This window comes from Nannobrachium achirus, assembly GCF_963921795.1.
Source record: "Nannobrachium achirus genome assembly, chromosome: 24".
Classification (NCBI taxonomy): Eukaryota; Metazoa; Chordata; class Actinopteri; order Myctophiformes; family Myctophidae; genus Nannobrachium; species Nannobrachium achirus.
In genome coordinates, this window is record NC_137831.1 from 36,822,555 (window position 1) to 36,966,733 (window position 144,179).

Sequence of the window (144,179 nt, forward strand, 5' to 3'; positions counted from 1 at the left end):
ACCAGGATTACAGCATGTTTTTGTTAGGGTACCTACCCGAGGGGACACGGGCAGTACGCAAACTCCACATAGAAAGGCCCTTTTGTCAACCACACCTAGGGTATGGGCGTTGATGACACGGAGGAGACCGTGTCCCATGCAGACGGGAATCGAACCCAGCACCTTCTAGCTGTGAGACGACATCGCTGGCGACTGTGCCACCCTGCCAAGGTCTACACTTCAAACCTATTAGGCCTACAGTATATAGGCCTAAAAACCCAAGCTATCGGCCTACACGTTGACCACCTAAACCCCAGCTACGTTTGCATTGTGAACTTGTTGATATGGCCATTTTCAGTGAGTTAACGTAATTGATTGAATACTGTATTATTAGTTTGCATAGGAAAGGTACAGGACAGTACAGTTAACTGATACATGGTTGACTAAAAGGATAAACACACTAGTCCTGAAACAAGACGGTCGTGATGAGGTTCAACCTGGTTTCGAGCAGTATAGCCAATTTGCCGCTTACGTTTACACAAACATTCAGATTTCAAAAATAAAGTGCTTAATGAAGGCTCAAACATAAGGTACGATGATCTAGAATTGCCTGTATACTCTGTATTCTTTAATGAGAAGCGTTTTAATCTGATCGTTTCCCCATTTGCATCAGCCCCATCTAGCTGCATGCACTAAAAGACCTCGGACAATCAAGTAAAAATAAGGATGTTACAACTGATGGGCAAAACAGAATCAGAAACCTTCCTCTTTGGGTGTAATTCTAACCTCAGCAAGGTTGATAACAGTCAAAGTGGGTGACAATGTAGGCCTAATCACAAGAAAAGACAATTAAATTGTCACCCACTTTGACTGAGGGCCAGTTCACCCCTGGGACAACCACATCTTATTTTATTGTTGTTTGGGACACGATCAACACAATCCAGAGTTATTTTTTGTGTTCAGTCTGTGTTTTGAGATATTTTAGTATTTCAGCATGAATGATGATGCATTTTGCATCATATGAGTCATCATGCTGCATCATATGATGCAAAATGCATCATCATTCATGCTGAAATACTAAAATATCTCAAAACACAGATTGAACACAAAAGATAACTCTGGATTGTGTTGATCGTGTCCCAAACAACAAAATAAGATCTGGTTGTCCCAGGGGTAAACTGGCCCTTTAAGTCATCAACCTTGCTGAGGTTAGAATTTCACCCAAAGAGGATGGATTCATTTTTACCCAGGTGTAGTGATCGTTTGTTGTCATTGAGCCAGGTGCAGATCTTATCACGTTCAGAGCTAAGGGCCTTTTCATCCTGCAATTTGTCCCTGTTCGAGACTGGGGGAGCTGAGTCATCCGCGAATAGGAACAGATTGCAGTCACAAGCAGATCGTTTACATATATTAGGAACAATAAAGGTCCTAGTATCCTTCCTTGTGGAATGCCCCACAGCTTACTGGGGGAGGGGGGCTGTTCCGTTCACCTCCACCACCTGTTCTCTCCCTTCCAGGTAAGACTGCATCCAGCTCACTGCTGCACTATCAAGACCGATTGTTGTCAGTTTATCAATCAGAATAGAGTGATTAACGTGTCAAATGCCTTCTGGAGGTCCAGCCATGGACGGATTAATCCCCATGAGGGCCCCTGGACGATTTTTTTAGGGCCCCCCTCACCCCCCACCCTCCCGACATGCACTACCCAGCCAGCTCGGATTTTAAGCCATGATGATCATCTGTGGGCCAAGAAAGCACCTGTAGACAACAGAGGAGGGGCCCAAACATTTGATTTTTAATTAATGTATACATTTAATTTGAGTAAATTGTCAATGACCACATGGCCAAGTTCGCCCAAGGACCCCTGAGAGCCAAGGGCCCCTGGCAACGGCCCCACTGGCCCAATGGTTAATACAGCCCTGGGTCCAGCATGACCATGCCGCAATATTTGCCCAAGTCCACAGCATGTTTGATTGCTTGGCCAATGTGACCCTGGCTGCATGGGCGTACAAACGGACACCAATTATTAACCAATGACAGTCCGGACAGACACAGGACAAACAGACAAAGCCAGGTGTAGGAGTGGTTAGCACCACTTAAAAATAGTACCATTCTATCATGAGTAGGACCAATCATATGGAGACATGTTGAAAATGGGCGAAGTCTCCCTTTAAAGTGTAATGAAACATCTCCAATGTGGTCCTTAAAAAATTGGAATAAATGAATAAATGAATGCATATGTCCCCCCAGGCTACATTATACTCACTATGATTCCAATACAACCACATACTGAGTCATCACACCTGCGAACACGCGCGCGCGCGTGTGTGTCTGTGTGTGTGTGTGTGTGTGCGCACGCACGCGTGGGCGCGTGCGTAATTCCTGCTCCGGTCAGGTGATCCCAGGCGGGCGCAGCGCTGCTGACGGAGAAAGCAGCTGGTGTTTGGTTCAGCCCACCACCATCAAACCAACACACACAGAGACACACACACACTGTCACACGCACGTATCAGGCTTGACTGTTTTCACCGGATCCATTGGAACAACCAGCCAACCAACCGAGTCCCAGCCAGGAGGACCCCAAAGATCAAGACCCCACTAATACCTGCGTTTATTGGGAACGCATTTTAGGGGGATTCTCACACACACAGCGACTATGGGGGGACAGCAGCGGAGCGCGGCTTTATTGTTGCTGGCGGTGGCTGTAGCGGCTTGTTCCGCCGTGGAGGTAAGAGAGAGGACCCTGGTTCTGCTGAGTAGAGATGTGTGTGTGGATGGATCTCTGTGACACAGTGACAGGTCCCCGGCTGGAACCGTGTCGCCCGCCGACAACGAATCGCTTGTCGGCGGGCGACACCTATTCTTGGCTGCTGGAAAGAGAAACAAAGCCTTTTCCCCCTTTTTAACACAGGCATATTGTCTCAGATCAGCTGTTGAACGTTTCCCCACAAAAAAAAAAAACATGAAAACCTCTTCTTCTCAGCCACGACACCACAATTTATTATTTATTACAGACCTTGAATTGATTTGTTTTTTTAAGACATAGGTCTAAAACATGGCGTTTGAATGCTGACAGATGAAATGTAAGGAATGGCTTATGTTGTATAGTCCAAAACACGCCCCGCTCCCTTTAAATTACCCCTCGGGATACGGAAAAATGACTGGCATGCCTGTCATCAATAAACATTGTTAGATAGGTTAATAACCGTGGTGCTGCAGACACCGCTGCCCCTGTAATGTGCGTTTTCTGCCAAATTCTCGTTATTTGTCGTCCAGCGAAATTGTTGCATTCATGCATGTTTTTTTAAAAGCGAGTGTTATCCATCAACATTAGAGGGGTGAGTCGGGATGGTGGTCGTGTTTGCGGCTTGCTTTCTTTCCAAAACAGGCTACGCAACATAAACCTCACTGTCTAGGATATTAGAACGTCAAATTAATCCTCTCCCATCCCCCTATATGAAGACAAATGTTACCCATAAGGATGTGGTCATTGTTTTGCTACGTATGTAGGCTATACGATCATTTTCACCCCCTCAAATCAACGCCAAGCAAATATGCATGTTTTTTCCTTTGGGAAACGTTCAACAGCTGATCTGAGGCGATTATATTGAAATGAAAAAAGCATGGTTTCTCAGTCCAGCAGTCAGTAGTAACACGGTGTCGCCTGCCGACAACGCAGAAGCATTATTCTTCTAACACTGTTTATTATTATGGAATGGCATGCCCGTCTTATTTTCCTCTACCCTGAGGGGTAGTTTAAAGGGAACGGGGCGTGTTTTGGACCATAATAACATTAAGCCATTCCTTGTAATTTGAATCCGTCTAGAATAAGCATTTAAAAAAACGCCATGTTCTGTGTCTTAAAACGTCTATTGGTTGTGGTGTGGTGGCTGAGAAGAGGAGGCTTTTTAGGTGGTGTATTGTTGCTCGTGTTGTGAACAGTAACAGTAGAGGAGACAGGCGGTGTTAAGATGGCGGCGGTGGGTGCACTGTGACTGCACTGGCTGCTGCAGACTGCAGCATTCCAACATGAGAGAGAGAGAGTCAGAGGGAGAGGGGAGCTGCTCATGGTACACTGGCTCTCTACCTTTTCAGGCTGATGCTGTGACCCTGCCCCCCAAATAATCACATTTATTGAACCGGGGACCACCCTCCCACCCTGACAAGCACTTGGAATTGTAGTAGTAGGCCTAGTTGAGCCCTTTTTAGGCCTATTTTGTAACTCTGTTCCGCAGATAAATATTGTTTGTGAGCTTGTAAATTTGACAATTTTAATGTTTGACCAGTTTTATAGTAGCCTAATGTTATGGTTTGTTGATTGTATAGGCCTGTCACAATTATTACATGATGGTCTAATCGGAATTATTTGACATAATCACAATTATTTGACATAATCACAATTATTTGACATAATCACAATATTTTCTATTTAAAAAATAGTGGAAATAGCCGATCTACAAGCTCACAACAGTATAAAGTTGTCAAATATGTCAGTCATTTCTTGGTATATTTAGGTTATGTGTCATATCTGCCATGTGCAACTTCAAAGCCTACAAGCCAAACAGAAATGTGATTGTCAACGACAAAAAACACAATAAAATCGTTAATCGCAATTATTTGAGGGACAATTAATCGTCATGTAAAATGTCATAATCGTGACAGGTCCTTAAATTGTCACTGCACAGTGCACTGCCATCTGTCAAATGAGTCATGTGAGGGCCCCCCCCCCCCCTGGGGGTCCCCGAGTCCCGACCCAACAGGTCGAGTTGTGGCCTCTGGGGTTCTGTTCAAAGCTCGTCTGTCCCTGCTAAAAAGCAACAAGGGAGCCTAAACTGAGATCATTTTACACAGTCACTGCCCATTAATGTTTCCCTCTTTCTCTCCTTCTCAGCCGTGTTGTCATAGGTTACACTGTAAAAAAGAAATGGTTGAATTAGCCCAACTTGTGTGTGTGTGTGCATGCGCTTGCGTGCGTGTCGTGTGAGAATGTGTGGCCCTTTGGTCTGTTGTGAGACAAAACACTGCGGTTGTTGTGTAACCACCGGTGGCCACATTGTTGCAGATATAATCCTGCAATCGGCGCTTTAGCCCGTGGCAGTCTTTTAATGATGGTGTCTTACTGTCTTATTGTGTGGGAACGGCGGTTGGCTTCCCGGTGACAAAACGTACACCACCACAACAACAACCCAGAGACGAGGGTGCCACTTGTACCACAGCCGTGGCATAGATGTAGTGTGTGTGTGTGTGTGTGTAACATCGGACAATAGCTAGCCGTTACTCACCTAGAGCTGCAGGCACGTGCACACATCGACATCAAAGGGGGCTTGAGCCCCTTCCCTTTTATCCGTCTGTAAAAAGTGCCCTCTCCAGACCAGGAATGCAGTTTTTACTATTGTGAAAGAAAAGCAAATGCCCCCATGCCATACCCGAAGGCAGCATTCAAGAGAATTTTGCCTTGTCCAAACTCTCCTGAACTTGAATGCAGCATCTTATGTTGAAAAAATTGCCCTCACTGTCCAGAAATCCACACCTCATCTCCAGTATTGCGTCTTTCATGCTTAGTTTAGTGTGTTATGAACTACTGAAAATAGCCGACTAGCCGGAGGTCTGCTATTTTCAATATTTTCACCAAAAGGCCCTTTTAGAAATGTCAGTCCCTGCCTCTCTAACATTCTCTGCACGTCCCTGTAGAGCTGTGGTTCTCAAACCCAGATGATTAGCTTAATGTGCAACGTTGTTTTCTCACACAACCGTTAACTGACCAACATACAGTATAAGTGTATTTATCAGTCTATACGGGGGGTCACAGACTCACAGCTTGAAAAAGATTGAGAACTTAAACATTTTCATGTCAAGAACCCCCAAAATTCATGGGTATTTGGCCAAGGACGCTCATCTCAAGATATCTTGTGCCAGGGAGAGACCCCCATGCACGACTTGTGTCGTTACAATGTTTCCCCAAAAAAATTACTTAGAGAACAACAGATCTAGAGACTTCCCCCTCCCCCCCTCTCTCTCTAACTCCTAGGATTTAATGACCTGTTGCATAATGTCAAACTAGACAAATTGGGCAACTTAATATACAACCAAATCCCTTTTATTGATGTTGTATGCTTTGTTGGGGTGTGCATGCATGTCAGTTGAGGTGCTTAGAAGTTGCGTTTGCAGTATATCTTCAAAGGCTGCGGCAGTGATGAACGAAGGGCATAATAACCATATGAAATAAGATTAAACGTTAGATGGTGGAATGGAGATTTAGCCTCATGAAATGTCAACATTTAGCAAATCCCATATTGCCTAAGGTATTATACTGTATATACCACCATGTAGACAGACCACACACTGAAGGATTTGAAAGGTTTTTCTTTCTCTCTCTTTCACACACACACACACACACACACACACACACACACACACACACACACACACACACACACACACACACACACACACACACACACACACACACACACACACACACAGAGAGAGAGCGTGCGCGCGTTTGTATTACTATACATATATAATATACAGCATTTCTAGGAATTATTTATTTTCTTTTTCTTGACATTTTCAGCTGTTAAGTTGACCTTAAAGCCAGAAATGGCCGATAAAGCTTCACAGTGTGTTGCGTTGCGACATGTTGCGAGCTTGTAGATGTGCTATTTCCGGCATATGACACCAATCTACGCATAAAACAACCTTTTTAGGTCCACAATAGAAATGTCCCCATCATGTCTAATGTTTCTGAAATTCTACTATATTTGTGACCTGCTCAGTGGCCTTGTGGTTAGAGTGTCCGCCATGAGACTGGGAGGACAGGGTTCGGAAATGGGACCCAGTGCCTCCCTGCTTGGCACTCTGACTCAGCATCAAGGGTTGGATTGGGGGTAAGTCCCTGTGACATACTAGCGTCATGTCCAGGGTGTGTACTTGTACATCAAGCTGCCTCACGCTACAGAAACAGAAGATAGGCTCCTGCCCTATGGGCCTCATGGCTCGGCAAGGCTTACTTACTTACTATATCGTCGTTGTCCAAAACCGTTAGTTTTTAATTTTTAATTTTAAAAATGATTTAAACTATGGCAAATCGACAAGCACACAACGCCTCGCACGAGGCGTTGTGTGCTTGTAGATCTGCTGTTTTCACTTCTTTTGTACGACGGCCTTGTACAATGATAAGTGTAAGTACTTAATGAATTTTAGGTATATATATATTTTGTATTTTTGTAGTTTTGTACTTTTGTATCTTGTATAACGCTGTTACTTCTGATTGCCCAAGCCACATTTCTAGTCGGAGACAATAAAGGCTAATTCAATTAAATGAGGGCTTTACTTTGCGAAAGAACAAAACATTTTAACTTGGAGATACGAGGTTTCCACCCGGCAACGGCGATACGCAAGTATATAGTAATACAAATGTGTGCACACACACGCACGCACACACACACACACACACACACACACACACGCCATCCAGTGTGGCCCTGACCTGGCAACAGGGGCTTTTTAAGGGAAGTTTAGCTTTCCAGGCAGGGCCCGACCCGCCCACCCCACTTCCCTGGACGATGTAAAAGTCGCCGCCGAGCGTGGGAGCTGCATGCCAGCCTTTGTGTGTTTCCCCGTCCTTGGGAAAAGAGTTTGGAGGGGGGTGTCTTGGATTGGGCGTAAAGCCGGTCTTGTTTGTGTGCATACTGCAGTGTTTCAGCCTTGGGGGGAGGGAGGGAGGGAGGGGGTGGTGAATCGGCCCTCTCTCCCAATCCCTCGATTAGCGAGCATTAATGGCATTACGCCTCTTGGCATTTTTCTTTTTTTTTTCTCCTCCTTTTCCTGTGGGTTTGTGCTTGGCACCTCGTCAGCTTGCTCCATATACTGTACTGCAAATCTGCCTGTGAGAGGCTGGGTTTTTCTTTGCCCGAGCTGTTACTGTCTGTCTGTGTGTGCGCGTGCATGCGTGCTTATATTACACTATGCCCCGTGAGGGCCAAAATGTCCCCACGAGCAGCAGGGTCTGAGAAACACACATTGTGTGGACCGTTTCCCAACATGGCCTTATAGTTGCAGACAGTGCTGTGCACCGGAATAGCAGATCTACAAGCTCACAGCGCTTTGTGCTGCAAAGTGCTGTGAGCTTGTAGATCGGCTATTTTCGGCGTCAGGGTTAGAAATGGCATGATTCTGTCCTCACAGAATCATGTGCCCACCAGTATAGTAATACTGTGTGTGTGTGGGTGTGTGGGTGTGGGTGTGTGTCGGTCTCCAGTGCCATCTAAATAAACAGTGGGGGTTGTGTGTGATAAATCGCCTTTTGAAGATATCCCAAGGAGGCAGGAATGTGGATTATCTCTCCCGTCCCAGTCCCAGACCAGAACATTCTGTCATCTTGGGTTATGTCAACACCACAACGCCGACTCCCACTTAAAATCTCATCATGAACCCTTTTATTCTATGGCGGATATTTCAGTGAAAGTATAGCATAATCTACAGGGCTCCCAACGTGTTTGCATTGAGCATGTAGAGCTGCTGTTTTCAGTGAAGGCAGGTGTTGACACTAAGGTCTCAGAGGCACTTGCCCATCGGGCAAGTACAGGTCTAGCCCCATATAGAACCTCACCCGTCGCTGCATACTGTTGTGCTCCGAGACGAGGTCCTATAAAGGTTTCCCCGTGGGGGGGTCGAACGCCTCCAACGTTGAGGTAGAAAACACTCTTCCCGAAATTGTATCCACAAAGTAAAGGTAGTTCCGAGCTCCCAGACTGTGATAACCTAACCAGGGTCAATAAAACATGAACCAGGGCACGAAACAATCCGTTAAAATCGCTAGTTTTGTCAGCCGGTAATGTTTACAAGCCTGGGAGTTGCAGCCGGAATGGCAGCATTAGCGGCCCCTCTGGTCGAATGTCTGTTCGAATGCAGCGACGGTTGGGGATACGTTCGACCAGAGGGGCCGCTAATGCTGCCATTCCGGCTGCAACTTCCAGGCTTGTAAACATTGCCGGCTGACAAAACTAGCGATTTTAACGGATTGTTTCGTGCCCTGGTTCATGTTTTATTGACCCTGGTTAGGTTATCACAGTCTGGGAGCTCGGAACTACCTTTACTTTGTGGATACAATTTCGGGAAGAGTGTTTTCTACCTCAACGTTGGAGGCGTTCGACCCCCCCACGGGGAAACCTTTATAGGACCTCGTCTCGGAGCACAACAGTATGCAGCGACGGGTGAGGTTCTATATGGGGCTAGTACAGGTCATGTTCTACTTGCCCGAAGGTAATGCCCACTTGCCCGAAAAGTAAATTGTCCATTATAAAATAATAGGTAAAGATTTTAATTACCGCTCAATTTAACACTTATTTCTTTACTTTCTGGGCCTGTGCGATAAAATGTCATACCTCAATACCTCCAAATACTTTAGCTATGATTGAATATGTCTATGGGTTCACACTTGTTATTTTTTATTTTTAAATGTAGCAACAGTAAAAACAGCACATTATAGGTAAATAGTGCTCTTATTTTACATTCCACAGACCAGAAGACACAGCGCACTGGCCACGTTCAGGTGTTTAGACAGATATCTCATGTTTATAGACATTTGTGTCCCCTCTCAAATGAGCACTTGCCCTGTCGGGCAACCTGAAAGCCAACTTCACCTGCCCTGACGTTTTATTTACCTGCCGGGGGCAGGTGGGCAAGCCTTAGTGTCAATGCCTGGTGAAGGGATTTGATACAGAGCGAAATGCTAACAATTACAACACCAGAGGCAGCGCCCCAGATCACGTTCAACCCAGAGTCGACTCAAACAAAGGGTCAAACTCGTTCTTCTGCTATACCACCAAAATGTGGAACGCCCTAACGAAGGCCTTAAAGGAGTGTGGTTCCTTATCATCCTTTAAAATCGCCCTGAAAAATCACTTACAGGCAGCAGCCGTTCGCAACTGGCAATAACAAACCTAGCCCAGCCTTACCCTCCCCTGACCCTTCTTTGTATTTTCCTACTGTATTTCTTTTGCACTGTTTTTTTTAGTCTCTTTTTATTTTATTTGTGTCCTGATATACAGTATCTACTGCATAGTACTGTGTTCTATCCGTCTGTCATTCAATGTTATATGAGACACTTCAATGGTTTCCTGTGTAAATACGCCAAGTGCTTTCCTAGGATCTCCTTTTATGAATGAATTAAAACCTGCATTTAGGTCTAAATCAGTAGTTGTCAAACTTTAAAATGTCAAGGTCCCCCCTTAACTCTGACAGTATACAAATGAAACCGAATGGACCCGTAAATTTGGTTTCATTTGTATACTGTCAGAGTTACATACTTGTAAGGGTTACATACTTTTGTAAGGGTCAATTTAGACCTCCCTGGACCCCATCATTGAGGACCACTGGTCTACTCCTTTTGCTTTTAGTTTTTGTTACCTTGTAGATGGTTGTACTGATAAAAGTAACTTGGAAAAATAACCATAAAAACCGACATGAAAAAGTATCATGATAAGATTGTAGCTTGGAAAAATATTGTGATATTGTATTTTTCCATATCGCCCCCCCACCTCTGATGCCCCTGAGCCCACATGTTCTTTTGTGCTTTCCTTCTTTCTTTCTTTCGCTTTTCATCCCTTTTTCCCCTCCCCAATTTAGTCGTTTCGCCAATAGTCTCCTCCCCACACACATTTGTGTGTCACTGCTGTTGTATCCTACTGACTCACCTGCCAGTGTGGAGCCCCCCTCCTACTCCTCCCATCCAACTCTCCCCGCTGACATGGTGCCACCCCTAGCCCGTTGGAGTCTGCGCAGTGACACATATCTCCCCTTCACTCCTACAAACACAGGTCAATTGTGTTTGGAATGTTAGAGAGGCAGGGGCTGACATTTCTAAAAGGGCCTTTTGGTGAAAATATCGAAAATAGCAGACCTGCGACGCGTTGTGAGCTTGGAGGTCGGCTATTTTCGGAACACGATACCACACTGAACTAAGCATAATCAAGTCAATACTGGAGATGTGGCCTAATGACAGGAATTTCTACACAGAGAGGACAATTCCTTCAACATAAAATGCTGCATTCAAGTTCAGGAGAGTTTGGACAAGGCAATTCTCTTGAATGCTGCCTTCAGGTATGGCATGGAAAGGGGGCATTTCCATTTTTTTCCACCATTGTAAAAACTGCATTCATGGTCTGGAGAGGGCACTTTTTACAGACGGATAAAAGGGCAGAAGCTCAAGCCCCTTTTGATGTCTATGTGTGCACGTGCCTGTTCGTGTGTAGATGGCGCTCAAAGTCGGATGCACCACGCTGGATTTGAACCCACGACTTCTGGGGTGGTGGGCACTAGTGGGCAGGGACTGTACTGCCTGCCTGCCTGCGCAGGAATTCCTGACCTTTCCGTAGACTCATTTGTTGTGGTGGTTGGTGCGTTGTCATGGCCGTAGGCTCTGTGGAACTGGGTCTTGACCCTCCATTCTGCTTCTTCCATCCGAGTAGCGATCGCCTCAAGCCATGTGTAACCCCCTCCCACCCTTGTCCCTTGACCTTGTGGATGTAACTGAAGTCGACTGCTCCCGTGCGCTGCCTTTCCCCCCAGAGCCTTGCCAGTCGTTTTTGGCGGTGCCGTTCACTCCGCCCGGTCACCTCTGTCCATGTAAAGCTGCTTCGTTTGACAAGCAGACATCTCTTTACAAATGACAGCATAATTAATAGGTAATGTATCTCAAAGCAGTAGAGTCTGTCTGTATCTCTCTATCTGTATCTGTCTGTCTATCAGTATGTCTATCTATCGCTATCTCTCTCTTTCAGGCACGTGCACACATAGGGCTTGAGCCCCTTCCCTTTTATCCGTCTGTAAAAAGTGCCCTCTCCAGACCATGAATGCAGTTTTTTTCTATGGTGAAAGAAATGCAAATGCCCTCTTTCCATGCCACAAGGCAGCATATAAGGGAATGGCCTTGTCCAAACACTCCTATGTTAAAAGAATTGCCCTCTCTGTGTAGAAATCCATGCCGTTACACCACATCTCCAATATTGACTTGATTGTGCTTAGTTCAGTGTGGTATCAAGCACCGAAAATAGCCGACCTCCAAGCTCGCATCGCAACTGCGATGCGTTGTCAGCTTGGAGGTCTGCTATTTTCGATATTTCTACCAAAAGGCCCCTTTATAACTTTCAGCCCCTGCCTCTCTAACATTCTCTGCACATCCCTGCTCTCTTTGTATCTCTCTCTCTATATATGTAACTTTCTCTCTAAAATGTTCAATCCCTAGTACCTTTATTTTCTTTTTAAGCAAATGCGAGTCGCCCCACTCGCTTGTTGAACACGTTGTCAGTGGTAAAATGAAAGGCCAGAGCTTAGCTTGTGAATGAAACACGGCTGGACTGTACTGTGCTGGGCTGGTCCATGGCCATGATTCTTGTCTGGGATCCGTCGAGCATCTCCCTGGCGTCAGCAGCACTCGGCAGCTCTCAGAGCCGCTGCAGTGAGTGCACTGCCGTTACTCAGCCTGGCTCGTGTGTGTGTGTGTGTGTGTGTGTGTGTGCATGTCGGGCAGAAATCTCGTATCTTCCATGTTTCTCGAGGGGTGGCTGTGGCTCAGGAGGTAGAGCAGGTCTGTGGGTCGAACCCCGGCTTCTCCTGTCCACATGTCGAAGTGTCCTTGGGCAAGACACTGAAGCCCACATTGCCTCCAATGAGTTGGTTGTGCTTGCCAGTGCCACCATTGCTGTGTGAATGTGGGAAGTGTGGACGCTGGCGTCGACTATTATTATGTTTCACTTTTCGTGGTTTCGTTGGTTTCATTTGTACACTCTCAAAGTGACATACCCATTTGGGTCCATTTGAGACTTACAGACCCGCAAGGGTCTATTTGCTTTCATGTGTACACTCTCAAAGTTAGAGTCCATTTGGTTCCATTTGAGAGTTAAACCCGCAAGGGTCCATTTGGTTTCATTTGTACACTCAAAGTTACAGGCCCCTAAGGGTCCGTTTGGTTTCATTTGTACACTCTCGAAGTTACAGACCCATAAGGGTCCATTTGGTTCCATTTGTACACTCTCAGTTACAGTTTCCTGTAAAGTTCCATTTGCAAACCTTTAACCATTCCTAGAGGGGGTTCCAAATAAGTTAAGAGGGTATTGTCAAGGAACCAGAAACGCTAAAACCCTAAAGGATCCCAAACACGGCCCTAGAGTGTTTGACAAAAAGTAGTGAAAATAGCAGATCTGCAAGCTCTTTTTCTTTTCCACTAATAAACAAAGGAACAGTTTTGGACATACAAGGTTTCCACCTGACAGCGACAATATGTTCTGAAGCCCCATTAAAACCAGACAGGTTGACTTGGAGCAGGTTCGTATTTGATGTGTCTTGAGGGGGGGTTTCCAGGGGGAAAAAGAGAGAACCTCGTATCCCCATATTTCATCGTTTTCGCTTTCTGTTTGTTCTTCTTCTCCCATAAACGAATGTCCAGTTTTATACTTTTGTCTTATGACAGTGTCGTGCAAAGGTTTAGCCGACCTTCAAGCTCACAACTCGTTGTGAATGCAACATATTGTGAGTTTGTAGATCTGCTGCATTGATAAATAACAGTCTTGGACATACAAGTTTTTTTGACCGGAGGTGATGACATATGGGTGTGTTCCGACATGGGAAGCAGCTCCACTGGAGCAGATGGTGATTTAAATGCCTTTTGTGAAGGTCACGTTTGATGGGGATGCGAAAGGACGTGGCGCAGAAGATGTTCCCAGATACACAAGGGTGGAGTCGTTGAGATTTTATCGAAACATCTTTTAATAAAAGATTTGGTCTCAAAAAAGATTACGATTACGGTTCTCATCAATTCCCTGTTTCCTGGTTCCACAATGGTAAAATAAAGGGGGGGGAAAAAGGCAAATGTTAGGTAACATTTTGAATTATTGCTAGTATATAAACTTTTTATTTTAGTAGTACATGAGCTAGAGCCAATACAGAAACCTTTTGTCCTGAACATACTGGTGTTGTTTAAATTAATCAACGTCACTGTAAACTAATGTTACACCAATAATTGTCAACTTTAAGAAATGTAATGAATAGTAATGATAATGATGATGAAAGTCACCATTTTATTTGTTTGTATAGCTATAGCACCTTTCAAAACAAAGTTTCAAAGTGCTGCACAGAGCAGGGTTAAAAGCAACACACAACAAAGCAAAAACATGAACCACTGGCTCTCATATGTTTATTCCACGGCAACGGGCACATGCACACATAGACATCAAAGGGTGCTTGAGCCCCTGCCCTTTTATCCGTATGTAAAAAGTGCCCTCTCCAGACCATGAATGCAGTTTTCACTATGGTGAAAGAAATGCAAATGCCCTCTTTCCATGCCATACCTGAAGGCAGCATTCAAGAGAATTGCCTTGTCCAAACTCTCCTGAACTTGAATGCAGCATCTTATGTTGAAAGAATTGCCCTCTCTTTGTAGAAATACATGCCTTATTGCCTTCATGCCACATCTCCAGTATTGACTTATCAAGCACCGAAAATAGCCGACCTCCAAGCTCAAAACATGTCACGCTGCCACGCGTTGTGAGCTTGGAGGTCTGCTATTTTCAATGTTTTCACCAAAAGGCCCTTTTAGAAATTTCAGCCCCTGCCTCTCTAACATTCTCTGTGTGTGTCCCTGCACGGCAATGCAATGGAAAGCAGTAGTAGCACTTAAAGCTTGTTTTACGGTTTTACGCTTTCATTCATAAGGACAAAAATACTGGACCCTTAAATGATGAGGGCTTTATCGATTCCAATTCCTTTATTCTCATGGTTTTACGGTCATTGGTATTCAGTTACTTCTGGGAACTGAATTTCGATACCCGACCCTCTCCAGATAGTTTAGGCGGGATACACATTTTTGGAGATAAGACTGAGCCTTGCTGTCTGGCCTCGGGGGGGCTTCTAGTAAAACCCGCAAAACCACAACATTCCGTTGCATACAGAGAAGAAACGGATACAATTGCAGCCTCCCGTCACTGAAACAGCGAGCTTTGCTGTGTGGTATGTGACTCAGTTTCCTGGGTTGGTTGCTGGCTGTCATGGGACTCGCCAGGGCATCGTCACTGCTGTTGTGACTTAACTTAACACACAATATTTTGGCCACCTACAGTACGTCGTCCTTGTCACATTGTGTCATAGATATACAGCCTTTTGTTCAGTCCGCCGTCTCGGTTATCTCAATGCTTCCGTTGTCTCAGTCTTTGTCCTGCCCTTTTTATCTGCGGCTGCCCTTCATGATTGACAAGATGTCCCACAAATCATAGCGTTCTCTCGGTCAGTTAGACTATGTATTTTCTTTATTAGAAGAAGGTCGTGACATTTAGAACCCGACCGTCTTTTAACTTTTGCCGACTACTGCTTTTTTTTTTACTAACTTCAGCCTGGCTTCCCCATTTTGGGAATGTCATCCTAGGTGAACATTCTATAGCATTTTCAAAAATGGCAGGTCTGCAAGCTTGCATCGCACCACCATGCAATGTGATGTTTCAAACTTGTATTGTCTTTTACAGGAACAATGGTTTCTATTTCAGCATGCTAACTTTGCAGGGAGAGAAAGGCTGCAGTTTCTATTAGTTTGGAATCCCAAATGATGATGCAAGATAGGATAAGACGAGACCTTGATTGACCCCGCAGGACGGAAATTCAGGCACATGAGAGTTAGGATACAGATTATTGGCAAAATATACCAAACATTGTGGACCCCCCTCGAAATCAGTGCAGTGCTTGCATAGTGCAGCACGAGGGAAATGCAAGAGAGAGTGCACAGTAAGCATATCAGATGGTATCCGTACTATACTGAACTGTTGTTTCCCCAGCAATTAGTATATTGAAGAGCTGAGTGTCCATTGTGTGTCTTAATAGCCAGGGGGCACCAAGGACTGTCTTAAGGGAAGATGAGTCTTATCACCCCTACTACTAGACCCTCCCACAAACTCCAGGTGAAGGGGGTTGAGGGGTTTCTGGACTGTCTGTATTCCGTAGCCCACCATTGAGAGTCAACAGAGTGAGTTGAGAAATGGTGGTATCTTATAATGACTAATTGCAAGAAGATGAGGTGGAAAATGTGTCAAGTGCATCTTGAAAGTGGTTAAATAAAATGGTCACGCTAATTCATCACGTAATTAATTATTGAATTGATCATAAACTCATATTCTCCTTTCATTTCCATGTTTCACAAATCACACATCCAGACTTGGCCATAACAAACATTTTCAGTGGTGAAATTTATTTAGCTTTAATCCATGTGTGTGGCTTTGAGGGGGGGGGGGGCAAAAATGCAACTCCCTGCCTTCCCTTTCACCTGGGTGCAGTCGGAACGCATTTCCTGACTCGGCTTGTCGTGGCCGGGTGGGTTTTTGTCCGTCTGTGCATATCAGCAGTGCTCCGTGCAAGACGGAGAGCGCTCCGCTCCCTTTAACTGCTGACCACGTAGCTGGCTGCCTCTCTGTAGAGCGAGAGTAATCAGAGCAGCTGAGGTATCGCAGGCCTCTGCTCCGTTGCAATTACTCAGCAGCACGGTGAGCACTCCCAGCGCATTCAGCCAGGAAATGGCCCGTACGCACGTCTTACTGGCAGGGATGCGACCACTAATCAGACTAATTGATTTGATCGATTCGGACCTGTTGTTATCTATACGTTGGTATACCTTTCAGTCCGGGAGACAGCTCTGTGTCTCATTAGTTGTTGCTGTACATATAGCAAACACATTTTATTTTAAAATTGGTTGAATAAGAATTTAAAGGTTTTCAGAAAACCTCGGTTAAGTTTTAGAAGGTGTCTGTCTCAGGTATAAATGGGTTAGTGGATTACAACAATATTCGTGTAATACAAATAATTTTGGCGTGCCATTATAGGAGAAACATTTTAAAAAGTAAACATTTCAAATATAATGAAAATAGACGATCTTCAAGCTGTGTGTGTGTGTGTGAGAGAGAGAGAGAGAGAGAGAGATAATCTAATTTAATAATAAGATCTGCCTTTTCTGAATATTCATTGTTTGATTAATCAGAAAAAAAAGAATCAATAGGATAATTGCTAACTATATAATCAATGGTTGTTGCAGCCCTACTTACTGGATGGATGGATGCATGTTTGGCCGGTGCGTGTGCACGCATGACTGTGTGCGCGCACTGACAGCCCTGCATGCGTCGGCGTCGATGCTGCGCGTCGACTCTTACATTTTTAATCTTTTGTGTGGAGGGCTGCGGGGTTACGTCACGGGGTTATGCACGTGGCATATTGCTGCACGCGTGTGCGCTCATACATGTGACCTTATTACACACATAAGAGCCAGAGGTTTATAATCCGACTAGAGGCGGTTCAATCAAGATTTCAATCACAGTGCGGGCCTGAGAGACTGTGTGTGTGTGTGTGTGTGTGTGTGTGTGTGTGTGTGTGTGTGTGTGTGTGTGTGTGTGTGTGTGTGTGTGTGTGTGTGTGTGTGTGTGTGTGTGTGTGTGTGTGTGTGTGTGTGTGTGTGTGTGTGTGTGAGAGTGCGCGCACCCGTGTCAAGACAAGTAGTGTTAATGTCCATGTGACATTAGCATGCAGATTCAGCTATGTCATGGCAGTGAATGAGTGATACGAACACACACACACACACACACACACACACACACACACACACACACACACACAGATGACACGAATGCTTTCCCGGTTATGGGCCTGCCAGCCGGGAATCAAACTGGGAACTCGTTGCCTCGCTTCCTTGGACCATTGCAGGTCTTAAACTCTTGAGAGTGTACAAATGGACCCTACCGGGTCCCTAAACATTTTTGAGACCCACTGATCTAGGAATAAATAAAATTTACATTAGGCAACTAATTGTTAAAGTGCAGCTACAGTTCAGGTTAGAAAAATAAAAAGAACACTGTAAATAGTACAGTGACAGTATAAAACACTAGTGCATCATCAACTGAAGCAGTCAAATGACAAAGTAGTTGATTACTGTAAATGACAAATCCTCATTGTGGTAAATTGCATGGTATTAGAATGTCATAGACTGGCATGGTCGCAGATACCGGCAGCATCTTTGGGCAGTGTAGGTCGGAACAACTCATGTTGTCATCTATAATCTTTTTTCCCTCTCATCCTGTCTCTATATATTCACCGTCCACCATCCAGATATCTTTACCCATCATAAATAATGTCTCTGTCCGGCCGGAGTCCGGCCGGAGTGTCATATCATTTTTTATACACCTGCCAAAGAAAGACGACTGCATATAAAAAGCATGCACTTGAAGATGCATCTGTGAGGTTTCTTGCTATTCTAAAGCCTGGTTCATACTGGATACCACAGATTCTAGAATTTATACCGGAAATGACAACGGCTTTAAAACCCCCAACATTGTGGGGGAATCCTTCGCAGGAAAATAGCAGATCTACAAGCTCAACAATGTATCGCCCTGCAACTCATTGTAGAATTGGCCTCAGGCGGGTTAAATAACTGCAGAAAATATCCGATCTACATTCTCACGAATGCTTTCTTTGTGAGCTTGCAGTTCTCTTAAAAACATGTGGCTTTATAGTTAAAATCTAAAACGAGTGTTCTAGGCGGATCACAATGGAAACAATCTTCATCTTTTTATTGACACTTATTCTATTGTATTCTACAAGCTCACAGCTTATGAGTTTGTAGATCTGCTGTTTTGGGGGCATGCGACAGAGCAAAAATACATCGAACTTTGGGAGGCATACTGTATCTTCTGCAAGCCACGCTGCATTGTGTCAGTGCTGTCACAAACACTGCGCTGCCATAGGGCTGTCTGTCGCAATAAACTGCAACATCGCAATACCCAGCGCTCTGTTGACAAGACCAGGCAACCCGTCAAGGGGATCGTGGCAACGCAACCGCTATCCTCAGCATTAGTTTAACTCTGAGCTGTGGTGGACTGCAACCAAGTACATATACTTGAGTACTGTACTTTAGTACAGTGATTCTCAACCCTTTCAGGCCGCAACCCCCAAAATAATCATATTCTGGGGACCCCCCAACCCTGAAGCATCAAGAGTTGAGGCATTACATTTTGTATATCACGGTTCTATTGTGAAAATAGCAGATCTACATGCTGCATGTAGATCTGCTATTTTCACGATTTCTGCCTCTAATATTTGACAATTTGGCCAAGGTTTAATTTGTCATTTCAGAGGCATTAAAAAGTCCTTAAATTGTCACTTTAGAAATTTGCTATACACTTAAACGTGGTGTTGGTTTGTTTACTGTTGATTGAGAAAACAGTGTTGCACATTAAGTTAATCATCTGGCAACCCCCCACAATTATTTGGGGACCCTCCTGGGGGTCCCGACCCACAGGTTGAGAACCACTGCTTTAGTAAACCACTGCTTTAGTAAAGTAGTGCTTTTTTTTGTGTGGAAATCACGATACGATGGGAGCTATGCACAGAAACTCATTTCACACACCTTTTTTACATCTGTAAACCTGTGATGTGACAACAATAAACCTGTTTCTGATTCTTAATTATATCTACTTTACTTAAGTTATAGTGTTTTTTTTTTTTTTATATAGTTAGGACTTAAACTCCACTACATTTCTCGGAAGGAGAACACATACATTATGAATCGTGACGTGTTGTGAGCTTGTAGATCTGCTAGTTTTGCTATTATATATAAACTTCTATATAGCAATGGCGGCTGTGGCTCAGGGGGTAGGTGGCCGTTTGGCAAACGGAAGGTTCCCATTTCGATCCTGGGCTCCCCCAGTGTCACTGTCAAAGTGTCCTTGAGCAAGACACTGAGCCCCTAATTGCTCCCAATGAGCAGGTTGGTGCCTTGCATGGTGTCCTCTGCCATCTGTGTGTGAAAGGGTGTATGTATGTAATGCACAATCTCTGTAAAGCGCCTTGGATAAAAAGGTGCTATATAAATGCACCATTTACCATTTACAGTGCATTGACATTGAAGATAAAATGTACTCTGTAAATTGTGCTTTCGAATACTTAAGCGAAGACCCTTTTTTAAAGCAGATTCCTCTGGTATTATAACTTGAGTATACATTTGACCTAGAGCAACTTTCACGTGTATTGGAGTCATATTTGACCAGAAGAGTATACTTTGATTGAAGTCCTGGAGTTTGAGTACTTTGGCCAACACTGCCTGCAATTACAAAAAAAGACTCCCATTTGACACCATGCTGGTGGAAAAAGTACTCACATTTGTTACTTAATTAAAAGTCTCAATACTGCATTGCAGAAATACAAGTAAAAATCTGGAATTCAAAATGTACAAAAGTATTGGCATCAAAATGTAATGCTCATTCATTATCCCAGTTCAAGTTTTCAAATGTATAACAATATTTTGGAAATAGCAGATCTACAAGCTCACAATGTGTCTCATCGCGACACATTGTGAGCTTGTAGATCGGCTATTCTCTATATAGGAAATGAGTGGTTCATGTATGTTTTGCAATAATAATCTAAATCTACAAAGTTACTAGTAACTAAAGTTTTCAAATAATTGTAGTGGAGTAAAAGTACAATATTTGTCTCTTGAGATGTAGTGGAGTAGAACAAATAGGAAATACTCCAGTAAAGTACCTCAAAACTGTACTTAAGTACATACAGTACTTAAGTAAATGTACTTAGTTACTTTACACCACTTAGTTACTTTACCCCACTGTTTGACACTTACATTAACGCAGGAGAGTTTTCGCTGCGTAGAGGCTTTCATCTTGCCCTCGATTTTCAGCACTGAGCGTTACTGTCGTTTCATTTAATGTATTTTTCATCAAACGGATCGACCCCCGGACGGGGTTCTCAGTGTGAGTAATTGTCAACCTGACTCGGCGGTGGTGCTGCGAGTGACGACACTGCGTCATTATGTTTTAAAGACGGCCAGGATCTCATTCTTGTAAGATCCCTTTTTTTTCTTCCTCTAATGACTGCTGAGGCGCATACACACACACACACACACACACACACACACTTACTTACTTGCTTATGGCAGTCCATCGTTGTCGATGATGACTTCATATCTCCCGGGGGTATGGGGGGGGATTTAGCGCTTGGTGCGCTCATGCCATCTCATGTGGCTGTGAAGACCAATTGCTGATCCGCACACTTTTCCACATGTGGGGCAGGTGTGTGTAGAACCTGGTTGGACAGTCCTTGCAGCGCGTTCATGCCGCTGACTGCGCTTCACTGCACGCTTCAGGGATGTCTTCTCCTCCAGGTGGGCGACACCTGAGAGGCAGGAGGAACGCCAGGTGTCTCTATCTGCTGCTATCCTTTCCAGGTTTGCTGGTGGTATGTTGCAGTTCTTGAGCAGCACCTTCATGTGGTCCTTGAAGCGCTTTTGTTGCCCTCCTGCAGACCTCTGGCCAGATTGGAGTTGGCCATAGAGGATCTGTCGCGGTAGTCTAGCTGCAGGCATGCGGATCACATGACCTAGCCAGCGGAGCTGTCTGCGTGCCAGCATGACCTCTATGCTGGCCGAGTTGGTGCGTTGGTAGGTCTCTGTGTTGGTCATGTGGTGCTCCCATGTGATGCCCAGAATCCTTCGCAGACATCGGATGTGGAAAGCCTCCAAAGATCTTATATGCCGCCTGTATGGTGTCCAGGCTTCAGAGCCATACAGTAGTGTGGACACACATACTGCCTGGTATACTGCTGCCTTGGTTGATGCCTTCAGGTTTTTGTTGGTGAAGACCCGTGATCTCAGGCGACCATAAGCGGCGGATGCAAGGTTGATGCGGGATTGAATGTCTGCATCGATGTTGCAGCTGTCTGCTAGGATACTGCCGAGGTACTTGAAGTGTGGTACTGTTTCTAGAGGGGTTTTATCAATGAAGAATGTTGGTGTGGGAATTTGCGTAGAGCTGGGTTGATGGACTATTTGCGTCTTCTTGATGTTTATCTGAAGACCAACAGCTCTGTAGGTGGCAGCTACCACATTGAGGGCATGCTGAAGGGACTCGGGGGAGTGAGCAATCAGCATGCAATCATCTGCATACTGGAGTTCACAGACTTGGAGGGCAGTAGTCTTGGTGGTTGCCTGGAGGCGCCGTATGTTAAATAGGTTTCCATCCAGGCGAAAGCTAATGCTGACTCCATCTGTGTTCTCCAGAAGTTTGTGGGAGATGAGTGTAACTGCTGTTAGGAATATATTGAAGATGACCGGGGCTAAGACACATCCTTGTTTCACTCCTATATTAACGTTGAATGGGTCAGATTGTTGTCCCCCCATTCGAACCTTGGCTTGCATGCCATCATGGAACTGCTGGAGGATGGAGAGGAATTTGGGTGGGACCCCAAATCTGCTGAGAATGTGCCAGAGGAGCTTTCTATCTACTGTGTCGAACACACACACACACACACACACACACACACACACACACACACACACACACACACACACACCACACACGTTGCTATTACTGTATGAGCACATCCAAATTGTAGAGCAGTAATTTTATGAATGCTATTTTTAACACTAAAGCTGGAGTTATATGCAGTTGCGTGTCGGTGTCGGTGTCATGCACCAAGAATAGCAGATTTACAAGCTCGCAATGCATTGTGTTTCCACATGTTGTGAGCTTATAGATCATCTATTTAGAAATGTAGACATTGGGCCTCTTCCTACCTTATAGGTGTTACCAATGATGAAAACCAATGTTGGCTCAACTGGAACAAAAAAACTCTGCAACACCAATGTTTCTCCAGGGACCCTCATTGCTTGAGGGAGTTCCAAATGCAATGGTCCCCTTACGGGTGTGTAACTCTTTTCTCAGAGTTATCCAGGGTCCTTGAAATTAAAAGGTTTGAGAACCACTCCCACTGTGCTACACATAATTGGAACAGAGCCTTCGTTGATACCATTGTTAATACCTGTTAAGGAAGAGGACTAAAGGGGAACACACACCGGACGCGGGCGGCTGCACAGCGTTGCGTCGCAGTATTGACGTGCATGAAGTGCCGCGCGGCAACGCTGGAAAAATAGAGCAGCATCGTATCGATGCGGCAGGCGAGGCAGCAGAGCTGCGCCTGCGCGCGTCTGACGCCGCCGGTGTGAGTTAGTTCATTGAAAAAAACGGGCCCGTATGTTTTGACGTGCCGCCTCCGCGTCCAGTGTGTGTTTCCCTTCATTTGGCTGCAGGGCATAGAACCTAATGTCCTCACCTTTTCCTCTTTTCTGGGAATTTTGGCCCTCACAAGTGTAACAACACACGCGCACAAACTTGTTTTCCGTGCTTGTTATCACACGGTCTCATGTGCCGTCTCTCCTCACACACCTCCCTGGGTGTCCGTGGTTGCCATGGCGTCCGTGTCTTCCCATGGCGCCCTGCATGGGGCTATAATTAGGTTTCGCTCTCTCCTCCTTCTCCTCGCGTCCCCCTCCCCACATTATATGTACTGTATATTTTCGGTGTCTTTTTTTTCCAGGATCTAGACCCGGCGCTTCCCAAATAAAACGACAAAAACGGCAGACCTAGAGGCCCAGGGCATCGCAACGCATTTTGATCTGAGCTTGTAGATCAGCTATTTTCAACATTTTAAAAACGGGGGTTAAGTCACAATTCACAATTTAGGCATTTAGCAGACACTCTTTGTCCAGAGCGACTTGCAATAAGCAAGGTAAACACACGCAACAAATGAAGGGAGAGAGTTCATCTGTAATCTAGGATAGTTTTTTAGTTACTGTATCTTTCTGAATAATCGGCAGTTGTTGAATTAGTCAAATCTATTTGAACACGCGCGGTATGTTGTGCCCAGCGGCTATATACTGTATATGCAATAGTTATTTACGTCCATTTGAATGTTGGTCGATGCACAAAACGGTGTCAGAGCCCCGGTGGGGAATTGGTGCCCGGCGGCTATGTGCCCTGGGCTATTATTTGGAAATATACAGTAATTTAGTTATTTTGGGTCACAGGGAGAGACAGAAATGTGTCTCTCGTGTCTCAAGTTGAAACATTTGGCAACACCCTGTCCGGAGCGTTTCGTATCGCACTCGTGCGGTTTCATATTGACGTTTTAAGACATCACGCGTGTCTGTCTGCATCTCCAATCAGTGGTTTATGTCCCATGTCACCGTCCAGTCGCTAGGGATTAGATCTGAAACCATAAATACATGTATTTCTCACACTGTCAGAGCTGGGTGTTGTCTGTGTGGTCTTCACGTCTGCTATGCAATTACAATACCAGTGGTTCTGAAATGTTTTAATTTCACAGACCACCATAAGTCTGCGGGTCCATTTGGTTCCATCTGTACACTCTCAGACTAACAGTCCCGCGAGGGTCCATTTGGTTCCATTTGTACACTCTCAGAGTCACAGACCTGTAAGGGTCCATTTGGAACCTCCTATAGAAATCGGTATAGGGAACCTTAAGGAACCGGAGTGGTTCAAACCTGAAAGGATCCCAACCCTACCAGTCAGGCACCTGCACACATAGACATCAAAGTGGGCTTGAACCCCTGCCATTTTATCCATCTGTAAAAAGTGCCCTCTCCAGACCATGAATGCAGTTTTTACTATGGTGAAAGAAACGCAAATGCCTCCTTTCCATGCCATACCTGAAGGCAGCATTCAAGAGAATTGCCTTTTCCAAACTCTCCTGAACTTGAACGCAGCATCTTATGTTGAAAGAATTGCCCTCTCTGTGTAGATTAGAAGTCCAAGCCATTACGCCACACCTCTAGTATTGACTTGATTATGCTTAGTTCAGTGTGGTGTCAAGCATCGAAAATAGCCGACCTCCAAGCTCACAACACGTCGTGAGCTTGGAGGTCGGCTATTTTCGATATTTCCACCAAAAGGCCCTTTTAGAGATTTTAGCCCCTGCCTCTCATTCTGTGCACGTACGTACGTCTCTGCTACCAGTCGCTTTGGTATTTTACGGCGTTGCTTCCTTCCTTGCATTATTTTATTTGTGAGGGGTGTTGGTTTGGAGCGGGTGGGGGCTTTTCTTGGAAATTGAAGTGTGAAATTGAAACACTCGTTTGAAATGTCAAGCGTGTGCGTGTGTTTACTGTATGTATGTGTGAGAGAGAGGGAGAGAAACCTGAGAGGGGTTGTGTCAGTAAATCACTAGTGTGTTTCCAGACCGTTCCCTGCTATTTCTGGGTGTGTGTTTCCGGTCTGGGTCCGCTTGTTGCCTTCATCCAGGCAGACATCCTGCGATTGTACTGCGCCAGCAGGAATACTGCAGAACCGTGTGCGTGCGTGCGTGCGTGCGTGCGTGCGTGTGTGTGTGTGTGTGTGCAGTGGCGTCACAAGGGGGGGGGGGGGGGGAGAAGTGGGACTGAGTTACTAGGGCCCAACGTGGAGGGGCCTTCATTATTGTGTGCTTTAACTATCGAAAAATAGCAGATCTACAAGCTCACTGCGCGGCACCTAGTGCCGCGCTGTGAGCTTGTAGATCTGCTATTTTTTAAAAGTCGTGAAAATGTGTGCAAATCTTTGTGTTTTTTTAAGCGAACATTTGTAACTCAAATATTTGCTTCTTGGGGGTCCCTGGAACTAAATATTTTGAGATGGGGGTCTGTGGCCAAATACATATCATTTTGGGGGTCCTTCACATGACAAAGTTTGAGCAACACTGACATAGAAACATAGGTTTTTCAAAAAACCTTAGGAGGATTTTCCCAATTTATCAAAAATAGCAGATCTACAAGCTCGCAGCGCTGCACTCGGTGCCGCACTGTGAGCTTGTATATCTGCAATTTTTCAATAGAAGCACAAAATGTGCGTGAATCCTTGTACCCAGGGCCCAGAATTTGGTGTGACACCCCTGTGCGTGCGTGCGACCGATATTAGGGAAGTGACAGCATACTGCGGTTGTTGTGAGAGTCCGTGACCTATATTCCCTGTGACAGGCGATGGCGCCTTGAGTCGATCACATGTGTGACATACTGTATGTGTGGACTTATACAGCGCGCTTATATTTGCCATTCATACTTAATGTGTTCTCCATGTTGTTTCGTCTCTGACCGAGCTGAAACCTTGCTCCCATTTCAATCCACTCCAATCCACTTCATTTATAGAACATTTATAAACGTCTATGATTATTTTGGGGGAGTCATATAGTAGATTATATATTATCATGATTGATTATGTGTGACGTTATTGGAGTACATCATGTGTTCATTGATTATATTAGTATCCAGGTCTTTATGATGATACTAACACTTGATAGTTAGGAGTCGAAAGGCCTTCAGTAGGCCTCAGTAACTATTGTTTTGGTAAAGCCTATCTTGCATGTCCCAGAGGCCTTGGAGCCACACAGTATAACTAATGGCTATCAGGCCTAGTGGAGACATCTATGCTCTTACAAGCCACCAACTGTCATAATGTGTAAGTACTTTAATTTAAGTCAGTGGTTCTCAAACCTTTTCATGTCAAGGACCCCCAAATCGACACTTTATTAGCCCACGGACCCCCATTTAAAAGATATCCCTGGGACCCCCATAAGAAGATGTCTACAGCTCTAGCAGGGATTCTCAACCATTTTAATTTCAAGGACCCCCAGTTTGACATGCATTATTAGGCTACGGACCCCCATTTAATGGCATTTCTATCTCTGGGACCCCAATGTATATTGTAAAAATCTATGTTAATTTAACTCAAAGTGTACAAATGGAACCAAATGGACCCCCATTTGGTTGTACACTTGATTTACTGACCCATAAGGGCCCATTTGGTTCCTAACTATCATTTAGCCGGGGACCCCCTGGAACTCCTCAAGAACCCCTGGGGGGCCCTGGATTTTACCATAACTTTAAGTGATGGTAAAATCTACAAGCTCTCAACGCCTCGCTGCGAGGCGTTGAGAGCTTGTAGATCTGAAATTTTTGGCTAAAGTTCTCCTCAGAATAGGGATGCAAGGGTTCAAGTTGTTAATTTAAAAGAATGATCCTATCACACAAGGATTTGGCGGACCCCCTGTAGTAACTCTGAGGACCCCCTAGGGGTCCCGGACCCCCTGTTGAAGACCCCTGGCCTACAGTATAACAACGTTTGCGTTGGGGTGTATTACGCTGCAAGCTTTGTGATCCACCCGGGCGCAGTACGTTTCAATGAGGACGGAGTCTCATGGGCAGAGGTGGCCTGCATAATTATACCTCAACCAATACAGGGTTATGGGTTCAAATCCCCAAAATGCACTTGCATCATCAATGTTTATCTTTTCTTAATTTGTTTTCTCTTCGTCGCTTTAAGCGGTCTCCAAACGGTAAAAATAGATGAGATGCTCAATCTGTCACAGAGGTTTATACTTTAAAATCCAGTGTTAAATTAACTAGGGGAGGGGGGGGGCATACGCGACCCTGCGGCTTCCGTTTTGTAAATGCTCCCGAGTTACAATCTGTGTTAAATTAACAGTCAGGACTTTAGTGCGTACAAGTCCCAGATGTGTGTGTGTGTGTGTTTGTGCTCAGGCCATCAGAGCACCATCTGTGCGTTGGAGCTGGTCCGTGCGTGGTATCACAGCTCCCAGCTGAATCCCAGAGACGGGTCAGTGCCAGTTTATCAGGCCAGCAGTGCCGTGTCCAGACACACAACACCTCCCCTACCAGTCAAATAACCTCACCTCCTTTTGTTGCTGTTTGCTTTTACCGTTTTTAGCCCTTTTACCTTTTTTTTTGTTGCCCTTTTTCTCCCAATTTAGTCATTCCTCCCTACACTCAAATGTGCACAGTCACTGCTGTTGTATCCCACTGGCTTACCTGCCAGTGAGGAGCCCCCACCGGGAGGAAGTATTACTCCTCCCGCCCAACGCTCCCATCCCAGCCCGTAGGACTATGTGCAGTGACAAGTATCACCCTCCCTGGCTTCTTTATCCTACAAATAAAACCGCTCGACAAAGCCGGACACACGGTGGTCGGGTGGTGGAGGGGACTGCCCTTAAGTCCGAAGGTTCATTAGTCCGAAGGTGCATTAGTCCGAATTTAGTTAGGGTTACTGAGGTTAGGGTTAGGGTTAGGCATAGTATTGTTAACAAATTCGGACTAATGAACCTTCGGACCAATGCCATGGCATCGGTGGTGGATTCGAACACACGACCTCCCACGGTGGTGGGTAGGCACTTTAACCACTGTACCACCGGAGCACCCTTAACATCATGTCCTTAATATCAACATAGAGAGGTTCCCCTGCAGGTCAAATGACCACAAAGGAACCTCATATCTCCAAAGTTTCAATTATTTGTTTTTGTCGCAATTTTTTGTCCCAACGAGCTTGTAGATCTGCTATTTCCACTAGTTTAAATAAGTTTTAAAATCGTAATATGTGTACGTTTTGGACATACAAGGTTTCCACCTGACAGCCACGACATGCACCCAGCGTTTCCGCTTCGTGCACACGGCTCACTGCACCCCCCGCCCCACCCCCGATGATGACATCTCTACTCTCAGGTGACGTGGGACAGCTCCCGCTGTGGGACTGTTGCCATAGCGACGAGGGTCGAGGGGCTTGTGACAGACAGGCAGCACCTCCGGGGGATGATGAGGCTCTGTGCCGCGTGGCGCCACGGCGATTATCACCGTAGAAACCAAACGTCCCCGCCTCCTCTTCTTGTGGAGATAACATTCAGTGGGCTACAGTAAAATACAGTATTGTGGGGAAAAGGAACAAGCTCACAGCATTTTCTGGGAAGATATTTAGTGTAAAAAATGTGGTGCTGTGATTTCTTTCCCCCCAACAACATAATCATCAGAAAGTGTTAAAATTGTGTTTTTATGTGGCCACACCCACCAGTTCATTAAGTATGCCCGCTTGTCAGGTGGGTGGTGACCCAGCTGTTGCTGGATTGTGAAGGGGAGGGGATGATTTTATGATGTCATTTGTGTATTTCAGTCTGGCCTTTTGACCCAGAGGCTTTCAAGTTTTCAGGATTCAGGAAGTAACCAAACATACATTGGGAAGACATATTTGCATATTATAACCACACCTTGGGGGTCTGTTAGAGTAATGTTGACTCCATATAGACACATACAAAACAGAAGAAGTACAAAACTATGGCACCACCTCTTTAAGTGAAAACACAAAAGACACTATAGAGCCCTGAGGAACTCCACTCAACCTAGCTATCCTGAAGAGGTGGGTTTTGACTGAGGTTTGGAGCAGGGAGGGGGTGTTTATAGGAGTGCATTCCAGAGGGAGGGGGCAGAAACAGAAAGCCCTGCCCCCCTCCCAGGTACTTGGCCTGGGGGGGACCTAACCGCTTCACTGGACCCGAGGGAGTAGGAGGGGACATAGTGTTGGAGAAGATCAGAGAGGTAGGGGGGGACAGGTGATTGAGTGCCTTGTAGGTGGTAAGCAGGAATTCATCATGGATTCTTTGTTTGAAGTTGGACTTAAAGGAATAGTTGACTATCTTATCAATTATTCACCCCACAAAGCCTTGAGTTCATGGGGATTTGTTTTGGCGCATTCCCGAGCCAATAATTAAATATTCTGATCACGCCACAGCAGTAAGGTAAAACTATATGAGTAGAATAATATAAACTCCCAAACGAATCTTAATGGTGCATTTATATAGCGCCTTTATCCAAGGCTCTTTACAGAGATTGTGCATTACATTCACTCATTCACACGCGCATTCATACACCGATGGCGGAGGAAACCATGCAAGGCACCAACCTACTCACCGGGAGCAACTAGGGGTTCAGAGTCTTGCTCAAGGACTCTTCAACACTAACTCTGTGGTAGCCCGGTATTGAACTGGGAACCCTGCGGGAACCCTCTGTGTTCTAAGACGGCAACTCTACCCCTGAGCCACTACCGCCTCTACTCTCACGGTGTATTCAGCACTGAGAGGCCTGCTGATGATCCAGGATCAAAGAGAATGTTTTAAATATGGTTTTGCTCTTGTTAAAGATTGAACTCCTAATAACTTCAATTATCTCAGGAATACGAAACAATATGTAATTACATGTATATATCCTATCCATGAATTCAAAGCTTCACGTGGTGAGTGAGAAACAACTTTTAAACTATTCCTTTAATCCTGGGCACAAGCATCACGCCCTCTTTGTTTTTGTTTGTCCCTTCCCACATAACATCCCTTTAGGGTGGAAACCTCATCATGTCTAAAATGTACCTTTCAGGAATCAAAAATATCAAAAGTAGTACTTCTGATGCTTTTGTGTGACGCTGTAGTATGATAATGTAGGGGGAGTTAATTTACAAACAAATATGGCGTTAATAAATATAAAGGCCTATACAGTATATATACTTTTTACATTCGAAAAAAATTGGAGATACAAGGTTTCTTGTCCGGACAGCAACGATCATATCGTCGTTGTCGGGCGGAAACCTCGTATCTCCAAGTTTCAAATGTGTACGTTCTTTCGCAAAGCAAAGCCCTGCTTCATCATACAAGGCCGTCGCACAAAAGTAGTGAAAACAGCCGATCTACAAGCACACTTGCTTGTAGATTGGCTGTTTTCACTAGTTTAAATCATTTTTAAAATGATAAATGCAAAACGAACGGCTTTGGACATACAAGGTTTTCACACCGACAACGACGATATGCAAAGAAGAGAGGCCGTGTGTGTTTTTTTCCTGCGGTTTTACTGGATAGAAGCCTTGTTGGTTGCTTGTTCTTTCATCAGGCTGCGCTGTACGGGCCACGGCTCTGTAATTGGAATTTTGGCAAGAGGGGTGTGTGTGTGTGTGTGTGTGTGTGTGTGTGTGTGTGTGTGTGTGTGTGTGTGTGTGTGTGTGTGTGTGTGTGTGTGTGTGTGTGTGTGTGTGTGTGTGTGTGTGTGTGTGTGTGTGTGTGTGTGTGTGTGTGTGTGTGTGTGTGTGTGTGTGTGTGTGTGTGTGTGTGTGGAGAGAGGAGGGTCTGGATGCCCTCTAATCAGTGGAACACACCCCCACTGGATCAGCTCCCAGACACACATCAAACACCGATACCAGCAAACACACACGCACGCACGCAAAATGCTAAACGCACACGCCAGGCGAGCACGACGTGTGATTTACACCTAAAAATAGCCGATGTACAAGCCCACACAGTGCGTGGCCGCGCGACGCGGTGTGGGCTATTAGATCGGCCGCTTTCGCTGTGCGGCATATAGCACCGGGCATCGCATTACGTTAACACGCTTGCCCGCGGAAGTTGACTCACTTGGCGCGCGCAGATGCTTGAAGCGGAATCAAAGACGATCAGAAGGTTTTGAGTTACAGCAGCGCGTCCGGCCTTCCAAGTGATTTGTGTATCATCTGTTCATCTGTGCGTGCGTGTGTTTGTGTGTGTGTTGGCTGCGTGGATGTCTAGCATTCTGTCGCCGTGCCAGCCTTATATAATTCAATCGTCGCTCGCCCCAACAAACCGAACTACAGAGATTCCCACGACCCTGTGGCCTGTGAACAACCTGCCCTGGAAGCAGATATCGGCCTCTGTAGCCTACCACGACTTGACTTTTTCACGTGTTAACTCATTGACTGATTTGAGGGGCGGCCATAGCTGAATGGTTAGTGTCCATACCTAGGTCTCCGGAGGTCCCAGAGGCCGCAGGTACTATTCCAGCTCCAGCTATGTGTCGAAGTGTCCATGAGCAAGACACCTAACCCCTAAATGCTCCCCTCCCCCGCGCTCCTTGTGGGCAGCACTGGGTTCAGCTGGGTTAAGCTGAAAACTGAATTTCCCTCGTGGGATGACGTAGGTAAATTGTTCTGATTTGAAATTCTGATTTATCACAAGTTTCCAGAGTTCTTTTTATTTTTTATTTTTTTTACTTCCTTGAGTTCTTTCTATCTACTAGGCATGATCGCGATCGCTGAATTGCATGTTTGACCCCCATACCAACCCCATCTTTCAAACATGGCAGCCATGTTTGTTTACATTTGAAGAAAACATAATGGCTGCTATATCATGAATGCCCGAACGGATTTCCAAGCAGATTTTTTTTGTTTGAAAGCTGTGAACAGCGTGCACACATGTGGTGCACTATAGAAGTCTATGGAGACGTGTGGCATCAGCGAATGAGTTAATTCGTTTGAAATATTGGACTAAATACAATGTCTCATGGCTCTCTTATGCTGCGTTTCCACGAACCAGTCCCTGCACCGCAATCAGTGGTGTGAAGTATCAAAGTACATGTACTCAAAGTACTGTACTTAAGTACAGTTTGAGGCGTTTTTACTACAATTTTCTATACTTTTACTCTGAGGCAAATATTGTACTTTTACTCCACTACAATTATTTGAAAACTTTAGTTGTTTGCAGATTCTTATTACAAAACATACATTAACCACTTCAGCACTATTTAAACTATGGCTATTTGAAAATAGACGATCTACAAGCTCACAACACATGTTGTGAGCTTTTTCTGCATTGGAGTATTGATACTTTTACTGAAAAAATCATATACTGCTCAGCTCAGATCTGCCTATGGGTGGCGTCAAAAGACGTGAACAGGTGTCCTAGAATCAGTAATCCTGATCCATTCGCGACAATCCGTTTGAAAGATTCAGGCTCTCACGTAGTGCGCGGTTTTATTACATCGTCCCATAGGAATCAGTGATGTGGTGTTTACCCCCGGGCTCCTACCAGCCAAACCGGTGTCATGTAACACTGCTCGCTACTCGTTTGTGTTTGTTTGTTTGTTCTTTGCTCTGGATTTGCTATGATTTGTACTTGCCTTGCTGTGATTTGCCCTGGTTTTGCCTTGGATTTGTTGACATGTGTTGTTAATAAACTGTTATTAACAACGTCCATTCGGTTCCATTTTATAGGCTCTGTGTTTACAGCCCTGTAAGGGTCCATTTGGTTAGTACCAAATAGCTGCAGTATGCTGCCTGCACAGGTGATTTGCATTGGTTTACAGGATCAGTTGGCCACTTGACTGCATTACATTGTTGTCTCCACCAGCCGAAGGCTGAGGGAGAGTATGTTTTCCCCTCCGTCCGTCCGTGCGTCCGTGTGTCCGTGTGTCCGTGTGTCCTCGCAGTTTGTGTGCAGCTAATCTCAGTCGCCGTTGGCCCGATCGCTGCCAAACTGAGCACACACACTCCCTGGATGCCAATCTAGAACCTCTGCCCCACATTTTTCAAATCAGCCTCATGGTGGCGCTATAACAGGCCGATTTGTGTGGCCTGGTTGTTACCAGCTAATCTCCGGCGCCGTTGGCCCGATCGCTGCCAAACTGAGCACACACACTCCCTGGATGCTAATTCAGAACCTCTGCCCCACATTTTTTAAATCAGCCTCATGGTGGCGCTATAACAGGCCGTTACAAAGGAGTGTCATTGACCATAGTGTGCTACACATAGCAGTGGATTTGAGATGGAGGTTAGCAGGGGTGTCACAAGGGGGGGAAAGTGGGACTGAGGTACTAGGGCCCAAGGTGGAGGGGCCTTAATTATGTTATACTTTAGCTATTGAAAAATAGCAGATATACAAGCTCACAGTGTGGCACCGAGTGCCGCGCTGCAAGCTTGTAGATCTGCTATTTTGGAAAAGTCGTGAAAATGTGTGCAAATCTATGAATATATGTATATTGTTAAGCGAACATTTGTGACTCAGATTTTGCTTCTGGGGGGTCCCTGGAACTAAATAATTTGAGATGGGGGTCCGTGGCCAAATACATATAATTTAGGGGGTCCTTCACGTGAAAAAGTTTGAGCACCACTGACATAGAAACATAGTTTAAAAGAAGAAAAAAAAAACCTTAGAAGGATTTAGAAGACATTTATAGAATCGTGTCAAAAATATTCAAAGACTTGCACACAAGATTTTTCAAAAATAGCAGATCTACAAGCTCGCAGCTTGTATATCTGCTATTTCTCAATGGATAAAGCACAACATAATGCATAATGTGTTTCCATTCCTGGGAGGCCCGCAGTGAATCCTTGTACCCAGGGCCCAGAATTTGGTGCGACACCCCTGTGGTTTAGGTAGGCCTACTTACTGTGCCATTGAAACCGGAGATAGGGCTGTAACCTGGACATGGTGTGTGTCTGTCTGTCTGTTATCACTCAAGCTGTACTGCTTTGTCCCAGTTATCTGCCGTGATGCCAGGATAATATGTCGAACGTACAACAAAGGTGTGTGTGCACATAATGTCTTTGTGCGCGGGTCTAGGCCACTTATGCAAAGAATGCTTGCGTGCGTGTGTGCGTGCACGTGTGTGTCCAGGGTTCTGGGACGGCTTCCATCAGCTCTCAGTGCCTGAGCCGCTCAGATAAGACGTGCAATTAATAACACAGCAGGGGCAGACCCTACTGTCTGTGTGTGTGTGTGTGTGTGTGTGTGTGTGTGTGTGTGTGTGTGTGTGTGTGTGTGTGTGTGTGTGTGTGTGTGTGTGTGTGTGTGTGTGTGTGTGTGTGTGTGTGTGTGTGTGTGTGTGTGTGTGTGTGTGTGTGTGTGTGTGTGTGTGTGTGTGTGTGTGTGTGTGCGCGTGCGTGCCAGTGCGAGAGGAGAGTGCAGTGAGGACATTACTCATGTATATGCGTGTGTGCGTGCACTAACCACATGAACGCTACCGACCCAAATTCTGGACACCATCTCATGACAGGCAAACACTCCGCGCGAACATTTGGTTTAAGTAGCTCAGCGTTAATGGCGGTGACATTTTGGAGCTTGCACTCTTCCTCAGACTAGATGACTATTCATGGGTTGCATTTGTACTCTTATAACGGCCCTGTTGAGGACCAACAAAGGTGTTTCAATTTGTCTGATTGCCATAGAACTAATGTTCTACGGCAATCAGAACACCTGTGTTGGTACTCAACATGGCCGTGGTAGGACTACAAATGCAACCCATGAATAGAAGTAGCTTTTCTGTTAATGAGAATATTTTAGTTGGATTGTCGGGACTCTTTTCATTCCCAAACCGGTGGTTCTCACACTTTTTCATGTCAAGGACCCCCATGTGAAGATGTTTTTTTTTTCTCGTTTTTTTTTTGGGAAATATCTTGAAAGTGCGAGAACTAGCCTACTGATTTAGACAAATACATATAATTCTGTTGGTCCTCCACATGAAAAAGGTTTGAGCACCACTAATATAAATACATACGTTTTTTTCAGAAAACTGTCAGTATTTAGAAGACTTTCGTATAGAATTAGCCCCAGGTGACAAGGGGATAAGAACCCCTTGTCTAAATGACTGAATGGCCTCCTGTGTTTGACTCCATTGTGTGTGTGTGTGTGTGTGTCTAGTTGCTCTTATCTTACCAAAACACATACACATTACACACGCACGCTCGCTCGCACGCACGCGCACACACACAAGCACGCAGAGGACACACAGGAGCATCCGGCCTCACGAGAACAGGATTGCTTTGATAGCAAGACAACCAGAAGGTCAAGCGCTGACCCCCTCCCGCGGTCGTACACAGATTGAAACACTGAGCACAACACAATGACAGGCAGCATGCAGAGACTGTACATGAGAGAGGATGCATATCGTCGTTGTCGGGTGGAAAACTTGTATGTCCAAAACAGTTTGTTTTGTATTTATCATTTTTTAAATGATTTAAACTAGTGAAAACAGCCGATCTACAAGCACGTTGGGTGCTTGTAGATCGGCTGTTTTCACTACTTTTGTGCGACGGCCATATGATGAAGCAGCTAGTGCTTTACTTTGCGAAAAAAATTACAAATTTGAAACTTGGAGATACGAGGTTTCTGCCCGATAGTGACGATATAGTTGTCTCATAAATGTGTGTATGTGTGCGGTGTATACAGCCACCAAATCGCCTTAAATCATGTTGCAATCCTCTTCATTATTGCGTTATTATTAAATTGTGTCTGCTGAGTGTGTTTTGCTGTTTCTTATCGTTGGTTTACTTTCATCCATGTTCGTCTTGCGAGGCAGCGCTCTTGTACAAGCAGCATTATTATGTCTCCTTTGAAACTAGCATTCATAGCAATTTCATTAACGATGATTACGTAAATTTATAGCTATAGTTGTTTTACATCCTGTATCCGTCAGTAGACTATATAGAGGTGCATTATTTAGAAATACACTCATTATCTGGCTTTGAGTGCTCGTTACGAATCAGAGCAGATGCTCATTAACTAACGTTGCCATTTTCCTCTGAAATTCATTCAGTTTATCCCGTATATAAACATGATTGTTATCCGATTTGTAACTGACATGCAGATGCACGTTGAAGGGTCCATTTGGAACTCCGCTCAGGGAACCCTGAGGGTTCCAGGAGGACCCCACTTTGAGATCCACTGATTTAGCGGGACTTTGGCTGACGGGTGAAGTGGGCCGCGAACACTTTTCAAGATTTTCAAGTGGGACCTGATCCAGAAAAGATTAGGAACCACTGGACCTACTATGTCTTGGGTCAGTATGTCAACAGACTCAGTACAAAGGTTAATCCTTTGCTTTGTTCCAAGATTGACTTTTGTGTTGATGTTTGGACACAGCGGTTCAGATCAGGTTCAGCAAAGGACTCAGCAAGCAACGAAACATTATACCTTTTGACGTCGAGGTTTCATTTTTGTATTTATTTTTAGCCGTTGCTTTTGTTTTGTCAGACTGTAGAGTAAAATGTGAGCGAGGGACTAGAACTAGACTAAAAGTGATTTTATGTTTGGTTGCACTCGGGTGCTGCGCAAATAAACACAGCAGATCTACAAGCTCACAGCACGACGCTCTGCAACACATTGTTGGTTGCTGGCTGCATGCTGAAAATAGAGGATCTACAAAGTGTAAAATATGCCATTACGACGCCATCAAGGCCCGACAAAATATTCTTGTGCCGCCAAAATCGACCGTAGATTCAGTCGACAAACATCTTATATTTAGTCGACTAAGACTAGACTAAAACTGAAACATTTCAGATGACTAAAATATTACTAAAGCCCCCCAACAGTTCCATTCTGACGTGACTATCATGGAGGATTGAGAGACCCAGAGGGAAACATATTCATCCTGGCCAAGCTCGCGCCGCCTTAATCCTCAGTACCCAGATTAGACTGTCCCTTCCCTGGAGGCTATGAGGCTAGAATGGCTGTGTGTGTGACTGTGTGTGCATGCATAGTAAAACATATTTTTTCTGCATCTTAATGCATTATGCATTATGTGAAAAGTATATACTTTTCACAATAATGAAAACTAGACCTTACCCGTTCGAATATATGTGCTGCAAAATATGTGCAGAGTGTGGGTTATGGGGAAAGTAACTGTAACTGCATGGTGCGTGCGTGAGAATATGTGGGAGCATCATAATGTAAGGAGCAGCCCATGGAGGAGTGTATATTTATGATGGATACAAATAATTTAACAGCTAAATTAGGTGAATAGAAGTATGAGGATGTATTTGCTCCACATATTTTTTCTATACCCGTTGGAAGATGAGACACACATCACCCGTTGCATGCGTGACCCATGCAGAGAGAGAGAGAGAGAGAGAGAGAGAGAGAGAGAGAGACTGCAACATTCCTAACTGTGAGAGAGGTGTGTGTGGGCCCGGAGCTACAGATCCCATGGCCTGGAGGAACGGACCGTAACCCTGACAACAGGCTGTAGAGCTGTAGAGTGAAGAAACGCTAATAAATAGCTATAATTTTGGGAAAAATGAAATTCGGGCTCCGTCACCGTGTGTATAATGCTAATGGCCAATGCCATGTTAAATTTGAGATCAGTCGCTGAAGCGAGTGAATAGATAATGCATTTTGTGACCTACTGACTGACTGACTGACTGACTGACTGACCTCTCTCTCTAATTATAGTATGGATATGCTCAAGAAAGTGAGTTTGTATGTCGGCTATTTTCACTACCTCAGGCTCTTTCAGGGCCCATCGTTGTGAGCTCGCAGATCTGCTATTTTCACTAGTTTGGGTCACAGGAAAGATTGGCGGATTTAACTCTTTGGTCTCGAGCTAAAAAGTTTGGGAACCACGGGCTTAGTAGGATGCCAGTAAGTTCAAGCATCATGGGTCCTAGCAAGCAACATCCAAAACAAAAATATAAAATAAAATAATAGAGCGTTCTGAAGGAAGGTAATCCCCTTCCCTATCATCATTTGACCCTCTCTGTCTGCCTTCAGGGCCTGTCGGATGATTTATCTGTGCTTCAATATCCCTCTCTTTGTTGTACTTTAACGCACTGCGGTTCTTTCGTCATCTATTCCCCACCTTGCGGCTTGGTTCCTAGCACTCAACTGATATATTGGGTTTGCCAATATGTTAGCCGACATGTAATTATGATGCCAATTTGTCCTGATGTTCAAACTGGCATCCGCATTTGGATACGTCATTATCCAAAAGACCTTGGGAGCTTGTAGTGTAGGCGGTACATTTCTTGTGTGAATAGTACATTTTGCATTTGCATGGAAATATAGGTCAAAACATGGGTACGCTAGGACTCTCCAAAAGCAGTATTAGCAACCGGGGACACTAAAATCTCTGCCATCGGTTGGACTTTACTTCCCGTCATCCCGAGATTCTTGATAAAGATGCATCATTCTTCTACTATCTCTATCCTGTTGAGACGGCATTAGAGGAAGATAGACACACACACACACACACACACACACACACACACACACACACACACACACACACACACACACACACACACACACACACACAGGGTGAAGGGAATTATTTACCAGTCAAAAGAGGTCGACATATAGAGGTAATTTGAATGTTTGGGCGAGCGGTTGGAACACATTTGCCTATCTAAGCCTTGGAAGGACAGGAAACTGATTTATAACTCCCCTAGAACTAAGGGTTAGCATGCATCAGGCTCAGAGGTTGGTGGATGAGGTGATTCATTCATGTTACTTATACACCCCATGAGTGAATGAATTCTACACCCCATGAATGAATGAATTCTACACCCCATGAATGAATGAATGAATGAATTATACACCCCATGAATCAATCAATTACACTTACACATCCCATTAAACCTTGAATTATTATTATTATTATTATTATTATTATTATATTATATATTCTGATGACCGGCAGAGTCTGGACTGGAGACTCTTTGAGTGACTCCACCGGATGTTGCTATTTTTTGTTTAAAATGAAAAAATGTTAAAGCTCTATATTCTGGTAGTAATTATTGCTATATAGAGTGTTAGTTAAAGTGGGTATGCGTGCGTGCGTGCGCGGCTGCAGTGTCAATTAGTCAGAGGGGTGGGCCCGGGACCGCTTTCGAGATCACGTGGTGTGAGTTTGTAGGTTGGCTATTTTAGAAAAAAATAAACAAATCAATTATCTTCAGAGTCGTTTAGCAAGCCTATTGATTTTAGCTGGACTAGATGGATCCAAATGAGTTCTCGGGACAATGCCTTGAGGTTCCCCCAATTAATGAGCGGTATGCTAATTCAGTTAACACGTTTCCTGTTTCCTCCCAGATGGCACACTCTGTGTGTGTGTGTGCGACTGTGCGTGTGTGTGTGTGTGTGTGTGTGTGTGAGAAATGTGAGTGACAGCCCCTAAATAACCCTGGCTTGTGCAGATGGCCCTGTAACACCTCTAATGGTCCTCCAGCCTTGAGATGCCATCCGGAGGGAGGCGTGCACGTGTTTGTACCACTGTACTTGCGAGGACCCATGCCATTGTCACGTACCAAAACATGGCTAGATCTACAAGCTCACAACGCGTCGCGATGTGTTGTGGGCTTGTAGATCTAGCTATTTTTCGTCTTTTTAAGCTTACGGACAAAAATGGCAAAATGTATTAAAAGTTGCATTCATAAAATCGTATGTCCACAAGTATACTAATACAAACCTGTGTGTGTGTGTGTGTGTGTGTGTGTGTGTGTGTGTGTGTGTGTGTGTGTGTGTGTGTGTGTGTGTGTGTGTGTGTGTGTGTGTGTGTGTGTGTGTGTGTGTGTGTGTGTGTGTGTGGGGGGGGGGAGATTTGTATGCGTCGGGGTCTTGTGTGGCCTTGCATGTTGTCCTCTGAAGGACGCAAGCTTCTGTAAGTGCCATATCTGACACAGGAAACAGTAACATGATCTGTGTGTGTGTGTGTGTGTGTTGCTGTACTGTATTTTATGTCTGCCTACTGTATTACCCGCTCTGTGGCCTTGTGGTTAAAGAGTGTGTGCCCTGAGAGACCAGGGGGTCGGGGGTTCAATCCCCGGCCGGGTCGTACCAAAGACCATAAAGATGTTACCCAATGCCCCCCTCCCGTGACATACTATCATTCCCAGGGGGTCGTACTTATACATCAAACTGCCTCACGCTACGGACACAGGATATTGATTGGATGGTTGATGTTTAGACCGACCAACGCTCTTTACTTGAATGTCCCCCGATGCTTGTGAATTTTCTTCGTTTTTCTGGCGGTGGCACATATGATTTGGAAACAGTTTATTATATATATTTTTTTAACCACTATTCTGTTGCTTGTACGTGTATGAGTGACAAATACACCCCTCTTTGTTTCTTGAATCAATTTAGCATTGGTTAAACATTACACCATTGCATGGATGTTTTGCATTTCATTGGGAAATAAATATAAAATATACATATTATTTTCAGGGGCCGTTTTCGGCTAGACTTTTCAAGCGAATCTGCACTTTGAAATGCATTAAAACTCAATTATAACGTAGCTTTGACCCATAAATAAATAAATAAAGCTGCGATGATATTTATGGGGGTTGGATACTTGGATTATCCGTCTCAAGCGAGTTTCAAGTCTCTTGAAAGTTTATTTCATTCCATATTTGCAACCATGAAATTAATTGAATCTGATGCTCTCCTTATAAATTAAACCACTTGATCTGCACTGTAACTTTCCTCTTGACTGATTCTTTTTACCATTGAGCTAATGGAGCCAGCCAATCATTATTCCTCAATCAATGCCTCAATCAATTTAATTGTGGTATTTCTCAAAGTGAGGTCCAGGGACTCTCTGGCTTACTTGAAGGGGTTCCAATTGACCCTTACAGGTCTGTAACTCTGAGAGTCGACAAAATAGAACCAAATGGACCTGTGAGGTTTAATTTGGTTCTATTTTGTGCACTCTTGAGTCACAGTGGTCCTTGAAATTAAAGTTTGAGAACCGTAAGGTCCACAGTACCAGCTCTTGACAGTGTGATGTAAAAACCGGTTCCGGGAACGGTTCCCAAATGAGATGGAACCGGTTCCTCAACGTTGGATCTGGTTCCTCCGGATTACGGATCCGGTTTTTACATCACGCTGTCAAGACCTGGCACTGTTATTGGTGACTGTCCCAACCACTGGCACGGTCCTCTCTTTAATAATTCCGCTTTCCCAGACGGCAAAAATAAATGCTGATTGAATATATTTCCCCCCCCCCAATCTTTAGCTTTAAATTCCATACGACTTGATCCCCGTATTAGCGCTGTGAGCCCAGCTCAGAGGGAATTAAGTGTGGAGGGGAAAAAGTGCAGCAGTCAACTCTCCACCTAAAAAAAAAGAAAAAAGAAACTCCATTAGTTTGCCTGCCTGCCAGGCCACCATTAACAAGATTAGGGGAGGGGTGGAGGGGGTGGGGGGGCACACAATGGCATGGTGCCTCCCTCTCCCTGTGTCCCTCACCAGCCTGCTCCAGCTCCCATAGTCCCTCCTGTATTGTTGAGGCTCATTTGCCAGTACAATGCGGTTATTCAATGGTGTGTGTGTGTGTGTGTGTGTGTGTGTGTGTGTGTGTGTGTGTGTGTGTGTGTGTGTGTGTGTGTGTGTGTGTGTGTGTGTGTGTGTGTGTGTGTGTGTGTGTGTGTGTGTGTGTGTGTGTGTGTGTGTGTGTGTGTGTGTGTGTGTGTGTGTGTGTGTGTGTGTGTGTGTGTGTGTGTGTGTGTGCGCCTCTCCTAAGGGAACTGGGACACAACACCTCCTTATGCAGGCACACACACACAAACAGACAGACAGACAGACAAAAGATACACACACGAAACATATAAATAAATATGCTGATGTTTTTACATGGGCTTGAGCGTGAGCGTACACACACACTCACACACACTATCTCAATATTGCGCTCTCTTATGAGGCCTGTATGTGTCGTACCAAACAGGCATCCATATGCACCCATACGCAATGCGTATTATTTGACGATTATAATAACGGGCAGGTCTACATGCACGTCTGTCCTCTATACAGTGGTGTAAAGTAATACTGTAAGAGCAATCTTTAAGGACTTTTTTGGGGACTTTTATGCAATAGGCCAGCGGGCAGCCCTGTAAGTGGAATTTTTGCTGTGTTTTTTACTTTGCTGAAGTCATTCCAACTCTCAGTACTTTTACTTCTACCCAACTACACCTCAGAGGCAAATATTGTACCTTTTACTCCACTACAATTATTTCAAAACATTAGTAACTTGTTACTTACTACTGGTAGATTTTGTACACACTTCAACACATACATACATTAACCAAGCCCTATGCTATACATTTCGGCTATTTTCAGTGTACTTTTATACATTTGAAAACTTTGGAAATGGGCCTGCATAATGAGTACTTTCTCCTTTTGTACATTTTGATACCAATACCGTTGTACTTTTACTCAAGACAATTTTGTATTTCCTGACTTTTACTTGTAACAGAGTGTTTCTACATTGCAGTATTGACACTTTTACACAAGTTGTGCGTGCGTGCGTGGCTGTGCGACTGCTGGCTACAGGAGAGCTGAGCTTTACGTCTCCTTGCCAGCCTTACATAACCCACTGGCAGATCTATTCTCTACTGTCCAGAAACAAAACACTACAGTGTGCATGTTTTCAACCGTCAATAGACTGCTCTGTTTAACCCAATCCAATGATTAGGTTTCCTTGACTCACTAACTGCACTGTCCTGCACAGTCACCACACCCAGAGTCAGCACATCAGTGGTGTAAAGTGGTGGTTCTCAACCTGTGGGTCGGTACCCCCTTGGGGGGGGGTCCCCAAATTATTTTGGGGGGTCTCCAGATGATTAGCTGAATGTGCAACATTGTTTTCTCACTCAACAGTAAACAAACCAACGTAAAGTTTTAAGTGTATAGAGGGAATCTTCACAATTCCAAAGTGACAAATTACGCACTTTTTAATGCCTCTAAAATGGCAAATTAAACATTGGCCAAACAAATGTCAAATAATTGAGGGTGAAATTGTGAAAATAGCCGATCGTGAGCATGTAGATTGGTTATTTTCACAATAGAACCGTGTTATACAAAATGTAATGCCTCAACTCTTGGTGCTCGTCAGGGTGGGGGGTCCCCAGTTAAAAGAATATTTTGGGGGTTGCGGCCTGAAAAGGTTGAGAACCACTGTTGCAAAGTAACCAAGTACAATTTTGAGGTATTTTATACTTTACCAGGAGTATTTCTAATTTACTGTACTTTTACTTCTACTCCACTACAGCTCGGAGGCAAATAGTGTACCTTTGACTCCACTACCATTATTAGAAAGCATTAGTTATTAGTCCTCCTGTTTGAAGATTTCGATTATTATTACAAAACCACTTCAGACTTATCTACTTGTGAACGGGAGTTGCAGATCTGAAAGCTCACAAAATGAGATTTAGGATTATTTGACAATACAACAAAAGGCCTTTTAGGGCTGAAGTGGTTAATATGAGAACACATGAAGGAAGGAATAAAAAAAACTACAATGGCATGACGTATGAATGGAATCGGACGAGAGGGACGCGTCCATGCAAGAAACAGTAGTCTGTAATTTCTGTTCTCTCTTTCTCCCTCTCTCTCCTCATTCCCATCCTTCATAATCCTTTCTTCACCTCCGTATCATGTTATGACTCTCCTCCCCCTCCCCTGTTGAACCCGCTCACCCTGTCCTTTCTCTCCATCCCGTATGCTAATCTTCATCTATTTTCTCTCTCTCGCTCTCGGTCGTTGAGGTCTCCTGCTAGTAAACAATGAATTGTTGCCATACAGCATCTTTTCAGTCCTGGATGAGCTGCTAACAACTTCAACCTCTGCAGTCTTAGCCTAGCGCAGCTAGACTCTCTCTGCCATTGCTAACACAAGGCAGTGTGATATTGTCTGGCTATGCAAGGCTACCGCAGTCTTTTGTTGTACGTCAAAAATAGCCAATACCTACAAGCTGAGCTTGAAGTTCGACTGTTTTTGCCAAATGTTTATTTTTGCCGATTATGACATGCGCACTTGTGCAGAGTGTGGCGTATTGATGGTTAGATGATAGATGATATCTCATCTCTCTCTCACACTCACTCACTCTCTCTGTTTCTGTCTCTCTTTGTGTCTCTCTCTCTCTCTCCCTCTCTGTCAGTATTCGCTTCTATCTATCTCTGTCTATACTTTTCTCTCTCTTCTCTCTCTGTAATGAAGTCATTTTCAAGCTTTGTCTCGTCAGAGCACAAAAACTGCCTAAATAAATAAATATCGGTATGTCAAAATGGAGGATTTCAACACAGAGCGTTATTGTAGTCTGTGGTTGTCTGTCACACACTTAATGCAGGAAACGTTTTGTATGAATAAATGGTAGTTTAACCGAATTAAGACCCCAGGCGATTCTGCCTACTAAATCGCTAGTTTTCAAACATTTCTTTTGTGTCATGGACCACCCGAAATGATATTTATTTGGCCACGGACTCCCATTTGCAAATGTTTTGTGCCAGGGACCCCCAAAAGAGAAGATTTGTGTGTGTATCATGTACTAAATTGACCCTTACAAGTCTGTAACTTTGACAGTGTACAAATGGAACCAACTCGTTCCATTTGTACCACTGATGTACCATTGATGTACAGTATGCATATGCTGCTATGCTCACACACCTTCATGTCTTATCTTAGGTATTATGTGGAAAATGTAGATAATTTGGTTATTTTCTTTGATTCTTTTATCCCTTGCCTCCCTTCCCTTCTCCTTATTTTCTTTCCTTTTTCTATGGACATAGTACAATGTTACTATGCACAGAAACAAACAATTCTCCCTTTATTGATAGATACAGTAGACTGACAGCCAGGAAACTGGGAGAGAGAGGTGGGAGGGTGACACTGACTCAGCAAAGGTCGTGGGGTTTTGGATTTGAACTGTTGGCTCCTGTCAACAGTTCACTCACTCTCTCTCAACTCCTCACAAGCAGTTTGTGCTTGGAAGGCCACCTGGCCTGGTTGGGGCCTAACCAGTTCCTTTTCAGTTGCCTTTTACACACTTTTATACAACACGCACACTCCACACATCCATACACCACAGACATTACTGATTACTGACTTGTTCACACCTCAAATCCAGTTATGATTTAATACTTGCTTTATAATTATTTATTTAAAAAAAATAAAAAAGTTTCACTTGTGTTGACTCCCTCGCTATGCATTATCCCTATTGCATGACACAATAAAGCTGATTCTGATTCTCTCGGTCTCTCTCTTCTGCCAGGTGCCGACAGACGTGTCCATGGGTCTGCTGGCGGAGCCGCAGGTGGCCATGTTCTGTGGGAAGCTCAACATGCACGTCAACGTGCAGAGCGGCAAGTGGGAGCCCGACCCCTCGGGCACAAAGAGCTGCATCGGCACCAAGGAGGGCATCCTGCAGTACTGCCAGGAGGTGAGGACGGCGGCGTCACAATGGGGGGGAAAGTGGGACTGAGTTAGCCTGGCTTGGCCAGACTATATACTAATGCAGCTAACTAACTGCAGTTCAGTACCCACCTTGTTTTAACATGGGTGGATTGTTTAGCTGTGCTTGGCTAGGACTGAGTTACTAGGGCCCTAGGTGGAAGTGCCTGGAATTATTTTATATGGCCGCTCTACGTCCTAAGCCACTGTCGCCCCATGGCAAAGATTTGAGTTCGCATTTAAAAAATCACACCCAGTCTAAATTCATTAAGCGTCCCGTGAAGCTTGGCCAATGAGCCAAGTGTGGGATATACGTACCTACATAAATACAAACAGACAAAGCCAGATGTAGGAGCGGTTGGCAGTAGCACCCCCCAAAATATACATATTCAAAGATTTGCTAGTTTTCACGATTTTTCAGAAATGGCCGATCTAGAAGCTCATAGCCTGGCCCCTAGTGACATGCTATGAGCTTGTAGATCTTCTGGCCCAACAAAAACAGGGGTCCTGACCCACAGGTTGAGAACCACTGCTCTAACCTAACCGTCCTTGGAAAAACAATATACTGTAGATAACTGGAACCAGGACGTGAATTCCACTGCCTCCCTTGTCCATGTCTCCCCCGTCAAACTGCTTTCCTGTTGTGCTTCAGTACAGGAACATAACAAGGGAAGTGGCCTCATTCGTTCAGATGTGTCTAATGGTTGCGTGGTGGAGATAACCTCCGGCGTACGAAGGAACTAACGTTCAAAGGAGGTTATATCCTCATCACCCAAACATTAGCCACGAATGTCGGAATACAGGAGATAAAAGGGAAGTCGGCAGCTGAGATGAGACACTGTAAGTGATATGAAATGACAAGCATGCAAATGAACCCAAAGGGGAGATAAACTTTCATCATTTCATTACTTTTGATCCGGGTCCCGCCTTGAGACTCTTGTGAGAGAAGTAAGCAAGCAGATATATGAAAACAAGCCCAAAAGAAGTGACTATAGGCCAAAGAAACAATCCGCCACTACTGTACCAATAGTTTCATGCGACTTTACAGGAAAAATAACAAGCGCTTATAATAAGCAGACATGGCAACACTGCCAGACATGGATTGAGGGGGGGCATGGAAGTGTACTGTGCCGGGGGGGTTACAGTGAAATGTGCGAGACGATACGCGTTTGATGTAGAGTCAAAATTTTATCGAGGGGAAACAGGCCCGAAGGAATCCCATTGCTCTCGCTTCCTAAAATAACAAATGTTCTAAATGTGAAATAATAATACTTTTGTTTTCAGGGTACATTTGCACATACTAAACATTAAATGTGTTCCCTGCATCTATCCGTCCTAACCAGGCCTGGAATTTCGTCATTTTAGGGGCAAGGCCACTTGGCCTTTGGTGTTTTGAGGGCACAAATGCCAGGGCAGGAAGGCAATACAATAAAACAAGATTTTAGTCCATTGAAAGAATGTGTTGAATTTAAGCGTTAGGGATGATAACCTATTAATCTGCAGTGAAATAGATAAATGATGGTATTTACAATCTGATCCATGCTCAACCCTGCACCAACCAAAGTCACTGGATTGGTTTAAAGATGGGGACTCAGGAGAATTAAGATTTCAGAATCTCAACAAAAGACACTGGTGTCTGCATGACAAGAAAGAGACGACAGTGTCTACTGTCTATTGACAAGAAAGAGATAGAGGAGAAAGTGGTACAGTCAGCTGGGGCATTAAAGGAGTAGTTCACTCCCAAAATGACTTTTTTTTCTATTGATTAGTCATGCCATGGAGAGTAGAGTTCAATAATATTTTTAGTTTTTCGTTGCATTCCTAAGACAAAAATGTGATAACAATAAATGTACCCCCATTCGTTCCGGATGGGGACCCGTTTCAAAACGGGTCCCCATCTGGAATCAATGGGGGTAAATTTACTCGAATCAAATTTTTGTCTTAGGAATGTGACAAAAACCCAAAAATATTATTGAACTCTACTCTCCATGGCATGACTAATCAATAGAAAAAAAGTCATTTTGGGGGTGAACTACTCCTTTAAGGCCACTGTGGCCTCAGGTCATGCCATTGGTTTGAGGGGCACAAGGCCAAACTGAGGGGCAATGGCTGCCATGGCCCACATGAAATTCCTGCCCTGATCCTAACTATTAGGAGCAGGGGTCCTTTAATACATTTACCCATCCTAACTAATGGGAGCAGTGGGTGTTATTATTAATACATTTGCCACCCTATCTTATTGTGATGCGAGAGTGCCGTCTAGCCAATACCAACTCAGGACTGTCATGAATCACTGCCCGCCCCACTCTCTCTATTTAGCATCAGGGTCTGGAGCTCTACAGCAGTGGTTCTCAACCTCTTCATGCCGCGGCCCCCAAAATAATCATATTTTAACTGGGGACCCCCTCGCCTTGACGAGCACTAAGAGTTGAGGCATTACATTGTATAACACAGCTCTATTGTGAAAATAGCAGATCTACATGCTCACAACGCCTCGCGTTGCGAGGCGTTGTGAGCATGTAGATCTGCTATTTTCCAAATTTCAGCCTCTAATATTTGACAATTTGACCAATGTTTAATTTGTCATTTTGGAGGTCCTTAAATTGTCACTTTAGAAATGTGCAGATACCCTCTATACACTTAAACTTTATGTTGGTTTGTTTACTGTTGAGGGAGAAAACAATGTTGCACATTAAGTTAATTATCTGGGGACCCCCCAAAATAATTTGGGGACCCCCCTGGGGGTCCCGACCCACAGGTTGAGAACCACTGCTCTACAGCGTTGCTGGCTAAGCTGTCGCGCTGCAGTGCATCTACGTAGGCGGTGCACTTTCTGCCTTTCCTGGCTGTGCCCTGGGCACTTGGCTCACACAGTGTCTGTGTTCTTGCCACCAGTTCCGGGTGCCTGACGCAGTGCCCTGCCAGCCTCATCCTTCTCTCTCTGACCTTGTCTGTGACCCATGGTAGGTCCCTGTAGACCAGGGGAGGGCAACTTTGATGGTGGAGAGGGCCACTACCGTATATTTCCACACTCACTCCAGTGGGCCACATTGCATATTGTTACTGTCGAGCAAAAACCTCTTGTCTCCAGTAAGATAGCCGATCTACAAGCTCAAAACGCCCCCATGACGCCAGTTGGACACTTCAACCAATACACTGGGTGGGCTGGGTGTTGAACCGGGGACTAGAGCTTTAGCCTAAATATGGCCTAAATATGTGAGCCAACCCAGCCCGACAGAACGTCAGCCAGAGAACGACCCAATTCACCCAAATCCTGATACATGATAGACAATTGAAGTCCGACCCAGCCCACAGTCCGACATGCAGCCTTTTTTCATAAATATTGGTGATTCGTTAAGAACGGAGACATTCTACCCCTTTCCAACTGTCTTTATTAAAATAAACTGCTTGAAGCAAATAGGGCTAACCGTCCAAATTAAGGAACAAATAAACATCAGAGCCTCGCTCGGAGAACACAGGCTGACGACCTCCACAGAAGGCGTGCAGGCTATTATATATAGCTACAAAGTTCACAGTCCCACAACTTCTACAATATTAGGTTATACAAAAGTGACTGTGGACAGCTTCAACAATGTCCCCCGTTCGGCAGTGCACGCATGCACACACACAGTCACACATACTCAAGTTGTGCAGCAGCGCAGCAGAGACGCATCTCACTGGGAGTTAGTGAGAGGTTGTAACAAGACCCAAAGAAGTTACTGGAAAGCGGCCCACGTTACCACAGAAGTTACGAGCGCAGCTCCAAAGCCTGACAAATACGTGAACAATTTGGTGCGGCGCAGGCTGGGTTGGCGCGGCGCCGGCTCAGGCTGAAATTGTAAAGCTCTACCGGGGACAGTGGTGTCAGTTCAGCAAAAGCTAGGGTATGGCAAAGATGGGACTCCTCACGGTTCTATTGTGAAAATAGCAGATCTACATGCTCACAATGCCTCGCGCTGCGAGGCGTTGTGAGCATGTAGATCGGCTATTTTCACAATGTCTGAAACAAAAAACCTGACTTTTGTCCGTTTTTTCCCCCGTTTCTACGGTTTCTTGGGCTGGATATGGCAGCCTGGAATGGTTTTTCAAGTGCAGCTAAACTTAGCATGTTAGTAAACATGCCACAATTAACAATAATGCATTGCACCTGTGCAGCTGACCTGCGGAACCTGGTAATATACCATTTTGTCAAGCTGGGGAGAATTTAACAACATAATAACCAGCAGCACAGATAGAGACATTCATGGATTTATATTCAAAAGTAACTCTTATTTTCCCCCCTGGACCCTGGGTATGGCAGCTGCATACCCCTGCCATACCCAATTGACGCCCCTGACCAGGGACCCTCTGATTCTCAGGAGGCCTCTCTACCCAAGATGCTTAACACCAGGGACGTGCTGGCCATTGGGAAAAGCGGGACAAGTTTCAAATTTGTACATTTTTTCGCAAAGCAAAGCCCTGCTTCATCATACAAGGCCGACGCACAAAAGTAGTGAAAACAGCAGATCTACAAGCACACAACGCCTTGCGGTGCGAGGCGTTGTGTGCTTGTAGATCGGCTGTTTTCACTAGTTTAAATAATTTTCAAAATGATGAATACAAAACAAATGGTTTTGGACATACAAGGTTTCCACCCGACAATAACGAAATATAACTCATGTAATTGGCCCACTGGCTTGTCACTTGTCATGATCTGAAATGGCAAATCTTTGAGTAGCAGCAGCGCTATAGAGAGAGATCTCTCTCTACAGCGCGCAATGAGGGCCTCTCCAACTCTTTTTCCCGGGCTGAATCAGGGGCCCAGCACGTCCCTGCTTAACATGCAACGCACAAGATGATAACATGGAAACTGTGTGTGTGTGTGCAGGTTTACCCAGAGCTCCAGATCACCAACGTGGTCGAAGCCAACCAGCCAATCAGCATCCAGAACTGGTGCAAGAAGGGACGCAAGCAATGCCGTAGTCACATGCACATCGTTGTGCCCTACCGCTGTCTGGGTAAGACGTGTGTGTGTATGTTTGTGTGTATTGTAAAAAAATAAGATGACAGGGGACAGCTTGGGTGTACGACTGTACGTAATTTATTTTAGAATGAATATGAGCCAATGTGTGGTAGGTTGAGGCTGTTATTAATGCAGCGGTCCTTGTGTGTGCGTGTGTATGAATATTCAATGCTGTGTGTGTGGTTGCATAATGCTCGTTATTCTTTTTTTATAAACAAACTTATAAGACAAGGCAAGACAAACTACATAAAAGCAGAAACAAAACAACTAAAAGAAGACCAGCCCCATACATGTCACCTTCTCTTCAGAATATAAGTTATCTGTTCCATAGCACAACAACCGCTCATTTCCCTGAGCCAGTGGCTCACCCATGGTGAATGTTTCGTTCCACGATAGATACATTCTGGGCTTTGCTTGGAGTAACATGTCCAAAATGATTCGTTTTTTTTTCTTTGGTATGAAAGGGGTTTCAGTGTGAAACTCCAAAATGAACCTTACATCCAGCATTTTATGAATGATCTGTGAGATCTTACTCCCAACATTTCACAATCTCCCTGTATTCCCACAACACAATGACAAATTATAATGCTGGTTATTGGGTGTACGTCATTTATTTTAAAATTAATATGATCCGACATGTGGTAGGTTGAGGCTGTTATTAATGCGTGCGTGCGTGCGTGCGTGCGTGCGTGCGTGCGTGGTATCATAATGCTGGTTATTCTGCTGTGTGTGTAGTCGGGGAGTTTGTGAGCGACGCCCTGCTGGTTCCCGACAAGTGTAAGTTCCTGCACCAGGAACGCATGGACCAGTGTGAGAGTCACCTGCACTGGCACACTGTGGCCAAAGAGGTATGTGCACACACACACACACACACACACACACACACACACACACACACACACACACACACACACACACACACACACACACACACACACACACACACACACACACCTGTCTCGCCATTTCCGGCCACTCTGAGCACAGACAATTCCGACAGTTACCGTAGTTTTCACTGGCTACAGTTACATTGTCCATTTCCTATTTCCGCCGTGTGACGAATTGTAAAACAAGCATTGCTCTGTTTGTGTCTGTTTGTCTGTTTCATATGAAAACACACAAATGCATTGCAGTAAACCCAGGCACTTTATTGTAACTGCGATGATGAGATTGTGAAAGTGGAGCACGTAGAGTTCATCCATTAGGTTTGCACTGCAAAGTCGTGCCCTCAAAAAGTAACATTTTGTTGCCGGTTGGTTTGGTTTTTGACATAACATATTTGATGTTATAAATGTGTGACAAACCATAGCACCACAAATTATGATTTGTACGCCACGAGGGGAGATCAAAGTCGCCGCACCCTTGTAGCTTCAGTGTCAAAGACTTTATTTTAATAACGGACAAGAGAGATTTGAAAAGCATATAGCCAACATTTCGGCAGGCACACTGCCTTCCTCCGGGTATGAGCAGCCTCAAGGCTGTACACTGCAGCATGAGACCAGCACTAACGAATAGAAATGAAAATGTCAAACTTTTTGAGGGTTCGAGTTGCACAAAGAACAGCAGTGTTACTGAACGACGTTGCCACCATATTTGCAAAGTGGGGGGACCAGGGACCCTCGGGGGTTTGTTGAGGGGGTTTCAAATTGGCCCCTTACAACTGACAAGCTCTAAGAGTTGAGGCATTACATTTTGTATAACACGGTTCTATTGTGAAAATAGCAGATCTACATGCTCACAACGCCTCGCGTTGCGAGGCGTTGTGAGCATGTAGATCGGCTATTTTCACAATGTCTGCCTCTAATATTTGACAGTTTGCCCAATTTGTAATTTCAAAGGTATTAAAATGTCCTTAAATTGTCACTTAAGAAATGTACTATACACTTAAACTTTATGTTCAATGTTTTACAGTGGAGTGAGAAAACAACATTGCACATTTAGTTAATCATCTGGGGACACCAAGAAATAATTTGGGGACCCACAGGTTGAGAACCACTGCCTTACATGTCTGTAACTCTGAGAGTTTAGGGGTTCCTTGAAATAAATACATTTTGAGAACCGACATGTGCTTGTCGACACCCAACCCGAGACCCACATGAAGGCGTCAGCAGTGACAGGGACGATAAACATGGCAGGGAGTTGGCACAGCAACTGAATTCTTCAGTTCTCAGAGCAAATCGCAACCTTTTTCCTGTGGGAACCCCACACCCTCCGATAACCCTTTATACAAAGTGCATTCTAAATCATCGGTTCTCAAACTCTATCGTGACTCCCAAAATGATACGTATTTGGTCGCAGACCCCCCTATCTGTAAATGTTTTGTTCCAGGGACCCCCAGAAGAGATGATTTGTGTTTCTTATAATTATTTTATTTTTCAAAGATACCAAATGTTCAAGCTCGCTGTGCGGCACCAAGTGACAGCTGTGAGCTTGTAGATCTGCTACTTTTGAGAACCATGTTCTGAATCCTAAGGGGGTTATTTCTTGTACTTAATACTTCATATTGCTTTCTGTTGAAACCTTTATAAACCTTTCTACATAACAATATCACAAGCAATTTTATACAGAAAAAGAAAAACAAAGAAACAAGAATGCAAAAAAAAAAGATTACAACAAGATTACATTAGCCCAGCCGCTCCTTCCCTCCCCCCACAGAACACAGACCTTCTCAAAAGCATTTGGTGAATAAGAATGGTATTCAATTAGGCATGTTTGATGATCCTGTTTATTATGTCAGTCAGTTGCCAATAGATCCAATATATGGACCCCATATCTTCCGGAAATTATGTAAACTCTAATTCATTGTGTGGATAAGTTGTTCAAAGGAGGCTACCCTGGTCATCTCATCTAGGATGCAGGATAGTATTGAGACATTGGAAATCAAAGGAGAGAATCCTAAAAAAAACAACTAAAAAAAACGTACTGTACTGTATGTTGCTATATGTAACGGAGGTGATCCGAACCTCCCCACCCGGCTTCGAACCGGGTCTCCCGCGTGAAAGTCCAATATCTTAACCATCACTCCAAAGGGACATCCCTATGGAACAAGGGCAGATACTAGACTTTTAAGGCTTCAGGCTGGGGCTGCGACTCTCTCCGCCACACTCACCCCCCTTTGACCTCCTCCTACGGGGAAGCCCGGATCCGGGTCACGGCACCAATGTAACGGAGGTGATCCGAACCTCCCCACCCGGCTTCGAACCCGGGTCTCCCGCGTGAAAGTCCAATATCTTAACCATCACTCCAAAGGGACATCCCTATGGAACGAGGGCAGATACTAGACTTTTAAGGCTTCAGGCTGGAGCTGCGACTCTCTCCGCCACATACATACAGTATATCTAGAATGATACCGATGTTTTCATGGTTTTAATGGGTTGAAATGGCAAACCACCCTCTCTCTCCCTCTCTGTCTATCTCTGTCTCTACAGTCGTGTGGCGACCGCACCATGAACCTCCATGACTACGGCATGCTGCTGCCGTGCGCCATCGACCGTTTCCGCGGCGTGGAGTTTGTGTGCTGCCCCGCCGAGGCGGAGCATGACGCCGACAGCGCCGAGCAGGACGACGACGACTCCGACGTCTGGTGGGGCGGAGCCGAGACCGACTACTCTGACAACAGGTACCAAAAATGGAACGGAGTAGTGATGTGTCATTCATGAGTGATTCGTTCATAAAATTTGAATCATTAGCAAGACATTAACAATCCCTGAAATGTGTTGTTCACACTTTCGTTCACACCCCCACCGTCTCCCCCCGAAATAGCCCCCGGCACACAGGATGTTTGTGTTTTTCACGGGACGATCACGCTATGAACGTGAACAAATCGTTTGAAAGGATCGTTACCATGAACGTGAACGAAATGATTCGTTCACTGAAATGAACGGGATTGCCCATCACTAGAACAGAGCATTCATTAAAATCATTGGTAGCACCTGTGAAGGAAGTAAGGATTTCTTTTATTTTCTTTCCAATATGGCCACATGTGCATAGAGCCTATTAGGAGGCACTTATCCAGAGCGACTCACGCAAAGCACGTTAGTTAATCGCACACAAGGCAGAGAGACAGTGCCTCAAGAAAATTAGGGTGCCATGTAAGCAATGAATCTGGCATTTAGATCGCATTCTTAAACATTAGCGGTCAAGAGAAAAAACATGAGCTAAGACACAAAACACAATGACAATGACAAAACACAATTTGTATAAAAATGTTCTATTGTTCTATAAGTTGGTCATCTGGGGACCCCCCAAAACAATTCGGGGACCCCCCTGGTTGAGGTTGAGAACCACCGAGCTAGGGTGAGGTGAAGGCTGAAGAGATGAGGGGTGGGTAGGGCGGCTTTGGTTGCTTTGTGGGCCAACATCAGTGTTGTTTAGTGCTCGGTGCGGGCAGCAATGTTTTGGCTGATTTAAGACCAGGCGTGCTGCGGCATTCTGGATCATTTGGAGGAGCGTGCAGAGGCCAGCGAAGAGGAAGTTAACAATAGTTCAAGCTTCGAGCTCATTTCCTTCCCTAATGTCCTCTCTCCTCCCCTTCTCCTCCTCGCAGCATGGTGAGAGAGCCAGAGCCAGCCGACCAGCAGCAGGCAGAGGAGGAGATCAGGACCACTGCTCCTCCTGCCGTGGTGGAGCAACAGCAGCAGCAGGTAGGCCTGTCAACACCAACATGAACCGCTAAATCAGGGGCGTCCAAAGTGTGGCTCGATGACGAATGTTATACAGCCCACAACATTCATCATCATTCCTTAATTTAGGCCTAGGATTATTGAATGATTTGACTATTGAAAAATAGCAGATATACAAGCTCACAGCGCGGCACCGAGTGCCGCGCTGCGAGCTTGTAGATCTGCTATTTTTGAAAACGTCGTGAAAATGTGTGCAAATCTTTGAATATATGTATTTTCAAAGCGTACGTTTGTAACTTAAATTTTGCCTCTGGGTGGTCCCTGGAACTAGATATTTTGAGATGCGGGTCCGTGGCCAAATAAATATCATGTTGGGGGTCCTTCACATGAAAAGGTTTGAGAACCACTGACAGAGTAGTCTCTCAAGAACAGACTGAGCTCCAGTTGAGTGAAAAGGACCTTTTCTTTGACGATGGCTAAGCCAGATTGCTGACATAGAAACATCGGTTTTTCAAAAAACCTTAGAAGGATTCAAAAGACACTTATAGAATCGGGTCAGAAGTCTAATTTTCAAGATTTTTCAAAAATAGCAGATCTACAAGCTCGCAGCGCGGCACCGAGTGCCGCGCTGTGAGCTTGTATATCTGCTGTTTTTCATTAGTTAAAGCATAAAATAATAATACACTATAATGTGTACCCTTTCTAAATGGGTTAATTGTACTAGTATAAAGGACCCGCCAGCAACATCAAACAAGAATATTTTATAGTACAATTTGTTAGGATTTCTTGTTCCCAAGCTGTTGTCTCATTCTGGAGGGTCAAAGAAAGGCTATTTTGTTGTATTTTTTACCTTGCACGTCTAATTAGATTTGGTAATGTGAGTTATTTGTGTTTTGTTCAGAGCACACACCAGACAAAAAACATTGATATTAAATATTTATAATGATGGTTAACTCTTCTGATGCCTATCTCGAACTAGTTCGGCTCTAATTTGTCGGCTAGCGACGCAGTTAGTGCTGTGGCTAAATGTAAATCTCCACGATATCATCATTGTGAGTGTTTTTTTTTTTGTCACGATAAACGATAATAACGATTATCCCCATCCCTTGCAGGGCTGTCACAGTTATTACATAATCTTCTAATCACGATTATTTGACATAATCGCAATTATTTTGACATACTTTTTACATATTGAACATTTTTCATATTTTCAAAGATTTTCAAAAATAGTAGAAATTGCAGATCTTTGAGCTCACAACGCGTCGCGATGCTTGTAGATCGGCTATTTCCACTATCAATCTTCTTTTTCAAGTATAAAGTTGTCAAATATGTAAGTAATTTCTTTGTATATTTAGGTTATGTGTCATATCTGCCATGTGCAACTTCAAAGCCTACAAGCCAAACAGGAATGTAATTGACAAAAACACAATTAAATCGTTATATAATTAAATTGTTATATAAATATTTTAAGTGACAATTAATCATCTCCACAGGAGGAGGAGGTGGTGGAGGAGGTGGAGGAGGCGCTGGACAACGACCGGGACGGAGACGGGGTGGAGGACGAGGAGGACGAAGAGGAGGACGAGGACGAGGCTGGAGCAGTGGAGGAGGACGTGGTTGACACGCTCGACGACACCGCCGCCACCGCCGACGATGAGGACGACGACGACGACGAAGATGATGATGACGAAGAGGACATCGACGACGGCGAGCCCACCACCAACGTTGCCATGACGACCACCACCACCACTACCACCACCACCGAGTCCGTGGAGGAGGTGGTCCGAGGTGAGGGCGGGGCTCGCCGCCGTGTGATCTAGTGTTCTGTCTTTTCACAGGAAATAATATTATGTTCTTTTTCTGTCGTTTTTTTGTCTTTGTCCCATTTTGCCTATTTTTATTTATTTAAATTGTTAGTGCTACTTTACACATAAAAAACAGCTGATTACAATTAAGTATAGGGCGTTTTTGACTAAATATTTTTTATATTTAGAAAATAACAACTGGAAATGTTTTGAAATTTCCCGATTTTCTTTTGTGATATGTTGTTCGTAATCTTTTTGTAATTTTAATAAGTCTTATTATTATTTATAGTTTATTTGTTATTTTATTTAACATTTTTTATCACGTTTGCCTATTATGACATGCACAAAATATGGATGCTGGGCTGAATAGAGTTAAAACGGCATTGAATCTAAGTCTTTTAAACTTTTGGATAAAAGTCTTCAAAACCCCCGGTCACGTGGGTTATTTTGCACGGACCTCCAGTCCGACATTAAGCATACACTCAGCTTTACCGTGGCGAGCAGCTTCGGAAGGTGAACGTAACGACACTGGTGTGTGTCCTCCACCCCTCCCCCCTCGCAGAGGTGTGCCGCGCCGGCGCGGAGACGGGCCCGTGCCGCGCCATGCTGCCGCGCTGGTTCTTTGACAGGCAGGAGGGCCGCTGCGCCCAGTTTATCTACGGCGGCTGCGGCGGCAACCGGAATAACTTTGAGTCGGAGGAGTACTGCCTGTCTGTGTGCAGCAGTGTCAGTAAGTCCCTGTTCCCAAAGACCTCCTCCGCTCGCCGCTAACCGCTAGACCTTAACCTCTAGCCGCTACAGTAGTGCCGTGTTTCTCAAACTTTCACATTTAGGGTCCGTTTGGTCCCATTTGTACACTGTCAGAGTTACAGGCTTGTAAGGGTCCATTTGGAGAGCCCACTTTGAGAACCACTGTGCTATTTGCTAGCAGTTAGTGATGTTGCTAACCGGGCTCGCCAGCTTTCTCCCGGTCTGTCCCTAACCCTTAAACCTTTCAAGCAAGGTTATTATAGTTTGGAAATTTGTGTTAGTTTTTTATCTTTTTATTGTCAATTTCAGTTTAGTTTTCAAAGGTGTATTACTAGTAGTTTTTATAGGCTTAGTTTTAGTTTACTTTAGTTTATTTTGAATTAGTTTTAGTGCTAGCTTTTGTTGTTTTTATTGTAATTTGGGTGTCAGGGAGCGAGATTGAACAATGCTAGAAAAATAACACAAATTGACTAAAACAATGGACATTTACTTTAGTTCCAGTTAGATATAGTTTGTTGTTTTTGTCTTTTAGTTAACTATAATAACCCTGCTTTTAAATAACTTGTCATTTCGCTGTCTTCTTTCCTATCGCCGGTTTCCCTCTAACCACAACCGCTTTGAGTGTGCTGTGCTCCTCTTTTAACCACTTAAACCTCGTCCTGTACACTTTGTTGACCGGAGTCCCTCATGGCTCTGTCCTAAGCCTGTTCCTTTGTATTATATCGTCAATGTCGGTGCTTTTGAACACCCTTTATATCTAAAATATTGAACCAGCGAAAAGTATTAAAAAGCATATATTCCAGACACTTTCCCCTTTTGACCTCCAACCTCATTGTTAGCTTGGACAGTCCTTTCCAGAATAACTTACAAAGTGAAATATCAGAGTCAATTACATTAATCCTTATCAACAAACGACAGGACAAGAAGTTGCAGAGTAACTATAGCAGGATAGCGTATCAAAAAAAAAAAAAGAAAAGAAAAGACTACACAAAGTGGTGCAAGGAGAGAGGAATGCTAGGGGCTGAGGTATATGAAGAGATACTGGGAGAGAACAGTGATAGGGGTGAGGTATAAGAAGTGACGCAAGGAATGAGGAGTGCCAGCAGGGGCATCACAAGGGGAAGTGGGACTGAGTTACTAGGGCCCAAGGTGGAGGGGGCCTTAATTATTTTATACTTTAGCTATTGAAAAATAGCAGATATACAAGCTCACAGCAAGCTTGTAGATCTGCTATTTTTGAAAAGTCGTGAAAATGTGTGCAAATCTTTGAATATATGTATTTTTTGAAGCGAACGTTTGTAACTCAAATTTTGCTTCTGGGGGGTCCCTGAAACTAAATATTTTGAGATGGGGGTCCTTGGCCAAATACATATCATTTTGGGGGTTCTTCACATGAAAAGGATTGAGCACCACTGACATAGAAACATAAAAAAAAACCTTAGGATCTGAAATATTCACGGTGCCGTGCTGTGAGCTTGTATATCTGCTATTTTTCAATAGTTAAAGCACAAAATAATGCGTAATAATGCGTTCCCAGTCTAAATGGGTTAAACCCCCTCCCCCTATGAAGAACGAACATTCATGGGGGGCCCGCAGTGAATCCTTGTACCCAGGGCCCAGGATTTGGTGCGACACCCCTGGAGCCAGGGGGTGAGGCGGAGCCTGAAGAAGTGTGACGGAATAATTATGCCACTTAGGGTCGAGGATGGAAGTGCTATGGTCACACAGAATGAACGTAAGGTCAAAGCAATATCCCGCCAAAACAAAGCACACGTGTGAAACGGCGTAAGAGCGATAAGGAGGAAAGTCTAAAGGTTTTGCACTTGGGCGGTGATTTTAATGCTGTGCAAGGTTCATTTACCTTGTGCACAAACCTTGTGCATCAGTGTTGGCACAGTTAAGCCTTGCAGTAAACCGCAATAACGTGATCTCTCCCTCTCTTCCGTATTGCCCCCTACTACATTTTCTCTGTGTGTGTGTGTGTGTGTGTGTGTGTGTGTGTGTGTGTGTGTGTGTGTGTGTGTGTGTGTGTGTGTGTGTGTGTGTGTGTGTGTGTGTGTGTGTGTGTGTGTGTGTGTGTGTGTGTGTGTGTGTGTGTGTGTGTGTGTGTGTGTGTGTGTGTGTGTGTGTTTACACCGTCTGTGCGGGTGTGTGGTTTCTGCTCTACCGAGCATGCCTGCTGCGACATGGGAATGAGAAAGCACTCTGTTTTTTTCCCCTCTGTGCCCACAGACCCTTTTCTCACATACTGTACACACACACACACACACACACACACACACACACACACACACACACACACACACACACACACTGCTATACTTGTGAGGACATCTCAGGGCATCGTGAGCTTGTTTACCTGGCATTTCCGATGCACGACACCAGCATAAACCTCCAACCATTACTCCCTTTAACCAGAAAATAAACATTACTGCTCTTGTGAGGAACCATCACAATGTCTGTTTCTCACATTCTGCTATACTTGTGGGGTCCAGGGAAGGAATTTCAGGGAGACCCCTCAACTTCGGCCTTGCTGTGCCCCTAAATAAATGGCATGCCCTGAGGCCACAGTGGCCTTAAAGGAGTAGTTCACCCCCAAAATGACTTTTCTCTATTGATTACTCATGCCATGGAGAGTAGAGTTCAATAATATTTTTTGTTTTTTGTCACATTCCTAAGCCAAAAATTTGATTCGAGTAAATTTACCCCCATTGATTCCGGATGGGGACCCGTTTCGAAACGGGTCCCCATCCGGAACGAATGGGGGTACATTTATTGTTATCACATTTTTGTCTTAGGAATGCGACAAAAAACTAAAAATGTTATTGAACTCTACTCTCCATGGCATGAGTAATCAATAGAGAAAAAGTCATTTTGGGGGTGAACTACTCCTTTAACTCAAGACCTGGATCAGATTGTAAATCACATAATAAAATAAAATGATGAAATGCCAGGCCTTGGAGGGGTACATTTGGTCCTGGCAAGTATAATAATGGCAAGTACACACACGTTCCCACAAGCGCCACAGTGGTGGTCAGAGCCTGGTCGATCGGCCATCAATGGCTGTGTCCGTGCCGACCAGGCCAGTGGTTTGACATTAGACCCCAAACCCAGCATGGATGTGAGTCACTCAAACATGTTGTCCTGCCCGTTTGGCGACAAACAAAACACTGAATTCAACCACTTAAACCAGGTAAGGGGTTCTCAAACCTTTTTAGGCCGTGACCCCCAAAATAAACATATTTGAACTGGGGACCCCCACCCTGACAAGCACTTGGAATTGTAGGTATTACATTTATTGTGACTCGGTTCCACAGATAAATATTGTGGAAAATAGTAGATCTACATGCTCGCAGTGCGAGGCGTTGTGAGCATGTCCTTCACAGGCCCTTGTCCTTCACTTGCAGCAGTGAAAGCGGTTGCTTTCACCCGACCCCAAGTTTGAGAACCACTGACTTAAACCATAAATGAATGCCCCAACGTGATCATACTACAGCGTCAAGAGTAGCAGATCCGCATGTCTAACTGCTATTGAAGAGTAACCGTTTTGGACATATAAATGAGGCTTCCATGACCCGACAGAGAGAATTTCTTTCGGATGTCAAATAGCAAAAATAGGCGACTATTTTTGGCAGAATGCTTGCCCATTATGACCTGCTCAGAATAGGGACGCTATAGGGTTAAATTAGAAAACTTGCCTGTTGTTTTTGTGAGTCTGTGAAATCAGGTGTTCTCCTTAGACATAACCAGTTTCACATGCTCTACCACGCTCACGTCGCACACACAAAGCAACCGCTTTCACTGCTGCAAGCGAAGGACATCGGCCATAAGCGTCTCAGTATCTTTAAATAACAAAGAGTCTCCTCAAATTATTCCATATAGACATACTGACATAGAGTACGCACCCGGTCACTTGTTACTGCTCAAAAAAATAGCTGTCACAGAATAAATAATCCATTTATATTCTACTGCGTGTTTGATTAGACTTGATAAACTGTGTAATCTGCCCCGCGGGCTACAGTCCAGCCGCAGAATGTTGGCACAGTGGCTAAATGAAGCTCTGAATAAAGTAACCCATGAGAAAGGGCCTTTTGTCTTGTGTCACACAATTATCTATGGGTCATCCCAGGAGTCGCCTTGTTTGTTCCAAGTTCTGCCTTCCAGCTAGACAGCGGCCAGTGTTGCAAAGTCTGCTTGTTATTAGTGACTTTGGGCTTGTTTTTCCCTGCAAAGTTACTTATTGGTAGTTTGGTTGTTTTTGATAATGAGCACCTTATCGATCCTGCTTATTGAGCCGGGCTTTTATCGAGCCCACTATTGAGCGTTTTCTAATGTGTTGTGGAAAGACGTGAGACAAATTCTGGCTGACCACCTTCTATTTGACAAAAGTAACAAATATTGTCAAATATCATTAATACAATCATTAATTTGTGTGCAATAATTGTTAAATGGCTTTATCTATCTATAAATGCGAGAAGTCTCTGCGTGTGTGTCTGTGTGTGTGTCTGTAATCCGCGTATCTCGAGAACCGTTCGTCCCACCGGCTTCAGATTCGGCACGCGCGTTCCCCGCCGCGGCACGGAGTGCAGTGCCGGGTCTCGACCCGACCCGACGCGCGGTTTTCCCGAACCGGCGCGAAACGTTCGGAATCTCCTTATGCGGGGTTGATTGTTGACATCAGGCTGTTCCGGAGGAAATCGGCGCAAGCGCTGACTCATTGTGACATCACTCATAAAAGGCTCTGACATCACGTACGCCACATGAGTCAACAAAAAATCTCTGAATATCTCCATATATAGCATATATGGGCATAAAATGGACGCAAATGGCATATATGGGCATAAAATGTACGCAGAATCACAAAGATCTCCATATACAGGCATAAAGGGACACAGACAGACAGATACAGAGATCTCCATAAATGGGCATAAAATGGACGCAAATGGCATATATGGGCATAAAATGTACGCAGAATCACAAAGATCTCCATATACGGGCATAAAGGGACACAGACAGACAGATACAGAGATCTCCATATATGGGCATGAAATGAACGCAAATAGACAGATATCTCCATATATGGGCATATATGGGCATAACATGGACCCAGAACTATATCTGCAGTGATCTCCATATATGGACATAAAATGGACACTGACAGACAGACAGATAACAGATATCTCCATATATGGGCATAAATGGACACAGGCAAACAGATGGTCAAAACGGGTCCTATGACAACAGGTATAATGGGGTTTGCATTTAAGGGCGGGACATTCATTCCCTATTTACATCGTTCCCGAGTTGGCCAGGTCGCCGACTAGACGCTAGTATTATGAATAGCACTGTAATCACTTCTTGATTGCCTCTTGTTTTGATAGTTTAAACATGACGTCATGGGCCGCTATGCTCGATAACAAGCTTGATAAGCCCAAAGCTTATTGCTACCGGGTACTCAAAAAATGTGTTATCGAGTTTGTAGCGGAACCTTGTTTCGATCTCCATCCCTATTCGTAATGCCACCTGAAAACATAGTGTGCCAGGGACACCCTAAAATGTTGTGTGGAAAATATTTAAAATGTTTCACTTATTTAGGAAAATAGCCGATCTACAAGCTCACAACCCGTTGACGTGCTGTGAGCTGGTAGATCTGCTCTTTTCAAATAGCCGATGCGTATTGGTTTGAAGTGCTCGTGTGGCCTATAGTCACTTCTTTTGGGCTTGTTTTCATAGACCTGGTTGCTTATTTCTCTTGCAGAATCTGGCCACTAGTACAGTAGCTTCAGTTCTCTCTTGCTGGATTGCATGCTAACCACATTAACCCCTGTTGAGATGTTTGTGGTGGTGGTGGTGTTTCTGTTTTTGTTTGTGTGTCCCGCGGCGACACGGCCGATCCCGAACAAACTGGAAAAGGAGTGCAAGACGTTGGAAGTGATTTTAGGGCCCATGTCCACATGAAATGTAGTTTCTTTGAACTGCCAGCGGTTTCTCTCTTCGCCCTTTTTGAGCGCTCCGGACATGATGTCCAAAGCCCTTAAAAAAAATCTTTCTGTGAACATGGCGGCCCCTTTATAGTTTGCGCACCGAAAATAGCCCGTTATAGACCGTTTTCCTGAGCTTCCTGTAGAGAGCGCCGCCGCCATTGCCACGGTGTAAACAGCAGCCAGTGGTCGAGTAGAAGTAAAATTAATATTGAAAATGGGAAATACTCAAGTAAAGTACCCATACTACTCAACATTGTAGACTATTTAAGTACAGTACTAAAAGGGATATTTCACTTTACAAAAACATTTTATCGGGCTTTTGTGAGCACCCTGGACAGATTTTAATTAGCTTGATTCAATATTTAGATATTTGATTTGATCATTTGATCAGACACTACCCGCCCAGGGCCCCTTCCTATACAAACCCATTGTAACTTCAAACTCCATTTTAACCATGATAGATTCATCAAAAACACCCCTCTTTTTCTGGTGACTCATACTGTCCTCCTATTACATGAGCTGGCCATGTTCTTTTCTGAAAATGGAAAAATGTATACAATAAATATAAAAAGTTATCAGAAAAACACAACCTACAGTAGTTACTTTACACTGCTGATTACACCGCAGCAATGGCGGCAGCACCCTCTACAGGGGAGCGCTCAGGAAAACTATATGCGTCTCAAGCTTTATTGACTGGCTGTTTTCAGTATGCGCCAATTCCTATACAACAAAATAGAAATCAGGCATAACCCTGTTCCGTTCTCCTTGCTCCTCCTCAACTCCTCCTAACTCTAACCTCCTGTGTCTTTTCTCTCTCTCTCTGTCATCCGTGGTGTCATTTGCCTGTCACCCCCTCATAATACCTCTGCAGTGCCCACAGCCACACCCAGCCTCCCCGACGCCGTGGACCACTACCTGGAGACGCCCGGCGACGACAACGAGCACGCCCACTTCCAGAAGGCCAAGGAGAGCCTGGAGGCCAAGCACCGCGATCGCATGTCCCAGGTATAGCCCCGCCCCCAGCTATTCATTTCAATGCAAGTTGCTCAGTGGCGTTTTGAAGCACCTGGAAGAAGCTGAATCCAGGTGCATTGTGGGGGAAATTGGCAAACGAAAGTTTGCCAATTTTACTGACGTTGAGACGTGATTACGTCACGAACGTCACTCGACGTCCATTGAAACGTATTGTAGACCCCAGCGGCGCGCTCTAATGCTCGTGCATCTATGTTTCACCCCGCCTGCAGTTCCAGCTTTGGCCAGTAGGGTCGGTCGCTTCAATATTTACAAGCCAATCTGGGGGCTTGGGTGTACCAGCTAGCCAATCACAATTACGACAGTACACTCTAACCACAAGGCCACTGATCTGGTTCACCATTATCACGCAGTGAACAACCACAAAATGTGTCTTGTTTTGTACAGAAATATGACAGTTTAAACCTACTCGGCAAAAGACACACGTTTACTTAACCATGACCTGCTTGAAATAATAATATGTAATGAATATATGAGTATGAAGCAGGTGAATGTAAATCTAACAGATGATTGGAGGGGAAGCCTCAGAGACCAAACACTGCAGATCACTAAACATTCCAGGAAGGGAAGCGGGTGTTTGGGGAGGAGAATGTCAGAGGACATGATTAGAGGAGGCTTTAGCAAAGCAAGGAGATTGAACAGGGACGTACAGAGAATCTTTAAAAGGCACAGGTTTTCCGGGGTGTGACCCCTTACTCTTTAGCTACTGGAGATGAGGCGACAAACAACATATTTTCTACACAGATGGCGAATTCTTTCAACATAAAAATGCTGCGTTCAAGTGAGTTTTGAAAAGGGCAATTCTCCTGAATGCTGCCTTCGGTTGTGGTGTGGAAAGGCGGGGCAGCTGCATTTCTTTCACCATATAAAGGTAAATGATGCGTTCATGGTCTGGAGAGGGCAGTTTCTTTACAGACGGGCAAAAGGGCAGGGGCTCATGTCCCCTTTTTTGATGTCTACAGTATGTGTGCACGTGCCCGAGATTGAATCAGAGGATGGGAGGTTTTTTGGAAAGGAAGGTGAAGGTATAAATAAACATGATGACGAGAGTGCACGGTGTCTCGTGTGGAAAGGAAGGGGAGAGAAGGAAGCGAGGAGAGCGTTAACCCATTTAGGTCTAGACTAGAATCATTGAATGCTTTAACTATTGAAAGCAGATATACAAGCTCACAGTGTGGCACCGAGTGCTGTGCTGCGAGCTTGTAGAGCAAATCTTTGGATATACGCATTTTCAAAGCGAACATTTGTAACTCAATTTTTGCTTCTGGGGGTCCCTGGAACTAAATATTTTGAGATGGGGGTCTGTGGCCAAATACATATCATTTTGGGGGTCCTTGACATGAAAAGGTTTGAGCACCACTGACATGGAAGCATAGGTTTTTCAAAAAAGCTTAGAAGGATTTACAAGACACACACAATTTGGTCAAAATATTCAAAGACGTGCACAAATGTTCACAATCTTTCAAAAATAGCAGATCTACAAGCTCGCAGCGCGGCACTCGGTGCCGCGCTGTGAGCTTGTATATCTGCTATTTTTCAATAGTTAAAGCATAAAATAATGGTTAAAGTGTTCAGACCTAAATGGCTTAAGAGGCAGGGGAGACATCGTGGCATGGGGAGCCGTGGATTCACGTACCCGCTATCCCCCCTTAGCGATATCCAACCCTGGAAATGATATAACGAGAGACATAAACCTCGCAAACCTGGAAAACATCACTCTGGCATTTTCACGACACCTTGCTGATGGTAGTGGGAGGATAGAAGATGCTTACCAAGCCGTTTTACATGCCGTGTACTCTCCCTACTGCTTACAGAGAGAGAGAGCGGGAGAGAGAGAAGGGGGGGGGGGGGGGGGTTGAGAATGAGAGCTAAGATAGCATAAATGGAGGAAGAGAGAGAGAGAGAGGAAAGGAGTGTCGATTTAAACTGAACAATGTCCGCGTTTTTCCTTTTTTTACTGCTTGGTTTTAAATCTCTGTCTGCACCAGCCACAGCTGCAATGTTTCCAGCACGCTAATTGCGTTCCTAAATCAAGCGAGTCGCTGCACTGAAGGCTCTCTGCCATGCTGCAGGCTCCGGTTTGTGCAGCTTCGAAAAAACACCAACTGAAGACAACCGAGTAATACTCTGCTAAATAATAAAAAAACATTGGCATCGCCATCCATTGTCATTGGACAAGTGCAATGTAGCCGGTGGTTGTGTTTATTTATTTAGTTTAGTTTAGTCATAGTATTTTGAATAAAATGTAATTTAATATGTCATATTTTAGTCATCTGAAAAGTGTTAGTTTTAGTCTAGTTTTAGTCAACTAAAATATAAGATGTTGGCATCGTAATGGCTTATTTTACACTTAGTCATGCTGGAAATAGCCGATCTGTAGATGGTAGATTTGCTATTTTCAGAACGCAACACCCGAGCGTAACAAAACATAAAATGACTTGCCTTTTAGTTCTACTGGATCTCTTCTCCACTAGTCCCTCCCTAACCTGTGAGCTTTTAGAACGGCGAATCGCTAGGGTTCACTCAACCTTTTCAGGCTGTGACCCCCAAAATAATAATTTTTAAGCTGGGGACACAATGTTTCACATTAATTTAAGCTAATAATCTGCCCCCCCAAAGCCCCAAAACCCACAGGTTTAGAACCACTGCTCTAGTCTATATTATGACCAAAGAAACAAACTGCTGTCAATAAACAATCATTTTTAATTTGTGGCGACGCTGTCTTTCGTCAGCCGAAAGAATTCAGCCCCCCACCCCCATTTAATCATGTCACGAACAGTTCCGATATTAATCAAGTTGTGGACAGCTCAGATATATGAAAACAAAACAGATGTTCTGGGGCGTTTTGGGGCCTCAACCCATGACCACCATGACCCTGTGTTTGGATGCAGCTCTGGGATCCGTGTTGCACATCAACATCTTATCTTCACCTCCATCCATGCACAACATACACTGTAGTAAAAGCACTGAAACATGCTTATTATATTATGTTTGATTTGTGTATTTTATTAGATTATTTGAATTGGTTAAACTAGCAATAGAAAACACAACCTTGTACTTATGCCTTACTTCATCATAGAGCAGTGTTAATTTTGTCGACTAAGACAAAAAGCAGTAGAAGACAATGACTTGTTCAGAATTATGTGGTTATATTTAGCCTAAAAACCTTTCCTAAAAGACGAAGACTAAAAGTCTTAAGACTAAAATGTTTTGATATTTAGTCGACTAAGACTAGACTAGACTAAAACAATTTTAGAAGACTAAATGGTGTATTATTCAAAAGACTAAGACTAAATCTAAATTTGCTGAAACACTGAACTCCTGAACACTGGCATTCAGGAGTGTCACACATAAGTAGCAGTGAAAATGGCTGATCTACAAGCTTGTAGACGGCTCCATTTCACAAATCGCAGATTGGCTCTTGGTCTGACGAAATGTTTCACTCTTATTGTATTTTATTTGCTTGTTTTTAATCCCTGCGTCTTTGTTTGTTTGTCTCCAGGTGATGAGAGAGTGGGAAGAGGCAGAGAGGAAGGCCAAGAGTTTACCGCGAGCTGATAAGAAGGCTGTTATCCAGGTCAGACACGCACACTTGCTCATTGCGACCATAGGTCGCAGTTTAGTACTGTATGTGAACGGTCACAGCTTGAGCGTATCTCTGTCACGCCTGACACTGTGGTTCCCCTGAAACATACATCACTGTGACATCACAAGTGACATCACAGTGATGTCAGATACTCAGAGCAGGGATCTCCATATATGTGAATAAAAGGGATTCATGGCCAAGACAGTTGGCCCTTAGGCGTCTTACTGGTTTAGTATGAAAACCTATTCAAAGATCATGTCCATCTGCCTACCTCATCATGTCACACTCCATATATGGTCAAGATCCCTGATCCCTGATATGACCAAGATCCCTCATTCCCCTACTGTATATCCGGATATGGACATATTGTGTCAGTCTCTGTTGTTTCAGCGTGACCGGTGTATATAGTGTTTTAGAGTTGGGTTTATAATTGGGAAGAGATTCAGGTTAGGACATTTATAGGTTAGATAGATATAGGGGTACGATTTAGAGTTATGGTTCATTTACTATAAACATTGTTCTGCTATTTTAGCCTATTTCCAATGCTATCCTAAAAGAAAGGTTGATATCCTCACACGCCTTGTAAATTAAATGTGTGTGTGTCTTTGTGTGTGTGCGTTAGAGGCATCAATTGGGTATGCCAAGGTATGGCAGCTGTCATACCTTGGCTACAGGGGACGGAATAAAAAGTACTAAATCATCATGCCTGTTGCTAAGGTATGGCAACATGACTGTTGTCTTGCATGCACGCCTTCGTGTGCATGCAAAACACCAGTCATGTTGCCATACCTTAGCTTTTGCTGAACTGACGCCACGTGCGTGCGTGCATTTACGTGTATGTGTGTGCGTGCTCAGCGTTTCCAGGAGAAGGTGGAGGCGTTGGAGCAGGAGGCGGCCAGCGAGCGCCAGCAGCTGGTGGAGACACACATGGCGCGGGTGGAGGCTCTGCTCAACGACCGCCGCCGCCTGGCCCTGGAGAGCTACCTGACTGCCCTGCAGCAGGACCCCCCCAGGGTGGGTGCACACACACACACACACACACACACACACACACACACACACACACACACACACACACACACACACACACACACACACACATTATAAACACACACAAACGCATCTATGTACATTATTGTATTGTATAACGTACAGTATTGTATAACGTCATGGGGTTCTCGGGACATAATTTTACATCTTGAAAAGTTCATAGTTCCTGCTATTATTTGTACAAGATTTACATATTTTCCAGACTATGGATTTACTTACTAAACAATGTACACACGTCATCTAGTAATTCACAATAACACACACAAGAGCACGCGGATACTTATTACTTAACCTTTTGATTCGTTTCTTATACTTGTTTTTAATATTAATCTGACGTAGCTAGATGTATCGGAGATCTCCTACCGATATGTACTAAGAAATTCTGATTCTGATTGAAAAAAATATAACCGAATTGCAGAAATATGCAGAAAGACTTTAGGGCGTTCCTTCACATCAGGATGGGTTTTCTAAAGCAGTATGTTTTTCAGCAATGTTTTTTTTTTCTCCCTCCACACTTCTAACGGGATCTCTTGATAAAATCTGTCTACTCAACACTACTATTTAGCTATGACCTATTTTTCATCTGAGCGCTTCCAACCACCCGGCACCGTTTGAGCTAATCACTGTGCATGATGTGCTCCAGTGTATTAATAATAAGTTTGATTTTTTGAAATATGCATCGGGATCATTCATAAATGAGTGCATCTTCCTCATACCTGGAACACCTCACTGAGTTTGCTTAACCCATTAAAGGTTCTACACCATGCTTTTAAAAATAATTTATATAACATTGTTAGTGTCCCAAAAATGTTTTTCAAAAGGTTTGAGGCTAAATTACCACTCCTGAATACATGAGCCCCTGTCATTTCTGCCTGGGAGGACTGCGCTATTGAGACAGTTTTGGCCCCACACTCCTCCCCACCTCCTGCTCAGCAGGCCTGCCCACCCCTCCCCAACCTACACTCAGCACAGCAGTAGCATTAGGTCCCGATTGTGATGTCACAATCAGACCTAAAATAAGATGAAGAGACCTGCTTACATAGATCTGCCCATAAACTGAGAAAGACACAATGGTCAGAAATAGGACTTTGTGAGGATAGAACGTGCTGGTGGGACACCAAAAAAAATACATAAAATTTAAATTCGAAAATTCATGGTGCTTTAAGACCTCCTCCCCCTCACCTCCCCCACAGACAGAGGCGTGCCTAAAAGGTGTGAACTGAGCGGTTCATTTCAAGGCTGTGTGCGTGTGCATGCGTTCGTGCATGCATGCGTGTGTACTTTTCAAGGCTGCTCAACAGCACTACTCGGTGGCTGCAGCTCTATTGCAGGCCACATAGATAGTAAGTAACATACCGGTAGTAACACACGGACGCTTTCAAGTGTAGGAGCGTTTGCACCGCTCAAGAAATTAAATTAAATGTCTTTCTGTCTGTCTGTTTGTCTTGCAGCCCCGCCACGTGTTCAGCCTGCTGAAGAAGTACGTGCGCGCCGAACAGAAGGACAGGCAGCACACGCTCAAGCACTTTGAGCACGTTCGCATGGTGGACCCCAAGAAGGCTGCCCAGATCAGACCCCAGGTAAACCCCTCCTCCCCCCAGGCACGGGAATGTGCCAACAATAACAACAACAGGGACGTGCAGAGAATGTTAGAGAGGCAGGGGCTGACATTTCTAAAAGGGCCTTTTGGTGAAAACATCGAAAATAGCAGACCTCCAAGCTCACAACGCATCGCAGCGGGACGCGCTGTGAGCTTGGAGGTCGGATATTTTCGGTGCTTGATACCACACTGAACTAAGCATAATCAAGACAATAATGGACTACTCATGCATTGAAGGAAGCATGAGGTCAGTCCGTTGTCTCCCTAGGCGCGGCAGAGGGAGAGCAGAGCCCAGGATTACATAGGCAATTGGCACTGGGTGAAAATGGGTTGCAAAATCGTGGGATAAAAATTATATAAAAAAAAAAGACAATAATGGAGATGTGGCGTAGAGTATGGATTGCTTTACAGAGAGGGAGAGCAATTCTTTCAACATAAGATGCTGCATTCAAGTTCAGGAGAGTTTTCAGGTATGGCATGGAAAGAGGGCATATGCATTTCTTTCACCACGGTCAAAAAACTGCATTCATGGTCTGGGGAGGGCACCTTTTACAGATGGATAAAAGGGCAGGGGCTCAAGCCCCCTCTGATGTCTATGTGTGCACGTGCATGAACAACAACAACAACAAATCGATCGACTCGGATTTCTGTTGTTTTGTGTCCTTCACGCGGCCAGTGGTGGATGCAAAGCGTGTCTAATGAATGACTGGGCCTGAGTTATTACAGCGTTGGTATTTATAGTGATTTCCGCACGTAGAACGGAAAATAGCGTGCGCTCGCCTTCTGGGACGCTTCTGAAACGCATTAGGTGAAACCAGTGGGCAAATCCCCGGGTTCTGGAATCGAAGCTTCAAAGCAACGTACAATATAAATATATCTCTGCTGTCGGGCCGAAACCTCCAAAACTCCAAAATGTTCATTTTCGGGAACATGAGCTCAAGTGGAGTTAGGAGGTTTTGACCAAAGGATTTTTACTACTTTTCATTGGTTCAATATTACTTGAACCAACACACGTAAAGGGTGTTCAATAGCACATATTTATGAAAAAAAGAGAGGGCCAATCAGGTGGAGTTAGCTGGTTTGGTAGAAGGTTTGGAGTTGGGAGGTTTTGTCCCAAGCACTTTTTACTACTTTCCATTGGTTCAATATTATTTTAACCAACACTCAGATGCAAAGGGTGTTCAATAGCCCTGATTTATGCCAAAAAATCTAAAACCTCAAAAATTGACTAATGAGGTTTTGGCCAGACAGTGACGATATGCAGGACATCTGTACATTTCTCAAGTGGCAATGTAACAACTTTTTAATACCTCTAAACTAAACGAACTTTGAGCTGGCTCTTGTGGAGGGTGAACTTGAACTTGCACAACAGTGCTGCGACACTGCTGTCAGAGCCATCTGGAACAGACCTCCTCTCTCACACACACACACACACACACACACACACACACACACACACACACACACACACACTCACGCGCACGCACACAGAGAGAGTCCCTACAGCGAGCTTAAATGGCTGACAAAAATGAGGAACTGCAATCTCCGCGGAGCGAATCAATAGAGCTTTCACTTAATCAAGTCCCACACCCCCAATGCAATGAAATGAAATGCCACCCTGTGATCAATGAACCAACGGGGGGCAGCGGCGCCACAGCCCAAATCTTTACAGCAGAACTGTGTGTGTGTGTGTGTTCTTGTATTGCTATTCCTTTGAGACCAAACGTCCCCACATGTAGCCTATAGTACAATTTGAGAAACTGACATTGCCAAGGTTAGGTTACTGATTACTGATCTGCCTGTAGTGCTGCTATTATAGACTGTAAATAAATATGTTTCTATAGAGCCGTTTTGATGCCACTTTTTCCTACGATTTCAAATCCGCCATCTTGTAACGCCCGGTCCCGAAAAGAAACGCTTTTGTCCGCAAACGCAGCGAGGGCAGGTCTTCACTTGGTAGAACTAGTAAACTAGTATTTATCAAATTAAATTAATGTTTATTAAGGTAATAAAACAAAACCTTGTTCACTAATTGTGTGAAAATGCTTCTACAGCCGGCAGGAGGTGAAATAGTGACATCTGCTGGGACCATTAATGTGAACTGCACTCTTAAGAGATTCATGAATTAGTTGTCGCCTGGCTGCTATTTTTCAGTGATGTCCTAAAATGTCGACGTCCTCACAAGTATAGAACAACAAACCTGTGTGTGTGTTCTCCCCAGGTTCTGACCCACCTGCGTGTGATTGAGGAGCGCATGAACCAGTCTCTGGGTCTGCTCTACAAAGTGCCCGGTGTCGCAGACGATATTCAGGACCAAGTCGGTGAGTCTCAAACACATCACCAGCTTCTCTCCAGCAGCTCATTTAATCAGAAGTTCACACATGTCCGCCAGGCAAGTCACAAAGACACGCCTCAACGCGCTCTAGCAGCTAAGTTGTGGGTAGAAGGGTTCGCACCAGGGCAGGAATTCCCATGGCTGTCGTTGCCCCTCAGTTTGGCCTTTTGCACCTCCAAAAAATGGCAGGCCCTGAGGCCACAGTGGCCTTAATGCCCCAGCCCAGCTGACTGTACCACTTTCTCCTCTCTCTCTGTCTTGTCAATATGTAGACACCAGTGGCTTTCTTGTCATGTAGACACCAGTGTCTGGTTGAGTCCTTTAAACCAATCCAGTATCTTTCATTTGTGCAGGGCTGAGCATCAGATTGTAAATACCCACAGCAGATATTCTACATAAACTAACCCTTAAATTCAATTAATAATGTTTCAATGGACTAAAATCTTGTTATATTTGATGGCCTTCCTGCCCTGGCATTTGGCCTTTGTGCCCTAAAAAATTGGACAACACCAAAGGCCAAGTGGCCATGCCCCTAAAATGATGAAATTTCAGACCTGGTTCGCACAATTTTATACAGTATGTATTGGGGGTCCCGCTTCATCTCTTTCTCAGATAGGGGGTCCTTGAGCTAAAATAGCTCCTGTTGTAGGTTATTTGTATTGTATTATATTATTTGTAAACAAGCCCTCAGGACTTTTTTGTGTGTTATCCTTTTACATGTAGCATTGCTTGCGTAATTGTACAGTTTGCAATTTGTTAATAAAGTATTCTATCAATCAATCTAAAAACCAACAAGGAGGCGTCAGCACTGCAGTGTCAGGAACAATACACACGAGGGGGAGTTGGCAGAACAACGAAATTCTTCGGTTTTCTGAGCAAATGACAACCTTTTCCTGTGGGAACCCCACACCCTCCGTTGAAACGGCAAACCTCTCTCATTCTCTCTCTCTCTCTCTCTCTCTCTCTCTCTCTCTCTCTCTCTCTCTCTCTCTCATTTTAAATTGTGAGCTCCGTGAGGGTTTGACAGTTTATTGGAGTCGTGTGTGTGCGTCACTCAGGCATCTGTGACTGTCCACCCAAACATGCTTGCACAATTATGTAGACTCTATGCATTCCAGGACATGAGTATGACGTCCGACCAACTTTATGGCGTGCATTGATCCTATAATGTGGGTTTTTCAACCCCAAAACTAAAACCCTAAATAATTCAGACAGCAACTATTAAAACTATGCAGACATACATACATGACATACCGGTACATATCCCTCACATATGCAACTGACAATTTGAACGTTCCTTTTTCTTTTCTTTTTATGGCGGGATATCGTACTTGTACATGGCTCTAATTAAATGAGTACCTGAGACGAATAACAGTACAGTAATAAGTCCATATTTTAAAGTTTTGAGTGTAGATATTTTATTTTTATTTACCAGAATGTAAACCACAAACTAGAAGCTTTTTATCTGTTAAATTCTTAATGCACTCCCCCCTCATTTAGTTGAATTAGCTTCTTTTTACTTAACTCATATATATTAGGAATTATAAGACATAATACTTATGGAAAGTGGAAAAACAGTATATCTCCAACAGTTTGTGGAACAACAGTACTAGTAAGACACCCAAGGGTGGAATGCGACCTCAGGGTGACATGCAACCTGTCGCGCCAATTCTTGACAATCTGGCCAACCACAGCGTTTCTCTGACGATTCTAGTTGTTGTCATTCTGGGGGGAGTTTGTTCATGTTTTTGTGAGGGTATCAACCCTAGGAGCTCAGCACACTCACAGAATCATGGCACACTCACAGAATCAATGTTATGCCCATACATGGAGTTCCCTGACTATGTTATGTCAAAACATGCCCATATGTGGACATTACCAAATATGGGCATTTCCAGATATGTCCTTAATATTGATAACATTGGGACAGGGATCTCCATATATGGGCATGAAACATATGTTAATTAGTAAAGCCAAGCTTAGGTTTGATGCCTTGGGATTTCTATATTTGGACATAAGTGTGTACCCAATAGGTCATCATCTGGAAAGGTAGGGTGTAAATCAGAGTAAAGCAGGCTTTTGAGCTAGTTAGGGTCAGAGATTGATGACATCAGAAATCCCCATATATGGGCATAAAGGGATTTTGCTTTTGGGAATGCCCATCTATGGCATTTTTATTTTATTTTATCCTTTATTAATAAAAATACATGTATGTATCCATATACATATGGAGTTCAATATTGATGTTTTTGGAGAAGGTATGTTGTAAATGTATGCTACTTAGTAAGGGGCCTCGGGTTAGATACTCTTTGTATGGCCTCTGGAGGTCCTTGGCGTCGGTTAGTAGTATGCCCAGCACATAAGATGTGGGACGTCACAAAGCCTGCGGCCATGTATCATTTTCCATCAGGCCTGTTGGTTTTCACGCTCCAGTGCGGCGTTCATGCGCTGCAAGTCAATGGCAGACTTGGCAGTCAGACAGACAGCCATTGACTCCGGCCTAACAATGGCTACTTTCTATGACGGTAGTCCCATATGACATGATGGACTGGACTATCTCCATATATAGTGTTATCCACATTTCGTGTAGCTGCCCTGTACAGGAAGTGATGTCACAACTCGCTGACATCACACTGACATCACAGAGGCTTCGGAAGGACGGTCACGAGGCTTCGGACACTCAAGCGACACGATTCTTCAGAGTATATGCGACCTTCGGTCGCCGTAAATCAAAAATATCTATATTAAAAAAGAATATATATATATATATATATATATATATATATATATATATATATATATATGGACTAAGGACTAATTAGACTGTTATTCATCTCAGGTACTCAATGTAATGTGTAAGTGGATAATGTCGACTAACCTCAGATATACAGTCAGTAGTTGAAGAAATGCTCAGTGTTGAATCATTGATAAGCTAACCCTTCAATTCAGCACTTGAACGACTTTGGCCCCCTATACTTAAAATAAATGGACCTGAGTTTGCACCCTTTATTTCCCTCTGTTTGCCGACAATGGACGATCTACAGAACAATGATGCTAGAGCTCAAGTGGTCAACCACTAAAACCCTATACTTTGTTGCACATCAAATAGCAAAAGTAGAAGATCTACAAGCTCGCAATGCGTTGCAACGATACCACGTCGGCTAGACATGCCCAGAATGCAGACACTCGGGTTTGCGTTCTTAACTCATATGCTGCCATTTAACAATACCTTCGTACTCTTTAACTGCCATTCGTCTCCATAGACTTCCATGTAATTCATAGTGCACGGATCATGCACACCCATGCCTAGATAATGCACCACGTGTGTCCACATTGCTCACAGCTTTCAAACAAAAAAATCCGAATGGAAATCCGTTCAGGCATTCATGAGATAGCAGCCATTATGTTTTACACTGTTGTGAGCTTGGAGGTCTGCTACCTGAGTTGTATGGGGGTTGTATGGGGGTTAAACAAGCAATTTCGCGATCGCTATCATGCCTACTAACGTTTTTGGGGTCCAAAAAAATTTTTTTGAAAAAAAAAAAAAAAAAAAAAAAAGATTTTTTTATTTTATTTTTTTTTTATTCACGGGATTCACGGGCGTGGCAGGGTGGTACAACGGGATTTTTAAGGGATTCACGTTTTTGGCAGTTAATGAGTTAATGAGATTATTGAAAGACCCTTTTTTCTTTTTACAAATACCATGGTTTTTAGGTTTTGTAATGGTTATCAAATTTCTCACTTATTTCAAACAAATCCCCTGCTTCCATAGCTGATATATCTGTCACTGCTAATTTAATTAGTAAATTCTCTGGAGACAATGTGGTCCCGTCTTTTATTTCAGCATGCAACCAAGTGTAGAATCCACCATTACGATCAGTGAGACCTTCAAGTCCCGCCAAAATATATATATACTTTTGTCAACAAAAGATCATTGCCTCTCTCTCCTCTCTCTGTCCCCTCCAGTGCAGCTTTTGGGCTTTTTTCCCCCCTCTGGTGCAGAGACTTGGAGTTTACTCAATAACACCACTCCTTCGTTGAAGTCAATGGAACTCAATTGTTTTTTTGGGGGGTTTATCTATAAAGTGTTAATCTATAAAGTTGGAAGAGAACAGTAGTGTGTAGGCAACCACACTAATTTGCTGTCAAAATCAACTATTATCGTTTATCGTGATAAAAAAAATCACACCCGTGTGAAGTGGAGCTGTGTGTGTGTGTGTGTGTGTGTGTGTGTGTGTGTGTGTGTGTGTGTGTGTGTGTGTGTGTGTGTGTGTGTGTGTGTGTGTGTGTGTGTGTGTGTGTGTGTGTGTGTGTGTGTGTGTGTGTGTGTGTGTGTGTGTGTGTGTGTGTGTGTGTGTGTGTGGATCATGTGTACCGATTTGTGGAGCTGTGTGTGTGTGTGTGTGTGTGTGTTGCAGTTGATGCTCAGGGCAGGCTAGACTCAACGGCACCTCTCTGGTCACCCAGGATCATGTGTACCGATTTTTGTGACATTTGACGAAAATATGTAGGAAAAGGAGCAAAAAGTGTGTTTTGGAGAAAATTCAAGATGGCGGAAAATCTATCCTGACGCAAATGGGCGTGGCCTATATGGGGAGATGCGTCTTGACCCAAGGAATCCAGGGAAAAAATAATTTTAATTTTTCGACCTACGGTTCAAGAGTTACGAGACAAGTAGGCCGTTATAGCGCCACCATGAGGCAGAGTGGAAATGCTTTTGGGGATTCGTTGAGTATGCCACCCCCGACCTGTGATTGAAATTCAGTGTTGACTGGACCTTTTGTTTGTGATTTATGGCTATTGTTTGCAAAACGGGCCCCTCCCGCTAACTTTGGAAGCCCGTTACGAACGAACGGAATGGACTATCGCAATATCCCTTGAGTATGTTCATTGCATAGGTTCATAGATCATGTGTACCGGTTTTTAAGACATTTGATGAAAATATGTAGGAAAAGGAACAAAAAGTGTGTTTTGGAGAAAATTCAAAATGGCGGAAAATCTATCCTGGCGCAAATGGGCGTGGCCTATATCGGGAGATGCGTCTTGACCCAGGGAATCCAGGGTAAAAATAATTTTAATTTTCCGACCTACGGTTCAACAGTTATAGGCCAAAACGTAAACTGGGCTGTTATAGCGCCACCATGAGGCCAAATGACACAATTATTTTTTATTTAATCCTTGAAATCATTATGAACCTCCTCTCCAAGTCTTGAAACTGTAGCCCCTATGGTTTGCGAGAGACAAATAATTGAATGTGAGTTTTTGCGATTCCCATTATAAGTCAATGGGAAAAATTAATTCACTAATAAATTAATATCAATTAAACTATTGAACCTTTCTCTTAGCAAGTTACTAGCCCACCATTCCCGAGTAAGCCGGTCGATTTGACATATGGCGCGAGTGTGTGGTGGCAAAACTGTGGGACTAGTAGCGTGCCGAAGTTTAGGAAGTTCAGGCTACATACAGACACACACACACACACAGACAGACAGACACACAGACAGACCCACACGGCCACGTATAGGGAGCCTGTGCTTCACACAGCTCCAAAAACAGATTATATTTATCATGAAATCGTCCTGCCTTTATTTGCCAAGCTGCATATCTGGTACGGTTTAAACCCTCGATAATTGGTAAAAACCGACCTGTAAGTAACATACTTGATACAGTCTTGTTTTTTCACTCTCTACCAAATCTTAGCCAAAAGTAGCTGATCTACAAGCTCGCAACGCTATTTTTTTGGCAAATGTTCTGCCCCAGGATAATGGATGTTGGGGATATTTTGCGATAATATCGTAAATCGCAATTCTTTTGGTCACAATGATCGTGGCATGAGATTTTCATATATTCGCTTTCCCTAAAATCAACACTGCTCCAATGGCCGCAGGTCCCTTTTTTTAAAATATTTTATTTAGACAACATGAGTAACATGATGTACAGACAACACAAATATATGCAGCACAGCATAGGCTGGTTAAACATCCTGCCCAAAATGGAACATCCCAAATAAGACCCTTTACGGTCTTATTCACGTTGGAAGTCCTTGGCATTCAATTCATCGCAAATAGTAACAAGAACAACATTTAATGTAATTATAAAATACCACTATATGTACAGAGTAAAGAACTACATTCAATGCAATTATAAAATACCACTATATGTACAGAGTAAAGAACTACATTCAATGCAATTATAAAAAACACTATATGTACACCAGGGGTTTTCAAAGTGGGTGACAGGGTGCCGCGACGGGCCGACGGCAGTCCAGGGGTGCCGCGAGATCATTTGATAATATTTGGAATTTATTTTGGACACTTAAAAAAATATTTAGTATCATTTTAAACTTGAAGTACAAAGTTATTTTCAGTCAGTTCTAACCAAAATGGCTATTATCTCAAAGTTTTCCTCGCAACATAATCACTAAAATATCGTCACTGTCGGGCAGAAACCTTGTATCTCCAAGTCTCAAACGGGTACGTCTTCATCATACAAGACCGTCGCACAAAACTAGTGAAAACAACCGATCTACAAGCACACAACGCCTCGCAATGCGAGGTGTTGCGTGCTTGTAGATCTGCTGTTTTCACTAGTTTAGTACATTTTATAGATGATAAATACAAAACAAACGGTTTTGGACATACAAGGTTTCCACCCGACAACGACGATATGCTATAAATATAAGGTGCTGGGAGTGAAAATTATAATGTACGGGTGCCTCGGATTAAAATAATATTAATGGGGTGCCCTGAGACAAAAAAGTTTGGGAACCCCTGATGTACACTATATGTCCCTAATCACTGCCTCTCTCTCTGTCCTCTCTCAGAGCTGCTTCAGAGGGAGCAGTCAGAGATGGCCCTGCAGCTGGCCAACCTGCAGACAGACTCGTCCAGGGTGAGCTACGGCAACGACGCCCTGATGCCCGACCAGGAGCCTGGAGACGTGCAGGCGGCCGGCCCCGACACGCTGCTGCCCCAGGAGGACACCCTGAGCCTGGGAGGAGGCCTGGGCTTCATCCACCCCGAGAGCTTCAACCAGGCCAACACCCAGAACCAGGGTGGGTAGTGGAGTACTGTGTTGTTGTTTTTTTTTTTTTAGCTTGAGACCCTTTTTATAACATGGTTGATGCATACCTCAAAGGTTGCTGATTGATGCGTGGTACAAAAATGCATATTGAGGTTATGCTGTATGCTCGTGACATCATCATCATACACTGAAGTTATGCGGGAACTCCTATTGAGTGGCTAAAACTTTCTGGCCTAGACATCCCATACATCCAAACTGAAATTTTGTATCTGATTGTGTTAAACTCACTTTGCCACTCGATTTGATCCCCTCTATTGAAAAAGGGGATCTCTGATAATAAAGTCAAAGAAATGGACCTGTGTCAAGAACTAGCAAAAATAAAGAATACATTTTTGCAAGTTCTTGACAGTGTACGGGATCAATTTCTTTGATTGCGACCGTTAGGTCGCAAGTTACTATGAAAAGCTCCACCGGCTGTCCGTCACGTCACGTCACGTCACACTTTTGGCCCTACTCATATCTCCGGCACCGTTGCCCCTATCCATGCCAAACTTTGCACACACACTCCTTGGCTGGCAAACCACAACCTCCGCCCCTAATTTCTCACATGCCCCTCTTCTAGCGCCACCATGAGGTTGCTTTTTTGAAGACAACATACATGCGACCTGATGGCCGATTAGGGAGTCCTACTGGTCATATTAGCTCGAGACCCAAGAGAGAGCTTTTCATAGAACATTATATAACATAGAACCATACATACAGTATGTAATGTATGCATGGAGGGTTCTATACAAACAGAAATGCATTATCATATTACTAAACAAGATTTCATTCCAACGATAAAGATATTTTACTGTTTCATGAAGCAGCTAATGCCCACAAAAAATGTCTCACTTTCAGATGCAAATCAATAAATCTTGAACGCACCATGAACATTTATAGTGCGTGGATAGTCTGATTCAACTGACCAAATACATTTTCCATACTTTTCTCCTCTCCCTCTTTCTCTAGTTGAACCTGTGGACTCTCGCCCCAATCCTGAGCGAGGCCTGCCCACAAGACCAGGTGTGTACTCTATAATTATGTGTGTGTTTTTGATTGATTGATTGAAGAGTTTATTAGCAGTTTGCAATAGAAAAAAGTAAAGTTTCATGACAGTACAAATCACTGGTACAAGGTCAACTAAAAGGAGATCTTAGAAAGCTTTTCGGCTTATTTACACAGGAACCACTTTATGTATCTCATATAACATTGAAAAGACAGACGGATAGAACATAGTACTTTACATAGGATAACATCAATTACAAAAGCAGAAGAAGGGGAGAAAAAAGGGGGGGGGGGGAACATGGGGGCTTAGTCTATTTACAAGTCTCGAGTAGCAGCCGCCTGAAGGTGACTTTTCATACCAATTTTGAAGGAGGCTAGGGATTTTCACTCCTTTAAGGCTTGCGTGAAATGTGTATCACATGTTGGTGGTATAGCTGGAGAACGAATTGGTGCCTTTTATAGTGTTAAATCTAGGTTGAACATGATTAGTGGAGCTGCCTCTGATGTTATGATCGTGGACATCCTTGACCTTAAGGAAGTAGTTTGTCAGGTACATGGGTGTGTGGTTTAGAATTTATGAGTGTCAGTTGGACTGAGTTATACTTTACCACGAGTCACATTGATTGATTGAATACTTTAAAGGGACAAAACACCCTAGGCTGATTAAAACGTGACAGACTAGTAAGCAACACAGCTGCACCAAACATGGGAATGTTAGATTTTCACAGATGTGTAGGTTAGCTGATAGACATGCGCGTGCGTACATGTGCTACCCATTCTAATGCCTCCATGCTCTTCCCAGTGACAGGAGTGAAGATGGAAGCACTCCCGGAGCTGCGAATGATGGAGCCAGACGAGAGACGCAGCACTGAGTATGAAGTCCACCACCAGAAGCTGGTACGTACAACTGTCATACTTTACTGTCACCAGGGGTGATCTGACGGTGGAGCTGTGTGGAGCGGCGTTCCACTACCTTTGAAGCTGCATGCACGCTCGCACATGAACTGTTGTCTGTTTTTGCACCTCGCCTACAAAAGCTGCCGATCGACGCTGAGTGTCACGGCTTGAATTAACAGCAATGACTGACTTGGTTGATGAATGGTTCATCCCTTGTGTGAACTGCTGAGTAGCCTAGTAGGTGTGAGAAGTTCTGTCTGAAGCAGTCGGATTTAACAGAGTTGGATAACAGTGTGGCTGATGGATTCATGAACTAATGAAATTACAGAGGTGGCTGCGATGTACGTAAATGCATAATTATGACAACCCGAAAGTTTCCCCATTATGCAAGTAAATATCGAATACAATTTGATATACAGTATAGTACAGTAACCATTGAACATGCAAAGGCTCGATCGCCGCTTGGTCTTTAATCTTATGTGGGGGACAACCGTCAGGGATTAGGATGTCGCAGACATGCTGGGAACAATGACATTGTGACATCAACGTGTGTGTGTGTGTGTGTGTGTGTGTGTGTGTGTGTGTGTGTGTGTGTGTGTGTGTGTGTGTGTGTGTGTGTGTGTGTGTGTGTGTGTGTGTGTGTGTGTGTGTGTGTGTGTGTGTGTGTGTGTGTGTGTGTGTGTGTGTGTGTGTGTGTGTGTGCGTGCAAGCGCCTCAGTCAGCTATTGTGCAATGCGTTGAACACACTGCAGTATAATTGAGCCGTCAGTCATCTCCACACACGCGCGCGGTCTCACACGCACAAACGCACACAGCGCACAACCCTCACAATCCACCTTCCAAATCCTGCGGTGTAATTCCCCACACCGACTCGGCTCAAATCCTTTAATCCCTCCATTTTGTAACTTATCACATCTCTCACATACTGTACAGTCTATCTGACTCAGCCATTCTCAACCGTTTTCTTTTTTATGTATTTTATTTTCAAGGATCCCCAGACAGTTTGATTATGCATTAGGCCACACGGACCCCCGTTTCATAATCATAGCAATCTGTGTCTCTGGGTTTCCCCCTACACCTACACTGTGAAATCCTTAAACCATTAGACAAGAATCATACTGTATTTATTTGGCTCAAAACATGTTGCTCCAGGGAAGAAAGAAAGATTTGAGTTACAAATGTTCTCTTTGAAAAAAAAATATATATACAGTATTCAGATTCAGAAGATTTGCACAGATGTTCATGATTTTTCAAGAATAGCAGATCTGCAAGCTTGTTTTTTCCTCCAGTGTGGATGAGCTGGTGTCTCTTATCTTCAGATTTTCTAAAATACTGAAACTTTTCTCAGTCTGTTTTTTGCAGAGAGGTTTTTCTGTGATGTGGAAGGAATCCTTCCTTTATAGACCTGTCTCTCTCACTTGAATTGTCTCAATTGTGCCTCATTACATTTACCTTGAATATCCTTAGACAAAAATGATATACATCATCAGACAACGGCGATGTGTGTGGTTTCCTTTTTCATAGCTGCAGGATACTGTATGTCCTTGTATATTATCTTCAATCCTAGCTTTTATCTGTATCTGTCTAGATATCTACTGTACTGTATCTCTATATCGGTCTTTTCCTCACTATGACTTTTGGACATAACTGTTCTTTTATAGAAGTGAACGTGGTATATATGCTGATGAGAGCTCTGGTTTGATGTCACACAGCACAAACCGTTGACATACAACCCTGACAATGACATTTGCAGAACAGACCTTCCACCATAGGTTAACCCATTAAAACCGGGAAGCATCTGTGTATTTTCTTATTTTATTTGAGCTATATAATGTATATATTGTATATAGCAAGATATGTTTTTCAGAAAATTTGTAGGATTTAGAACAGTGGTTCTCAGAAATAGATACGAGCTCGAGCTTGTACCTATTTTTGAGCTTGTACATCTGCTATTTTTCTATTTATTTTTTTACATTTTTTTGAATTTTTTTGAAAGTGGCAGTCCGCGGTCATATACATTTTGGAGTCCTTGGCACAAAAGAGTTTGAGAACTACTGATTTAGAAGGCATTTGTAGAATCTGCCCTTAGTGTACCTACCTTGTGCATTGTGGTGTCTCCTCTCTTAACATGTTTAACATGCATATTTGATGGTAAGCAATAAGGAAGAACCAGCTCAGTGGCTTTGTGGTTAGAGTGTCTGGGTTTGATCCCCGGTCGGGTCATACTAAAGACTCTGAGAAATGGGACCCAGTGCCTCCCTGCTTGGCACTGCGTGTTTCCTAAACACGCAGCGAGCAGCACTAACGTTCATACGCACTTTCATACTTAAGATTATTGAGAGGGGCGCTTCCGCGAGGCGGGTCTAACTCAATCCTGGTGGGTTTAGGAAACACGCACTCAGCATCAAGGGTTGGATTGGGGGTGAGTCCCTGTGACATACTAGCGTCATGTCCAGGGGGTGTACTTGTACGTCATGGCAGGGGGATCATACTTGTACATCAAGCTGCCTCACGCTACAGAAACAGGAGATAGGCTACTTACGTGCTTACTGTAATAAGCATCTTGTGACAGTGTTTGACTTGTGACGGTGTGTGACTTGGCGTGCCGCAGGTGTTCTTCGCCGAGGATGTGGGCTCCAACAAGGGCGCCATCATCGGCCTGATGGTGGGGGGCGTGGTCATCGCCACCGTCATCGTCATCACCCTGGTCATGCTGAGGAAGAAGCAGTACACCTCCATCCACCACGGAGTCATCGAGGTACGCGCGTGTGTGTGTCAGTGGTGGGAAAATGACTAAATGTTTTACTTAATTAAAAGTATCAATACTGCAATGTAGAAATGCTCTGTTACAAGTTAAAAAGTCTGGAATTCAAAATGTACTTGAGTAAGATTGCGGTGCATCTTGGGAATGGGCTTATTGTGTCTAAAAATACATATTTAGCCACTTGTACGCATGCCCCCACCCACTGAAATCAAAATCATTGAAATGGCTAAAACGATAGAAAGCAGTAAATGAAAACATTTTAACACATCTTTTCTTTTCTTCATCTTTTCTTAAAAAGAATGTCCTGTCAAAATTAACACTTGTGTGTGTGTCTCTCTCTCTCTCTCTCTCTCTCTCTCTCTCTCTCTCTCTCTCTCTCTCTCTCTCTCTCTCTCTCCTCCCTCCCTCCCTCCCTCCCCCCCTACCTCCTCCAGGTGGATGCCGCCGTCACCCCAGAGGAGCGCCATCTGTCCAAGATGCAGCAGAACGGCTATGAGAACCCCACCTACAAGTTCTTTGAGCAGATGCACAACTGAGAAGAACACACACACACACACACACACACACACACACACACACACACACACACACACACACACACACACACACACACACCACGTCTTGTCGCACATCCATTGACCACCACTAAAACACACTCCCTCTAATGCCATGCCCAACGTTCCTCCTCCCTCCCCCACCCTAATCGATCCCCACCCTGCCAACCCCGGCCCCACACCCCCACCCCACCCCACCCCACCCCACCCCACAAGGACACGGAGGAAGGGTTTGTTTTATGAGCCTGGGTGTGTGGGTGTGCCCTACCTACCTACCTACCTACCGCACTGTTAAATTCAAGGAAAAACGCACACATTTAATTGGGTGTTGTTTATTTATTTTGTATATTTTTTTACCCCCATTATCTCCGTCTGGGCCTGCTGAATTATTAATATATACTGTATGTATTTATAAAACGTTCAAAAAAATCGCGCACACACACAAAGCCCCCCGCCCAGTGCATCATAAACAAACCCACCCATAGGGAGGGAGAGAGAGTGAGTGAGAGAGTGTCCTCCTGTACTAGCGCTGAGTTCAAGGTCAGTGGGATTGTGTTTTGCCGTTCCGGTTATGTGATGGATTAGATGTGGACTCTTATAGAGGAAAACTGACCACAGATCAGTGTTTCAGGGGATGATTTCTCTCTCTTCTCTCTCTCTCTGCTGCTGAGCCTCATACAATAGGCTCTATGCACAGCAGCCATTTTGGAGATAAATTGGTTCTTTTCTCTCTTCCTTCACAGGTGTTACCAATAATACGAATGAAGGCTCTACTAATGAAGGCTCTCATTTGGATCCATTTGTACACTCAGAGTTATGGGGGTCCTTGAAATAAAAGGTTTGAGAACCACTGTGCTCCATGAAATGGAACAGATCCTTCATTAGTATCATTGGTAACACCTTTGAAGGAAGTGAGAAAAGACCCAACATCTCTCAAATATGGCTACTGTGCATATAGCCTATTGCTTCCAATCGAAGCCAATCCCAATGTATGATTTTTCTTTAAAGAAAAAACTAACTAACAATGTTCTTTTGTACAACCCACTGATTTGATTTAATGTAATAACGCAAATCACTGACAATCGCTCCCTTTATTTTAGTGCACAAGATTTAACAGATTTAACCCCCGCCTATAAGACGAAATCGCGTGTTCCGTTTCGCTCGAGGCTCAGCAGCCGCCCACCTCCCCCCCACCCGTCCACTACTGACCCCTACAGTCCACACTGGAGTATAGGTGACCCCCACCAATTCCCCTCCTCTTTCTCTCTCTTACTTTGTGCATTCTCACGACAGCCGGGCTGGTTTAACTCACTGCTTCTCAGCATAAGGATCCGGGGACCACCAGGGGTCCAAATTGCCCCCCCTTTTACAGGGGACCTCAAAGAGTTATCGACCCCGGATTTCATTTGTACACTTGCAGAGTTACGGACCATTTTAACCTATTTAGGGCTGAGGTTGATTCTCTTCAGAAAAACGTCAAATATTTATTCAGAAATTGCCCATAAGGGTCCATTTGGACCCCTTTTGGTCCCCCAAAACCCGACGCTGAGAACTAGGACGTTGACTCACACAAGGCTGTCAAGGATTATAAATATATCAAGAGGCTACCGATGATGAAGATAATGATGATGACGGTAACCATGTATTCCGAATGAGCTTTTTTTTTCTTGTCGTTTTCTTTTCTCTTTTCTTATTTCAAAGCCTATACGGTTTCCCAGTTTTGTTTTTCAAAAAAACCTACAAAAAAACAATCTAACAAAAATCGAGTGGAGAAAAAAAAAAAAGACAAAACCAAAAAAAAAGACAAAAAAATTAAAAAACAATGTAAAGTCCTTTTTTTAAAATTGCGTGTGTTGTAATGCCGATCTTAGCTGTTCGTATGTAGTGCATGACGACGAAAACGGTGATGACAGGATTTGACGAAGACGGAGAAAAAAAAATAAAACGAAAATCTTTAACGCTGCTCTTGAGGATCCTTTCTCACGTAATCGACTTGTCATCCTAGCAACGATTGTACATTTTAGTATCTTTTTCGTGACCACGTGACTTAAAACGACCATGGAAAAAAGAAAAAAAGATAATAATGAAAAAACATATATTAAATCTACATAGATGAATGGGCTGAGCTTTGATATCATGTTTAAAAAATAAAATAAAAAAACACTATGGAGAGAAAATCCGTGCTTTTTTGGGGGATTTAAAAGTGTGTTCCGTTATTTTTATTTTTTATAATTTTCATTTGTTTCTTTTTGGTTCCTGAATCTACCGTAGAAGGAGGGGGGGTCGACTAAGATCCCAATTGTGTATATTATTATTATTATTATGAACTTTACTGTGTTGAAAAATCCTTCTGCAATCACAGGATCTTTTCTTTGTGTAGAGAATTGATCATTCAATTTACATTTTGTTTGTTTTATTTCATTTTTTTCATTTTAAATTCACATTGTGTTCTGTCCTTTTTTTCTTTTCTTTTTTTTTTAAAGGGCATGCTAGGGGAGAGACTGCGGAAGAGATTGCGGAAATGGCGGAGGGGAGGGTGGGTGTATAATATGTCTCGTCTTTTTCCCTATGCTATACGTTATTGCGTTTTAGTCCTAGCCTGCCGCGCCGTTTCCTCCCCTCTTTGGGTCCGTTGACATTTCAGAAAATACAATAATGTTTGCTCTTTGTGTATTTAAAGACAACCCTTCTGTTACTCGATATCTCTACGCCCTTCCCTCTGTCTCTCTCCCTTCCCGTCTCTCTCTCCCTCTCAACCGCTCCATGTTTTGAGGAAAGAACAGGTGCCGTCGAGGGGTGAATGATTGGATTGGAGGTGTGTGTGCGAGCGAGTGTGTGCTTGCGTGTGTGCGTGCGTGCGTGCGGGGGGTGAGTAGGGAGAGGAAATGACTTGCAGTTCCAGATGGCTAGCCAGCCAAGCAGTCCGTATATAATGGATTCTCACTCCCCTCTCCTCAGCCTCCCTCCCCTCCCCTCTAGGCATGCTGCCCGCCTCTCACCGCTCTGCCCTGTACGCACAACAGCTCCCCCTGCTGACAGATCACTGTAGTGTTTTTGTCATCTCTGGCATAAGGTTTTTTTTTTTTAGTAATGATGATGAGAGCACCTGAGATGTCAGCATCTCGTCCAGTTCAATGGCACGACAGCACAAGTGACAACTGGTTTACTTTGTCATTTTTAAGCCCGATACCGAAAATGTCCGATCTATAAGCTCTCAAAGCACTTACAGTAGATTGGTTGTTTTAGGCACGTGACGAGTAGAAATCGGGCTTTAACCCTTTCTCACCCACCCAACCCGCACTCAGCTTTATGTCGCTGTGTATTTCCCACTTAACGTGACCATGCATCCTGGGGTTACGATCTTTGTTCGGCTGAATTTGCCAGACACTATCGAATCGGCACAAGGTTAAACGAGAAACATTGTGATCTACAACCTCTCCCTCCCTCCCCTCCTGGCTGTCTGTGTGCTACATCTCATGAATAAGCAGTTTGCAGTGAATCTATATCCATCTACTGAGACTGCAGTGGGCTGGGTCATAATGCCTTGTTTTATTTTTTTCAGAGGGTGTTTCTTATCAGCCCATTAGAGGGCAGCAAAGTTGAGGAGGTAGCTAGGCTTGCTTTTTGGGGAAGGGGGACCTTTTCTTTTCTGTGGCTTTTCTTTTCTTTTTTTTTCCACTGTGTAATATTTTGCGGGCCATTTGCATTGGCTGGGAAAAAGAAAACCGCTTTCTACACTGTATTCCATAATAAAGTTTTGAATGTACATACGGATACTGTGCCATTGCCTTTGTATTTATTTGAGTTAGAGTTCAGTGGTTTACAAGAAGCCATTGCATAATAAACAGGTCTTCCGCAGGTCCTTAAAATGTTTCAAAAAGTCGAAAAAGCAATAACCAGACTTTCAGGCCTTACATTTTTGATTATGAAGTTAAAATCACCTTTGTAAGTGTTGTAAGTTGTACATTTACTTTGGACTCCCTTTTAAATGTGTTTGGGGGGAAATTGTATTGATCGAACAGTAACACAACCACTACATGGAACTAGTAAGTAATACGCTCAAGGCTGAATACCCTGAATTAATTTACTTTGCATGTAAATCTGGGACTAAGTCTTAAATCGCCCTCGTAAGGGTCTTAAAAATGTCCCAGAAGGGCATACCTTAAACATGCAGAAATCCTGATAAAGGTGCATAATTATTACATAGGAATTATTTATGTGTCAGCTAAGCTGATTCAGTTTGGTTCATGTTTATTTAATGGTTGGGAGAAGTCAAGTCGAGTCAAGTGGTTGGTGAAATCGCATTAGTATGCCCACCTACACTATAGGCCTACTGTAGCTGGTGACCTCTAAAATGTATAAATGATGCATTATGTATATACCACACTTCTCCAAGTGCTTTACAGTATGCATTACATTCACACTGAACACGGAGGAAACCTTGCAAGGCACCGATAAGGCTCATCGGAAGCAGTTGCGTTCAGTGTCGAGCTGAAGGACACAACGCTCGAACCGGGGACCTTGTGGTTCCAACAGTGTAGATTTTAAGAGACTTCAGATTTGTATATTTATTCGACTAAGACTAAACAATTTCAGATGACTAAATGAGACTAAAACTATCCTGTGTGTTATTCACAAGACTAAGACTAAGGCTAAATCATCACTTCCATAGGTTAAGGTTAGGGTTAGGGTAAGAGATAGCGTTAGTGTCGGAATGGAGACGTGTCGGAAAGGAGAGATGCACAATCTGCTCCCACAATCTGCAAATGCTCCCCTCATAGCATTCGGAGATTGTTGAACAGCTGTCTGGCTGTGCGAGACTAGCTCCCCTAACCCAGTGATTTTCAACCTTTTTCATATCAAGGTCCATTATTTATTTGGCATTTGAGTCATGGACCACCATTTGATGAGACTCAGCACAAAACTATTATAAAATATGTTGTTATTGTTGGATAGGATTTTGTCGTACCATATAGGACCGATAACATCAATCAAAATAACAATTCTTCTACATTCTGTAATTGTGTAGACATCTTGTACATTATGTAATGCAGGTGTTCAACAATAATTTAACTCTTGAGAGTGTAACATGAAAACAAATGGACCCGTACAGGTCTGTTTTGGTTTCATTTTACGCTCTCAAGAGTTAATGGACGACTTTGCCACTTTTCAATCTATCTTAATAGGTCCTCACTAATGTTCATAATAAAATAGCAAAATAAATTCTACTCGGTCCAAGTCTCTTAGGAGAGCTGTGGGAAGTTCAGCAATCCATAGTCTTGTGACATCATCATTTGACAGATTTTTTTTATATACTTTTGAAATAAATATTTTTATTTTTACTATCATGAGTAGGGGTGTAACGATATAGTAACTGTATCGAAATATCGTTTTTAACTTAAAAAATCGAAGTATATCGAAATGAAAACAGCTAAAATCGAATCGTATCGTTTTATTTTGTATCGTATCGAATCGGCAGTGCAAAGAATCGATTGTATCGATACTACCTACTTGTGCATTGTATTTAGCATTTTTAAGAAGAACAAATGAAAAGGAGGGGTTTAATTACTTTTCCTTTTAATATAGCTACACTGGTCTATCGATAAATGTGTGTAATCTCTGGGTTCATGTCAAGGTGCAGGTTTGTCCATATACAATATCCATGTATTTGGCGGATAATCACTGTTTACTTATTTATATCCATAACAATACATGTTTCCCTTAAAAACCTGCACTATCCACACCTTTCACACAGATTTAATTTCTTTGCTAAATAGTTACTATATCGATTTTAAATCATTGAATCGAATCGTATCGTATCACCATGAATGAACCAATATCGTCCATGTATCGTATCGTCAACCATGTATCGTGATATGTATCGAATCGCTATTAAAATGTATCGTTACACCCCTAATCATGAGTGATGAGAACAATGGCTTTCACTTTAACATTGCAACTTTTCAGGAATAGAAAGCCTGCATTTTCTATTAGCTTGCATTCTCCATCGATGATGTCACAAGATGATGGGTTTCTGAACTGCCCACAGCCCTCCTCTGAGACAGACCGAGTATAAAGAAATTATGCTATTTTATCATGAACATTAGTGAGGACCAGTTCTATGAAGATAGGATGAAAAGTGGTGAAGTCGTCCTTTAAAGATCTATACTATAAGGGTCCATTTGGTTACCAACTCTCCATTTAGCAGACCACCTAGAGCCCCCTCAAGGACCTCTGGTGGTCACTGTAACCATAACAGTGGTGGGGATATGTGTTCCCACAGCATTAGTTGGTTTATTTTGATGATCTTCAACACAATCCATAACCTGGGATGCCTGCTGACCGACCAGTCCAGGTGTATACCACATAGGCTCAGTGTAGCCTGACACTGTGTCGCTGGTTCGAGTCCCAATCCTGACTACTTTTTTCCTTTTTAAAAGAGAAAACGTATCCATAATATTACAGTACAGTAACATAATTGCAATCTGTAAGATAAGGTGATCTAAATGTATAGGCTGAAGCAAAAAGCTTATGACGTATATTGTAAGGATGCCTATCCTTCGTACAAAAAGCACGTTTCATAACGTTTTCCACCCAACAGCAACAATATATGGATCCATATTATGATATTATAAACTATTCATAACCCATTATTATTTATGCATTATAAACTATGTATAGCACTGCCACATACAAATCTCATTTGAGGCCTCAAGGCTGTATGTTATTTAAAATTAATGAAGCTATGTGTTACCCAATTATCTTCCTAGTCTATTGCATAATGACTATTCAGATCTGTTTAGTCTAAAATCATTGGTTCAACCAGTGGTCCTTAGGGGGTTCCAGGTGGTCCCCAGATAAATGATGGAGAGTTGGAAACAAAATGGTTATGTAATATGTGTAGCCCCCCCCCCCCCCCCACAACCTTTTCATAGATTCCTTATAGTTTCATCGTGTGACAGCACAATCATCAGTGTATTTTGGATTCATGTCAATTTGTGTGTGTGTGTTTATTTATTTATTTAACCACTTTAACTGTCAATACTTATTAAACGTACTGCTCTTTTTTCCTCTCTACACCAAACCTCTTTCCCGAAAATAGCCGATCTACAAGCTCACAACACCTCGCAGTGCGAGGCCTTGTGATCTTGCAGATCGGCCATTTTTGGCTAAAGTTCTCAGAATATGGACAAGATTCAAGTGGTTAATATAAAAAAGGAGAAAAAGGTTTTTCACACAAAGATTTGGAGGACCCCCTATAGTACGCCTGAGTACCCCCTAGGGATCCCGAACCCCTGTTGAAGACCCTTGCAATACAGCATGGAATTGTGGACAAAATGGTATCAAATGATAACAAAATATTCAAAGTCTTGGGTCTGAGAGGCAAAATTGTTACATGGTTACGTGGTTCGTGGCTCAAATACTTGAATTTCTAACTTCTAATAAAGAGATTCTAAAGAGATTTCTTCTATAAAGAGATGTGTTCACTTGTCTTTTTGATAACATTGAATCAAATTGTGTCATGGAATTCTAATAATCAATAATCGATGAAGCAATTAAGAGACCAGACAATATTCTAGGTGGTGATGATGATTATGTTTTATGCATATGCTATCGTGAGTAGAAAGTGAGAATCACTTCTGCCAAGAGGCACAAGTCAGACAACATAGTTAGCTGCTTCAAGGATGAGCTGAACCATAACAAGATTATCCTCTGAGGTGGAAAGACTGGTGACTGGCGAGGTTATAACAAGATAGGCTTTACCAAAACAATAGAAACTAGTAAGATGCCTAAGGGCGAAAAGCGAAAGGGCGAGGTCGTGCCATCTGTCTGGGCCATATATGGGAGAACAGGAGATTTATTACCAATCCGGGTGATGTAGAGCTGATGATGTCAGTGTTGGTCAGCTCCATATATTGAGATCCATGACATCAGGGATCTCCATATATGGGCAGGTCAGCCATAGACATTGAGGTCAGCTATAGACATTGAGGCGTCTGTAGAACCAACTGTGTGCTGTGAGATCCCAGACATCCATCGTTTTGTGAAAGTCCTATAACGTCTATGACGTCTGACCTCATACTGTACATACAATCCCTTTCATGCCCATAATGGAGATCCCTGTATGTAAACCAATCATGTGCTTTGAGACCCCAGACATGCATCCGTCCGTCCGTGCCTGTCAGTATCGCCTGATTATGGATCCCACTGGGAAAAATGGATGGAAACGGCATAGAGCGCTCGTTTTCTGTTATTGTCCACGACATTGGGCAAGCGCACGATAAACGCAATGATAATTGGGTTTTGGTGCACCTCGCGCGGTCCAAGTGACTACAACGGAGCGCTCCCTACGTCCGGTTCAGCCAATCACAAGCTTCAAAAATGAGTCCGGGGTGTGGTTATCCATCTTTCCCAGTGGGATCCATAATCACGCGTCAGTATCTGTCTCTGTCCTTGTCCCCGTTTATGGGCATAAAAGGGATTCTATTATAGTGTGGTTGCCCTAACATGGCATAATCTGGGAATCAGATGTACAGAGGTCAGCTCCATATATGGAGATTTAGGCGATGAACCAGTCATCTCCATGTATGGACATCCATCCAGGGTTTGATCTTTGATGATGTGATGTCACATGATGTCACGTGATGTCACAATTGAGGCGTTACAGAAGGAAGGACATTGAGGTGTTACAGAAGGACAAGATGTGCCATAGTTAACAGCGACCTTTGGTCGCAATCAGGCCTTGTGGTGACATTTAGACTCTTACAAGCTATCAAATATCATAATCTAGACTATAGTAACAAGTGGGGCGATTTAGCAGACTAGTGAGGCAGTTCCAAACCGGGAGGCGAACCCCAGCCCCACCACTAGGCAAGGCAAGCAACCCGCAACACCAAGAGAGCTATAGCTCGCTTGGCATAGCAACAGACCTCAGAGCCCTGTCTCTTGCAGGGTCGTTACACTATCATAAGGATCAGATTCAGATATGAATAGGCTATCATAAAATGAACAACATAATATAGCCTACTAGATAAGGTTACAGGCCTATAATCAATCATAACATAATATAATATCTTCCTCTGTTATAAAGCCTACTGCAGTACAAACGTGTGAAAGTTGTGATTTGTTATAGGTGGATAAGTAATAAGACATGCATATAATGTAGTACTTTTTTAAAACTGCTATTAGACCTTTATAGTAATTGTGGGCTATTGCTTTATTATTTTATATTTTCTCATGTTGCTGCACTGCACAGCAGCCACAGCAGCACGTTCACGACGTATACAACCTGATAGGTTGTCAAACAGCACCACCCCATGGTCCTGGAAGGAACACTAGTAATATTTCTACTGCTAAACTTAAATTTAAACAAACAAACAAATATTACTACTACTACTACTACTACTACTACTAATAATAATAATATAATAACTTTCGTCAACCTTTTATGTTTTTTAAAGTGTATCAGGTGAAATACGAAATGTCACGTTTTTGTCTGTCTTTCAATGTTATATGAGATAGGCCTACATAAAGATGTTCCTGTGTAAATAAAACTTACTAGGATCTCCTTTTAGTTGACTTTCAGTACTAGTCTTGAATCAATACATCCTACCGAGCATAGTAGTCCGGGAAAAAAAGGGTGATTTTTGGCTGAACGTGGATTCGCCTGTAAAAGTTTTTTTCTCAACTGATTCTTGTAGCTTGGGGTCACCTCTTAAGGATTCAAGAGGATGACCAGTGATATCCATTGAGCATTTTTTATTATTAACCCCTTAATGCCTGAAACATGGGCTCCCATTGACTTTCTATACAGGAGGAAAATACCCAGAAAAAGATTATTTTTCGGGGTATTTAAGGAGGATCTGAGGGGTCTAACTAGGGGTTTGTCATGATGCTGAATCCATTGCAGGCATTTGTTTTGCACAAAAAACATTCCGTGGGCTAGAAATAGCCTCAGAAAACAATACACGTATGGGTGAGTATTCATGTTAGTTGGAGGCCTTAGGGTTTTTTTTCTCGTGCTAATCAGTCTAAAAGTGCAAAATTTTGCACAGATGTAGCTCAGGGCATGCTCTAATGATTTAGCTAGGTCGGCGACCTTCGGGGTCACCACAACACCCACAAAACTCTGAAAAGTGATGACTCATCACTTTTCATCACTAAAGTCGATGGGAGCCCAACTTGATTTGGCCGCTGTGGCGACCCCGAATGTCGCAGACTCGGGCGCCCTAGCTAAATCATTAGAGCAAGCCCTGAGCTACATCTGTGCAAAATTTTGCACTTTTAGACTGATTAGCACGAGAAAAAAAACCCTAAGGCCTCCGACTAACATGAATACTCACCCATACGTGTATTGTTTTCTGAGGCTATTTCTAGCCCACGGAATGTTTTTTGTGCAAAACAAATGCCTGCAATGGATTCAGCATCATAACAAACCCCTAGTTAGACCCCTCAGATCCTCCTTAAATACCCCGAAAAATAATCTTTTTCTGGGTATTTTCCTCCTGTATAGAAAGTCAATGGGAGCCCATGTTTCAGGCATTAAGGGGTTAATAATAAAAAATGCTCAATGGATATCACTGGTCATCCTCTTGAATCCTTAAGAGGTGACCCCAAGCTACAAGAATCAGTTGAGAAAAAAACTTTTACAGGCGAATCCACGTTCACCCCCATTTTTCCCGGACTATAGAGGGCACCCGACCACCTCAACTCCAACACACAGACGATCTGCAAGCTCACAACGCGTCCGTGTGCCAGTCAGTGCAACCCGTTGTGAGCTTGCAGATCGGCTGTTTTCGGGCGCGCGGCACCGCCGCACGACGACGAACGGAGAAGCACGAATCGGGCTTTATATCAGTTACCCACAATCCACCGCGCCCAGTCATCATCATCACATCGCATCGCAGGCTGTGTCAAATCCAAGGTGAGAGGAGCTTACAGATCTTTGTAATGTTTATAATGTTTAATAACGTTTATATATGCGTGTCTTCCTCCACAGCTGATGTTTAAAAGCCCGCTAATCTGTCGGTTTGTTTCAACACGACTGCCTGACGGTTATAATAGGAGGATACGCAGTTGCACACATAGCAAAAGAGCAGGTCATCTGAGGTTAGCATGCTAGTTAGCATTAGCACGACTTGTATGAGTGGGGTGATTCTTTAGTATTTTATCAACTCTTGCTGTGGAACAACGAGGTTTTATGTCATTTTAAATGTTGTGTTTTATCAGGTTGTTAATCATAATTCCAGTCTCTGTTGAAAGTGCAGTGTGGTTGTAAATCTGCAGAACTAGAGATTTGCTCAACTATTATAATGTGAGGACATTCATTGTAAAGTATACACTATGAAAACAAGCCCCAAAGAAGTGACTGGGAGCGAGGACACATGACTGAGCACTTTGAATGTCTGTTATTTTCCCCCATTAAAAATAATTTGGGGTGGAAAAATCAATTATTGTATGGAACCGAAATCTTAGTATGGGGGTTCCTGGCACCTGCGGACAGATGCATTTTAATCTGGGGGATCTTGGCCATGAAAATGTTTGAGAAGAACCACAGTTGGTTTAAAGCAGTCCAAATAAGCAAATGCACTTTTGAATTAAGCCCAAATAATAGCAACCTACAAGTGCAACTACCAATATTTATAAGCGACACAAGCCCCAAGATGCCAGTATATACTACTAACTAATGCTTGGGACCCTCAAGGACCCTTGGGGGTCCCCAGCCCCCACTTGGAGGAGCACTAGATTTATTGTAGCCCATAACAAGGAGAAATGTCTTCATACATTCCACATTCTCCTCTTACAGTAAACCATTATGGAAATAATTGACAATTATGGAATTCTGTAATGAATTATAATCAACTATTATCTCAGAGTATCCCCTTGACCAAATCTAATCAAAATGGGAATCCACTTTATTTTCAAGCTTGTACTTATGCTATTTTTTTTTCTACATTTGCCATGACACTCTTATGAAGTAGGGAATTAATTTACAAAAGAAGAAAATCATTTAGAAGTTGAAATATGGATAGGCGATAATGACAGCAACAACATTATGTTCCTTGTGATTTCACTTAATTCAGCATCGTTTGCTTATGAAGAAGACTAAGTGATAGAATATGACGATAACCGGTGATGAATGCAAGTTAACGTTTTCCCCCATTTTGACAGAGATGGCGCTCCACCGGTTATTCCACCTGTCATCGCTGTTCCGCTCGGCCGTGGCGGTGACGCTGCGCAGGAACATCGGCATCTCCGCTGTCGTCTTCAACAAGACCAAGGACATGGACCCCGTCCAGAAACTGTTCCTGGACAAGATCCGTGACTACACCACCAAGAGCAAGTCAGTACCGTGTTCATTTAGTCCAGTGGTTCTCAAACCTTTTGGGCTTCAGAATCAGTATCCCCTTTTCCTGATTTCTAATTCCAAGTACCCCCTTTAATCGATAACATTTTGATTAGAAAATACTGACATCAAAAGTCCAGTTTTTATGTCAATATGTTGAAAATAAAAGTAGCCTGTTTTCTATTTATTAACAGTTGTGCTAGTCAACATTTCTTAATTAATTGTGGGCTTGCCGAAAGCGAGCACACGTATGTTATCTTCATTATTTATCTATCAGTCAAGTTCTCCTCAAATGATGTAAGACACTGCCGTTGTACCGACAGTACAAATGCAGGGCCCTCAGCCAATGAGGTGCAGCCAAAGGGTAGATCTTTGTGCCCATACATGGTGTAATATGCGAGCCCACACTGTTTCGTAGGAACAGTATTTCTAGTTTGGTTTAAAACCTTATGGAGCAGCCTGTTCACATACATTTGTCAATGTTTTATCATTAAACATAACAATAAAATGTTTACATTTTCAATTTTCTGAGTACCCACTGTAGTACCTCTGCGTACCCAACTTGAGAAATACTGAATAATTAACCCACTAACTCATTGACTGCCAGGATTCAGAGAGTATTTTCACCAGCCTTTGAAAAATCTCTGAATATTCTGTGTCGCTCCGATCTGTGCACCGGGTCATTCAAAAGACACCTACGGGTGTCCTAGAATCTGAAAATAATCGTTGTCCAGACGCAACTATCCATTTGAAAGATGGAGGCTTCCAATTCAACCTTGTGCCCAGCCCCTCGCCACATTTTCTTTTTTCTTTGCTTTTATTTCCTAAAATAAAGGAAAAGCTTTTTTGTTCCGGTCTTCGACGTGCCAAGATGTGCCAAGACGTGCCAAAGATCTACAAACTCGCAACGCGTTGCGAGCCTTAGATCGGCTAGGTTCAAGTTTCAGTTCAGTTTTAAACCCAAATTTAGGGCCTACCCAAAAAACGTTTTGATGTGGCGTAGCCATGCGAAACATGACAACATGATGTTCGTCTCTCACGACCATGTCATGACAGTTATCAAGTTATTGGTCAAACCAGTTTTTCTTTCCGGCCTTCTCTTCTGTTTAGGCCATGCCTAGACCGGATCACACGGCCAGTTTAGAACGAATACCAGGCTTTCCTCCGAGGTGGAAAGTCCGGTGACGCGAGCTTACTAAAAGACAAGTACCGTAATATTATTTATTACTTACAAAAGCTTTTTGGAGAATGTTTTATATTGACCAAAACCAAAAGTTAAAGGAGTCATAAGAATGTGTCTGCGACCCACAAATGAGTTTACAACCCAGTGTTCTACTGTTACCAGTGTGGTGGTCACAATGGTCTGTGTCATGATTCCTTCATTCATTCAGGGCTGTAGGAGGCATCGTGGATGGGGGCCCTGCCTACCAGAAGAACCTGGGAGATGAAGTGACCAAACTGCAGAGACTATACGGAGAGGGAGACCTCACCAAGTTCCCCGAATTCAAATTCGCCGGTAAGGCCGTGACCACGGACATCAATAGGTAGACTTCTCATTGGCCAGTAACCAGTTTAGTGGCCTTGTGGTTGAGGCCGATTCTAAAATGCCCGTTCTAAATCCTGACCTTTTTTCAGAAATACTTAAAATCGTTATTATTTTGTTGCTATATACTGTACGCTATTATGGAATCCGTAGGAGATGCAAGGGAAAGTAGCGCTTGTTTTCGGTGATGACGAAAAGTGAACTCAGCTCAGAGCTCCCGACCTCCGGTTCAGCCAATCACAATACACTCCTTCTAATTTATTCAGTCCTTAGTCCTGTATCCTACGGATTCCAATATCGCATACTGTTCATGGCAACAACACAGATGTTTCCCCGTCCCGACGGGTAAAAACACTAAAAGGGGTTCCTGTTTTTAATGGTTTAAAGCAGTGGTTCTCAACCCACTAAAAGTGTTGCGGTCCGAAAATAAGGAAGCTAATGATTTTAGTCTTTGTCAGTATTCAAAATTCTTATATAGACACCTTTCTCCCCCATATGAAAAATAAAATAAGGCTTTTAACAATCTACACTAAATTAGCCAAATTGAAACCATTGGATCAAATTGAAATAAAACGAAATAAATGAAACATGCCCAACTATAATAACTTGGTTTCTTCTGTTTCTCTTTCAGCTCCCCAGCTTGAAGAGACGGCGACCAAGTGAACACTACTTTATGCATGTTGTACACCTGTCCTAAAAATAAGTATTTAATAAAGTGATAATGGGTTGAACCTTCATGTACAGGTTGCCAATTAATTTACCGTGATTCAGTCACACATAGGTACATTAAGATTAGGGATGGAGCTTGTTCATTTGTATTGATAATGAGCACCTATTGATCCTGCTTATTGAGCCGGGCTTTTATTAAGCCCACAATAGAGGGTATGCGCATGCATAAAGTGAATGGTAAATCGAGTGGCAAAGTGAGTAGCAAAGTGAGTTTAACGTTGTTTAACATTGATTAATCAGATAGGAATTTTCTGTTTAGATGTATTTCCTGTCAAGGCCAGAAAGTCGTTTTTTGCCACTCAGTAGGCGTTCCTGCATAACCTCCGGATATGATGATGATGTCACGCGCATACCCTCTATTGAGCATTTTCTAATATTTCATGGAAAGACTAAAAGACAAATTCTGAATAGAACTGGTATCTTTTTCATTGGCCAGTTGTTGCGACTGAGTTTGGCTGACCATCTATAAAGATGAGTGACAAAAGTAACAAATATCATTAAAACAATCATTCATTAGTGTGCAATAATGTCTTGATCGCCTCTTGTCTTGATTGTTTAAAAATTATGTCATGGGCCGCTATGCTCGATCACAAACTGTATAAGCCCAAAGCTTATTGATACCGGGTACTCAATACATGTGTTATTGGGTCTGTAGCGGACCCTTGTTTCGCGCTCCATCCCTAATTACTGTAAGATACAGTATCATGAGTTAAAGGTAGTGTAATTGATATTCTTTTGGTCTACTGTTAAAAGGTTATTCTATGCTGATACTGATCATTGCTAGTTGAATGCACAGAGTAGCTATCATAACTGCGGTGTCAAGTGACGCTGCAACTATAGGGCCGTGCTCTGGATTTGTGTCTAGTGTTTAGGGAAGGGTCCCGTCTCCAGCTCTTGAAGGAACTGAAAATAAATTTTGAAAATCTTCAGCCGATCAGGACGGGGTCATCACTACTACCAATTTCACCTGTGTTTGACTACTCTCCTGAATGGATAAAATGTGTATACTTTTCTTACAGTATGCGTTTCGGCCCCTATGGGGCATAAGGCATCGGTAATGTTTCTTCACCTATCACGGTTTTCTTTTCCCCCTTGGTGTCCGTCTCAGGGCCACTTTGTGTAGAATGTGTATCCTGATCTGAAAATGTGTTGAGGGACCACAGTGGGAACATGCCCCCCCATATTCAATCATTGCTGGAGGATTGAACTCAAGAGACCTGAGGGCCCAATGGTGCTTTGATCCGTTTGCCTCAGTTGCAGACATTATCAAGGTACTAGAGGACCATCGGGGGGCCTGTTTCCTGAGAGATAAACATGGGGGGCCAAGCCTAGAAAAAGGGTTGGGGTTAAATAACTAGACAAAATCTAAATCAAGACTAAATCTGGTCATTCCAAACATTAGCATTGGCCAGCACAGAGTTTACATCAACATCAAGAAAGGTACATCTAATATGTATAAATGTTTTTTTGTTTTCTGTAATAGATGGACATACACAATTTGACAATGTTATAGTATAGTTTGATTGCTTTTGACACCGTAATGGTCTCATTTTTTAAAGGCTTCAAATTCCACAAATTGTCAGTTAATCTGAACATGTGCAGATACCCTGTATACACTACTGTATGTTGAATGTTCTTGCATTTCCATAGGGCCATTTCCCCACAAACAGAATGCTACAGTAGCAGTAATATCTACACGAATATGATATGCCATACTTGTCATAATATGGTAGCCTACAAAGGCTTTCATCTGGAGAAAAAATAATGTATTGTTGCAAAAAAAAGCATAGTAAATTGTGGAATACAACAGTGGGGTCTAGGGGTCCACATCAAAGTTAGATTATAGCATCAAATCTATCAAGCTACAAGCTCGCAACGCCTCGTGATGTGTTGGGAGCTTGCAGATCTGCTATTTTGTGTTTTTAGTCTAGGAAAGAGGGACGCATTTAAATAGTTTTGAAACAAAACACAAATCTTGTATACCCCATACAAGATTTGTCCTCCATGGCCAAATACATTAATTTGGGGGTCCTTAACATAAAATATCACGCTGTATACTATATCATAAAAAGTAAGCCAACAGAATACCATTATTATATCGGTAGAAGTGAGCAAATGTCACACTACACACCAAGGGAATAGGCTATGGCGCTATGCCATTTATGCCAGTGCCGTTTATAAAGCCCTGCATTGACCTTTTTCATCCAGCAGGTGTCGTGGCAACAACATGAGACAAAAATGCTTCCCTGTATCTTTATTGATAGAGAGAGGAAGGGAAAGAATATTTAATTCAGGGGTCTTCATCAGGGGGTCCGCGACCCCTAGGTGGTCCGCGGGGATACTACAGGGGGTCCCCGAAATTGTTGGGATTTTTTTATTTATTATTTATTTAAACATTACTTCTCAGTTAATGTTTATAAATGGCAGTGGTACAGCCAAGGGTTGCCAACAGAGGACTGTCAGAATCCAGGAGATTTCTATTTTTTTGTAAATAATCATCTACATATTATTTATTATATATGTCACAGTCACAGCCCCTTCGACCTGGCCTGTAGGGCCTGTGGTGTCCATATGGTGTTCTCCCTGTATGTATGCTTCTTCCACAGAGCCTATGGGTGTCGGCCAATGAGCCTGATGATTAGGTGCATTTGGAGCACCTGGCCAGTACTCTCTGGAGCCCTACATAAGACTGGGTGGCAAGCCAGTCTCTCTCTCCCTGTCCAGACGACAGCACCTCTTTTGTTTGCTTTCCCTTATTTTTGAGTTTGCACACTCTACAACACCCCACACTACACCTACCACACATCCATGCATTGCTGACACTACTGATAACTGAACTACACATCTGTTATGTGCCTGCACATATGCACACCTCACTATACAGCATGATGACTATATTTGTTCACTAATGATTATTTGTCCTCTGGTTTAGTGTCCACCCTGACTAGAGTGTTTGTCAGCTCCCATGAGTCCCCCAGCACCCCAACAGCGAACACCCAACATGTGGTTCCTTAGTTAAGTTTTCCTGTATTTGTTAAGTTCTGATGGGTTGGTCGTAAGTATTATTTGGTTGTTGATCATAGTGTAGCTCTTTACTTTGTTTTGGTAGTTTATTGGGAGCTGTGGTGGGTCGACGGCCACATAGTGGCTGGCCCACCCAGCTTCCCTCTTGTTAGTGGCCAGCCTGTCCTTTTCTTTTGTTTGGTTAGGATTTGTGTTAGGTCTTACAGTAGTTTGTTACACTTGTGTTTCTTTGCAACATATTCCACTATTTGTGACTGAATCTGACACTGGGGCAGTCATCTCGCATGGTAACACTTTAGACCACAGCTGATTTTTTTTTTCTTCTTTAAAATGTGATAAAGCCACAAAAGTATTTCATAAATATCAGGCTACATTTCACTTAAACGCCAGAGCTTAACTCTGCATGTAAATAAGACTTTTTTTAAATTAATGTGAGAGATCGGGACATAATTCTGTTGGTCCTCCCAGCCATGTAGCTACAATGCTTGTTTATTTTTAATCAAGCCACAGTTTGTCAGCCCTTTGTAGTCAAATGCGGTAAAATCGGGACTCCATTACCTAGTGTTGCAAACCACAGTATTTATCCCGTTCATGTAGTGCCAGCCACGTATGTTCCAAATGAACCACGTTACGTTGTTATAATGATTTAATCTATTATTTATTTATTGCGTTGGTCTGTAACAATAAAAGCACTTGAATTATGCACCAGCTTTTATGTAAAATAAAGATTCAATGCTTTTTGAGACCTGACTTTGTCTGTTTATTATGTTATAGCCCTTGGTATTTGAGCCATATTTAAAGGGTCGTAACAGCCCAAACTCTTGAAAGTATTACTTAAACATTTTGTTAATAATTTTTTTTACATTTAAAACCACTACCACATGTCCTCCTCAATTTGTCATGGCCCCACAGGCTGGGCTGTGACACATACACATTTAATTATATATTTAATAATTCAGTATAATTCAGTTAATTGAGAAACTTTATAAACTTTAAAGTTTCTAAATGTTTTTTAATAGTGTGATGATACTTGCCTATTGTAGCACTTTGAGATTGTCACGAATGTGAAGTGCATTATAAATATAAATATTGTTATAAAGTGAGAGGCAAAACAAGAAAAACTTGTGGCTGAAACTGCTATAGTTTTGATAATCTGAAACTAAGAAATCCATATGACAAAAAGGGTATGAATTTTAATGACATTACTTGGGCTAAAATGAAGGGAAAAAAACTGTTTGTTTTAAAGTGCTTTCAAGTGTAAATGCAGGTGCAGACTCAGTAAAAGTACAAATGTTCAAACAGATGGTTTTAAACAACCTGGAATAGAACTCAGTTGTGTCAAAATGAACCCTGATCATCAGGGGGTGATCTAGTAGATTCAGTCATTCTATCAGGGGTAGAGGTGTTTGCAGTGGATTTTCATCTTTTGACCTGTCATCTCTCCTTTCAACTTTAAATATAACCTCCAAAATTATATTAGTGTGAAAGGCCTGGTGGTGCAAGAGTAAAGCAGATGCCTCACAACCTGAAGGTTGAGGGTTTGAATCTTGGTCAGGGAATGTCTTAATTTTTCTTGTTTTTAAGGCGATGAGGGCGGAGAGAGCCCAGCTCCCTCTTCACGCCCTCTTTTAGCCCCGGTGGAAGAGGGAGGAGTTTGCAGCTGCCACACCTCCAGGGGGAGGAGCTTTAGAAATGTTCATATTAAGTTAAATTATTTTTATTCAACATTTTCTTTAATTTTTTTTCCATTTTCTTTATTTATTTTCCATTTTCTTTAATTTTTTTTCCCATTTTCTTTAATTTTTTTCCCCCTTTATGTTAGTAATATTCCCCAAGCAATTTTGTGGTTCAAGTTTTTTTTTTTTTTTTTTGGTGGGATATTTGAGTTCATTGTAGTGCACTTTTTGGCTGGTTTATTCGCTTTTGATGTTATTTTGAGATTTTTCAGTTTTGTTTGGGGTTTGAACCTGGAACCTTTGACTTATAAACCTTGGTTTTAACCATTGAGCCATTCTGGCATGGATGTTACAATGGCGGAGGTAATATTTAACCCAACTTTTAGAATTCAGATGGACAGTGAAAATATCCAATGGGGAATTGAACTCTTCACTCTTGGTTTGTTGAACCTGTGTTCATCTCTTGAGCCACACGGGCATAGATGAGACAATGGCGGAGGTAATATTTAACCCAACTTTTAGAATTTAGATGGACAGTGAAAATATCCAGTGGGGAATTGAACTCCTAACTCCGGGTTTGTTGAACCTGTGTTCATCTTTTGAGCCACACTGGCATGGATGATATAATGGCGGAGGTAATATTTAACCCAACTTTTAGAATTTAGATGGACAGTGAAAATATGCAGTGGGGAATTGAACTCTTCACTCTTGGTTTGTTGAACCTGTGTTCAACTTGTGAGCCACACTGGCATGGATGATATAATGGCGGAGGTAATATTTAACCCAACTTTTAGAATTTAGATGGACAGTGAAAATATCCAGTGGGGAATTGAACTCTTCACTCTTGGTTTGTTGAACCTGTGTTCATCTCCTGAGCCACACTGGCATGGATGATACAATGGCGGAGGTAATATTAACCCAACTTTTAGAATTTAGATGGACAGTGAAAATATCCAGTGGGGATTGAACTCCTCTCTCCTGGTTTGTTGAACCTGTGTTCATCTTTTGAGCCACACTGGCATGGATGACACAATGGCGGAGGTAATATTTAACCCAACTTTTAGAATTTAGATGGACAGTGAAAATATCCAGTGGAGAATTGACCTTCTCACCTTTGGTTTCTTAAACCTGTATTCATTTCTTGAGCCACACTGGCATGGATAATACAATGGTGAAGGTAATACTTAACCGAACTTATAGAATTTAGATGGACAGCGAAAATATCCAGTGGGGAATTTCACTCCTCAGTCCTCACCTTTGGTGTGTTAAACCTGTGTTCATCTCTTGAGCCACATTGACATGAAAAACTACTTCAGAGAACGTAATACTCAACCCACGGTGGGTTCTTCAGGCTTCAGTATTATGTTGATCATGGCCAGTAATAATGTCAGTATCATGTCCAGTATCATGTCAGTAATAATGGTCAGTATCATGGCCAGTATCATTTAAGTTATTATATCAGGGGTAGAGGTGTTTGCAGTGGATTTTCATTTTCTGACCTGTCACCTCTCATTTCAACTTTAAATATACGCTGCAAAATTGCTTTGGTGTGAAAGGCCTGGTAGTGCATGAGTGAAGTAGATGTTTCACTACTTGAAGGTTGAGGGTTTGACTCTTGATCAGGGTATGTCTTCATTTTCTGTGTTTTTAAGGCGACAGGGGCGGAGAGAGCCCAGCTCCCTCCTCACACCCTCTTTTAGGCCCAGTCGGTGGAAGAGGGAGAGCATTGTCTTTATTGGGGCTTTTTATATTATTATGTTAGTGTTTTACCCAGCAGTTTTGTGGTATTTATCGGTCTATGTGTGACGGTCATTGATTTTTCCCATTACCATTTTATTTGATAATTGTTTTGTTGTGACATTTGAGTTTCATTGTAGTGAACGTTCAGTTTGATTTACCAGCTATCTTAATTGTTTGGTGGGTAGAGATATTTCAGTTTTATTTGAGGTTTGAACCTGGAACCTTTGATTTGTATACCTTGGATTTAACCTTTGAGCCACGCTGGCATGGATTGCCCAATGGCGAACGTAATACTTAACCCAACTATTAGAATTTAGATGGACAGCAAAAATATCCTGTGGAAGATTTGAACTCCCTGCTTCAGTGAAAAAGTGAAAGATGATATTCATCCAGAGATCTTAAAGTTGTGTGTTTGTCAGCCTCTGTGATTATCCAACGCAACACACTGTCAAGGGCTGGGACTTCCCCACTAGCTGAGTATCTTAAGATGGTTGGATGTGATGATAAGCTATAAGCTTAGTTGATCCTGGCTATAAGGTCTTAGTCGAGGAATGCTCTCTTCCCTGGTGAGAATTGCCCCTTTATATAGGGCTTGTTTGTGTATTGTATGACATCACGCCACATCATCAGCTGTGGACTCTGTGATGTCATCGTATCTCCATATATGGCCATCTCCGTATATGGAGATATAAGTCGTCCATGCCCAAGTATGGGCTGGTGAGGTCAGACTTTGTGTGATGCGTAGGTTATCTCCATATATGGAGATTCAACATTCCAGGTGTAACTATGGCTGCCCGTATGACGTGAGAGGTGGAGGTTGTGATATTTGTGGAGATAAGCGACCAACGGTCGCTTATCTCTCGATTAGGGAGTCTTACTGGTCTTATTAGAGGAACAACAAACAACGTTACAAAAGAAGAAAAAAAAGAAGCCATTTAACAGCATGTTTGTCTATGGTTTGTTGTTGCTGTTGCTTGTCTGGATGTTTGAATGTCATGATTATATTCTACGCTGAATGAATTGGTGCTTTTCTCATCAGCCGGGCAGCAACCTGCGAGCTGCCTTGGAGCCTTTAAGGCAAAAGGGTGATAGAGCGTTCTCTGTGGCTGGCCCTACTCTCTGGAACAGCCTGCCTCCCACTGTTAGACTCGCCCCATCCCTGGACACTTTCAAGTCCCGACTAAAAACACACCTCTTCACCCTAGCATTTGAGCCCTAGATCCCTCCCTCCCCGTTGCCTTTTACCTCTCATTGTTTTATATCTTTAAATGTTTTTGTTTTATAGTTGTAAGGTTTTAAATGTTTACAAACGTTTCTATTGTTTTGCCTGTATTGTATTTGTTTTACTGAGTTCTCATGATGTACAGCACTTTGGTCAACCTGGTTGTTTTTAAATGTGCTTTATAAATAAATTGACTTGACTTGACTTGCTTGGAAGAGAGAGAGATTTAGAAAGCTACCACTATGGCATGCTCACTGTATTGTCTCCTTGTCTGACTCTCTTTAAATACAGCAATTTATGGACTGTCCTTTGGCTCGTCTCTGTCTTGGAGACGGTTATGAATTTTATCCATATTCCATACTTATTTAACTTTATTAATAATTTACATTTCAGTTCTACTGAACTGCTTAGGCATGATCGCATGAACTTGCACACAGAACTAAAGTCTTACAAATACTGATTATTCTGTTGCTTTTTATTATTAAAGTGAAACCAAGAAGCATGGTTTTAATACATTTATTTTATAAATGTATGTATCCATGTCTGTTGCTCATGTTTTCATGGGACGTATACCCCCTCGAAAATGAGCTTCTGCATCTCAAAGGGGTTGATAAAAATCTGAGATCTGTTGCTGCTGTAGAGCCACACCCGTTCCTCTCTCTACTCTAGTGGTGAGATACAAGAGAGAACAGGAAACAAAGGAAGCACGCACGCACGCACGCACGCACGCACGCACACACGCACACACGCACACACACACACACACAGGTTTTATTGATTGAGGTACAATCTCTTATAATAAACTCTCAACACCAAACCTTCCAGTCCCTCCAGCAAATGGGGAACTACAATATTGTTTATGAAGATTTGTCTCTGGAACTTGATGGGGAAAAAACTAAAAGAAGCTGAAAAGTATGAGACAGACAGACGGGGTGCTTTCCTGCTTTCTTAAAGTATGTCATCAGTGGAGCTCTCCTCCTCCAGTGATGTCACCTAACTCACACAAACACATCACGGCCCTGAGTTAAGATGCATGCCTTTCTGGGTCTCACTTTTCCGAGCACCACCGATACTCTCTCTACATCTTTGCTTCGACGGAAGCGGTTCCCCAAACCCGACATATTATATGAGCCAAGCAGGCTGTCTGGAAAACTGCCTTGAAGGGTGATGTCTCTACCTCTTTCCGCATGCAGTTCAGCCAGATGCACAGTGGAACTCTCTTCAGCCAATCACAATGTTGCATTTGCAACTGAACTGACTGAACAGGGCTTTTCAGGGAGTGAGCTATAGTGCATTTGAGGTCAAGTTCTCCCTCAGTGCTGTTTAGTTTAGATCAATGGATTTACTGTATTATGATCTCATAGGCATTCTGTGACTGAGGCATGCCTGCACGCCCTGCAAGCAGGAACACACAAAACCACACATTTATATAACAAGTGAAACTTGCAACCTACTACTACTAGGCTACTAATAAAAAGTGTGAAAGATAGGCCTATGTAAAACATTTGTTTTGGTCGCCATACAGCCCAGGGTTTTCTGGAAGTAATTCAATCAATAGTCATATATTGTTATAAACCTTTTGTTTTGGTTCAGTTTTCTAAAACGTTAAATGAAGTATGCCATTTCAATGAATCACTCAGTGCAGCTGTAAGAGGGAAGCAGGTGGTATGAGAGATAAGAGAGAACAGGAAACACCCACACCCACACCCACACCCACACACACACACACACACACACACACACACACACACACAGGAAACGAACTTAACGAACGACTGATTGACAAACATCAGCCTCAGCTTGAATTCAGACACGCAATGCATGTGTTCATGTTTTCTGTTTGGTTAGGTGAGCATGTTATGTTCGCATGAACAGATGATAAAAGCCTATGCAACCACTGAAAACCAAATATTATTATTGTTATTCTGGTGAAAACCGGGACAACTTTGAATTGAATGTTGATGGGAATGTAGAATACTGGGACATATTAGTGTTTTGGAGATATTTGTCGGGACACGGGACACACAGCTTGAAAACGCGACAATCGTCTGGTCACCCTACTATACGAGGGTCCTTTCATAGGTTATGGGGCTTACATTATTTGAGCTTCATCCTTTCTTTCTTTTTTCTTTTTACCCCTTTTTCTCCCCATTGAGTTCCTCTCCAGTGTTATCCTATGAACATGCACAGTAACATGCTGATGAGTCTTACAACCCAGGGTTCGACTCCCTGGTAAATGGTAAATGGTGCATTTATATAGCGCTTTTATCCAAAGCGCTTTACAATGTGCATTACATTCAACCATTCACACACACATTCATACACCGGTGGCGTTGGAAACCATGCAAGGCACCAACCAGCTCACCGGAGGCAACTTGGGGTTCAGTGTCTTGCCCAAGGACACTTCGACATGTAGACAGGAGAAGCTGGGATTTGAACCGCTGACCCATGGAGCATTGGCCAACCCACTCTACCTCCTGAGCTACAGCCGCCCTGCTAGTCAAGGACACCTGGACACTGTCTGGCAACATTTACCCATGATCCTATCCTGACTGAAATAAGGCAAAACAAAAAAAAAGAAAGAAAACAAAAACTTGTTTAGAACAGCAGAGAATGTGTGAAAACACACAATCCAGTGTGGAGGCTATCAGTGTTTCTCAAACTCTCTAATATTACATCACATGATATTACATACAGTATCATGTCCTGATGTGACCTTTGCTTCTATATAGGCTACACTGAGCTGAGAGCAACAACTCCCTCTGTGTTTCTGGTTTGAGATAAAAGAGAGAAATGGATAGATCTGTAAACAGACAAATGTGTCCCTGGCCAGACTGGACCATGTCAGTGGCAAATGTTTGATAAAAAAAAAGAAAGAAAAAGAAAAGTATGTTATGTTATGTTAACATAAGAACATAATAGGCCCGATCTTATTTTCTGAATAAGCACTGACTGTACAGATAAAACCCAATTATTGAAAATGTCAAGGTTTCATTGGCATAGACGCTACAGTGTATGGCACATTTAGGAGTCCACTAGACCTATACAGTATACATTTAGGGCTATAGTGTGTGCCAGCGGCTACGTCATTGTAGTCCTTAGTGGCCATTTCTTGGGTAAAAACACAGGTGTTTCAATTGTTTGATTGCATAGAACTAATGCTATAGTCTAATCAGAACACCTGTGTAAGGCTGTGTTTACCCAAGAAATGGCCGCTCTTAGAACTACATTTGGCACACCCTATAGGTATATGTTCACTTGGTCTATATACTGTACATTTAGGGCTCTATAGGTCTATGTCCACTAGGCCTGGCCTATATACATTTAGGGCTATAGGTAACTGACTGCTCATGTATGTATGTCTGTAGAATTTATGGTGATGACCCCTGGATACATTGACATCCATGCTCCACAACATAGTGTGTTGAGAGAGCACGCAACACAACACAATGCAACCCAACGCAATACAGCGCAATGCGACACGTCATGAGCTGGATAAACACTGCTTGAAATACATAAAGTTTGTTTGTGTTTGTTTGTTATATACTGTACCAAAACCACATTCATATACAGACAAAACATTATGCCAATCAAGAAGACATTAGAATAGCAATGAATAAGCATGAGCTTTTTATTGAACCACATCTCTGTCGCATGTGTAATCTATGAACGCAATAGCACTGTACGTATATTGCTGATTGCTTGTTTATATTATGGACCTGTTTTGACTTGCCTGATGAAGGTCATGTGGCAGAAAGTTTGGCTTTTATTAAAGAAACTTTAATTCATCCAATTATGCAGAACCATCTCCCCTCATAGATACTAGAACCCCTGGTAAAGAAATAAAGATGTGAATATATGATCAGGTCTTCTTGTTTTGTCATCTTAACTCAGGGCTGTGATGCATTTGTGTGAGCAGTGTTTCTCAAATGGGGATACGTGTACCTGTGTACTGCAGGGGGTACAGGAGGAAATGGGAATATGTATTTTACTGTTATGGGTAAGACTATTTTCATTTATCATTTATCAAGAGTGATGAACCCCACCATGTAAGAAACCCACCGTTTGAAATGTTAGATACCATTTCTAGACCAGTTCTCAAAGTGGTGTCCGGGGACTCCAAGGGTTCCTTGGGGGATTTCCAGGGGGGTTTCCAGGGGGTCGCCAGCAAAAGCAGTTAATACAGCATCGCAATAAAAAAATGTAATATGTTGGCTATTCAAAACTAGCAGATCTACAAGCTCACAGCACATGCCATGCAAAAAGAATTGTATTATGTTTGGAAAATGTTGAATAATCTTGAACTTAAAATTATATTCATAATAATCTTCTCTTCTGGGGATCCCCGGCACAAAAGCTTTTCAGATGTGGGTCCGAGACAAAATACAAACATTTTTAGACAGCTTTTATGTTGCCTTTAAAGAGACACAATATTTTAGGTTGTATGAGCCAAAGGCATCACATTGTGACAACAAAAGGCCAAATGGAATAACACAAAACACACACAGTACTAGAATACTACTACTTTTCAACCACAGCTAATGAGATGGTAGAATCAGTAGAATCAATTTCTTTTTCATCGTGTGGAATGGGAAATGTAGGCCTATTAGTCTAGAATTTGCACAGTGATAGTGAAGGTTACTTTAGAAATACACTTCTCCGACAAAACCCCAGAGCGTGTCACAAGACTTCTGCCGAGAAACAGAATAAAGGAAGTGAAAGAAGGCTATGCCATGTGCCGTACAGGAAGGATATGACTGTTAGTCAGCGATATTTTAAGTCATGCATTTTGTCTCCACTGAGCAGCAACTGCACAGCTAGGGTGCAGAAAGGGAACTAGACCGTTTCTGACAAACCACAATAACCACATTTTCTAGCCAGTACGGAACTGAAATGAGTAAAGGGTTTTTTCCAGGATCCAGTTCTGACTTTAACTAACAGAGTTTAAGTAATACATTCTTCCTTCCTGTTACGAAGCTACTTATGAAGTCAGAATAGACTTTGTGTCCATTTTGTGTTTCAATGTAGAATATCGTTGCTGTCGGACAGAGGCCTCTTATCTCTGTTTTTTCGTAAATTAACGGCCCTGCCCTACTTGATCACACAACAGCATCATACAAGATCCACAAGGTTGAAATGCAGTGTGAAGTGACATGTTTTGGGCTTGTAGTTAAAAAAAAAAACACTTTCTAAATCCTGTTTTAAGTTGTGAAAAAAAGAAAGTTGCTATATATAATCTGTCAAGTTACTTTTCAGGATTCAAATAAAAAAATAGTAATAGTAGCAGATCTAGAAGCTCAAAACATGACGCTTCGCACTGCGTTGGAGCTTGTGGATCTGTTATTTTTTATACTTTTGTGTGACGCAGTCATATGATCGATTTGGGTGTTGTACAGGTGATGTATAGGGGAGAATGTGGCAACAAGTAAAATGACACAGAAGCATGTCACAACAACATATATGGTGTAACAGGTCTAAATGGGTTGATTTAGACTGAGGTAGATTCTACAAATGTCTTCTAAACAGTTCTCTGAAAAACACATGTTTTACTACAGTATATCAGTGATGCTCAAATTTTTTCATGTCAAGGACCCCATAGAAATGATTTGAATTTGGCCGCCGACCCCCCATCTCAAAAATAGTGTTCCCTTTAAATTAAAAGATACATTCAAAGATTAGCACACATTTTCACAACAATTTACGAGCTTGTATATCTGATATTTCTGAATAGCTAAAGTATAACATGATAGTTAAAGTGGTTAAAATTTAAAGTGGCACAGATGCTTTCCAGGTCTAAAAGGGTTAAAATGTGGCGGTTGCACAACAGGAATGAGACAGCTACTGCAGGCTAATTTCAGTGGGAGGCGACGAGGCAGTGTTTTGATCTCAAGAGCTAAGAAACTAAAAAAGTAAACAAAACCACCACATGTGGAAATGCTTAAGCCCTGCCTACTGCAGGGGTAGACAACCTTATAGGCACCGTAGGGTACAAACATTGGCACAGGGGAGGGTGATCACTGGCACACTGGAGGATTTTTCTTTTAAAATAAAATATAAAATAAATAATAAAATGCATTGTAGGCTATATTTAAATGTAGGCTATAGGTCTAAACTGTACGTGCGTATCTGCTGTTGGCTATCCATTCACAAGGGTGACTATACAGTATGTCCCAACAATCCTATCTTTTTTTATGTAATTACAGCGGTCTACTTTGAGAAAATTATGTACTGTAGCCTACAGTAGGCTACAACAGGCTATAATCATGACAAAACAAAGTGGTCAGGGGTGCATTGCTGCTCTCTGCTGAACATAGTGTGCTCTATACGTTCACATTCAGGTCACAAATAGTTTTATTCCTGTTTGAAAGTGATTTTCATGTTGTTTTGGAAATGGCCTATATTGGCCATAGAATGAATACCTCACTGTTCCTGTTTCCTGAGTTATTGGTGTCCGACCAAGTGTGCCTTTTTGTTCATGACAGATATTGACAATAAGGTATTGAAAACATTTTAATCTGACTTAAAACCTAAACCCCTTATGTTGACATAAACATTATTTAAAACATCAAAACATCGCGGGCACCATTTTCTATAGGTCAAGACTCAACATTTTACACCATTTTGCATTTTGGAACAAACTGCATATTTAATGTTGAGCTATCCTACATTTGTATTGCGTAGCTGCCCTCTGGACTGTATCCATCTCTTGAGTACAGGGGACTTTTACAGAAGGAGCCAAGCCCCCGCAGGGGGCTTTTTTCTAGTTACATTTATTCCCCTCACATGCGTATGCAAATTATATCCTGCACATAATTCTACATTCATCCAAAATCTGATGCACTCTGACTGGGTGGGAGGGTGTCTGGGAGATAAGTGGGTTATTGCTCTAATGTTCATTAAAATGCCCTGATTGAAAGAATTAAGAAAATATCAGTTATAGAATATTTAATTTTGATGTGGTGTCATAACTCATAAGTAAACTTAACGTTGATATTGCACAGCTCACTGACTATCAAGAAAATAAAAACATGTCTCTTCATGACAAAAAGGTTGCTGACCCCTGACGTATGCGTCCGTCCGAGTTATGTCACGATATGGACAGAATAGTAAATCTTTGTCCCCCCGACATTCGGCACCTCCTCGCGGTCCAGGTGAACACAAGGGAGCGCTCCCTACCTCCTTGTATATTGGCCAACTTGTACAACAGTAGAGTGAAAATCACCAATTTGCATAGTGAGCTTGTAGATCTACGGTTGTGTTAGTGAAACCAGCTGTTAGTGATGATATGCATGCAGGTTACTGTACATGAGTGCTTTTCAACCTTTTCAGGTTGTGACCCCCCAAAACAATCATATTTGAACTTAGGCATTACATTTAGTTTGACTCATTTTCTATAAAGTATCCCTTTTATGCCATCCCTTTACCCTTTATAGAATGTTAACAGTCCTGACTCCAGACCAGTCCTGAGTCCTGACTCCAGACCTTTTATTTTCTTATCATCCACATGTCAGTTCCATAAAAGGTCACCCACAAATGTTATTAGTTACTATACACACAAAAGTGCTTAAAACCTTTGAACAAAACAGTATAAATTCACAGGATTCATTTTAATTTCCATGCGGGCTTATAGTGGGCCGATAGGGTTCGGTAGCTATAAGCCCGCATGGAAATGAAAATCCTGTGAATTTATACTGTTTTGTTCAAAGGTTTTAAGCACTTTTGTGTGTATAGTAACTAATAACATTTAAATAAAAATATATTAAAACAATATATTAAATATAGCCAAAAATTTGGGTCAACCATTAACTCTGATGCCTGACAGCGGGTTGCAGGTTTGGATTCCAATCCCAATGACCTTTGCTGCGTGTCACTCCCCATTTCAAGTCAGTCTACTGTCCTATCAATAAAGGCATGAAAGTATACTTGCTCAAAAGGTTTCTGACCAAATAATTGAGGATAAATTGGTTAAAGCGGCACAATGTAACTTTTGTTTTTACGAATAAAATGTAATTTTGTCTAATTGTAGATTATATTAATATTAATACAACTGGGGTGGTTGTATTTTGCCTCCCTGCTCTTCTACTGAGACATTTAGATCGTGTCAAAGGTCATGTCTCACACAGGATCTCACACAGATTTTTGACCTGATGGTCAAGATTCAATTCATCCCCCCATTTATTTGAGGTATTTGTACTTTGCCTGAGTATTTCCAATTTTCAATACTTATACTTTTACTCCACCACATCTCTGATCCAAATATTGTACTTTTACTCAACTACATGTATTTGAAAACCTTTGTTACTAGTTACTTACTTTGTAGATTGATTATTAATACAAAACATACATTAACCACTTCAACCCTATATACCAACCCTACAGTATCTAGCCGATCTGCAAGAGCTTGTAGATGGGACATTCTGCATAATGAGCACTTTTACTTTAGGTACTTTAAGTACATTTTGATGTCAAATGTTGTACTTTTACTCAAGTACTGTGCATTTTGAATTCTGGACATTTACTTGTATCAGAGCATTTCTACATTGCAGAATTGATACTTTTACTCATTTAAGTACTTTTCTCAGCACAGTGGCTAAGTAGATGTATATCATTTAAGTAAAATGCTGTATATTCAGAAGACATGCCAAATTAGGCTTCATTTTCATCCCACAAAGGAAAGAAACCGAGGGTAGAGTACACTGTAAAAATATCTAAAAAAAGAGAGTCACATTAACACTTAGGATTCTACGTAGAGATTCCGTTGACACCCACAAAGCTAGACCCTGAAATAGATTGCACAGTGTTGTGTACCACACGCACGCACGCTCGCACACACACACACACACACACACACACACACACACACACACACACACACACACACACACACACACACACACACACACACACACACACACACACACACACACACACACACACACACACACACACACACACACACACACACCATAAAATCTATCATGGTTAAAATGGTGTTTGAAGTTACAGTGGGTTTGTATAGTAAGGGGGGGTGTATCTATTAAAAATGAATATCAAATATCTAAATACTGAATCAAGCAACTTAAAAACTGTCTGGGGTGTTCCCAAAAGCCTGAGTAGACCATTACATTTTTTAACAAGGCGTTCGCCTAGGCCCTAGACAGTCGTTGGATGTTTAATGTGTTTTCTTAGCTGTGTATAGGTGATCAATGTTCTGATTTTATTCACTGTGTTCTCGTTTTAATTCTTAATTTTTTTAAATTCTTAGTTGTTTTAGTTTTTCGATTTTAATGTAGCACTTTGAGATTTGCTTCAAATGTAAAGTGCGTTATAAATAAAATGTATTAATTTATTATGACACAACATTATTATATTTGTTTTATTAAAGTGAAATATCCCTTTAACTTGTGCATTGTTTTCTACTCGATCAAGCCTGTCTACTACTATATATTATTCTCTCTTGTAATTCTAGTGTACAATATTATTTACTATCACAACTTCAATCAACGTCCATTGTTACTACCAGTTACAGACTTGCGTCTGTGAACAGTACACATAGGAACGTCAGAACTCTCAGACGAAAAGTAAGGTTTCTGAGAGAGTATGGACTGACCTTAAGGCAGTGATACTCAAACTCCGGCCCATGGGCCGGAGCAATTTTTCATCCAACAAGCTTTAAACTGAGCAGATTGGACCTTGCGTTCCTGAGATAATGGCCAAAACATAATTGAAAGCAGCCATTGAAATCGCAGATTTTCGCTGATTTTCTTTTCTTTTCTTTTTTTTACCAGTGGCTCTGGCTGACCAATTAGCATACCCAAAACGTCATTGTAGGAAATCAAATTAATGAGAGGTGTAGGCTACTGTAGCTCTACTTAACAACTGCATCCTTAGCCATTTGGTAGCTAAACAGTCTGGGTAATCTATTTTAAGTAGCTAGATTGTTTGATTTTATTTGATTTTCCTTAGCCATAAGTATTTTCTACGTTTATTTTCTGTAAAATGCCATTTCTGTTGAATGTGGGTTAAGTCATAAATAACATTGTGAAGCAATTGAAAGAGAGATGTGCTCAGCCATCTTAATGTTATCCCTCTTGATAGCAGGCAGACAGATATCAACCCAGACAAATAGCAGACAAATGTACAATAGTTTGTTTTAGTGTTTGTGTGGAATATGCTAATTGCACAGAAGTATTAAAAAGAGAGCAACATTTAGCAAATTACTTTGATTACAAATTGTGTCACTGACAGAATATACATGGATTTCCAAGCCATAAAATAATGCACATTGCACTTGTCTTATGTGGAAATAAAGCAAATAAAAGAGAGACGTTATCAAATAATGTCATTTTATCAACTGGCCCGCGGCCTCTTGACATTTTTGTAATGTGGCCCACTGGTTCAGAAGTTTGAGTATCCCTGCCTTAAGGGGACGCATTTATCCTGCCTTTTCTCTGGATTTTCTCCCCATGGTCTGGTTTGACATTGCGGCTAAGAAGCTCGGCTTCCCCACCATTGAGTTATACGCCAAGGTAATAATGAATATACAACAGGTAGTTCCGAGGAAGTAATCTGATTGGTTGAAATAGCCTTCTATAATGAGCATTACCACACAGGTCTCATCAAACAAAGAAATTAGCTGTGCTCGGTCGCAAAATAGCCGGCCGCTTGCGTTTGTTTTCCGAAAGGTGATGCCTTGTAAGCGGCTATGCTAGCAGTTTTCATGTGAAGTTCAGGGGCATAGTGGTGAAATCTGTAATTAGAAAATGTATTAATTTCAATCGAATATCTTAATTTGGAATTTATGTGTGTGTGCGTGCGGGTGGATGTGAGAGAGCGTGTTGTGTGTGTGTGTGTACACTCTCAGAGTTAAATTAAACATCGAGTTTACAATAACTAGTAAGACACCTCAGGGCGACATGCGACCTTGCGACATGCAAGGTCGCGCCAATTCTTGGCCATCTGGCCAGTGATGTTTATCGGACCAGTTACCCATATATGGAGACCCCTGGTACCCATATGGAGATCCATGTACTGTATATGGAGATATTGAGAGCCCAAACATAGTTACTCGGTTATTCATTATATAAAAGTCCTATGATGTATATGACATCTGATGCCATTACCCTTTTATGCCCATACATGGAGATCCTTGTCTGTAGAACCAGCCATTAGTGTGGTACTGTATGTGTCCAATGTGGCCTCCATATCTGGGCATTCCAATATGAAGCCCTGTTAGATATGGGAGAGTGTTTTCTGCAGGTCTTTCAGTCCGAGTGTATCAAAGGGTGCGTTCGGAAATGCGCACCGGGTGTGTGCGCACTGCGCAGTGTAGTGAGTGCCTAAACCTAACCCTAATCCTAACCCTAACCTCAGTAAAACTATGCCTAAACCTAACCCTAACCCAGATATACAGAGAGTATGTGACCGTTCACATACTAAACTGCGACCTACGGTCGCAATAAAAACATAAAAAGGGTATCAGAGAGAGAAAGCCATTAAATGGGAGTCTGTAGCCTAATGCATGTCAACTGGGGGTCCTTGAAATTAAAATGCTTGAAAATCACTGCTAGAGCTGTAACAATCTTCTCTTATGGGGGTCCCTGGATTATCTTTTCAATCTTTTCATCTTTTTGACATGACAAAGTTTGAGAACCACTGCTATAGGAGAAATGCTGACCTGAAGATAATGTACATGTGTTTGTGTGTTGACCTGTATTCTGACCTCTGGGTTGACCTGTGTGTTGACCTCTGTGTTGACCTGTAGGAAGCCTGCTGACCTGCAGGACCTGGCCCCGGGGACGAACCCACCCTTCATGACCTTCAATGGAGAGGTCAAGGTCGACGTCAACAAGATAGAGGAGTTCCTGGAAGAGAAACTCTCACCACCACGGTAGACGTGCACACGCGCACGCACACGCACGCACGCACACACAGTACAGTCATGTACTCTACTAGACAAAATAATGTCCACACACACTAAAATTAAAGAAAGAAGGCAACAAAAACAGAAATGGGTATGAGGTGTGTGAATAAGTCAGTAGTCAGTCATGTCGGCAGTGTGTGGATTTTTGGAATGTGCTGTGTGTGAGTGTAGTATAAAAAGGTGCAACGCAAACTAAACAAAGCGTGTTGAGCCACAGCAGTACCTGCCACAGGAGAGGACTCAGAGAGAATCCATAAACTCAGGTGTACTGAGTTGGCCTGACGACCTGCACCTCTGCCAAGTCTGCCGGCCCAACAGTGAGGCTGAGGGGCAGGGCCATCTGTCACACAACAGGTTCATATTCAGTATGTGCCCCCATCCAGCTATTATTAAACTGGCCTGGTAACGCATCCAGAAGAAAAGAGAAAAAGAGTCACAAAGAATTAAGAAAATAAACAACTAAACAAAAACTGTCAATCTATAAGTCATGCACAGCAAGATATGGAGTACAAATTGAAAAAATACAATGACCTTTTTTCCCCTCTAACACTGCACACTTGTAACTTGTGCAAACAACAATAACAACAAGTGATCCTAGGAGTCCTCTACAGTAAATGGATGAGTCTTTATCTCCACAAATAAAATAAAAGCTTCAAGAGGTCTTTTGTATTCAGGGTTTTAATACTGATGTGCTTTTGAATCATTTGACAATCAAGACCTCGACCAGCTGTATGTCTGTCTGTCTGTCTGTCAGTCTGTCACGTCACACTCAATTCTCACATGACCCTCTTCTAGCGCCACCATGAGGCCAGTTCTTGCAAAACACATTTATGGACACAGCTCCTACAATCTTTGGCCAAAAATCACGCAAATCGGTTCACAGTATGCCTACACTCGTCATCAACATGGATCCGTCCCATTTAGCGCCTCCTTCAGGCCGATTTTAGAGGGTATGCACGTCCACTGGGACCCGCCCCCCTAATCTAGACTGAGTGGCAAAACATTGAGCAGCATGGAGCATTGGAGTTTGGAAGTGCTAGTTGCAAATCACTCAACGGCCCTGCATACCACCGGTTTCTAATTTGCACATAATGCAGGAGGCAGCTGGATGTTGTGTTGTTGAAAACAAGTGCTTCCAAACTCTGACACTAAAAAATAAAAACGTGCACAGAATGTCTTGACAGAAAGTAGCTCATAACATGCCTATGGTGGATTTGTATGAAACAAAAACTTTGCAGATAGAAAGAGGATAATTCAAGCTTTCAGTACTGCCGCAATGTTTGTGAGTTAACTTTGTTTAATACAATCAAGATAGGGCTTTTCTGTGTGGATGTATGGGCTGTCAAAGGCAGAAATTAGATGTTTGCCATTCAGTAGGCTTTCCCACATAACTTCCAGCAACAGTGATCACGCGCATACCCTCTATTGTAATCCTGAAATTACAAATCTATGGCCTTGACCATTAATCTATTGTTCCTTTGATTCTCCAACAATCTGTCAGGGCCTTTAAGGGCCACTTCATTCAGTGTGTATCTCTGAGTCAATACTAATGACAACATTTAGACTAAATACTCAAACCGATTGTTTTAGTCTCTGCCAGGTAGAAGGCAAAGCCGAGACTAAGTGTTTTCGCAGCTTTTGCGACTGTCGTCTGTTTTCGTCAAGTTATTTTATTTCCCCTTTCCCCCTATACGGCACATTTCATGACATTTGCTATGATGTATTGTTGATGTGCAAAAAAAACAAAACAATAAACAAATATCTTAAAATAAGGGTAATAATAATAATAATAATAATAATAAACACAGCGCCTGATTGCTGGAGGGACACAACCACCACCACTTTGATCTGAATCATTTGACATTAATGTTCAAGTTGTTGTTGCTCTACACTCAGAAAGACTTAAACCCCAGTGTCCACATTCTGGGGCAAACAGTCTACAAGATCTTTTGACTTGTAGGTCTGCTATTTTTGGCAAAGAGATTTGGTGTTGAGGGAAATACTAGCAGACCTAGTATAGAGCCCAGGGGGACACCAGTCAACTCAGTATACAGGGTTTTTTTTTATGGCAGAAGAGCAGAGCTCTATGTATGAAATAACTGTATCACTCATGATGGAAACCATTCAACTTCTTTGTGGTATTGTAAGCATCAGGCCTGGACATTTGTCATTTTAGGGGCAAGGCCACTTGGCCTTTGGTGTTCATTTTTTGAGGGCAGGAAGGCCATAAATTAAAACAAGATTTTAGTCAATTGAAATAATTTGTTAAACTTAAGGGTTAGGGATTATAACCTAATGTGCAGTGAAATTGATTAATGATGGTATTTATCTGATCCATGCTCAGCCCTGCACCAGTCAAAGTCACTGGATTGGATTAGAAATGGGGATCTCAACAAAAGACACTGGTCAAGAAAGAGACACATGACAAGAAAGAGACACCGGTGTCTACTGTCTACATATTGACAAGAAAGAGACAGAGGAGAAAGTGGTAGTCTGGGGCATTAAGGCCACTGTGGCCTCAGGTCATGCCATTGGTTTTAGGGGCACAAAGCCACACTGAGGGGCAACGCCGGCCATGGCCTTCATGGCCTCCAAGAAATTCCTGCCCTGATTGTAAGTGTTCTGCCATGTTGAGAGTTTGGTCCATTTTCAATGGTGTTGGAAGTGAGACGTTTCTACACCAAAGCGATCATTATACAAGTTTAATGTGTTCTGGCCCTATAATCCTCTCCATGGAACTCTTTATTAAAACTGATTTCACAACTGGACAAGTCTAGTGTGGTTTGTTGACTGTGTTTGATATATATGAATCTCTATAACCAGACATCTGCACTTGAAAACAGGATCTATAGGCAAGGAAGGGGCCGTTTGTTATTTGTTGTGAGTGATCAGAGTTTGAGATCAGATTTTCAGAGCTTCCAGGCTGAGACACATCTTTAGAACTCTGATTTGAATCATTTTTAACCACCTATGAATGTGGTTCAAACCTGATGAGCAATGCTTTTCATGCCAATTTCACAATGTGTCTTGTGTGAAAATAGTCCTAAGCAAAGAAAATCTCTCTACTGTCCTGGAGACTTCAATGAAAACTATGTCTAAAACCAAGACTAATAAATAAGTGAAGATATCAGATATAAAATCAGATCATCTTTATTTTATTATTAAAAGTAAAAAAGTTTAAAAAGCAACAGACCATAACAACAATGTCAAATAATAAATGTACTATTAAACACAATGCATCACTGGTTGGTAATTACAGTATGAGAAAATATGAAACAAAACTAAACATGGGTTAATCTTCACACTCTGAATCCCATATGAACCATACTGTATTTACAAAGTCTAAATATTAACAGGTTCACAAATGATCACAATTTTGTCAAATTATCAGTGTGGAGGGAGGAGATTTAAGAGTCACGCCTTATGGCAACAGCCAGCTGCACTGGGCGATAAAAATCTCCTAAAAGGAGTTCCCGCGTTCCTTCCTGCATACGTCCTCCATTGGGTTAACAAAGCAACGGATGAATTTTACCGGACAATGTTGGCCATAGATAAAATGTTTTTGGACGACGTTCCTCCGTCCACTTTTCGACCATCGCCTCATCACCTGCTATCGGCAGTAGTTGCCGGGTCCCATTATTAACAAATAACTTCCGCACATCCGGAAAATACGGACGGCTTTTGCACGCTGTTAAAATGCACCGTAACTATAGCCTCACTAGGGAGCAGTGAACACCTGAAATGGAATCAACATAATGACTTGAAGTTGTGTCAGTGGAGAGGAGACTCAATACAACTGAAGTGAGATTAAATAAATAAATCACATCCTGTCTTTGTGAGTCAAATGAACAACTGTGTGAGAGAGAGCGTGTGTGTGGATGTGTGTGTGTGTGTGTGTGTGTGTGTGTGTGTGTGTGTGTGTGTGTGTGTGTGTGTGTGTGTGTGTGTACAGAGTGAGCTATTACTGCTCAAAGAAATGAAGGGAACAAAATGTTCCCATAATTTATTTGATTATAGTATACTCTATACTGTAGCACTACTCAAAGAAATCTCAAAGAATCAATGTTAACATTTTGTTCCCTTTATTTCTTTGAGCAGTATATCATTTCAGTACTGCGTGTGTGCGTGCGTGCGTGCGTGCGTGCGTGTGCTGTGTGAGACACATGAGTGTTTACTGTGTGTATTTGTGTTATTGTGTGTTTACTGCATATTATGTGTACTGTATGTGGTTGTGTGCTTACTTGTGTGTTGATGTGTGTGTGTGTGTGTGTGTGTGTGTGTGTGTGTGTGTGTGTGTGTGTGTGTGTGTGTGTGTGTGTGTGTGCACGTGTGTGTGTGTGTGTGTGTTTGTGTGTGTGTGTGGCTATACAGTATGTGGGCGTGCATGTTCATGCCTGTGTGTGTGTGCACACACAGGGACACAGGATGTTACTGAACCTCCTACATCTGACACAGAGACACTGAGGAACCAAGCCTCAAGCACGTGAACCCAGCATAGAGTTGATCAGTGAATGTGGACTGGAAGGTGTGCAGGTGTGTCAGTGTGTCAGAGGACACTGTGTAGAAGGACAGCGTGCCAGCGGGACAGTCTACGTACACTGCTATTCTGTGGGAGCCAGAGGGACCGGCAGGGAGGTAAGTCTGCTTCTTATTGTACACAACAACATACCTGTTGTCATCATCATCTAATAGCAGACACCAGGACATGTTATTGTATCCTAACATACAGTCATCACCATCTCCTCTCCTGTTGATTCCTCTTTGTGTCACTGCTATATAAACCTTTTCACTCCACTCTACCTCCCAGTAAGAGCGTCCAGTCAGACTCTCTCTACACAGAACCTGTGGCCAGGAGGTAAATCTGTCTGAATGGTCAGGAAACGGCTGCACCTCCTGCACACGTGTCACCTTCCTGTTGTCCACAGACAGAGAGAGTTGTCTGTTTGCTGTGTTTGGATCCAGTGTGAGTTCACACACATCTGATGAGGAAAACATGATACAATATAGCATCAGTTTACAATCAAATATAACTTCACCATAATATAGAAAAATAATGAATAATGAAGAAATATGAGTATCTAGATGTAGTCTATATTGTTACTGTCTGGAAGAAACCTTGGATCTCCATGTTTCAACTCTGACAACATGATGCACACTGTGTGTGTGTGTGTGTGTGTGTGTGTGTGTGTGTGTGTGTGTGTGTGTGTGTGTGTGTGTGTGCGTGTGTGTGTGTGTGTGTGTATTTGTTTGTTTGTGTGTTTACTCTGCACGTGTGTTTTACATGTTAATTTTACTGCCATTACTTTGAAGGGATGAAGGGGTGCAAACTGCCGCGACTTCCTCCGATAGGCCATCGCTCTTATTTTGAAGGGCTGGGTGGAAATTTTTGGTCACTTTACTTTTTTTTTTTACTTTTTTTTTTTTTTTTTTGGCGCAGATTTTTGGTCACTTTACTTTTTTTTCAACTTTGACCCGGTTCTAGTTCCGGAGCAGTGTTTTGACCACAGATATAAAAAGCTAGATACCTCCTCCGCCGCTGCAGTTCTTTGGCGTGACTGGTCAAACAGGACTGGTGGAAGTGCGGAACTGTGGAACTGTGGAAGGCACTCTGCCCCCTCCAGTGGGAAAGAGGGTGTCCCGCCAGTCCCGCATTTGATTGGCCTACCGAGTGTCCCATTTTGTGACGCCCAAGGAAGCGTCCTTCAGAATTCTGGAAGCTTGCCAGTCCTCTTTTACCAACACCCCAAGCCGGAGGAGGCGTCTACCATTATATGTCTATGGTGTTGACAGAGAAAGTAATGGATGCCTCCATGCGAGTGCCATTTTAGCGTGAAAAATTACAGCCTTGGGATCAAAATGTATTTTTTCGAGAAAATGAGGATTATTTGATGGAAGATCCATGGGTTTCTATGGAGCAGCTTCACTTCGCGTGCACGCCAACGTGCGTTGTAAACAAATCGCGGACATTACCGATGCACAATGGATAGCCCAGACCGCAAGGTAAGGTTAAACAACTTTACTGTATTACAGTGAGTTTGACGAGCTGACATGTCAACGGCACCACGCAGTTAACCCTTTCAATGACGAGCTGACATGTCAAACGGCAGCAAGAGTGTTAAGGTTCGTTCAGACTGTTCGCGCGTTGCGTGTGTGAGCGCAAGCATCCCATTCATTTCCAAAGGAGTGCGTTATGGCAAAATTCACGCTGAACGCACGCTGACAAGGACAGATCTAATTTGAATGAAGTTCATCTCAACCAACATTATTCAAATCTTGTGCATGCGTGAGCTCTTGGAGCCAATGAAAGCAGCGCTGCTCTGTGTGTAGGTACTGTATGGCTGTGGGGAATGACAGGGAATAAGTGACAGACATGTAAACAGCCCCAAGGTGAAAAAGGTGACAACATTTCTAGGGGTTAACATGTGTTAAAATTTATAATTTTTGACCTTTTTCGGAACGGGTCGAGTGAATTTGCACGATTCTAACTCTGTTAAACAGTGACTTACTTATACAATACATGCAACAAAATTGGGCTTGTTGCCTACCACCGATTGTTCTAGATATAATAAAGAAAATTAAATCTACAATAAGAATATAATATAGCCTACAGATATAGTTTTAGGAGTATCCTAATATTTAGGGACTTGTTTATAGGCATAGACAGAGACACAATTCGCACTGTGAGCTTGTAGATCGGCTATTTTCACCACTTCTTAAATAGGACTATTTGTTTTCTAAGATCATTTCTTTGATCATTTGTATTTTATTTATTCATGAAATTAGAAAAATATATATATATTTTTTAAATAATACATTTGTAATTAAAAACGAAATGTAGAAAACCAAAAATGAAGGGACCCACAAAAATGTGTCAATGACCCACAAATGGGCCCGACCCAGGGTTTGTGAAACAGTGTTGTAAATCACAGATGATTTATTTAGAGGAGTCTCCTGGCAGATTTTTGCAATCTAGCCATCGTCAAAGAAAAGGTTGATCCTCTTCACTTGTAACTCGAGCTCAGTCTGTTCTTGAGAGACTTTTTGTGACTAGTCTCAGTGTCATTCTGTAGGCAGAAAGAGCAGAGGCATAACAGCGAAACGTTCCCAAGTCACGGCACTAGCGTTAGCATGTAGCTAGCGCATCATCGTCGAGTAAAATCAACAAGGCTATAATCGATTATATAACGTCACATATCGATGCAGAATAGTGCACAACCGCGATGCAAGCGAATCAAAAACTATAAGTCCACAGTCACTCCACAACTACAGTACTACACGACCACACCACAGCAACTTTGCAAGCTTTGCGACTTTGAGCGCTCTGCTCTGTGGCTCGCAGACAGTGCAGGCTGGGCTCATTCTGACTGAGCGCTGCCACCTGCAGTTGATGTCGCATGCAAGAGAGGGAGCGCTTGATTTGTTAAAAAATAAAACGACCCACTTCCCCATCCACCTTCAACACTATTGTACTGACAAAACGGACGGAGCAGAGAATAAGAAATAAACGCTCCTCTTCTCACTGCTGCTCTGACGATACGACACCCCCCCACCCCCTAAACATTTTTTTTACGAATCTGCATGATTCACACAAATGACCAATTTGGATTCAAAACGGCGATTTTCGCCGAAAAACTACAAGTTTGCATGCCTGAAGTGATATGACAAGCGTGACTGTCAACGCACAGAATGTGTTCCTGTGTGTGTTTCTTTGGTGTGAATGTAGGTTTATTGTTGGGCAGAAACTCTCCTCCCAGTTGGACGTGCATCGAGGACCTTCCTAGGAAAGCGATCGTGAGGCATCTGTACTTGATGCCCGAACAACCTAAGCTGACTACTTTCCAAGTAACTTAACACAAGTAGCTTTTAGTGTTGCTTGTTTTGATTTATTTGTTTAAAGGAGTAGTTCACATTGATTACTCGCATTCCCAAGACAAAAAAATGTATTATAGTAAATTTACCTCAATTGATTCCGGATGGGGATCCAAATACATTTGGGTCCCCATCCGGAATCAATGGGGGTAAATTTATTGTAATCAAATTATTGTTTTAGGAATGTGACAAATACAAAACAATATTATTTAAAGGACAACTTTAGTTTTTTTACAACAAGGGTTCATATTTTAGATTGTAATTAAAGAATATAAAAGGTGAGTGTTAAAATTATTTCATTTACTTCTACACTACAAGTGGCTACACTACAAGTGGCTAAATATGTCATTTTACACAGAATAAGCCCATTCCCAAGATACAACACAACCTTTCATGGTTGGATGTGACTTATGTGGGCTATAAGTGTTACTGTAAATAGCAATAAAGAAACTGCTGGCTTATTGTGTCTAAAAATACATATTTAGCCACTTGTACACATGCCCCCATGTGTACGCATGCCCCACATTTTAGCACGGTAAACGTGATAAAACAATAGAACAAAGCAAATGAAAACATTTTAACTCTCACTTTTTCTTTTCTCTAATTACAATCTAAAATATGAACCCTTGTTGTAAAAAAACAAAGTTGTCCTTTAAGTCTCCATGGCATGAGAAATCATTTTTATCAATAGAAAAAAGAATTCATTTTGGGGGTGAACTACAAAGTCCTTTGTGATGTTTTCATTGTTGATGTGTGTGTCGTCGGCTCGTCTTGACTCGCGGTCATCAATCCGTCTATTTCATAATTGTCTCAGATGGTCGTAAGGTCATTTATTTTCCCGTAGTTTCTGTTGGTGAGGCATTGCCTCATTGTACAAAATCATAATGTTTACCAATGTCACTTTGTGTTCCAGGCTTCACTTTAGGGGTAGAAAACGTAACAAAATGGTACAAAATAATAAGGGTAATAATAATAATAATAATAGTGAATACAAATTAATATATAAGTTTTTTTAGGACTCATAAAATGTCCCTGGGACCCATCTGAAAGACCACCCTTGGGTCCCGGGACATCGAAAACCTAACAACATCACTGCAAGGCACCATATCGCGATGCGTTGTGAGCTTGTAGATCAACTATTTCCACAATTTAGAAAATTAATGAAAGTGAAAATAGTGAGGAAGCCTCAGGCACATACCAGATAGGTTCTGATAACTGACAGCGTGTTGTGGGTTCGAGTCCTGATTCTGACAACCTTTGTTTCATATGACTCCTTGTCTCTCTCCCTGTTTCCTGTCTATTTACTGTACTATTAGTTTTGCGTGGCCAGACTGTTGACAGCCGTGATTTGCAAATGCTCCCGTCATACAGTCTGGGAGACAGAAACTCTTATGATGAGAACCCGGTTGAAGCAGAAGTGAAGCCGTGTGATATTGAAACGTAACGGCAATGGCGCAAGACATGCGCAAGACACGCCCCTGCCTGCCTTTGATCACGCCCATACCTTCCTCTGATTGGGCGGTCCGTTGCCATGTGACAGGGCATTTTCACTCACTGCCGCTGGTAAATAGACTAATTAAATCAAGTTTTTTTTTTCTGCAATAAGCTGCTTTGCATTAACCAGTGCAGCTAAACATTACATTTACCTCTCAAATTAATGCAGTTATTGGTGTGAGTTCATGAAATCATGAAAGTCAGTCAGTGGTTCTTAATGTCAAGGACCCCCAAATAAATTGCCATAAATCAGCCCACGGACCCCCTCTATTTGAAAAGATAAGCCAGGGACCCCCCATAAAAGAAAATTTCTTACGGCTCTAGCAGCATGCATTAGGCTACGGACCCCCATTTAATGGCATTTCTATCTCTGAGACCCAAATCTATATTGTAAAATCAATGTTACTCATTGAGTGTAAACATGTACACTCTGAGTTACATAGGCCTACCCAATATAACCATAAGGGTCCATTTGGTTCCTAACTATCATTTAGCTGGGGACCCCCTGGAACTCCCCCAAGGACCTCCGGGGGTCCCCGGACCCCACTTTTCTGGTTCCATGTGTACTCACTCCGAGTTACAAACCCATAAGGGTCCATTTGGTTCCTAACTATCATTTTGCTGGGGATCGAGAAAACCAATAACGATGCAAGTCACTAATATTATAGTTTCCCCTGATTCACTCTGGAACATACACAGGTTTTCATAATTGATCCCAAAAGCTATACTTTAGGCTATATAATGTTGTGTGTGAATACATAAAAACAATAAATATTTAGCGTGTAGCGCAGCAGAGACAGGGCGGCGCCATCTTGTTGTCAAGGCAGTTCACATGGCAACAGACTGCCCAATCAGAGGAAGGTATGGGCGTGATCAAAGGCAGGCAGGGGCGTGTCTTACGCCATTTCCGTTACGTTTCAATATCACACAGTGAAGCCTCCTCCTCACTTCCGTTTTCGTTTTTAAAATTGTGCACATTATCCTAATATAAATAAAAATCATCTAAGCATATTTAGCTTGCTGCGTAGCAGAAATTACTTTTTTAAATATATTTTCATGAACGGAAATGCCAGTTTGCGAAAGATAGAAAGCGACAATGGTCATGTCTGTCTGTGTGTTTTATAAATATTGAACCAATCAAAACTATAAACCAGAGTATGTGATTAAATCACCAGATTGGACCCATTTGCAACACAGGTTATTTTTTCCATTAAAACATGATCCTCAGGTACTATGATTATACAAGGAGGAAGATCTTAACACTACCCACCTAAACCAATCCCTCTGCCTCCTCCTACAAGACCACCCACCTGTCCTAGACCCTCCTCCTCCTCATAAAAGGACTGCCCATGGCTCTGCCCAGTTCTTTACAATGCTCTAGAACAGTGGTTGCCAAACTGAGGTCTGGGGACCCGTAGGTGGTCTTTGAGGGGGTTCCAGTGGGTTCCAAGCAAACTTTCTTTAGCATCAAATAAATGAAACCAGTTTAAACCTATATACCTGTACATTACATTGGCTGCTTTAAAATAACAATCTACAAGCTCACAGAGCATCACAATGCGAAACGTGAGCATATGTATATCAGCTATTTTCAAATTATCTTGGAAAAGAAATGTAATTACTTATAACTACATGTAATTTTTTTTAGAACAACTGGTCTAGAACAGCTTTGGTTAGCAACAGTATTTACAGATTGTTTGATATATTAGCAGGCACTCAACACCTACAACAAAGCTTCGATGGAAAGAGAGCGCATAATATTTTAGAGGAAATACAGTAGTAGGCTATAGCCCTCAATGACTTGACTATATCATCCATTACTTCAGTGATATTATTTAATCGTTTGATATGTCCATCTTTTATTCTAACTTGTCTTGTAGGGTGAGTAGTGAAATGTGACGCCAACTGGAACCAACCATCAGAACACAATTCTTTTTCCCTTTTTTTCTAAACCGGATCACATTTTAGAATGAATACCAGCCTTTCCTCCACGGTGAAGACGTGAGGTTACAATACGTAGTAAATATCTTGATGAATATATTATCTACCTTAGTGTACCAGTAATACTCCCTCATAGGGAGATAAGCAACCATCAGGTCACATGTATACACCGCTTTGTGTGATTTTAGGGCAAAATCTGTAGGAGCAGTGTCCAAAAATGTGTTTTTAAAAAAATGGACTGATGGTGGCGCTAAATGGGACAGATCCATGTTGATGACAGGACTCTATAAACATACTGTGTGACGCTTTGCGTGATTTTAGTGCAAAATCTGTAGGAGCAGCTAGAAGAGGGCCATGTGAGAAATGAGGCATGGCATGGATGGGGGCAACGGTGGGGGAGATATGAGTAGGGGAAAAGTGTGATGTGACTGACAGACTGACAAACTGACAGCTGGTGGAGGTTTTGATAGTAACTGCGACCTGACGGCCTCAATAGGACACCACAGGTACAGTAGGCAGAGTCCATCCATATAAGCTGGTGAATTGTAACAAAACTCAGGAAGTAAGATTCTGTATAATTTTGGTTAATAACAACGTATCATCATCTTAAATTCACAGTAGGATGTGAATGAGAGAATATCGCATGCTGCTGTGTATATGAAAACAAATATATCTGGATGTGTGCTGCTTTGATTTCATGAATAAAACAGAATACACACTTACACTTCCTCAAGCCTGGTTTCAGCATCTTCTCCCCACCATGGCCGACACTGGGTGTGAAGGAGAGACAATGTGAGGCGTGCATATTCTATTTGTTAATGGAACAATGATTAATAATGATTTTCACCATCAAAGATTAAATCACATAATTATTTCTAAACCTACTAGAACACATTTGCATGACAGCAGGTCTCTCCATACCTGAGAGTCTCCAGTGGTAGAGCAGAGAGTTGCTCAGTGTCTCCTGGATGATTGTAATCTAAGTCCAATACTTTGAGATGGGAGTTGGATCTCAGAGCTGAGACCAGATATGAGCAGCCTTCCTCTGTGATCAGGCAGCCTGACAACCTAGCGTACACACACACACACACACACACACACACACACACACACACACACACACACACACACACACACACACACACACACACACACACACACACACAGTGCCAAGGCAGCAGTGTTAGAATACATTTCCCACAATGCTTTGCGGGAAGTGGGCGGTTCCGCTTGAGGAGGAAGCAGATATGGTATTTGGCCATGTAGTTCTTTTGGAGTTGTCATCGGGTGAAGGCAGAGTACCTGCTGCTTTTTGGTGACACATAAAATGGATTTACAAGCTCACAGCGTGCCAACATGCGACACGTTGTGAGCTTGTAGATCTGCTACTTTAGGCACTTGAAGTACATTCTAATGCCAACACTAATACTTTTACTCAATACATTTTGAATTCCAGGCTTTTACTTGTAACAAAGTATTTGTATGTTTCAGTATTGATACTTTTATTTAAGCAATGAATTTGAGTATTTTTTCCACCACTGTATAAAGCTTAGATTTTATTATGAATAGCACATTCAATCAATTGAATCTGTGTAGGCATCACTGTCACCATGTATGACATGTAAAGAAATATTTGTAATATTCATTGTTATTGTCGAATGCTTACTGTGACACACACTTAACTTTAATTGTGGGCTCGCCTATAAGGCGAGCACACTTTAGATATTGTCATTATTTATTGCGAGCACACTTTAGATATTGTCATTGTGGGCTCGCCTATAGGCGAGCACACTTTAGTTATTGTCATTATTTCTATACTATACTATACTATACTATACTAGAGCAAGTTCTCCTTCAAATTTCGGTTTCCTATAACTCCTACATACGTAGTGAGAAAATGAAAATAAAAACATCAATGTGTTCAGTTTACTGTGGCGAAGTGTGCTATTACTTTTTACAGCAATCGGCCAAATGGTGGCGCTGTAGGAAGCCTTCGAAAGTGCGATCTTTGAACAGGTATAGCTCATGCTGTGTTATACATACAGCCATGAGACCTGTATACACTTATGCGTCTCCTCATGCCGAACAACTTTTACCCTCTAACTTTTGACCTCTGACCTTTAGGTCTCCCACAATTCTGAATAATATGAAAAACAGTAAAAATCTATCTCCTCCTGGGTTTTTTTTTCGTTACGCGCACGAAACCTTTTTCACATGAACTTTGGACCAATACGGTCAAACTGTCTGGTCGGATTTCTTTTAAAGTGAAATATAAATTTTTAATAATTCAATCAATATTGCGGTTTTATGCAAATTATTCTTCGGCCTCTAAATCATACATGCAAAGTTACACGTTCATGGCATTTGGCAAAGATGTGGAGGGTTAGTCAAAGTATCACTGAAACCAATTTTATTCCAATCGGCCAAAGGGGGGCGCTATACGAAGCGTTTGAAAATTCAAACTTCAAACGGGCATAAGTCATGACTCGTTTCGTTTGAAGACATGCAACTTGTTACACGCGTGCTTTGACTCGAGCGGAAGACATCTGTGTCGTTGTTAAGTAAGCTCCGCCCTTCGATTTTTTTCGCTCCACGTGCACAAAACTTTTTTTACGTGAACTTTGGACCGATATCTAAAGATCTGTCGGATCGGATTTCTTTAAAATTGAAACATGCTTTTTTAAATAAATTCAATGAATATTGCAGTTTTATGCAAATTATTCTTCTGCCTCTAAATCATACATGCAAAGTAACATGTTCATGGCATTTGGCAAAGATGTAGAGTGTTAGTCCAAATATCACTAAAACCAATCTTACCCCAATTGGCCAAAGGGGGGCGCTATATCATTTTGAGCAGTTTGTGAAACGCTTAAACCCGTTAGGATTTTTTTTGCAATTTGCATGAAACATTCTACACACAATCTAAGGACCTTTATCTAATATGCCTATGAAGTGCATACACACAAAAAAAATAAAAATAATAATGAATATAGCTGCAAGCAGCGATAAAGTGGCCAAAGCCAAAAACACCTCAAATCATGAACACAGCCTGCAATGTGCGTGAAATCTTGCAAGCACATTCCCAATAGGTCAAGGAACAGATACCACCCTTCTTACATTGGCCTGTTATAGCGCCACCAGCGGGTCAACTTTTCCACAACACATTTTTGGAACAATATGGACCGATCTTTGACGTCGGTAACGTCAAAGAGAGCACTGCCTGCGATCTTGACATTTTGTACTTTTATAGCGATTGTTTTCTGGCTTGAAGCGAGCCCACAATTGTTTCGAAGGAACAATATTTTCTAGTTATTTATTTATCTATCAGGCAGGCAGTCATATCAAGTATCAAAAAACTTCGGTTCCTTTCTACTCCTACATACTTAGTGAGAAAATGAAAATAAAAACATCAATGTGTTCAGTTTACAGTGGCGAATTATTATTTTATTATTTTCTATAGCAATCGGCCAAATGGTGGCGCTGTAGGAAGCCTTCGAAAGTCCGATCTTTGAACAGGTATAGCTCATGCTGTGTTATACATACAGCCATGAAACCTGTATACACTTATGCGTCTCCTCATGCCGAACAACTTTTACCCTCTAACTTTTGACCTCTGACCTTGAGGTCTCCCACAATTCGGAATTATATGAAAAACAGTAAAAATCTATCTCCTCCTGGGATTTTTGCATAACGCGCACAAAATCTTTTTCACATGAACTTTGGACCAATACGGTCAAACTGTCTGGTCGGATTTCTTTTAAAGTGAAATATATTTTTTTAATAATTCAATCAATATTGCGGTTTTATGCAAATTATTCTTCGGCCTCTAAATCATACATGCAAAGTTACACGTTCATGGCATTTGGCAAAGATGTGGAGGGTTAGTCAAAGTATCACTGAAACCAATTTTATTCCAATCGGCCAAAGGGGGGCGCTATACGAAGAAAATAGAAGAAGTCTGAAAATTCAAACTTCAAACGGGCATAAGTCATGACTCGTTTCGTTTGAAGACATGCAACTTGTTACACGCGTGCTTTGACTCAAGCGGAAGACATCTGTGTCGTTGTTAAGTAAGCTCCGCCCTTCGATTTTCCGCCATTTTGAGCAGTTTGTAAAACGCTGAAACCCGCTTTTATTCTGGAATTTTCGCGTCACGTGCACAAAACTTTTTTTACGTGAACTTTGGACTGATATCTAAAGATCTGTCAGATCGGATTTCTTTAACATTGAAACATGCTTTTTTAAATAATTCAAACAATATTGCATTTTTATGCAAATTATTCTTCTGCCTCTAAAACATACATGCAAAGTCACATTTTCATGACAAAATAGTGTAGAGGGTTACTTCAAATATCACTGAAACCAATCTTACCCCAAATGGCCAAAGGGGGGCGCTATATAATTTTGAGCAGTTTGTAAAACGCTTAAACCCGTTTTTATTCTAGGATTTTTTTTGCAATTTGCATGAAACATTCTACACGCAATCTAAGGACCTTTATCTAACATGCCTATGAAGTGCAAACAAAAAAAAATATAAAATAATAATAATAAATATAGCTGCAAGCAGCGATAAAGTGTCCAAAGCCAAAAACACCTCAAATCATGAACACAGCCTGGGATGTGCGTGAAATCTTGCAAGCACATTCCCAATAGGTCAAGGAACAGATACCAACCTTCTCACATTGGCCTGTTATAGCGCCACCAGCGGGTCAACTTTTGCATAACACATTTTTGGAACAAAATGGACCAATCTTTGACGTCAGTAACGTCAAAGAGAGCACTGCCTGCGATCTTGACATTTTGTGCTTTTATAGCCATTGTTTTCTGGCTTGAAGCGAGCCCACAATTGTTTCGAAGGAACAATATTTTTCTAGTTTATCTATCAGACAGGCAGTCATATCAAGTATCAAAAAACTTCGGTTCCTTTCTACTCCTACATACTTAGTGAGAAAATGAAAATAAAAACATCAATGTGTTCAGTTTACCGTGGCGAAGTGTGCTATTATTTTTTATAGCAATCGGCCAAATGGTGGCGCTGTAGGAAGCCTTCGAAAGTGCGATCTTTGAACAGGTATAGCTCATGCTCTGTTATACGTACAGCCATGAAACCTGTATACACTTATGCGTCTCCTCATGCCGAACAACTTTTACCCTCTAACTTTTGACCTCTGACCTTTAGGTCTCCCACAATTCGTAATTATATGAAAAACAGTAAAAATCTATCTCCTCCTGGGATTTTCGCGTCAAGTGCACAAAACCTTTTTCACATCTGTGTCGTTGTTAAGTAAGCTCCGCCCTTCGATTTTCCGCCATTTTGAGCAGTTTGTAAAACGCGTAAACCCGCTCTTATTCTGGAATTTTCGCTCCACGTGCACAAAACTCTTTTTTACGTGAACTTTGGACCGATATCTAAAGATCTGTCAGATCGGATTTCTTTAAAATTGAAACATGCTTTTTTAAATAAATTCAATGAATATTGCAGTTTTATGCAAATTATTCTTCTGCCTCTAAATCATACATGCAAAGTAACATGTTCATGGCATTTGGCAAAGATGTAGAGTGTTAGTCCAAATATCACTAAAACCAATCTTACCCCAATTGGCCAAAGGGGGGCGCTATATCATTTTGAGCAGTTTGTGAAACGCTTAAACCCGTTAGGATTTTTTTTGCAATTTGCATGAAACATTCTACACACAATCTAAGGACCTTTATCTAATATGCCTATGAAGTGCACACACACAAAACAAATAAAATAATAATGAATATAGCTGCAAGCGGCGATAAAGTGGCCAAAGCCAAAAACACCTCAAATCATGAACACAGCCTGCAATGTGCGTGAAATCTTGCAAGCACATTCCCAATAGGCCAAGGAACAGATACCACCCTTCTTACATTGGCCTGTTATAGCACCACCAGCGGGTCAACTTTTGCACAACACATTTTTGGAACAAAATGGACCAATCTTTGACGTCAGTAACGTCAAAGAGAGCACTGCCTGCGATCTTGACATTTTGTACTTTTATAGCTATTGTTTTCTGGCTTGAAGCGAGCCCACAATTGTTTCGAAGGAACAATATTTTTCTAGTTTGTTTATAATATTTTTCGTTCTGAAATGGAGGTTTCATGTCACTGCAGTGCAGACAGACTCTGCTGCTGTGGAGTACAAACTACAAGTGAACACAGCTGTGTGGGATTGCATCATGGCCTTTCTTTCCTATTGGTTGGCAGTTGAACCCTGCCCTTCTGTCTCATCAAGTGCAGCTTGTCTGCCCTCTACTGCATGCCTACAACTGTCCCTGTGCGTGTTGAGTGCGTGTTGTGTGCTTGTTGGATGGTGCTCTGTGCAACCACAGGACTCTCACTAGACTTCAAACCATGTGACTTCCATCCGGAATGCATTGTGCTGTCTCTGCCCCCCGCCTCCCCCACACAACTCTCACTCAACTTAGTGCGTTCCAGTGAGAGTGCAGCCTCACAGCACACCACATCACAGAGCAACACTTTGCCCAAATATTGCTCAGTGGTCTGGCTATTATAGGGATAGCTGCTTTCTGCACTACACTTTGTACAGTTCAAGTACAACACACAGTTGTCATTCCGAGGGTGCATTCCAATTGCATCCCACATGTTCTTCTAATGGTTTTGATTGTCTCTCAGTGTGTATGTCATTCATGAAATCACTCTGCAAGTGATCCAAACAAGCTCTCAGTTGTCCCAAATACATGTACTGTACCATTTGTCATTTAATATTGTGTGGGCAAGGTTACAGAGCACAATACTTTTCCAATTTTGGACTAATTTATTTTTAAGCCTGCAACACTTCCTTCTTCCCAAACCATTGAATATTTTTTTTATTGCGGTAAGCGGGGAGGGAATAACTTTTTTTATACTGCTCTGCCTAGCCTATAAATCATTCATTCAAACCAATGTTTGATACATGTGCATGGATGATGCACACACACATCATTTTGTTTCCATTATTCAATGAAAAAACTAAACAAAAACACTGCATTCACAAAATGCTCTCTAATGACCGTTTCCTTTTTACAATGAAAACGACATTGCTGCCTACATTTATACAAATACATGATAAATTACACTCTAAGGTGATGCTGGGAGGAGGCCTGGTAGTGTCTGTAGTACAGGGTGGCTTTCACATAGGTCAAACACTTTCTTTTTGTTCAATTAATCAATGGCCTCTTTTTGTTTGACACCTTGACAGACCGATCAGAATATGGTTGATGCTCCCTCACTTTTCACAAAAGAATCACAAATCAAGAATTATTTTATATTATATACTATAGCTATTGTCTGTGTCCCTCCTCCCCCAAGACACAAAAAAGAAAAGTAATTAGAATAAGCTCCATGTGTAATTACTCCAGAATTGTCATCTGTTGAACAGGTTCATGAATACTGACCTGAGGGTCTCCAGTGTACAGTCTGGACTCCCCAGTCCAACACAGAGCTGCTTAACGCCTGAATCGTGCAGATCGTTGTTACTTAGATCCATTTCTTTCAAACCAGAGTAGCTGATAACTGATGATAAGTCCTCACAACATCTCTCTGTCAGGTTACAGCCACTCAGCCTGAAGAAACAACAGTGATTACATCATTGTTTGTATTTTATGTTTCTATTAAATAAACATCACAATAAAAATGAAACATATCCTCATAGCTCACAAATTTGGTTATACTGCTGCTCTGCCTAGCCTAAAGCTCATTAATTCAAACCAATGTTTGAATTAAATGATGTGTGTGTGCATGCATGTACTGTACATATCATTTGTTTTCATTATTAAAGGAAAAACACTGCATTCACAACACGTTTTCCATTGTGGAATTGCTTCCTACATGTATACAAATACATGATCGATGCAAATTACAGTCACAAAGGTGATGCTGGGAGGAGGCCTGGTAGTGTCTGTAGTACAGGTGGGCTTTCACATCCTTTTTTTGTTTTATTCAATTAATCAATGGTCCAAACTTTTGAAACTCAACAACATTGTTGAAAAACGTCCGTTGACTACCTTTTTTCACTGACGAAAACTAAATAAAAACTAAGCTATGATGACTAAAATTAAGGCTGAATATATTGACAATTTTGACAACATATACAAAATAGACAAAAGGTTAGGAAGGGGACTAGTGGAAAAGAGATCCAGTAGAACTAAAAGAAATGTTGTGGTGTTGCAGATCTACAAGCTCACAACGCGGCGCAGCACGATGCGTTGTGAGCTTGTACGTAGATTGGCTATTTTCAGCATGCAACCAAGTCTAAAATCAGGTATTATGGAGCCATCAAGGTCCGCCATTATACATTTTAGTTGTCTAAATCAACTGTAGATTTAGTCGACTAAAACTAGACTAAAACGTTAGAAATTACTAAAATGTGACTAAAACTAAATGGAATTTTATTTACTCAAAAATGTGTCTTTGTATTTGACAGCTTGAAGGAACAATCAGAATATGGTTGACTCTCCCTCCCTTTTCACACAAGAATCACAGACTTCCATTATTTGATATAGCTAGTGTCTGTGTACTCGCATGCACATGCATGCGTGGGGCATCCCCCCCACTTCCAAATTTAGCACTACAACACTGTCTGTGTGCCCCCCCCCACACACGCACACACAACAGAAAAAGTAATTAGGATAAGCTCCATGTGTAATTACTCCAGAATTGTCATCTGTTGAACACGTTCATGAATACTGACCTGAGGGTCTCCAGTGTACAGTGTGGACTCTCCAGTCCAACACAGAGTTTCTTAATGCCTGAATCAAGCAGATCGTTATTACTTAGATCCATTTCTTTCAAACCAGAGGAGCTGAGAGCTGATGATAAGTCCTCACAGCATCTCTCTGTCAGGTTACAGCCACTCAGCCTGAAAAAAACAACAACAATGATTACATGGTTTGTATTTTATGTTTCTAGCATTACGAAACATCACATTATATATGAAACATATCCAGTTAGTAGAATTAGGTGTGTGTGTGTGTGTGTGTGCGTGTGTGTGTGTGTGTGTGCGCGCGCGTGTGTGTGTGTGTGTGTGTGTGTGTGTGTGTGTGTGTGTGTGTGTGTGAGTGTGTGTGTGTGTGTGTGTGTGTGTGTGTGTGTGTGTGTGTGTGTGTGTTGGGGGGGGGGGGGGATATGTCTAGGAGAGGTTACAGCCACTCAGCATGAAGAAAGAAATATAGAGTTCTACAGTACTCTGGCGTTATTCCTGAGCTCTCCTTTACAATACAGTTACAATACAATTAAACATTTTAACTCTATTCGGTCATTATTAGTCTATTTTTCAAAAAATGCAAAAATAGACCATCTACAGGCCTTCGTCAAATCACAAAGTGACATGTAGTAGATCTGCTAATCCTGCCATTTGTTATTTGCTACAGGACTTACGCAGTTACATTCTTGTATTTTGTTCCACATAAAAGAAAAATCCCACCCAGTGTGAAGTGAGAGGTGCTATGTAGGTGGGACATACAGCCGCTGGACATGCGTACATACAGGCAAAGCCAGATGTAGGAGCGGTTAGCACTGCTGAAAGATTACATTAAATGTATACAGCTATAAGTTCACTTACAGAGCTATATTTGAGGCTTTGATCACTGGCAGCAGGCCCAGAAAAGCCTCCTCTGAAGCTTGGTATTTCTTCAGGTCAAACACGTCCAGCTCCTTTCCTGATGACAGCAATATGAAGACCAGAGCTGACCACTGAGCAGGAGAGAGTTGTTCTTCAGAGAGACTTCCTGAGGTCAGGTACCATTGGATCTCCTTCTCTAGAGAATGATCATTCCTCTCATTCAGACAGTGGAACAGTTTGATGCTTCTCTCTGGTGAGGGATTCTCCCTGATCTTCACTTTGATGTACTCGACTGTTTCCTGATTGATCTGTGACATACTTCCTGTCTGTCCCAACAGTGCTTTTAAGAGAGTCTGATTGGTTTCCACTGAGAGGCCCAGCAGGAAGCGGAAGAACAAGTCCCAGTGTCCATTTGGACTCTGTATGGCTTTGTCTACAGCACTCTGGTAGAGGTGTGTTGGCATAGATTTGCATCTAAGCTTGGACCACATGGAGGTTGACAGTAGGTTGACACCAGTGTTGCTGAATGAGACAAAGACATAAAGAGCAGCCAGAAACTCCTGAATGCTCAAATGGACAAAGCAGAAAACCTCTTCCTTGAGCCACCCGCCCTTAATCTCTTTAAACATATGTGTGAACACTCCTGAGTACACTGCTGCATCTCTGATATCAATGCCACACTCTCTCAGGTCTGCTTCATAGAAGATCAGGTTGCCTTTCTTCAGTTGTTTATAAGCTAGTTTTCCCAGGGACAGAATGACCTTAGCTGGACTACAATCAGGATACTTGTCCTTTGTCTGTTTGAACTGAACCAAGATGAAATGGAGGTACATATTAGTCAGGGTCGTTGGCAGTGTTTCTTTCACCCCTGTTTTCACCATGTCCCCCAGAACTGTAGCAATGATCAAACAGAAGACTGGGATGTGGCACATGATGTGGAGGCTTCGTGATGTCTTGATGTGTGAGTAGATTGTGCTGGCCTGGGTTTTGTCGTTACTGAATGTCTTCATGAAGTAGGCTTCTTTCTGTGGGTCAGAAAACCCTCTCACCTCTGTCACCCTGTCAACATATTCTTTAGGGATCTGAGTGGCTGCAGCTGGTCGTGTGGTTATCCAGATGCGAGCAGAGGGTAACAGGTGTCCACTAATAAGGTTTGCCAGTATCACATCCACTGAGGTTGGCTTTGTTTCATCAGTCCATATCTTATTGTTCCCAAAGTGTAAAGGAAACCTCATCTCATCCAGACCATCAAAGATGAACATAACTTGAGACTCTTTGAAACTGCAGATTCCTGCTTCCTTGGTTTCACCAAAAAAGTGATGAATAAGTTCCACCAAGCTGTATTCCTTCTTCTCCTTCAGTACCAAATTCAGCTCTCGGAAAGTGAATGGAAAGATGAAGTGGATATCCTGGTTGGCTTTGTCTTCTGCCCAGTCCAGCGTGTACTTCTGAGCTAAGACTGTTTTACCAATGCCAGCCACTCCCTTCGTCATCACTGTTTTGATTGGTTTATGTTGTCCAGGTAAAGGTTCAAACATTTCTTCTAATTTGATTGGTTCTCCTGTTCTGGGTGGTCTTTCAATCTGTCTGACCTCATGTTCCAGATTGACCTGTCCACTCCCTCCCTCTGTGATGCCGAGCTCTGTAAAGATGTTATTCAGAAGTGTTTGTCCTTTTGTCATCCAATTCAACACATACTGAAACCTCTCCCTCAGATTAGACTTAAATTGTTGTTGACACAGAGCTGCAGAAGTTTCTAAAAGACAAAAGAACAGAGTACATCAATAAGTGCATGTTATGGTAAATGTGCTTCTCAAATGATCATTTGGTCGTCATTTAAAAGTTAAGATCATGTGTCAGCTGCTGTAGATGCAGACTTGCAGAGCAATGTTAAAGTCTTCAATTTGATGTTAGATTATGTCATAAATTTAGTTGACAATGATGAACAACTTGAGCACTATAAAATGTGTCATACTATAAATATCTGCAAGCTCACAGCGAGGTGCTACAGGTTGTGAGCTTATAAATTTCGCTATAACAACAACAGCTAAACAACAGTTGAAGATTCGGGCTAGATATTTTTTATTTATTCGTCTTTAGAATTATAATATCACTGAGGAGTACCCCAGGGCTCCATAGTAGGCCCACTCATTTTCACTCTAAACTAAATATCTTCACAGAAAGTAGCTGATCTACAAGCGCAAAACATGCCACTCTGCAACATGTTATGAGCTTTTATATTTGCTATTTTCCACTGCATCTGTGCCCCAAAATAGGGACACCAAGGTTCATGTTGTATAATCACAGTGAATTACAACCACTTATACACTGTATTATCCAACCAAGAGAAAGAACCCAACAAAGTTCCAGTTCCAATTGTCATCATCATACATGTATACATGTAGTCATGACATGACACTTATCCTGTATCCTGCATGAGTTGTCAAGAGTCTGTCTGACAACTCAATTAATTGTTTATTGTCCGCAATTAATTGTTTATTGTCCACACAATGGAAGACAGCAGTACAGTGTCATTGTTGTTGTATATATGTCAAAATAACAACATATTTAGTTGTAAACGTTTAAATAATACCCATGTTATTGTGGATTTGAAATCAAACCTACATGCCAATGTGGGACAAAGATAAGCAAATTGAAAATGGTTGTTGAAACTTAAGTATCAGTTAAAATAATAACATAATAATAAACAATAGACATGTTGTAACAGAAGAGAAACAGACATACTAGGTGCCAGACAGATGTTCACGTTTGATGTTAGATCAACTCTTGTTCTTAACGGAATTCCTAGGATACAAACATGTACACGTACAGAAGCACACGTGTACACACACACACACACACACACACACACACACACACACACACACACACACACACACACACACACACACACACACACACACACACATGCAAACACATAAATATACACACCACACACAGAGACAGAAGAAAAAAAAATATCTCCTTTAGCAAATGAGAGGCAGTTCTCTGGGTGTGATGTAAATTAGAGCTCTGCATCCAACAGAATACAAGTGTAGAAAGATACTGAATAAATGGTGTTCCTCATGGAGAAATGTCCTTATAACAGACCAGCCTCCATGTGGAGGTCTGAGCACAGGACCAGTCCTCCTAAATGTCTTCAATTCTCTGCATTTATGATCAAATAAAACAACCATAACTTTCTACAATTAATTCTGGGTGATGATGTTGTTTTTGTTGTCACAATGAGATGGCAGCAGTCAAATAAGAAATACATAGAAAAACATTGCTTTCACTTTCATTGAATCAGTGGCTGCAGAGTAGAGAGGAAAGTTACTCTTTAATTTCACATTCTTTAAGTTATGAAATAAACATCAGCTTCCTTTTTTTGGCTGCAACTAACAGTTATTTCCTTTGTCTATTATTCTATTGTTATTTTTTTCAATTAATCTAATAGTTGAGAGAGCCATTTTTTAAATATAAATTAACAGTGTTGAAAATAAATAGCACATCTAAAAGCACACAGACACAGCCTTTCGTGATGTTTTCATGTTTTGATTTGCTGTTCAAAGTTCGCACTTTCGAAGGCTTCCTACAGCGCCACCATTTGGCCGATTGCTTTTTGTTTTT

General features: G+C 42.6%; 3 protein-coding genes across 3 annotated transcripts in view; 2 read left to right on the forward strand and 1 right to left on the reverse strand.

Annotated features, from left to right (window-relative positions):
* The first annotated feature begins 2,462 nt into the window (after positions 1-2,462).
* Positions 2,463-87,506, forward strand: LOC308280466 (amyloid-beta A4 protein-like). The gene is made up of 18 exons (XM_080720740.1): positions 2,463-2,707; positions 45,230-45,397; positions 50,276-50,405; positions 51,146-51,258; positions 53,839-54,029; positions 54,957-55,053; positions 56,526-56,820; positions 57,400-57,567; positions 64,443-64,576; positions 68,106-68,180; positions 69,045-69,203; positions 70,691-70,819; positions 73,061-73,160; positions 79,998-80,228; positions 81,209-81,262; positions 82,047-82,141; positions 84,753-84,899; positions 85,340-87,506. The coding sequence occupies exons 1-18, from the start codon at positions 2,636-2,638 to the stop codon at positions 85,439-85,441; spliced, it is 2,460 nt and encodes an 819-aa protein (XP_080576866.1). The 5' UTR covers positions 2,463-2,635; the 3' UTR covers positions 85,442-87,506.
* Positions 87,507-96,327: 8,821 nt separating this feature from the next.
* Positions 96,328-100,079, forward strand: atp5pf (ATP synthase peripheral stalk subunit F6). Its single transcript, XM_080720341.1, has 4 exons — positions 96,328-96,383; positions 97,631-97,802; positions 99,197-99,321; positions 99,980-100,079. The coding sequence occupies exons 2-4, from the start codon at positions 97,633-97,635 to the stop codon at positions 100,009-100,011; spliced, it is 327 nt and encodes a 108-aa protein (XP_080576467.1). The 5' UTR covers positions 96,328-96,383; positions 97,631-97,632; the 3' UTR covers positions 100,012-100,079.
* A 22,717-nt stretch (positions 100,080-122,796) lies between these two features.
* The window catches only part of LOC308309316 (NACHT, LRR and PYD domains-containing protein 3-like), a 37,164-nt gene continuing 15,781 nt past the window's right edge, over positions 122,797-144,179 (reverse strand). The window contains exons 8-14 of the mRNA XM_080754866.1: positions 143,295-143,354; positions 140,550-142,305; positions 139,680-139,847; positions 138,385-138,552; positions 131,888-132,034; positions 131,690-131,736; positions 122,797-124,641 (exon numbers count right to left, since the gene is read on the reverse strand). Coding sequence (XP_080610992.1) covers positions 124,103-124,641; positions 131,690-131,736; positions 131,888-132,034; positions 138,385-138,552; positions 139,680-139,847; positions 140,550-142,305; positions 143,295-143,354 — 2,885 coding nt within the window. The 3' untranslated portion in view covers positions 122,797-124,102. The remainder of the gene's footprint in view (positions 124,642-131,689; positions 131,737-131,887; positions 132,035-138,384; positions 138,553-139,679; positions 139,848-140,549; positions 142,306-143,294; positions 143,355-144,179) is intronic.

Coding starts and splice junctions, on each gene's coding strand:
- LOC308280466 (XM_080720740.1), top strand. CDS start 2,636: ATGGGGGGACAGCAGCGGAGCGCGGCTTTATTGTTGCTGGCGGTGGCT. Junction 57,568..64,442: donor GTCTGTGTGCAGCAGTGTCA/GTAAGTCCCTGT, acceptor ATACCTCTGCAG/TGCCCACAGCCACACCCAGC. Junction 84,900..85,339: donor TCCACCACGGAGTCATCGAG/GTACGCGCGTGT, acceptor TACCTCCTCCAG/GTGGATGCCGCCGTCACCCC.
- atp5pf (XM_080720341.1), top strand. CDS start 97,633: ATGGCGCTCCACCGGTTATTCCACCTGTCATCGCTGTTCCGCTCGGCC. Junction 97,803..99,196: donor GACTACACCACCAAGAGCAA/GTCAGTACCGTG, acceptor TCATTCATTCAG/GGCTGTAGGAGGCATCGTGG. Junction 99,322..99,979: donor CCCCGAATTCAAATTCGCCG/GTAAGGCCGTGA, acceptor TTTCTCTTTCAG/CTCCCCAGCTTGAAGAGACG.